The following is a 144,179-nucleotide window of genomic DNA, read 5'->3' as shown; positions in this document are numbered from 1 at the left end:
TGCTGCTAAGTCACTTCAGTCGTGTGACCCCATAGACAGTAGCCCACCAGGCTCCCCCGTCCCTGGGATTCTCCAGGCAAGAACATTGGAGTGGACTGCCATTTCCTTCTCCAATGCATGAAAGTGAAAAGTGAAAGTGAAGTCGCTCAGTCGTGTCCGAGTCCTAGCGACCCCATGGACAGCAGCCTACCAGGCTGCTCCATCCATGGAATTTTCCAGGCAAGAGCACTGGAGTGGGGTGCCATTGCCTTCTCCACCCACCTACTCTACACACATGCAAAATCCTGCATCATAACTCCCCTACTCAGTATCCTGATCAGAAATTGTTCTTCCCACATCAAAGGGAATATGCTCTCCCCCCAAGTACTTCCCAGAGCACAGCTCTGCACGAGGCCCCCTCCCTGAGCCCGCATGTTGTGGAGCGTATGTGATCAGTGCCGCAAGTGCAGAAGCTGCACACTCCACCGGCCTAGCTGTGCACTGGCAACATGATCCTCTTTGAGGGCAGGACATTTTATATACCACCATTTGAGGCTGGTTCTGAGCCCCAGGATACAAGGTAAACAAATCCGTCTCTCACCCAGACTGGGGAGTGTTCGATGATCAACCCTGTTGTCTCCTCTACAGGCAGGAAGGCTACATCCCTAGTAACTATGTAACTGAAGCGGAGGACTCCATAGAAATGTATGAGTGAGTATGCTTATGTTCCCAGCATAGAATCTTCACAATACCGTATAAACCTTTTTCATACTTTCAACAAAATTTTGATATCAAGATACTTATTAAAATCAGCGTCAACTGGGTCAAATGATGCCACCAATTCAAGTGATAGTGCCTACATCTTACCCTTATCCCAAACACCCTGTTGATGGAAGCTAGATCACCATACCCCCTCCTCTCCAAATCGGAATAACTACACTCAAAGAAAACCACAGCCTGATAGGAAACATTTGAAAGGGTGAAAAATGGCAAACTGTTCTGGTTGTCCATTCTCCTGAATCAGGGAAGTGGGTTGTCTTTGAAGGCCCTGACCCTCATCTGTTTCCTGCAACCTTCTGCCACTTGCTCTCCATTTCCACAATTCTTCAGCAACAAGCAGGCTTTGGGAAAACGATATAGTGTGCTATGCACATGACAGGCACTCAGTAAATAGCAGTGGAGTGAACTGACTGACTCAATGGCATGGATGAGCCACAGACAGCACTCTAACGAGCCGCTCAGGCCATGACCTAGAAGCCAGCCAAGCACTCTCCCTTTCCAGGTGGTATTCCAAACACATGACTCGGAGTCAAGCTGAGCAGCTGTTGAAGCAAGAGGTAAGTGTGTGACCACAAGTAAATGGCAGTCTCTTTGCACCACAAGCAAGGATCCCGAATTGAGGGCTTGCTGCTGTCCACCACCTCCAGGCAAGGCAGTGTCAAGGCTCTCATTTGATGGGGTCCCAATTACACCTTGCAGTGTCAAAAGCAACAAGGCTGCAGCTCAAATGTGGAACTTGGCAGTGAAATCAGGGCTTCTGTTTTGTCTTGGGTTTGGGCAGTTGGGATGCTGGTAGCAGTGCCATTTCCTCCTGATGGTCAGCTTCTTTTCCCATCTTTTCAGGGTAAAGAAGGAGGCTTCATTGTCAGAGACTCCAGCAAAGCTGGAAAATATACCGTGTCTGTGTTTGCCAAATCTACAGGGTGAGTGTTACTGTTTTAAGGCCCTGGGGGAAAAGAACAGGGGCCCCCATCCAGCAGTTCCTTAATGAAGTGCTTCTCCCACTTCCTCTGTCGCTTAAACTCAAAACTCACCTCACTTCACTTCTTGGGTCCTTTGGGCCCTTGCTCCCGAGTTGCTGACTCAGCGTCCACTTCTTCAGGGAACCTCAAGGGGTGATACGCCATTATGTCGTGTGTTCCACACCTCAGAGCCAGTATTACCTGGCTGAGAAGCACCTTTTCAGCACTATCCCTGAGCTCATTAACTACCATCAGCATAACTCTGCTGGTAAGTACCAGGGAAACCAGAGAAGAAGGGTGTGACAAGTACCAAGAGAAGGAATTTAGGACAAGGTGGTTAGGTGAAACATTAAGCCTCATAGGATAGTGACAATTAGCTGTGAAAATGAACCCCTGTGATGCTGGATTGAAGTCAAGTGAAGAGGTGGTCAAAGGCAGACCTTACACCCAGTAGGGACTGACTTCTTATTTGGTGATTGATGCTCAGTGCTAAGGAAGGACATAGAAGAGACTGGTAATTAATCAATCAGCAATATTCATTGAACTCCTAGCATCTACTCTGTAATTTTGCTACTAGAGAACACACAAAAACTATTACTTTAGGTCCTTGCCCTTAAAGAACATACAGGTTCAAAAACATCAGAAGAGAATTTCTAAGCAGTGTAGACATTCTAAAAACTGGGAGATTGGGGAGAACATGAATACATGGGAAAAGCTTCATCAAGAAGGCTTGCAGCTGTCCACCATGTCCAGGCAAGGCAGTATGAAGGCTGTCATTTTATGGGGTTCCAATTACACTTTTCAGTATCAAAAGGAGAAGGAGGATGTGAGTTAAGCCTGGACTGGGAGGTGGGGATATATTTAGCTGGGGAGCATACCTCAGTTAGTATTTTCTTTCTTTTTTTTTTTTTTGTCCCTGAAAAACATGTATAAGAGGAGAAACTTCCAGAAAAATTCAGCTTCATGGCAATCTTATGGGATTCAAAATGTACTAGAAAGATGAATACTGGAAGTGTGAGGCATTAAGTGTGCAAGGCATCTCACTCCCTGCTCTGCACCAGCAGCATGACCCTCTCTGTATGTTTTAGGACTCATATCTAGGCTCAAATATCCAGTGTCTCAACAAAATAAGAATGCGCCTTCCACTGCAGGCCTGGGATACGGTAAGTGCTTATTTCTCTAGGGCAGGGTGGACCAGCCAGTTGCAAGCACTACTCCATCTGGCAGACCCAGCCAGACCTTGCCTCTCAATCATTCTTGCAGTGCACTGTTCCATCCCAGCTGCCACAAGGAATGTTAACACATTATTGACCGGAGACCTATAAATGCCAGAGGTGTTAGTTTCTGCAAAAATCCCCCAGTCGATAATGTGTTAAGACAGAGCCAAATCAAAGTTATCTAATGAGTTTTATCCCTCTGGTGGCTCCTACTGGGACTGCAAAAACATAGATTCATAAAGGTTTGGGTTTTTTTTTCAATTGTGGGGAAAATATCGTAAAGGGATTTTTTAAAGATGTTGTCTAGTTGATCTTCTTGCTCTATGCCTGACTTGTACCAAAAATTCCCAGACTCTTCCAATCAGCAATCCCCTGTCCCTGAGATTTACCTGAGCAAAAATGAATTAGTACCCCTGAGACTTTCCCTTTTACTGCTTGTCTATTTCTACCCCCAGTAGGGATCCTAGTCTATTGTAGAAATTATACATACATGACTCAAAGAATCACATCAAGGCATTGTTATTATAGGATCATGGGAAATCGATCCAAAGGACTTGACCTTCTTGAAGGAGCTGGGGACTGGACAATTTGGAGTAGTGAAGTATGGGAAGTGGAGGGGCCAGTATGATGTGGCCATCAAGATGATCAAAGAAGGCTCCATGTCTGAGGATGAGTTCATTGAAGAAGCCAAAGTCATGATGTGAGTTACAGTCCAAACCCAACTCTCCATCCAGTAGGAATTACAAGGACGGTTCCCACTGTGGTTTAAGGTGATTTATAACAAGGGGGATTTGGGACCTGGGCCTGAGGTCAACCTTTGATTGGTGTGAGTCCTAACTGCTAAGGTACTCATTTCTCTTTGATACTGATGGAGAATAGTATTGCTCATGGGTGGGTATTATCTTGACAGTATTTGAGGGTAAATGTAGAGAATGAGACTTTCAAAAGGAAGACATTCTAATGTACCCTTAGTGTTCACTCAGCCCTGGACTTGTTTCCTGTTCTATCGATGGCTCCAAATCCTGGTTCACCCTCACATGTTAGGCACTTAAAAGGTTATTATGATCTCTCAATTGACACTCTACTCCAAGACCAACTCCTTTCCTCCTCAGTTCCTTTCTGAATGATAGTCAGAGTCAGAAAGGGAAGACTGGTTCATTGCCTCTCCTGTAGGAATCTTTCCCATGAGAAGCTGGTGCAGTTGTATGGTGTCTGCACGAAACAGCGGCCCATCTTCATCATCACTGAGTACATGGCCAATGGCTGCCTCCTGAACTACCTGAGGGAGATGCGCCACCGCTTCCAGACTCAGCAGCTGCTGGAGATGTGCAAGGATGTCTGTGAAGCCATGGAATACCTAGAGTCTAAGCAATTCCTCCACCGAGACCTGGTAGGATCTCAGAAGGATTGGTCTGGGTCCAAGGGCTGAGTGGGGTGGAAGTAGCACAGGAAGGCATATCATCCATCCATGGCTGAGGAAGGTGGCTGGAGCCGTGATTTCAATTTTATCTAGAAAATACTAAAAGTTTGGTGAGCCTCTGCCCCAGTGGTCAGCTGGTCAAGGAATTCCAGCCTCAACACCATAAGTTTCCCCACAATGGGAGCTGTAATGGTCACTCCCAGCCCCTCCTACTATGACGAGGAAATGGTGGAGTCCTCCAGGGACAGAAGGGCAGCCCTGATCCTGATGGAACTGTTTTTTAGCACAGGACCATGATTCTGGTTATATCAGAGTCACAAACTGGGTGTCTGTTGGTGCATTTTTAAATGTTATATTAATATATCAGTTAGCAAACACTTAAAAACATTTCACATTAAAGAACTGAATTTACAGCTTCCCATGAAAATTGACATCATCTTGTATCACCAGACCCATATTCTCATAGGCCATGTTAACTGTCAGCCTATAAAGTATGGGCCTGGTATTACAGGATGGTCTAGCTGATCACAGGAAAGTGGCTGGCCTCCCTTAAACCAGACACTTTCCTGACATCTCCACCTACCCACTTCACTCTATCACTTCCCCTGCTTGGCCTGCCGGGGCATATTTATTCCAGCCATGCCAAGGCGGAAATAGCCCTAGTCCTGTTGGTAGAAAAGCAGAAAACAAAACACACTTGCCTTCTGTTCTCCCTTAATTCTCTCGGCATTTCAACGCACAAAGGGTTGTCATGGAATTACCAGTGTGAGTGAAATCATGCTTCAAGTCTTCAGTGCTTTACTTATTATGGGGGTTGCTCTATATGTGATGGAAGTATATCAAAATTCCTCAGTGGCATCAGCTGACTCCTGTTAGGTGGGAAGGTGTCTCTAGAAAAAGGAGATGAGGCTTCCCGCCTCTGGTGGACAGAAGCTTTGTGCCCTTAACCTGTGCACCAAGGACAGAGTCTCACTGGTCTCTGTTGCACTACAGGCAGCTCGAAACTGTTTGGTTAACGATCAAGGAGTTGTTAAAGTATCTGACTTTGGCCTGTCCAGGTAAGTGCAGTCTTTTTCACCTTTCCCTTTAAATGTAAAACTGGCACAGTACAAACGTGAGGTGACACTGTAACTTTTAATCTTCTCCCTTTCCCCCTATACTTCTAGTTTTTCCACCATCTTTCTATACCTTTTCTTTCTCTGAATGGTTTAAGTCACTTTTCATCCTTCTGTTTTATTGTTATAGTCCTCTCTTCTCCTTTCTCTTTTTTTTTAAAACCTAATTTCCCCAAGATTCTGTCTTGTTCTGTTAATCTTGTTGACTTTACTCTGTCTCCTTTCCTAATGAGCCTAATTGCCATTGTTGACTGCAGGATTGAAGGAAGGGAAGGATGGGAAAAGAGAAAAGAGGGAAGGGAATACCTATTAGACCTTATTCCACTTCATCCTTGCTGTATCTATACTGTCAATCAGGAAAGCTAAGTCGGATATGAAAACAGGAATATGTTAGTAATGGCATTTGTAAAAGACACTGGTTCGCCTGCAGTATTTGTGCAACTCTTATGGCTCTGCCAAGAAATTTTAAGCAAATATCAAACTCTCCAAATTGTAACAGCAACAAGTCCTGAATCCTTTGCAGGTATGTTCTGGATGATGAATATACAAGCTCAGTAGGCTCCAAATTTCCTGTCCGGTGGTCTCCACCAGAAGTTCTTATGTACAGCAAGTTCAGCAGCAAATCTGACATTTGGGCTTTTGGTGAGTGGATATGATTACATGGATTATACAGCTCAAAAGAAAATGAATGCTGTTGGGAAATTCACACTCTGCAACCTGCACAGAGAGACTGTGATTTGTTCTTGCTTTCATTCATCTAATCCTTAGGGAATCGGGCACCACAGGGGTTTCTGGGGATTAAAAACAGTAAAGTAGACATGATTCCTGCCTTCTTAGAACTTAGAATCTATTGAGGGAAACAAACAATTCATTCAGTATTCCACAGCTTCTGAATACTAACGATGTACCAAGGACTCTGCCAGACCCTATAACCACAAACACAAATAAGATGTTGTCTCTCTCCTAGAGGAACTAATGGTCCATGGCAATCCTGATTACCTCCAGCGTACTCAGTACTATAGCAGAAGTTTGAACAAAACTTTAAAAAAGCCCAGGGGTGGGGTGGGGGGTGGAATGAGCTGAATGTAATGTTTGAAGTTGATCTAGGAACACTAGGATCCCTCCTACCTAGAAACAACACATTTTGTTTTTTCATTGTCTAGGGGTGCTGATGTGGGAAATTTACTCTCTGGGGAAGATGCCATATGAGAGATTTACTAACAGTGAAACAGCTGAGCACATTGCCCAAGGCCTGCGTCTCTACAGGCCTCATCTCGCTTCGGAGAGGGTATATGCCATCATGTACAGCTGCTGGCATGAGGTAAGTGTTTTAGTGGGACCTCTTAAATTATTTCCTTGAACATACTTTCCCATGTAGCTGACCAAGCACCCACACCCTACTCTTCCTCGCCATATAGCAACTGAGCACAGACAGATAGCTGTACACATTCTCAAACCCCAGCCTACATTCCAATCCTTTCATGACCAGAAGTTTTTCCAGGCCCACTCCAATTATCACTAGAGGATCATTCAGTTCAGTTCTGTTCAGTCGCTCAGTCGTGTCCGACTCTTTGCGACCCCATGAATCGAAGCACGCCAGGCCTCCCTGTCCATCACCAACTCCTGAAGTTTACTTAAACTCATGTCCATCGAGTCAGTGGTGCCATCCAGCCATCTCATCCTCTGCCGTCCCCTTCTCCTCCTGCCCCCAATCCCTTCCAGCATCAGAGTCTTTTCCAATGAGTAAACTCTTTGCATGAGGTGGCCAGAGTATTGGAGTTTCAGCTTTAGCATCAGTCCTTCCAATGAACACCCAGGACTGATCTCCTTTAGAATGGACTGGTTGGATCTCCTTGCAGTCCAAGGGACTCTCAAGAGTCTTCTCCAACACCGCAGTTCAAAAGCATCAATTCTTCGGTGCTCAGCTTTCTTCACAGTCCAACTCTCACATCCATACATGACCACTGGAAAAACCATAGCCTTGACTAGGTGGACCTTTGTTGACAAAGTAATGTCTCTGCTTTTCAATATGCCATCTAGGTTGGTCATAACTTTCCTTCCAAGGAGTAAGCGTCTTTTAATTTCATGGCTGCAGTCACCATCTGCAGTGATTTTGGAACCCCCAAAAGTAAAGTCTGACACTGTTTCCACTGTTTCCCCATCTATTTCCCATGAAGTGATGGGACCAGATGCCATGATCTTCGTTTTCTGAATGTTGAGCTTTAAGCCAACTTTTTCACTCTCCTCTTTCATTTTCATCAAGAGGCTTTTTAGTTCCTCTTCACTTTCTGCCATAGGGTGGTGTTACTCCAATACCATCTCGGCTCTAGGGAGAGGGGTGTCATGGGGCCATGTCACCTAGCATAAGTAGGCAGCCAGAGGCATTCAGACAAGTGTATGTACATTAAAAAAGAAAACTAATTAAAATTTGTGTTCATTCCTTTGGGAGTCATTGGCCCTTTCTTCTACTTTACTAACTGCACACTTTTTCTGGCTGTGGTCCTAAATGAGATTTTTTAAAAAATACTAACACCTGAAAGGGAACTAAAATAGGCAGCTCTCGTGGTTTGTTTTTTTTTAATGCAGTGCATTATGGGATATGTGGGTAGATGTGGTATTTTGCAAATAAAGAGCCTGTCCCGCTATTATTAAAATGCTTTGCTGCTCTCACCTTGGGTTCTTCAGGAGTGCCTACTCTATTTTCAATAGATCCTTGGCAACCTTAATTTGGCAAACTAAATCTCTAGTAGGAAACGAGTGCTCAGCTCTTAGTTCTGCCCCTTTAGCAACAGGGAAAGACTGACAGTGTCCAGCAAGCACGTATGTGAATCTGCAGCCATCCCTGTGGGGTGAAAAGTAGGCATCTTGATCAGAACATGGCTCTTTTCCCTTTGACAAATGACTCAGGTCACAAAGAAAGTGTGGAGAAAGGGAGAACCCTAAGAGCCATTTCCCTTCTCTCTCCTGTGCTGGGCAGGATTGAGGGTAATTGACTCTGCTGCTCTCTCCCAACTAGCACATCCTCTCTCTGCTACTTAAGTATTTTAGATAGGCACTTTCTCCACAGCCTGTTAACATAGTAGTCATGAAACTGGAATCACATCAGAATCTCTGTGGAACTCTTAAAACTACAGATGACTGGGCCTTACCTCCAGAGATTCTGACTGGGTATGTCTAGAGGGGGCCTCGGGTATGTCTTTTTAAACTTCCCAGGAAATTCTGATACTCAGTTAGGTTTGAGAATCAGATTCAAAGGAACAAAAAGTTGATGACTTCTGGGTTCTGATGGATTGAGACTTTTCTTGCATGAATATATCTTGAATCACTAAATACCTCATGGGCTTATGGACCATGGCTGCCACAAAAGGCCTTAGTCTGAAGGCCAGATGGTTGTAGTAAGAGGTCCCGGGTGCTTAGGATGCCTGCCCAGTGAAGCAGCTCCTGCTCTTGACATGTTCATTCCTTTGTTAACTTTGGCTTTAGGATGGTAGAAACAAGTGGTTGAAACCAAACAAAAATTATAACAGCTTATAGGACTTCAGTTCAGTCAACCACTTAAGTTTGTTAAGAATGCATTGGTGTAATGAATTTGGCTTTAGTTTCAATCAGCGTTTGTGAGAATAATTTTCAAAATTTCCTCACCACATTAATAACCCGATTTACTAAAGATTTAAAGTGCACAAGGACTTTATGGAATACTTCTATTTCTCCTCTCTCTCTGTCTCTCTTTTTTGGGGGTAATCCACAGGGTATCCTACTGGGCATATAGTGTAAACTTCATAAATATTTGCTGTTTACTCATTGTGTTTCCCTTGAATTCTGGACTCTGGCCCACTATAACACTCCATTTTTTTTCTTTGGTTTTAGAAAGCAGACGAACGTCCCACTTTCAAAATTCTTCTGAGCAACATTCTAGATGTCATGGATGAAGAGTCCTGAGCTCACCAATAAGCTTCTTGGTTATACTCCTCTCCTCCACAATCTCAATTTCACTTTCTCTGAGGAAATCCCAGGCCCTCCGTGCCCTTGCTGAATACACAAAGGGCCCTCTCCACATATAGGAATGCCTTTCTATCTCTTCCCTGGGATACTATTAATACCTTCTGAGCAAAGGCCAGGGGATTTTTGTGCCTGGTATTTTCCCCCAGAGAGGAAATTTTCCAAAAGTATTAAAACAGACTGAATGTAGGATTGAATCGTTTGGAGGGAGGGAGGGATGTAAATAGCCTCACAATGGGGGTCCGACAGCTCTTTGAGTAGGCAATAGAGCTGGGGGGAGGGAGGTAGAACTTGGCAGGAATAAAATGGTGTCATAAAAATGGAAGGGGAGGGTGTTTTGATAAAATAAAATTACTGGAAAGCATGAAGGTTTCTTGCTATTTCGATTAATCATGCAGCCTCCCTGAAGCGCCCTATCTCAGTGTTCCTGGAAACTGTTGTCTGGGTTGGTTTGTCACATTTCTGCTTTCAGAACTCCACGGGATTCTCCACATTTAATCCCTCTCTTAGTCGCTCAGTTGTATCTGATTCTTTGCCATAGGAGGGACTGTAACCCCAGGCTCCTCTGCCCCTGGAATTCTTCAGGCAAGAATACTGGAGTGGGTTGCCATTTCCTTCTCCAGGGGATCTTATCCACCCAGGGATGGAACCCAGGTCTCCCGCATTGCAGGCAGATTCTTTACCATCTGAGCCATCGGGGAAGCCCCTTCAGGCCCTCTGGCTCTTGGTAGATTCCGCTTCTGAATCAGGTGGTGGTGGTGGTGGTGGTGTTGCTAAGTCGTGTTCAACTCTTGCGACCCCACGGACTGTCGCCCGCCAGGCTCTTCAGTCCATGAAAATTTCCAGGCAAGAATCCTGGAGTGGGTTGCCATTTCCTACTCCAGGGGATCTTCCTGACCCAGGGATCAAACCCGCGTCTCCTGCCTTGTAGATGGACCGTTGTATTGCAGGGTGATGCTTTACCGCTGAGCCCCCCAGGAAAGCATCTGAATCACAGACAGCGATCACAAACCAGAGCTCACACCCTGACACGCGGTAGGCATTAGATATCATCGGAATAAATCTAACAGGTGAAGACAAAATCTGCCAGCGCCACTTTTTGCTACGTCAGGCGGGGTAAATTCCATTAAAGAACTAGAGCCAGGGGCCCCAGGACAGCAAAGCTATGGGCCCAGCAGCCCCTGCCGAGCACCAGCGCGGCAGCGGGGAAAGCGTGGGTCAATTTGAAACCCGACTGGGGCGGGGCTGTTGGGCCGGTCGGGAAAGGGCCACATGGTCCGAAGTAACTTCCTTTTTTTAACCTTCTTTCTTTTCTTTTGAACTAACGTCTCGACAGCGCCACGGAGCTGGGCGGACCGTCCTGAGACCTCGGGTCGCAGACACGGCGCCGCCGCAGGGTCGCGTACGGGGCGGAGCGAGGCGCGCGGACAGCTGGAAGGAGCGCCCAGAACCCGAGCTGGGGTGCGGGCGGGGGCGGGCCCCCGCATAGGGCCCCGCGCCCGCGCAGTGCGCGCGCGGGGCGGTCCCAGAGGCAGCGGGTTGTGGTTCCGGTTCCGCCGCGGAGACACGTGAAGGTCGGTGAGTTGGTGTGGAGTTCGTCTCCGCACGCGTGACCGCGCTGGGATGGATTCCTCTTCGTCTTCCTCCGCGGCCGGTTTGGGCTCGGTAGACCCGCAGCTGCAGCATTTCATTGAGGTGGAGACTCAGAAGCAGCGCTTCCAGCAGCTGGTGCACCAGATGACGGAACTTTGTTGGGTGAGGAGCCTGGGGCTGGGACCTGGCCACGGTACCTACTTGCCTGTCCTTGCCTCGCGCAACTCACCCCGACGTCTAGAATTCGGGGAAGGGACAGGACCCGGCAGAACCCCTTGGTTTCCTTAGGTTCCTCAGGTCAAGCCGGGAGGGGAAAAGGGTGACTCCGCTTCTCAGGGTGGGTGTAGCTCCGGACCTCGCCTTCGTTAGTGCAGAGGATTGGGTATTGTAGAAGACTTATGCTGTTGTCTCAAGCAGAACTTTAGGCATTCAAGGTTGAAGCTACCTAGTGCTGGTCACTAGGACTGATGAGCGCCCCCGCTATTGGTATTTAATGTTTGCTATCCTGAGTCCCAGGATCAGTCCCAGAATCAGTGAATCTCCCGTCCCTGCACTCCTCAGAGTTTGCCTTGATTACTTAGTTGCTCTAACCGTCCCTGCTGAGGAGTGGCTCTAACCCATGAACCAAAAAAGTGGAGTAATGTCTACCAACATACACACTTTTTTGCCTTCTTGTTGGATCGTTGTGTAATACCAAGCCGTTTCAGGTCTGAAGGTTGAGGAACTGTGTATGCCCTGTTAGGGGACTTTGGCAGAAGGGTAGAAGGCATTTATTTGCAGCTTGGGATCAAAGTGTTCTCTGGCTGCCAAGGACAGCATAACTACTCTGCCTTGACATACAAAATTCAAAAAATTCAGAAGCCAGGGATAAATTTCCTTGGAAGTGGAAAGACTGAGGCTTGTATACACAACAGAATAATGAACGAAATTCATCTGAATTATAAACGTATGGTATCGCTGGACTCTGACCCTCAACAAATGATTGCTTAGCTCCCATCTGCCTTGAACTGGAGCGGTTTGATTCTTTTAAATATCTGGTTCGTTACATTTGGACCAGGCGGTGGTGTGGTTAAAGACTCCTTTAAGAATCTGAAAAGCAGTGGGCACTTCAGGAAAATTCATACAATTTTCCATTCGTCTTGAGAGAGAGGATTCAAGAGCCTCTGGCTTAAGTATATATTATAGAATCTCCAGTCAAATACTTTTTTTTCCCTTTGGTAGCTTTTATGGTGTCTTGCTTCAATGATCTATCCTTTCCACCCATTTATCCTGCAGTTAGTTTAAAGGCACTTAATGCAAGCAGCATTGTAGAGTTGTAACCAAATTCAGCAAAGGGTTAACTTCCCTAGTATTTTCCTTGCATTTTGTCATTTGTCTTGCTCTGTAATATCTCAGCACCATCATTTTCTGACTTATTATCTCTGTGCCACAGCTTCCCGCTTTGTAAAATGAAGATTAATAATAAACAGAATCTGTTCCAAAGGGTTGCTGTGAGAATTTAAGGCTGTGGAAAATTGCCACACAGTAAACTGCTGAATGGGAACTGTGATTAACATATCAGATACTGTTTTTAGGTGAGGTTTTTCCTCTAAGCAACAAGAAGCTCCACCTCCTTTTTTTTTTTTTTTTTTTTTTTTTTTTTTTGCCAAGTTCCCTTTGTGATTCTGTATCTTGTCCTGAGCAGGAAAAGTGCATGGATAAGCCTGGGCCAAAGTTGGACAGTCGGGCTGAGGCCTGTTTTGTGAACTGCGTTGAGCGCTTCATTGACACAAGCCAATTCATCTTGAATCGACTGGAACAGACGCAGAAATCCAAGCCAGTCTTCTCAGAAAGCCTTTCTGATTGACCTCAGCATTACCTCTTTGGAAAAGGAAGGTAGTTCAAGAGATGAAGAGCAGTTGATGGGATAGTTGAAGAAAAGGCTATGGGGGAATTGGCCCCCACCTTTGTCACTCTTGGGACATCCTGTCATCTGAGAATGAACAAAGACCAATTTTTGATGTGGGGGATTTGAGGGTCAGATGTATTTGGGGTTGTGTTTTTTTAATGCTAATCTTGTGAAACAGTTGACAGATGAATGAAAAACTACTAGATGCATATTACTGTTTGTGGGATGATGCTTTTCTTGTAGTCCCATTAACTGCTTCCTATAATTTTAATAGTGGAATTGCTCTATAATTTGATACTGGGACCAGATAGGTAATAATCTGTTCTTGGTGTGGATTCATTTCAGATTTTGGGGGAGTTCAGTATACATCTTTGTGTCTTTCAGAAATGGCAGCAGTAGGGGAAGAGTAATTTGGTACTCAACTGTAGGCCTCCTTATCTAGTGTTTAATTATCAGTGCTGGAAAAAATATATTTCAACTTTCTAGATTCTCTGCCTCCCTTATACCATGATTCACTGAAATATCTATATGACATATGATCTCGAGCTAGTACAGGTTGCCTGAGAGTCTAGAGGCCTTTAGTTAAAGGAATCTAGCCAGTGAACGTAATTTTCATACTAAACTGCCACAAGGAAGAAGTTAACTTACCCTGTGTATCAGGGTTCAAAAAGATTTAACGATGTGCCTCAATGAAAAAAATTAAGATTTGGGCCAGTCAGAAACTAACAGCAGAATCAGGTTGAGGTGCATGCCTAATGTAAATCAGTGTAGTTTCCATTTACTGCGTCTTTTAATGACTGAAATAAAAGCTACAAGATTCAAGTCTGTGACTGAGAAGGCTTTCTATTCTGATTATCACCTGCACCCTGGAGAGATTTGGTTCCAAGTGGGCTGGTTCCAAGGCTGAAATGTAGTCAGCCTGGGTACCTGTTCTGTGCAAGTTATGGCACGGTATTACAGCAACCCCTGACCTTTCTGAGAGTAAAGAGGACTTTGAAATGAGATGGAGGGGAAGGAGTTCAGTAGTGATGGTCAGTTCCTTGAGTGAAGTGGAAGAGATTCTCGAGACTGGATCCCATTCCTCTTAGTTCACATCCTAGTGGGATGGAGTGTAGACCTAAATTGGAACTCTTGTTGCGAGCCTGTAGTGCCAATCCATGAAGACTGGGAAATACACATTTCTAGAAGCCTCTAGTCCCTGTTTAACTTTCCACCATACAGGCAGTACAAGGAAAGTTTGAAAACTCTAGAAAGCACAATAAAATAAACCTTTAAGTACTTACTCTGCCACACACCGTTTTGGGGATCAGGATGTCAGCAGTGCTCAGAAATAGTCCCTGCCTTCATGTAGCTTCTATTTTAGTGAGGGGAGACAGGCCACAAACACATCCATGTGTCAATATAAGGAGTGCCATGCAGAAGAAGCAGAGTAAGGGTGTCAAGGAATGTTTGTGGGGCATTGTTATTTTAGCTAAAGATGGTAGGAAAAGGCCTCCTGGGGGAGGTGATCTTTCAGCAGAGACCTGAAAGAACTAAGTAACCAAGCTATGTAGGTATCTGAGAGAAGAACATTTCAGGTAAGGGTGATGCCAAGTCCAAAGGCCCTAAGGAGGGAACACCAGTGTTTTTCAGTAGAAGAATCTGAAAGTCAGTGTGGCTGAAGGTAAAGTGAGTAAGGAGGATAGTAAGAAATCCATCAGAGACTGATTGAAGATGGAGCCTGGGAACGTGCACTGATCTTTTTTGTTGTTGTTCAGTCACTAAGTTGTGATTCTATGTAACCCCATGGACTGCAGCATGCCAGGCCTCCCTGTCCCTCACTGTGTCCTGGAATTTGCCCAAGTTCATGTCCGTGTCCCACTGGAGAAGGAAATGGCAACCCACTCCAGTATTCTTGCCTGAAGAATCCCATGGACAGAGGAGCCTGGTGGGCTACAGTCCACGGGTCAAAAGAGTTGGACACGACTGAACTACCATACACAAGTATTTTTTTTCCTGTATCATTTCTTATTTTACTGTATCAGTATTTCTTATTCTTCATTACCTTTAGATACAAACCGATTTGTCTGTTCTTACAAAGTAGTATTGCTTGCTCAGCTAACATACGTAGTAAGAAAGTGGGTCTGTCAGATTCAGGCAGTACACTTGAGCACCAAGTATATGTTCGCTGCTGCTAGACACAAGGGGAAAGAAAAAGTAGACCATTTGCCCACATCCTCTTGGAGGTTAAGTCCCAGAGCAACAATTTGAGCTCTTGTTTGTCAGTCTCAGAAATTTATTTCAAAACCTTGATAGAAAGGGTACTGTCAGCCGTAACGACATTCAAAGTCCTCATTTCAAATATTGAGGATAGAAAATTCAAACCTCAACTGTAAAACAAGAGGACTGGATTAGTAGACCTTTCCTGAAAGGAAAAGGAATCTAAGATATAAAATAGAAACGCAAAGCTGCTCTGGTGGTGGGGGTATCTGGAGGCCTCCTCCACATCCCTGTGCAGCAGCCCCCCCTGGTAACTAAGGCACTGTCTCTAGGGTCTACCCAAGCATACTGTGAAAACTGGAACCATACTATCCCTAAGGCCCTTGCACATGAATGAGCATCAGGGATAACTGATACACGGAAATCAAGCAAGACCTTGGTATTTATGCTAACAAATCACGAGGAGTGTGAATTTAAAAAAAAAAAACTCAGTAAACCCCATGTAAAATAGCCTTTACGTGGAAAGCAGTCGATGGCCCTTTTTTAACCAATTTTCCCTTAGTACAAAATTTTGGCCTAGGGAGATTTTAATTCAGTCCTCCAAGTAGGGCTTCTTTTAAGATTCCTTATTCTCTCAGCCTCATTTTTTTGTTGTTGGCATTTTGCTGGACTCGAAAGAGATTGGTGGAAAAAAAGTCTGGTAACTCTTTCATTCCATGGAGGAGTAAGGGTATTGTTTAGATTTATTGATCATAGACAATAGGGGCTTCCCTGGTGGCTCAGATGGTAAAGAACCTGCTTGTAATGCAGGAGAACTGGGTTTGACCCCTGGGTCAGGAAGATCCCCCTGGAGAAGGGAATGGCAACTCACTACAGTATTCTTGCCTGGGAAATCCCATGGACAGAGGATATAGTCCATGGGGTCACAAAAGAGTTGGACACAACTGAGTGACTTTCACTTCATTCACAAAAGACAATAGCTATGGACCAAAAGGAATATCTTAAAAGGTAGAGAGGGAAAACAGCCAAGAGCTGTGGAAAGGAAGCCACAGAAGGTACCACTAAAGTTGTTGAGGGCCATAGGCTGCCATTTCTTGAAAAGGAAATACTACATGGAATGACTGCATAGGTACTGAAAATACCAAGGCCCTGTTCAGATAGTTTATCTGAATGCTTATACAAAGCACAAGACAAATAGTATCCAGCCCAGGGCTGGTTTTGTGATTGGCTTCCCTAAAAGAAAGGGTCGCAAAGAGTCAGACATGACTGAGCGACTTTCACTTCAAGGCAATGTCCAAACTTGATACCTGACACAGAAAGTGAGCCAACAGAAGAGCAGATTAGAATACACACCAGGAGGTTACTCTGGCCATCCTGAGGTTCCACCATGAAGACAAGTAGAACTGATCACTACACACAGGGCAAAAAAAGATGAGTTCTGCAGTAAAAGAATTACTGTTGTTAGCATTTATATAAGAAATGCCAAAGCAATTTGACAATTAAATCATTTCATTCTTAACACCCTAACAAGTGAGCAGCATTTGAGCAATTAGCTGTTTAATGTATGAATTAAAATTACTGTTCTAGAGCTATGTCTTGGAAAAATCACTCAAAAAGGAAAGCCTGCACAATATAATGCTACACAGAAATGCATAGAAGGGACAATTAGGATATGGCAAATCATGATTCAGATGTACTGACCAGGAATTCCAGATGAACAAAAGGGACAACAGAATTTTGAGATGCACCTGCAGTATAATGATAATAATAGCTATGCTTTATTGAAGTTATACATACTATTTGCCACATACTGTACTAAGTATTTTATATTGGATCATCTTTTGAAAACAATTCTGAGTGAGATCTATTGTACTCATTTTACAGATGGAAAAGCTGAAGTTTGGAGAAATTAACTTATTGAAGGTTATATAGTTAGTTGGTTGTAGGGCTAGGATTTGAACCCAGGTAATTTGCCTCGAGCTCATAGTCTGAAATACTATACTAAGCTGCCTCCTAAAGTGTTAAAGATAAGAAGTAATGTTCCTCTAGATGATGGGGCCAGAATGCTGGGAACATTTCATTCTAGAAATAGCATGGAAGAGTGGAAAGAGCCTAAGGTTCATATCTTACCTCGCTCAGTACCTGTGTCCCATTGGGGAAGTCACTTAACCTTGGATCCTCAGTTTCTTCATTAAAAAAAAATTAGATGGTAATGCCTGCCTTACATGGTTGAAAAATGAGATTACATGTAAAGTGCTTGACATACTGTAGATACTTTAATGTAGCTATTTATTATTATTCAGAACTGAGCATCTTTTAACAATTTTAATTATTTTTTTATTTTTTGGCTGTGGCGAGTGGCATGCAGGATCTTAGCTCCCCAACCAGGGATTGAACCTGGGCTCCCTGCATTGGGAATGCAAAGTTTAAGCCACTGGACCACCAGGGAAGTCCCAGAACTGAGCATCTTTGATAACCCTAGCAGAGTTGTTGTGTGGGAGAAAAAGAGAAAAGCAAGGCATCACTTTGTGAAGCTAACTGATGAAGTGATAGAACTAAAGGAGACTGTAATGTTAAGTTTGAGTTTTATCTTGCAACCATTGGATAGCTGTTCGAAAATTTTAAAGTGGAATAATATGATATTTGTGCTTATTTCATGACAGAAGTACTAAATGCATGGTATTAAGAGTTTCAAACAGTATAGAATTGCTTAGAATAAATGAAAATCCTCCCCTTACCCTCTTATAAGAATACATTTAGAAAGATCATTTTTGCAGCTCTATGGTAGTTGGATTAAGACTGGGATAAATAGTAAGTGTATTTATTTTGCTAGTTCAGGCAAGAGGCTGGAGGTTTGAATTCAGAGTGAAAGTGGGGATGGACAGGAGGGGACATTTTAGAAATATGAGAGAGCTGTGAGAGGAGAAAACTGGAGCAAAGTAGAGAGCATGATAGGGAAAAAGGTGAAGGTGAAGTCGCTCAGTCGTGTCACTCTTTGCGACCCCGTGGACTGTAACCTACTAGGTTTCTCCATCCATGGGATTCTCCAGGCAAGAAGAGGTAGGGGATAGAAAAATGTGCCAATGAGATGATGCCTTGGGATTCAAAGGGGTGCAAAAGTGACTGGGAAGAGAGGAAGGTAACAGAACTTACCCTGTTGAACAGGCTACAGAAAGCAAGTTATACAAATGGTCATTCTCAGTGTCTGGGTAACCCATGGAATTTCTCTCTGCCCTCAAATTTAAGGGACAAGTAAACTTTTCAAAGGAAAAGTTAGAAGCAAGCTAAGAGGAAAAAAAATACTAGTTGAGTTTTAACTCTGTATTCTGATAAGATAAGGAAGAATGAGTAGAAATACAAGGAAAAAGGGAAAGAAGAGGTTGAGGAGTCAGCCGTTCAGGCATCCAGGGGTATTGGTTCCAGGACACACACCCCCACTGCTGCAGAAAGTAAAATCTCCAGGTGTTCAAGTCCCTTATAGAAAAATATAGTGTTTGCATATCATTTACATACATCTTCCTATATACTTTAAATCATTTCTAGATAATGTATAACGCACAATACAAGGTAAGTGCTATGTAAATAATTGCGAAAGTGCAGGAAATTAAAAGTTTTGCTTTTTGGAACTTTTTGGATTTTTTCCCAAATATTTTCAATCTGCAGTTGGTTAAAATCCACAGAATCAGAACCTGTGGACACAGAGGGCCTACTGTTAAGCTGTACTTCAGACCTGGGGCTTCCCAGGTGTTTCAGTGTTAAAGAAATAATCTGCCAATGCAGGAGACGTGGGGTCAGTCGCTAGGTTGGAAGATCCCCTGGAGCAGGAAATGGCAATCCATGCCAGTATTCTTGCCTGGAGAGTCCCATGGATAGAGTCTGGAGGGCTACAGTCCGTGGGGTCGCAAAGAGTCGGACACGACTTGGTGACTAAATAACAACAAACTTCAGACCTATAGTTATTTCCTTATAGCTTAGACCATTTTGTGGCTTCCCTGGTGGCTCAGAGGTTAAAGCGTCTGCCTGCAATGCAGGAGACCTGGGTTTGATCCCTGGGTGGGGAAGATCCCCTGGAGAAGGAAATGGCAACCCACTCTGCCGGGAGCCAGCGTGAGGAATTCCACCCGTGACAAGGTCATGCGGCAGATCTCTGATGGCAAGGCTAATCAGACCTCAGGTTTCCCCCCTGGAATTTCCTGAGCATCCACCCCCCAAAAAATAAGAATCTGCCTGCTTTTCCACTCTTCTGATATTCTCTGGAGAAAAGTCAACTCAGGGCTTTAGTCTTCTGCATTTGAAAGGGATGTTTCAGTTAAACCTCCTCTGATAGCTCTCTAGCTTGCCTTACAGGTTCCCCGGACCTCTTACAGCTTGTGAATTGCTTACAACCCCCCAACCGAGAGAGGCACAAAGCTTAAAAGCATCTTAAAGATACAGAGCCTTTTCTAAAGAGTTAAAACTCATTGGTGACGGGTTTTCACTGTTGACTTAATGATTGCCGCCAGGCCTCCATATTCTTTGTCTTTTAGGCACCTGGGAGGATGTTAATCAATGTAAACAGGATATGGAAAAAGATATATAGTAGTTTTGATGTTAACAACACTAGACTTTTGAGTTGATCACTTTTCTTTGTTACATATCACTGCACTCTGTGTCCTTACTATGAAAGAATGTAACTTTATTTAGTGCTTTCTGAGAGTGGCACCAGACTTTGGGAAGATCAACACAAATAAGTCTGGTTGACAAACCCTTATCAGAAAAAAGGCTGTAAAATGTTAATTGGCCCTTTTGGCTGGAAGATGATGTAAATCACCTAAGACTTGTGTATACAATTAGGTATGCAGAGAGAAAAGCCTGGTTTTGATGGTAAGTCTGGACTGCTAACGCTGCATAACTTTGTGTTACCCATTGATCTCCATGTTTTATCAAAAGTATAAAAGGCCTTCTGAACAATAGAGGCTGGAGCCAGTCGCTGGACTGGTTTCCCCCGTGTCTCTCTCTCTTTTTCTCCCTCTCCTTCCTTTTCCTCTTTACTTTAATTTCAGGCTGAATTCCCATCTGGAGCGGGGCGGCTCACTAAGTCTACTTACTTGCCCTGGCTTTTAAGACCCGCGCGAAAGGGAGCCTAAGGAGGGGCACCCTTAGATATTCAAGTGGGTGCCGGTGGCCCAACGTAGATAGTGCAAGCTCCTTGTCTGGAACTTTATTGGCCTTCCCTGTAAGCCAAGTTATTCAGCCTTCTTTCTCCACTTAATTTTCCTACTACACTATTTCTTCCTAATCTAATCTTATATTAATAAATAATTTTTTCCTCGCCGACTCCATCCACCCTTCGAATTCCCTGGATCCACTAGGGCTGGACCCTGGCACCACTCCAGTACTCTTACCTGGAGAATCCCATGGATGGAGGAGCCTGGTGGGCTACAGTCCATGGGGTTGCAAAGAGTCGGACATGACTGAGCGACTCTACTTTTCACTTCACTTAAACCATTTGCTGCATAACATGACTGACCTGTGCACTAAAACAGTATTGTTTAAATTAAAAGTCTCAGGTGGTCATGATATTGCTGGATGTACCTTGACACTACAAAAGAAACATCAGCATGGCCTAGTTGCTTTTCTGAACACCTATCCATCATTGTTTGGCTGCATACACCACCAGGTCGAAAGAGTTGATCTCTTCTTTTCAAGCATTTTTTTCCATTCCCTCAGGCAGATCCCAGGGATGCTTTATTTTCTTCTTCTGCCTTTTTTTTTTTCTTAAAACTGCCAACACTGAGGTTCTTTTCCCCATCAGATTAGTTATTATTCCTATTTCACCCCATTCTCCATAAGACAAGCATATCTTAAGGGTTTTCTTATAGATATTAAGAGTTTTGCTTTGAATTACCATGGGAGAATAGCCATGGGACAACACACAGAATAAATATGGGTAATTGCAAAGGTTCAGAATTTTACAAGTTTTTAACAGTCAACTCTGATTCATATTCTCTTCCTTACTGATAAGGTGATTAACAAGATCTCTCTCAGTCTTTATTCTTTAGTGAGCTTCCCCAGTTCACACAAAACTCACAAGCCAAAAAAGAAAAGATAAAGGGCTCCTTTTCTGGTGGTGCAGATGGTAAAGAATCTGCCTGCAACATGGGAGACCTGGGTTCGATCCCTGGGTTGGAAAGACCCCCTGGAGGAGGGCATGACAACCCACTCCAGTATTCTTGCCTGGAGAATCCCCATGGACATAAGAGCCTGGCAGGCTACAGTCTGTGGGGTCGCAAAGAATCAGACATGACTGAACGATTAACACTACTAAATCTATTCCAGAAGTCTGACTTCTAAGAATTCATCCTACAGATACACTTACATGTACAGGATGAGGAACCACTTTACATATTGATATGGAATGAGCTCCAATACATATTGGTAAAGCAGCAAGATTTAAGTCACAATATGCTGCAATTTGTGCAAAAGGCGGGATTAAAATAGATGTACACATTTGTTTGAATAAGCATAAATTATCTCTTGAAAGTGTTAGTCGCTCGGTCATGTCCGACTCTTTGCAACCCCTTTGTGGCCCATCAGGTTCCTCTGTCCATGGGATTTCCCAGGCAGAAATAGTGGAGTGGGTAGTCATTCCCTTCTTCAGAGGATCTTCCTGACCCAGAAATCGAACCCAGGTCTCCTGCATTGCAGGCAGATTGTTTACTGTATCAGGCACCAGGGAAGAAGGATATTGTTAACATTGTTTTCCTGGAGAGGAACTGCGTGGTTAGAACGTAGGAGCAACAGGGAGACTTTTTACTATGTATCTTTTCTCTGTGTCTTTTGAATTTTGAATCATGTGACTATATTCTCCATTAAAAATAAATATTATTTTTAAAATAAAATTTCTCCCCACTTCAGAATTCTGAAATGTATACTAAGAAGCAGAGAGGTGATAGAAACAACTTCTAGGAATAAAAATCCTATATCAGCTACAGTAATTTCAGATGCCCATTAGTTACAAATGGATTATTTATATATCTAAAGACATCAAATAGGGATGGGATAAGGGTGGGGTGAGTAAGACATTCACCGTGTGTGCAAAATTTAAAGGGATGCCAAAAAACTCAGTGATCAGGATAAATATTTTAATGTAATAGTTTAAAAATTAGTGCAAAAATCCATGATGAACAAAAATGAAAAAAATTTAAAGACAAGGCCATACCAAGCCATACTGGACTGTGAGGAAAATGGGAAAATGTGGACCCCATGTACATGTTTTTGTGTGTTCTTGAATGATTAATTTTTTTCCAAAAAATTAAAGCAGTTGGAAAAATTGAAAAGTAAATACATTAAAACACAGCATTGTTTAAATAGCTTATCTACACTAAAAGCTGAATTAAATTTTACTTTCCTGACTTTAATGGAAGCAAACTCATCAATAATATTTTCATTAAAACCAATAATATTTCATTAAATATTTTCTTAGGCCTAATTAGAATGTGTAGAATTTGGGGAGAGTGCTAATACGCTGGTGGAACTTAAATGTAAGGTAGATATTGGAGAATCTCTGGAAATAAGAATTGCAAGATAGATGTGAACTATTTAGTTATGCCCTGCTAAGGAGTTTAGATTTTATTTTGAAGGTGATGGTGAACCTCTAAAGTATTTCTGAAGTATTTCAATCTTGTAGGAAGATTACAATCACACCAGTGACAAAGTCCAAAAAAGGGTAAGACTGAAAGTAGGGACCTGATAGATTAAGTTAGAAATGTAATTGCAAGGTAGGTTGGGTAAATTCTGATGACTAAATAAGAGGAGCAAGGGACTTCCTTGGTGGTCCAGTGGTTAAGACTCTGCACCACAAGGGGGAATGGTTGGATCCCAGGTCTGGGACTAAGATCCCACATGTCTCAGAGTGTGGCCAAAAAATACTTAAAATTTAAAAAAAAAAATAGGAGGAAAAGGGGAAAAACGAGAACAAGAAATTTTAAAAAAAGATCAAATAATTTTGAAAGAGAATTCTAGAAGTTCAAAAACAGTTTTAATATTAAAAACTCAGTGAGTAGATTAAACCATAGATTGAGTACAGTTAAAAAGTGTTAAACTGAAACAGATATACAAAATATAACAGAGAGATAAAAAATTAAAAATATGAAAGAGGTAAAGAGACAAAGAGGACAAATGGGAAAAAAAGTAATACTCGAAGTAATGGGTCAGAGTGTTCTAGAACTGATGAATTAAAGACGTGAATTCTGATTCAGGAAGTGAGTCCTGAGCAGGAAAAATACAAACTAAATTCACATTTAGACCATTTTTTATATCTTCAGTTCAGTTCAGTTCAGTTGCTCAGTCGTGTCCGACTGTTTGCGACCCCATGTATCGCAGCACGCCAGGCCTCCCTGTCCATCACCAACTCCCAGAGTTCACTCAGACTCATGTCTATCGAGTCGGTGATGCTATCCAGCCATCTCATCCTGGGTCGTCCCCTTCTCTTCCTGCCCCCAATCCCTCCCAGCATCAGAGTCTTTTCCAATGAGTCAACTCTTCGTATGAGGTGTTCAAAGTTTTGGAGCTTCAGCTTCAGCATCACTCCTTCCAAAGAAATCCCAGGGCTGATCTCCTTCAGAATGGACTGGTTGGATCTCCTTGCAATCCAAGGGACTCTCAAGAGTCTTCTGCAACATCACAGTTCAAAAGCATCAATTCTTCGGGGCTCAGCCTTCTTCACAGTCCAACTCTCACATCCATACATCTTAAAACATCAAAACAAATGATCCTAATGATAATACTCTACATTTTCTATGTGCCAGGATTGTTCTGAACATTTCACTCAAAAGACAATAATTTTAATATATTGGGGTATTTTTCTTCCAGTCTTTTATCCATGCATGTTTATGTATAAAAACAAAAATTTTGAAGAAAAATATACTACACATATAATTTTATATTCTAGTTTTTTACTCAGCATCTTTCCATAAGCATTTTCCCGTTATTAAGCAGCAGTAGCAATAAAGGCATAAATAACAACTAACATTTTACTGTTGTGGTTATGAACATGGGTTTTTGAGGTCAAGCTTTCTGTATTTGAATCCCAGGTCACTACATACTAGCTGTGTGGCTTTGGATAAGTGACCCATTCTCTCTCTGCTCCCATTTACTCATCTATGAGAACCTACATCCTAAGAGTTATTGTGAGTTACTGTTTACTAAGCTATCTGCCACGCACTGTGCTAAACACATGAATAATCTCATTCAGTACTCACAAAGTTCCTGTGGGTTAGAACTGTTATTGCCCATGTTTTACAAATGAGAAAAGTAGGGCTTAGAAAGACTGTTAAGTGATTTGCCTAAAGTCACACAGCCAGTGATGGTGCTTAAACTTGAATTCAGATGTTTCCAAATCCTATTATCTTGATTGTCATGCTACACTCTTCTTCAATGTGTTTGAACGGCTTCATAGAATGTAGGGATCATAAAGCTCATCACAATATCCCCCAAATGTTGCACAGATTTTTTTAAAATTTTACTTTATTTTCCTTTACAATACTGTATTGGTTTTGCCATACATCTACATTTAGATCTTTTCCACTTATTTCCTATTACAGATAACCCAGTGAAGAACATCTTTGCGCGTAAAATATTGTGTGCACTTCAGGTAAACTGTTTAGGGTAGTTATTCTGAAGTGGACTTAGACTAAGTCAAAAAGTTTGAACATTTTAAGACTCTTAACAAAGTTGGCAAACTGTTTTCCAGAAAGGTTGAAACTATTTACATATCCGTAGGTAGTTAACAAGAATAAAGTTGAATATTTTTTTTACATATTGACCATCTACTTAAATGCTTTGGCTATGTTTCTTCAGAGATGTTCATTTTTCTAATTTGTATGGTATATAGTCATATATTATGTTCAGTTCAGTTCAGTCGCTCAGTCGCGTCCAACTCTTTGCAACCCCATGAATCGCAGCATGCCAGGCCTCCCTGTCCATCACCAACTCCTGGAATTCACTCAGACTCATGTCCATCAAGTCGGTGATGCCATCCAGCCATCTCATCCTCTGTTGTCCCCTTCTCCTCCTGGCCCCAATCCCTCCCAGCATCAGAGTCTTTTCCAATGAGTCAGCTCTTCACATGAGGCGGCCAAAGTACTGGAGTTTCAGCTTTAGCACCATTCCTTCCAAAGAACACCCAGGGCTGATCTCCTTCAGAATGGACTGTTAGGTGTATATATTATATAGGCTTCCCAGGTGGTGCAGTGGTAAAGAATCTGCCTGCCAATGCAGGAGATAGGAGTTTGATCCCTGGTCAGGAAGATCCCCTGGAGGAGGGCATGACAACCCACTCCAGTACTCTTTCCTGGAGAATCCCATGGTCAGAGGAACCTGGTGGGCTATACAGTTCATGGGGTTGCAAAAGAGTCAGACATAACTGAGCAACTAAACAACATCAAATTTATTCCCAGGATGCCTCTCTTATTTGGGTAATTTTCCTAGCAAATTTGCTTCATCCTCAAAATAGAGAATATTCAAAGACTGGGACAATCTCTCTTCTACTTCCTCCCTCCCCTCCTTCCTTCCTTCCTTTTTTTTTTTTTGCCTTTTTAAAAAATTTTTATTTTTTACTTTATTTTGCTTTACAATACTGTATTGGTTTTGCCATAGATTGACATGGATCAGCCCCGGGTGTACATGAGTTCCCAATCCTGAACCCCCCTCCCATCTCCCACCCCAAAAGTTTCTTCCTTATAGTGCAGGCCTTGAGAAGTGAGATTCAACTGTAACTCTAGGCCAAGGCAACAGGAGCCGAAGTTAAATTTGGTTTTGCTTAGCCACACCGAAATGGATCTGAATGTAGGGCAGAGACAGAAATATACTCTTGAGATGATTTTTTATTATGTAAAAGTAAGTAAATGTGTATCTATGCTTATGTAACTATGTCTGTGTATGTGAATGTGCATGTAATTATTGGGAGGAAATGAGATTTTACTGAAAATATCTGGGAAAAAGAGAAACCCTGAATGCTTGTTGGCTTATTCTAAACCTGACTGTGATCCATGGAAAAAAAAAAACACAACTTTTTTTTTATCTGAGCATTGAGTTAAATATAATTCCAATAGGTTGTACATTGAAGAATGCTTACTGAATATTAGTCCAGCCCACATTCCTTCAAGTGTGTAGCCACTATGACCTAAATAAAGGCAGAAGTATTATTAGTCTATTAATTCTAAAACAGTATAATAATATAAGCTTATATTGCAACTATTTATATTTTTCTTCAGGTGAAAAGAGAATTGAAGAATGTAACTTGTTTATAAGCTTTAGTAAGGAACTTGGATTTTTTTTTTCTTATTAATACCAAATTTATTTTATTCCATTTCTGAAACAAGATATTTACTTGATTTTTTAAAAGCTCAATTGTTTTTTCTGATCATTATTAACATGCATATTAATTGCAAAAATAAATCAGAAAATACAGAAAAGTGCAAGGAAGAAAATGTGCTAATGGAAAGAAAAGAAAGAAAAAGAGAAGAAAAACTAAACAGTCATTTTAAAAATGTGGAGATTACTCTAATGGAACTGCTGCTGGTCACTTTAATAAGGCCTATCTTCTATAAGATAAAGTTTCTTCCAATGAAAATACTGGAGCTGAGAACCAAGACGAGGCCCATGTAGAAGCCAGAGTGGCCAGACACTGTGTCCTTCTAGCAATGATTCTCTGTTGAGATAAAATACTGAGATGGACAATTTCTCTTGATTAAAACATAAATCCTATGTTTGAGTTACATCTGTGAAAAAATGGCAGATTAGGAAACACCAAAAGTCCTTCTCTTCACAAAAAAGCAAACTGTCAAACACTGTCAAAATCAACTTTATAAGAACTCTGGAAACAAAAGTTTATAGCAACTGTAGTTGAGTGGCATCACCAAAAATGGCAGAATAGGGAACTCCAGGGTTGTATCTACACAAAAACAAATAAGACATCAAAATCTGTCAAGTTTTGCAGAATTCTAGAATCTAATTAAAAAATACAACAAACAGTGGAAAGTTTAGTGAAGAAAAAAGTGGTTACATTGCAGTAAGAGTGCTCTGGTGCTTTCAATCACCTGCCTACCAACTCTTCACTCCCCAGGTCAGTGACAGCAATGAAGAATGACGTCCTGCACTCTTGGCGCAGGTTGATATTGCCAGAATGAGTAATACAGACCTTGTTCCCAAACATTATGGGTTTCCCTAGTGGCTCAGATGGTAAAGCATCTGCCTGCAATGTGGGAGACCCGGGTTTGATCCTTGGGTCGGGAAGATCCGCTGGAGAAGGAAATGGCAATCCACCTCAGTACTCTTGCCTGGAAAATTCCATGGATGGAAGATCCTGGTGGGCTACAGTCAATGGGGCTGCATAGAGTCAGACACGACTGAGCGACTTCCCTTTCTTTCCCAAACATTGTGATTGTTTCAACCTGACTAGTGGCTGTCTGGTATAAGGACCTGACTTTATTTCACCTGAATTAGAGCATTCCCATGGCTTCCTCGGTGGCTTTTGCCAAAAGCATTTAAAAGCAAAAGTGTTGTCTGGAGTAGCCCAGGGAAAGGGATGACAGTAGGGATAGGAAATAGACAGCTTGAAAAGCCTGGAAAAAAGAAGTTTGGAAAGGAAATGTTCCAACAGTTTTCATGTATACCAGCGAATTGAGAAAGCTACATGTATACCAACAGCTGGACTCGTTCAAAAAAGGCCGTGAGAAGATCTAAGCTTTTACCTCTGCCTGATCTTCAGGATTTGTGCAAACAGGAATTGACAGTTAAGGCAGAGTTCTAAATGTAGTGGCTAAGCATTTATACAGTCCCCAAACACACAGCCAATCTACAAACGTTGGTAGAGTACTTTTTTCTTTCTCATTTTTCCTTTCTGTATTTCTTTTCTTGACTCCAAGCAATTAAGCAAATTCTGTCAGAATACTAGTTGACCACTCAGTTAATGGAATACAAACCTGACTGGCCACATTACACACACAGTAGTTCCCCCCTTACCTATGAAGGATATGTTCCAACACCCCTAGTGACCAAATCCTATACATACTATGTTTTTTCCTATACATACATATTTATGATAAAGTTTAATTTATAAATTAGGCAGAGTGAGAGATTAACAATAATAATAAAATCAAACATTTATAACAGTATGCTGTAATAAGAGTTATGTGAATGTGGTCTCTTTCTCTCTCAAAATACCATATTTTACAAACTTAACACCTTTTCCATTTTAACCAAGCCTTTCTCATGCACTGTGGCCATAACTTTTCATAGTTTGAGGTGCAACAGCAAAGCTATCATGAATTTCTTTTTCCTTCTTCATGATTTCACAGATTGAAGATTTGTTCTGTCGATCTTACCAACCTCAGCAGACATTTTTTTTCTCTTCTTATTAAGTCAAGAACTTTCACTTTTTTACTTAAAGGAAGAACTTTAAAGCTTCTTTTTGGCATATCTGAATTGCTAGCATCATTACTGTTATGCCTTGAGGCCATTATTAAGTAAAATAAGGGTTATTTGAACATAAGCACTGTAATGCCCTGACAGGTAATCTGATAACCAAGAGGGCTACTAAGTGACTTATAGGCAGGATATGTTGGACAAAGAGATGATTCATGTCTCAAGTGAGATAAGATGGGAAAATGAGATTTCACCATGCTACTCAGAACAGAATGTGATCCACTGGAGAAGGGAATGGTAAGCCACTTCGGTATTCTTGCCTTGAGAACCCAATGAAGAATATGAAAGGGCAAAAAGATAGGACACTGAAAGAGGAACTCCCCAGGTCGGTAGGTGCCCAATATGCTACTGTAGATCAGTGGAGAAATAACTCCAAAAAGAATGAAGGGATGGAGCCAAAGCAAAAACAACACCCAGTTTTGGATGGGACTGGTAATAGAAGCAAGGTTCGATGCTGTAAAGAACAATTTTGCATAGGAACCTGGAATGTTAGGTCCATGAATCAAGGCAAATTGGAAGTGGTCAAACAGGAGATGACAAGAGTGAACACATTCTAGGAATCAGCGAACTAAGATGATGGACTGGAATGGGTGAATTTAACTCAGATGACCATTATATCTACTACTGTGGGCAGGAATCCCTCAGAAGAAATGGAGTAGCCATCATGGTCAACAAAAAAGTCCAAAATGCAGTACTTGGATGCAATCTCAAAAACGACAGAATGATCTCTCTTCGTTTCCAAGGCAAACCATCACATAATTCAAGTCTATGCCCTGACCAGTAACACTAAAGAAGCTGAAGTTGAATAGATCTATGAACCTACAAGACCTTTTAGCACTAACACCCCCAAAAGATGTCCTTTTCACTATAGGGGACTGGAATGCAAAAGTAGGAAGTCAAGAAACACCTGGAGTAACAGGCAAATTTGGCCTTGGAGTACAGAATGAAGCAGGGCAAAGGCTAATAGAGTTCTGCCAAGAGAACGCACTGGTTATAGCAAACACCCTCTTCCAGCAACACAAGAGAAGACTCTACACATGGACATCACCAGATCGTCGACACCAAAATCAGATTGATTATATTCTTTGCAGCCAAAGATGGAGAAGCTCTATACAGTCAACAAAAACAAGACTGGGAGCTGACTGTGGCTCAGATCATGAACTCCTTATTGCCAAATTCAGACTGAAATTGAAGAAAGTGAAGAAAACCACTAGGCCATTCAGGTATGACCTAAATCAAATCCCTTATGATTATACAGTGGAAGTGAGAGTTAAATTTTAGGAACTAGATCTGATAGAGTGCCTGATGAACTATGGATGGAGGTTCGTGACATTGTACAGGAGATGGGAATCAAGACCATGCCCAAGAAAAAGAAATGCAATAAAACAAAATGGCTGTCTGAGGAGGCCTTACAAATAGCTGAAAAAAGAAGTGAAGTGAAAAGCAAAGGAGAAAAGGAAAGATATAAGCATCTGAATGGAGAGTTCCAAAGAATAGCAAGGAGAGATAAGAAAGCCTTCCTCAGAGATCAGTGCAAAGAAATAGAGGAAAAGAACAGAATGGGAAAGACTAGAGATCTCTTCAAGAAAGTTAGAGATACCAAGGGAACATTTCATGCAAAGATGGGCTCATTAAAGGATAGAAATGGTATGGACCTAACAGAAGCAGAAGATATTAAGAAGAGGTGACAAAAATACACAGAAGAACTGTACAAAAAAGATCTTCATGACCCAGATAATCATGATGGTGTGATCACTCACCTAGAGCCAGACATCCTGGAATGTGAAGTCGAGTGGGCCTTAGAAAGCATCACTATGAACAAAGCTAGTGGAGGTGATGGAATTCCAGTTGAGCTATTTTAAATCCTGAAAGGTGATGCTGTGAAAGTGCTGCACTCAATATGCCAGCAAATTTGGAAAACTCAGCAGTGGCCACAGGACTGGAAAAGGTCAGTTTTCATTCTAATTCCAAAGAAAGGCAATGCCAAAGAATGCTCAAACTACCACACAATTGCACTCATCTCACATGCTAGTAAAGTGATGCTTAAAATTCTCCAAGCCAGGCTTTAGCAATATGTTAACCATGAACTTCCAGTTGTTCAAGCTGGTTTTAGAAAAGGCAGAGGAACCAGAGATCAAATTGCCAACATCTGCTGATCATCAAAAAAGCAAGAGAGTTCCAGAAAAACATCTATTTCTGCTTTATTGACTATGCCAAAGCCTTTGAGTGTGTGGATCACAATAAACTGTGGAAGATTCTGGAAGAGGTGGGAATACCAGACCACCTGACCTGCCTCTTGAGAAACCTATATGCAGGTCAGAAAGCAACAGTTAGAACTGGACATGGAACAACAGACTGGTTCCAAATAGGTACAGGAGTACATCAAGGCTGTATATTGTCACCCTACTTATTTAACTTACATGCAGAGAACATCATGAGAAATGCTAGGCTGTAGGAAGTGCAAGCTGGAATCACGATTGCTGGGAGAATTATCAATAACCTTAGATATGCAGATGACACCACCCTTATGGCAGAAAGTGAAGGAGAGAGCCTCTTGATGAAAGTGAAAGAGAAAAATTGGCTTAAAGCTCAACATTCAGAAAACGAAGATCATGGCCTCCAGCCCCATCACTTCGTGGCAAATAGATGAGCAAACAGTGGAAACAGTGGCTGACTTTATTTTTCTGGGCTCCAAAATCACTGCAGATGGTGATTGCAGCCATGAAATTAAAAGACGCTTACTCCTTGGAAGGAAAGTTATGACCAACCTAGTTAGCATATTAAAAAGCAGAGACATTACTTTGCCAACAAAGGTCTGTCTAGTCAAGGCTATGGTTTTTCCAGTAGTCATATATGGATGTGAGAGTTGGACTGTGAAGAAAGCTGATCACTGAAGAATTGATGCTTTTGAACTGTGGTGTTGGAAAAGAGTCTTGAGAGTCCCTTGGATTGCAAGGAGATCCAACCAGTCCATCCTAAAGGAGATCAGTCCTGGGTGTTCATTGGAAGGACTGATGCTGAAGCTGAAACTCCAATACTTTGGCCACCTGATGCAAAGAGGTGACTCACTGGAAAAGTCCCTGATGCTGGGAAAGATTGAGGGAAGGAGAAGGGGACGACAGAGGATGAGATGGCTGGATGGCATAACTGACTTGATGGACATGAATTTGGGTAGACTCCAGGAGTTGGTAATGGACAGAGAGGCCTGGCGTGCTGTGGTTCATGGGGTCGCAAAGAGTCGGACATGACTGAGTGACTGAACTGAACTGAACTCAGAACAGTGTGTAATTTAAAACCCATGAATTGTTTATTTCTGGAATTTTCCATTTAATATTTTCAGATCATGGCTGATTATGGGTAACTGAAACCATGGAGAATGAAACAGCATATGGGGGAACTAATGTAGAGATTTTACAAAATAGTTTAGAAATATCATTCAACAAACACAAGCCACAATACGGAGCATAAATACACCCTGAGGAAGGGGAACAATCATATTTCAAAAGTTACCATGTTGTAACATTCAAAATATCCAATTCTCAACAAAAATTACAAGACAGGCAAAGAAAGAAGAAAGAATGGCACATTCACAGGAAACAAAAGAGAAATTAATAGAAACTGTCCCTAAAGGAGCTGAGAATAAGAGTAGACAAAGAGTTTAAGACTTTAAATCAACTGTATTAAATATGCCTAAAGAACTTAAGGAAACCAAGAACAAAGAATTAAAGGAAACAGTAGGACAATGTCACATAAAGCTGCTGCTGCTGCTGCTGCTAAGTCGCTTCAGTCGTGTCTGACTCTCTGCAACCCCATAGACGGCAGCCCACCAGGCTCCACTGTCCCTGGGATTCTCCAGGCAAGAACACTGGAGTGGGTTGCCATTTCCTTCTCCAATGCATGAAAGTGAAAAGTGAAACTGAAGTCGCTCAGTTGTGTCCACCTCTTAGGGACCCCATGGACTGCAGTCTACCAGGCTCCTCTGTCCATGGGGTTTTCCAGGCAAGAGTACTGCAGTGGGGGTGCCATTGCCTTTTGCAGTCACATAAAGCAGAGAATATCAATAAAGAGATATAAATTATAAAAAGGAATCAAAAAGAAAGTCTGGAGTTGAAAAGTACAACTGAAGTAACAAATAAAAATTCCACTAGAGAAGAGAGTTTTTAGCAAGATTTGAGGAAGAAGAATCAATGAAATTGAAGATAGATTAATCCATATTATCCACTCTGAAAAGCAGAAAAATAATGAAGAAAAATTAATAGAGCCTAGGGCTTCCCTGGTGGCTCAGACAGTAAAGCGTCTGCCTGCAATGTAGGAGACCTGGGTTTGATTCCTGGGTCGGGAAGATCCCCTGGAGAAGGAAATGGCAACCCACTCCAGCACTCTTGCCTGGAAAATCCCATGGACGGAGGAGCCTGATAGGCTACAGTCCATGGGGTCGCAAAGAGTCAGACACGACTGAGCGACTTCAGTTTCAGTTTCAAGAAACTGATGAGACACTATCAGCCATACTAACATATGAAAAATGGGATTCCTGGATGGAAGGAAGAGAAATAAAAGGGAATAAAAAACATTTAAAGAAGTAATAAATGACTGATAACCTCCAAAATTTGATGAAAGACATGAATCTATATATACACCAAGAAGCTAACAGCTTCCAAGCATGGTAAATTCATGAGATCCACACTGATACACATTATAGTCAAATGGTCAAAATACAAAGCCAAAGAGAGAAGTTTGAAATATCACAGAAAGAAGTGACTCACAATGTGTATGAAAGCCTCAATAAGATTAACAGCCTATTTCTCTTCAGAAGCCATGAAGGCCAGAAGACAATGAGGTCATATATTCACAGTGCTGAAAGAAAAAAACTGTCAAGTAAGAATCCTATATGTGGTCAAACTATCATTCAAAAAAGGGTAGAAATTAAGATATTTCCAGATAAGCAAAAACTGAGAGAGTTTATTACTAGTAAACCTGCCCTACAAGAAATGCTAAAACTCATCCTTCAGGCTGAAATGAAAAAAAACACTAGAGCATAACTGAAAGCCATATGAAGAAATAATGAGCAACACAAAGATAGCTACAGAGGTAAATGTATAGGCCAGTATTATTGCATTTTTTATTTGTAACAAAGATGGGGGACAGGGCTATATAGAAGTAGTTTTTGCATGCCATTTAAGTTAAATTGATATCAATTTAAATTAGATTATTATAACTTAAGGATGTTAAATATCTTCCCCATGGTAACCACTAAGAAAATATCTATAGAATGGAAATGAGAAGGGAACCTAAATGTGTCACTACACAAAATCAACCAAACACAAAGGGAAATGAGGGATTAAAAAGCTATGACATATAGAAAACAAATAGCAAAATAGCAGAAATTCTTTATTTTTCCTGAGGAGTAAGGGATCTGAGCTCCACACCAGGCACTCTAACTCTGATCCTGCACAGGAGAGAAAAGACCCTCAAAGTCCTGGCTTTGAAAACAAATGGGTAATAATCCAGGAAAACTCTAAAACTACAGAGAACAGAAACCCACCCTTGAAGGGCTCATGTGTAACCACAGCCCTGGCACAACAGGAGGATGCAAGAAACCCACATAGGGGACATCCCTTGAGTGCCTGGCTCTGGTGACCAGGTGGGACTGCACTTCTGGGCCCCACACACATCTATGTAAGGCCATTCATTCAAGGTTGCGAGAGGTAACCAATTTACTAATACACAGAAACAAACGCAGAGAGTTGGGCAAAAGAAGAGATTGTTCCAATAAAAAGAACATGACAAAATCTCAGAAAAAGCACTAAACAAAATGGAGATAAGCAGTCTACCTCATAAAGAGTTCAAAGTAATGGACATAAAGATGCTTACCAAACTCAGGGAAAGAATGGACAAACACAGTAAGAACCTCAACAAAGAGACAGAAAATGTAAGAAAAGACCAACAGAACTACCAAGTGACCCAGCTATTCCACTTGTGGTTATTTTCTGAATGGGACAGAAACACTAATTTGAAAAGGTACATGCACCCCTGTGTTCACTGCAACATTATTTACAGTAGCCAACCTAAGTGTCCATCAGTGTATGAATGGATAAGGAAGATGTTGAATATATATACAATGGAATACTACTCAGTCACAAAAAGGTTGAAATCCTGCCATTTGTGACAACATGGATGGACCTTGAGGGTATTATGCTACATGTATAAACATATATATTCTGAGATTTCACCATGCTACTGAGAACAGTGTACAATATATACATATATATTCTTTTTCAGATTCTTTTCCATTATAGGTTATTATAAGATATTGAATATAGTTCCCTGTTCTATATAGTAGGTTCTTATTGTTTATTTTATGTATAGTAGGGTATATCTGTTAATCCCAGGTGCCTAATTTATTCTTCCCCTCCCTTTCTCTTTTGGTAACCATAAGTTTGTTTTGTCTGTAATCTACTTCTGTTTTGTAAATATATTTCTATCATTTTTTAGAGTCCACGTCTAAGTGATATAATGATATTTGTCTTTCTCTGACTTCACTAGTAGGATAATCCTAGGTCCATCCATCTTGCTGCAAATGGCACTATTTCATTCATTTTCATGACCAAGTAATAGTCCATCACATATATATTGACATTTATGTTGCTTGTTATTTATGTCTTGGTTGCTGTAATAATAGTGCTGCTATGAACATTGGGGTGCATGTATCTTTTCAGATTTAGAGTTTTCATCTTTTCCAAATATATTCCCAGGAGTGGGGTTGCTGGATCATGTGGTAACTGTGTGCATGTGTGTGTGCTCAGTTGCTTCAGTTGTGTCCAGTTCTTTCTGACCCCGTGGACTGTAGCCCTCCAGGCTCCTCTGTCCAGGGGATTCTCCAGGAAAGAATACCAGAGTGGGTTGCCATGCCCTCCTCCAGGGGATCTTCTCAACCCAGGAATCAAACCCACATCTCCTGCATTGTGGGCAGATTCTTTACCTCTGAGCCACCTGGAAAGCCCCGTATGATCACTTACTTTCAGCTTTTAAAAGAACTTCCATGCTGTTCTCCATAGTGGCCACACCACTTATTCCCACCAACAGTGCAAGAGATTTCTCATTTCTCCACACCCTCTCCAGCATTTATTTATTTATTTATTTTTGCTTCCTTTTGTTTTTTGACAATAACAGAAAATCTGACATTTATTGCTAGTGAATAACCAGGATAATATTTAATAGATTTAATTCTCTTTTGAAAAATTCAGAAAACTGAGGTTTCCCTAAAGGAAAATGAATCACATTCAGAATGTTTTTTAAGCATTCTGTTAAATTCCTTGAATTTCTGCTTATAACTCTGTCCTTGGGGAATACAGATGGAAATAGCAGATGATAACAACATTTATTATTTGTAGACTTTTTGATGATGGCCATTCTGGCCAGTATGAGGTGGTACCATGCTCATTGTATTTGTGATTTTCAGTTCTCTAATAATTAGTGATTTTGAGCATGTTTTCATATGCCTGTTGACCATCTAGGAGATGGTCTTTGGAGAAATGTCTATTTAGGTCTTCTGCTCATTTTTTATATTGAGCTTGGAAGTTGTTTTCATATTTTGGAAAATAATCCTTTGTCAGTCACATTGTTTGCAAATATTTTCTACTATTCCGTAGGTTGTCTTTTCATTTTGTTTATGGTTTCCCTTGCTGTGCAAAAGTGTTTAATTAGGTCTCATTTGTTTATCTTTGTTTTCATTTTCTAGGAGATGGATCCACAAAAATAAAGCTGTGACTTATGTCAAAGAGTGTTCTGCCTATGTTTTCCTCTAGGAGTTTTATAGTATCCAGTGTTATATTTAGGTTTTAATACATTTTGAGTTATTTTTGTGTATGGTATTAGAGAATGTTCTAATTTCATTATTTTACATGCAGCTGTCCAGTTTCCCCAGCAGCACTTACTGAAAACACTATCTTCTCCAGTGTATATTCTTGCCTCCTTTGTTGTATATTAGTTGATATGGTCAGTTGATTTTCCACATGAGTGCCAAGACCATTCAATAGGGGAAAGGACAATCTCTTTGACAAATGATTTTGTGAAAACTGGATAAGATGTGCACATACAAAAGGATGAAGTTGGACCTTTACTTTACACCACATATAAAAATTAGTTCAAAATGAATCAAAGACCTAAATATAAGACACAAAACTATAAAACTTGTAGAAGAAAACACTATAAAACTCCTAGAAGAAAATGTAGGCATAATACTTTCTTACATAAATCACAGCAACACCTTTCTCAATCCATCTCCAGAATAATGGAAATAAAAGCAAAAATAAACAAAGGAGATCTATTTGAATTCAAAAGCTTTTTCATGGCAAAAGAAACAATGAAGAAAATGAAAAGACAACCCACAGATTGGAAGAAAATATTTGCAAATTATGTGACCAATAAGGGATTAGTCTCCAAAACTTACAAACAGCTTATGATGCTCAACAGCATCAAAACAAATGACCCACTAAAAAAAATGGGTAGAAGACCTGAATAGACATTTCTCCAAAGACGACATACAGATGGCCAGCAGGCACCTGTCCAACATGGCTAGTTATTAGAAAAATACAAATCAAAACTGCAATGACCTCACACTGGTCAGAATGGCTATTGTCAAGAAATCCACAAACAATAAATGCTGGAAAGGGTATGGAGAGAAGGGAATCCTCCTACACTGTTGGTGGGAATGTAAATTGATACAGCCACTATGGAGAACAGTATGGAGGTGCCACAAAAAACTAAAAATAGAGCTACCATATGACCTTGCAATCCCACTCCTGGGCATATATCTAGAGAAAAACATGATCCAAAAGGATACATGCAATGCAGTGTTCATTGCAGCACTGTTTACAATAGCCAAGACTTAGAGGCAACCTAAATGTCCACCTACAGAGGAATGGATAAAGAAGATGTAGTACATATATACAATGGAATATTACTCAGCCATGAAAAAGAATGACACTACACCAGATAGAAATAATTAGGGATTGGGAGAGAATGTGATTATTTATTTAAGACAAGGGACCTATCAACGGTGATGGCACCCCACTCCAGTACTCTTGCCTGGAAAATCCCATGGATGGAGCAGCCTGGGAGGCTGCAGTCCATGGGGTTGCTAAGAGTCGGACAAGACTGAGCGACTTCACTTTCACTTTTCACTTTCATGCACTGGAGAACGAAATGGCAACCCACTCCAGTGTTCTTGCCTGGAGAATCCCAGGGATGAGAGAGCCTGGTGGGCTGCCGTCTATGGGGTTGCACAGAGTCGGACATGACTGAAGTGACTTAGCAGCAGCAGCAGCAGCAGCCAGTAAGGTTCACAGTTGTTAAGAGGTGGATGAAAACTGGGGCTGAGCTTCCTAGCAGCCATAGAAAGGAAAGTTAATTACATAATTCACACTGTCCATAGGATTCTAAACACACAATTACTTAACTATCTCAGTTATGGAGAAGAATTTTCCTTTGAATTATTATTAAATAATTATTTTTGATATAATAAATGCCATCAATAATTTTTTACAGTAAATAAAAACTAGTTTCATCGGTCCGTTTTGTATTGCAATCCTCAATGTACCCCCACCAAATAACGCTAAAGTTCAGTGGCTGAATTCTCAAAGGGACAAAAACGGTTCTGTGTAGATCTGAAGCTCTGGCAATTTAGCTTCACTGAAGGAAAAAATTTTGTATCCAGAAGAAATGAGGATATAACAATTAGTTTTCTAAAATTATTTATTTCTTACCATGAAGTTTAGATAAGTGAAGGCAACAGAGACATCATGGCTATAATCTTCTAACAGGCACCCCATAATATTTCTAATATTACCCCTGTGTCTTTAAGGGGAATACCTCTGACATCATTTTAGGAAATCCTGGCGTCTTTTGGATCTTATGACGCAACAGGAAGCCATTTTACAATCTCAACGGTATAGACCAGAGAGCTCGAGGCACGTCGCCCCAGTTTCTCGGAATTTAATCCAACATCAGGAGTAATGAGCCACCAAGATTCCCAAATTCCTACTGACCATGGAGCTGAAACTTCTGGCGATCATGGAGCCCAAACTGCTAGTGACCAAGGCATCCAAACTCCTGCTGATGACCCTCACGGTGATGCCGCCATTGCCGCCATTGGCACCCAGGCTGCTGCCCAAGCCTCTATGGAAAACTTACCCCAAGAGAAAGGTAAGATGTTTTTTCCTCTAAGAATCTTTGACAGAAACGAACTATTAGAAGTTTGTTTCAACTGTGATGACCGCAAGAAAAATAAACGAACTACCTACTATCTCTTGCGCAAAAGATATAAAATAGTGACCTCGTTGAGAAGGGGTCAGTTAATCCGTTAAAGTAGTTGGGACTCGGATTCTAGTTATTTAATGGGTTTGTGCGGCGGTGTATTTGTCACCAGGCGAGGTCACCTCTCCGAGGAACAAATCCGTCCAACCCAATGGATTTTGCAGGGCAACCGATTGTGCCAGCCCTCGTACAGATATTTGTGTACTGGCAAAACTCCCGCGGCCGTTCCCAGGGTCGTCCCTGGGTCAAGGGTGTTTGTTCTGCAGCCTTGTTCCGCGAGGCCCCAGAGCGGCTGTGTCCCCGCGGCCATCAGAACCCTTCGTGCCGCCCTTCCCAGGCACGCGGCGAGCTGGCCACCGTCTCGAGGCCACCCTCCAGTACGCTGGGCTGGCGGGGGAGGAGGCGTGGCGAGGTGGGGAGGGGTGTCACGCAAGGCTCCTACCTGTGGCTACAGTCAGCCCGTCGGCTGCATCCCGCCAACGCGGGACGCAGCCTGGGAGCCCGCTCGCTTCTGGAAACCCTCTGGGCAGAGAGGCGGTCCCAGTGCCAATCGGCGGAGGAGTGGGTGAGTCCGGCGGTCGAAGGGCGCATGATGGGCACCAAAGGGCTTCGCGCTGTTCTACCCTTCCAAGCTGGCCGGGGGTGACACTAAGGCTTAGGGCCCCTTGGACCCGAGAGAGATTTTCTAGGGAAATCAAAGACTCGGAGCCGCTCTCTGCCCTTGGGAGCTTAGTGCCCCCCTTGGATAAGGATGAAGTGGTCATTGCCTCCAAACTGCAGCCAGCGGCAATGAACTTGAGAAAGTACCAGCTTAGGCTTGTGCTGAGTTGTGCTGCTGGGAGCACGCGATCAGGCACTCTCCATCTAGCTATAATTCTAATTCCAATTCTAATTCTGGTGAAATGAGGTGGAGCTGGTGAAACGTGTGTGTGTGTGTGTGTGCGCGCGCACTCGCACCCGCGCACGAGAGAGAGAGAGAGAGAGAGAGAGAGAGAGAGAGAGAGAGAGAGAGAGAGAGAGAGAGAGAGAGAGAGAGGAGAGAGAGGAGAGAGAGAATGGTGAAGAGCGGTCCTGTTAATTTAATTCAGTATCAAAGAGTGCTTGCTGCAAAAAAGTGGATGCCCTTTCTTGAAGATGATACAACCATTTCATTGTATAAAGTGAAAGTGTGTTAGTCACTCAGTCATGTCTGACTTTTTGCGACCCGATGGGCTATAGCCCGCCAGGCTCCTCTGTCCATGGAATTCTTCAGGCAAGACTACTGGAGTGGGTAAGCCATCCCTTCTCCAGGAGATCTTCCCGACCCAGGGACTGAACCCAGGTCTTCTGCATTGCAGGCGGATTCTTTACTGTCTAAGCCAAATTTGCAGGTAGCAGATCTTAAAAAAAAAAAAAATCATTAAAACTCATTTCAACTAAGGGTGTTTACCTTCTTTGAAATGATTCCAAGTTCTTACATTTTCTTTCATAAGAGAGGAGTTGCCAGAAAGGCACTGAAATGAACAAAATGCCCTAGTCTTGGTTCTCCTGAGAAATCTAAAAGTTACTACTGATCTTAGAGAATCTTGCTTAGCAGCTAGTTCTTCTGTACTTCTGCTACTTCTGTGAATCTGTGCTTCTGCTCCCTATCATGCTTGTTGCTTTTATATTAGGCAGTGTACCCAGTTCCAAGATTTTTTTGTTTAATTAACTTTTCCCCTTACCTTTACATTTAGTTTTTGTATTTATGTGTGCATGTGTTTGTATAACTGTATGAAGCAGAAAAAAGAGAGAAGTGACTATCACAAATCATCAGTCCCTTTTCTCCCTTTTTCTTTCTCTCTCCCTCTCCCTTCCCTTGCTGTTTCATCCTGGATGTCTCATTTCAGTTCTTGATTTCTCTTGTGCTCCTGTGCTCTTCTGGTAGTTTCTGAAGTCAACCTAAAGGACTGAAACCATAACTGGTGAATGATTTACCTATAAAAGGGTCTCAGACTCACTTGTATATGTTTTTATTTTTTCCTTTTTCTCTATGTTAACTGCTGCTGCTGCTGCCAAGTCACTTCAGTCGTATCTGACTCTGTGCAACCCCAAAGACAGCAGCCCACCAGGCTCCCCTGTCCCTGGGATTCTCCAGGCAAGAACACTGGAGTGGGTTGCCATTTCCTTCTCCAATGCAGGAAAGTGAAAAGTCAAAGTGAAGTCGCTCAGTCGTGTCCGACTCTTAGCGACCCCATGGACTGCAGCCTACCAGGCTCCTCCGTCCATGGGATTTTCCAGGCAAGAGTGCTGGAGTGGGGTGCCATTGCCTTCTCCGCTATGTTAACTGATAATGTTAAATATTCTTTGTCCCCTCCTTTCTAATTCCTTCTTTTATTGAAGTATAGTTGATATGCAGTACTATATGTTACAAGTGTACAATATAGTGATTGACAGTTTTAAAGACTTATGTTCTGTTTATTATTATAAAATATTGGGTACAGTCCTGGTGTTGGACAGTATATTCTTGTAGCTTATTTTATACCTAAGAGTTTGTACCTCTTAATGTGCTACCTGCAAATTTCCCCTTCCCCTTCCCTCTCTCCACTGGTAACCACTAATTTGTTCTGTGTATCTGTTAGTCTGCTTCTTTTTTGTTATATTCACTTATGTGTTTTTTTTTTAAAGTTTCCATTGCTTTTAAGTGAGATTTAAATCGAAAACTCAGAACTCAATTAATGGTTTACAGAGTATTAGGAACTGTATATTACCTGGAGCTTTTTGTCTAACTGAAAAGTATAAGATTTTATAACTTGGTGTATAGCATAGTGTCCTTAGAACATAAGAAAACTTTGTCAGATTTCATATATGTACATGGCTTTATTTCCATTTTTGAGAAAAAATTCCTCAGAAGTAGTGTGGACCCTGAAACCCAAAATGCAAGCTATTACAGATGTATCTCAAATAGAAGTTAAAATAAGATGAAAAAAATGAAGATTAACTTGGAGATTATTCATTTTACAGAAGGTGTATTTTATATGTGTGTATGAAGTGAAGTGAAAGTTGCTCAGTCATGTCCGACTCTTTGCGACCCCATGGACTATACAATCCATGGAATTCTCCAGGCCAGAATACTGGAGTGGGTAGCCTTTCCCTTCTCCAGGGGATCTTCCCAACCCAGGGATCGAACCCAGGTCTCCCACATTGCAGGCAGATTCTTTACCAGCTGAACCACCAGGGAAACCCATGTGTGTGTGTGTGTGTGCATGCATGCATGAGTGTGTGCTCAGTCGTGTCTGACTGTTTGTGACCCCATGCCAGGCTCCTCTGTCCATGGCTCCTCTGTCCATGGGATTTTCTAGGCAAGAATGCTGGAGTGGCTTGCTATTTCCTCCTCCAGGGGATCTTCCTGACCCAGAAATTGAACCCACATCTCCTGTGGTTGCTGCATTGCCAGGTGGATACTTTACCACTTGAGCCAGGAGGGAAGCCCATGTCATAGTGTGTGTGTGTGTGTGTGTGTGTGTGTGTGTGTGTAGCTTCCCAGGTGGTGCTAGTGGTTAAAGAACCTGCCTGACAATGCAGGAGACATAAGACATACAGGTTCGATCCCTGGGTGGGGAAGATCCCCTGGAGGAAGGCATAGAAACCCACTCCAGTATTCTTGCCTGGAGAATCTCATGGACAGAGGAGCCTGGCAGACTATGGCTCATAGGGTCGCAAATCTTTGGACATGACTGAAGCAACTTAGCTCACATGCTTGCAAGGTGGCTTTTAGAAATAATCAAGATATATCAAATAAGGTGTTTCCAAGCTGTATACACATCATTCCAGTGAGGGTTATTAGTAAGATATCGTATAATTTAACCAGTACTACCACTCCAGTACTCTTGCCTGGCAAATCCCATGGACGGAGGAGCCTGGTAGGCTGCAGTCCATGGGGTCGCTAAGAGTCGGACACGACTGAGCGACTTCACTTTCACTTTTCACTTTCCTGCATTGGAGAAGGAAGTGGCAACCCACTCCAGTGTTCTTGCCTGGAGAATCCCAGGGATGGGGGAGCCTGGTGGGCTGCTGTCCATGGGGTCGCACAGAGTCGGACACGACTGGCGACTGACGTGACGTGATGTGACCAGGAGTGGTCGGTAGAGGGAGCAAGAGGAATTTTTAGTAACTTTCTGTTGGTTTTATTTCTGTTTTCAAGAAGTCGAAAATAAAGAGATGAGTGGAAGCCAGGATGAACCTCCTCACGAGCTTGAGAACCAGTTTATACTGCGTCTGCCTGTGGTAAGAAACCCTTGTATCTCAGACCAAACATCTTCAGTGCATAAGTATTAGCTTTGCTTGGATTCTTAAATATTTCTGTTTATTTAAGATAGCCTATAAAACCAAGAACATTTGTTTCCCAGGAATCGTGTTCTATTGGCAGTTCTATCCCAGCATGTACTCTTTTAAGCAGTGTCTTTTTCATCCTGCACATGCCACTTATCTTCCTGGCTGATTTCCTGGCAAACGGGTAGGACGATGATGGACTCAGTCACTTATCACCAGTGCTAAGAGCTTTGCTCACTAGACAGCCCAGACAGGACTCTTCTAAAATAGAGTTCTTTTCTGTCACCTCAAAAGGGGCAGTCGAGTGGTCAGCCCTGTCTCCTCAGATTCATCACCATGCAAGGCTGTCAAAGCTCACCTCAACAGTGTGTTAGCGTTTCTTCCCCTGTTGATACCTGTGTTCAAGTATTATTGAGTCTAAGAAGGGTATATTAAGGATGGGCTTCAGACAGGTATTTCCCCACTTAGGGTTAATTAATATACCCTATAATTAGTCGGACATGACTGAGCGACTGAACAACAACAAATATACCCAGTAAACTGCAGCTAAGCCTTCCCTTAGCAACCACAACTGAAGGGCAGCAGTGAAAACCAGGAATGTACAGCTAGGAGAAGGCATTATCTGTAGCTACTAAGAGACAATAGTGAGATTCGAGTCAGCTTCTTCCTAACGTGACTTCACAGTGCACAGTATCACATGGTGCATGGCACTCTTCCTAACGTTTGAGATGTTTAAGGTTTTATTTAAAGGAGGACTGTTTCTGACATATCTTTCTATTAGCTGCTAAGTTGACAGCTGATCCTTCTGATTTGTCAATTTACCTCCTTTTTAGGAACATGCTTCCATTGTCAGAAAGATGGTGCACTCTGGAACTTCTGCCATGAAGAATAAGCTAAAAATTGACTTATTTTGTAAGTAGTTAATATCCATTCACCATACATTGAACAGTAATTCATTAAGGGATTGCTGTGTGTCAGGCATAGTATTAGATGCCAAGGATGTGGCAAAGAATACAATGTGGTCTCTGCCTTGATGAACTCAAAGAGAGGCTTCAGTCACCCGCATCTCTTCTTTTTAAGAGGAAAGAAAATAGAACTTGCATAAAACTTGAGGTGATTATCATGGTGTGTATAAGACAGAACTTGGAGGTCAACTGTGGGATTTACATACTGGTGATTGTCGGCTAGATGCAAGTTTTTCTGACTGACTAGGGGAATAACAAGTGAATTTACTATTTTTTGTTCACAAAAGTGACATATCTTTATCTCTATAGTATTTATTAGATTTTTAAATATGGAAAGGTAGATGAAGAATAAAATTTTAAGTGGCCCATAATCCCAGCACTCAGGTAGTGTATGACTGATTGTTTCTCTCTCTCTCTCCCTCTGGCTGTTGTATAGAATTTTACCTTTGTGACTTTAACTAGAGATTATAACTTGAGACATACTAGTACTATTCTAGAATCAACCGTTCCCTTTGAAAACACCCACGTTCAGTGACATGATCGAGTGCTCCTAATGGTGTCCAAATGAATGGATTTGAATGAATGGAGTTGGTCTTTCAAGATGAGAATGAAAGATTTACTGCCTCATTCACTTTTAGTTCACAACCATTACCAAGAAACTTATCTACTTTTGATTGAGTGACATAAACTGGAAAAAAAAAAAGAGCTCCATATACTCCACTTTCTTTGCTCTGGGAAGTTGCTAGCTGTGTACCCAATTCTAGCATTATGAGAAATAATGTTTCAGTGAAAGATGCATCTGTCTCACATAAGTCTTCATTATTCAAACCATCAGTTTTAAGAGTACATTGGGAAGATGTGAACCTCAATTTTTTCTACTTTTCTTTAGCTGACGCACGTCGTGCAGTTGTTGAGGTAGACAATGTCTCACTAGCTGCTAAGCTGGTTGATTTGCCTTGTGTTATCGGAAGCCTAAAAACTCTGGATAAAAAAAGTTTTTATAAAACGGCAGATGTTTCCCAGGTATGGACAAGTTTTCTTAATCTATTCACCCTCATATCCTTTTAGGATTTCCTTTCTCCCTCCTTTTCTTTCTTTCTTTCAATTCTCCTTTCACCTGTTTGTCATTTCTAATTTCTAGCTCAATTGCACAGGAATACAATGTCATCTGCTAGTTTGGCGTTTGATCCATCACTTTTCACTACTTAATTTTATCCAAATAGCCGTTAGAGCCTCCTGTTTGCCATTTATCATTATTTGAAAAACATGAACATCTGGGATCTTCGTCTGAACTTCCTGCTAACTCTGGAGGTTTACACTGCTTCTTGTTCATCATCTCTACTGTTGATTTTTTGATTTTCTTTCTAAAGCAAAATGCTAAGATATATCTTTTTTTTCAGCCATATTCCTTCTGCAGCGGTAAGCACTTGAGCAAAAAACAAAACAAAACAGAAACCTCTCAGCGTCCATATGCAGTGCTGCTGAGATAGAGAGGGAATGAATATGAGTGTATGTAATACTTGGTTTTCTGGAAATGCCAAGTAACATTCTCCTTCTGTGCCGCAGGATTGCTGGTGGTAAGAATGATCACTGTCCATTACTAACTGAAGATTTGTGGCCATGGTCAACTTCTTTGTCTTTGTCAAATGTAGATGCTTGTGTGCACTGCTGATGCTGAGGTTCCCTCTTCTCCTGAAGAACCAATAACTTCTACTGATCCTAAAGCAATCAGGAAAGCTGAAAAGCGGAGAAAGAAAAAATATACCTGGAAGCATGGCAGTAAGTCAACGACAGTCCCTTGCTCATTCTGGCTAACTATATTTATCTGCTGAGTTCTGATTACTTGTGAGCCAGGGATCTGTTGTCATACTTAGGTATTTGGTTCAGGAGGCATCTAGACACTCTTGAAATAACAAGTCATGTCATGAGCCTGTAGCTTATAGTGTGGGCTTTCTCTGTCCAATTCAGATAGATATGTGACTACCATCAATCATATATACATTTCACCACGTTGAATTTATTTCAGTTACTCCACCACTTAAGAATGTCAGAAAGAGAAGGTTCCGCAAAACAACAAAAAAGGTTTGTGGCATGCAATTTCTGTGTCTTCTGGGTGGATTGGAAGAGGATAATGGCGGGGAGGGAGGGAGACAGTCAGTTGGATGTTCATTTGTTCATTCATTTATAAGTCCAGTAAACATTTATTGAGTGTGAGCAACATGCCAGGCACTGTGTGCTAACAAATGGAAATATGTAATGAACAAAAATAGACTGGACTCTTGAAGTTATAGGCTGCTGCTGCTGCTGTAAGTCGCTTCAGTCGTGTCCGACTCTGTGACCCCATAGACGGCAGCCCACCAGGCTCCCCCATCCCTGGGATTCTCCAGGCAAGAACACTGGAATGGGTTGCCATTTCCTTCTCCAATGCATGAAAGCGAAAAGTGAAAGCGAAGTCACTCAGTCATGTCCGACTCTTCTCGACCCCATGGACTGCAGCCCACCAGGCTCCTCCATCCATGGGATGTTCCAGGCAAGAGTACTGGAGTGGGGTGCCATTGCCTTCTCCAGTTATAGGCTAGTGTTTAGGAATCTAGATGTGTCATGAATTTGAAACTTCTGCTAATGCTTTCAAACATTTCCAACTGCAAAATCTTATTTTAAAGTGAACCCAGCCAGAACCTGAGAATTGGGAAATGTGGTTGTAGTCCTAACCTTACCTCAGATTTGTAGAACCCTGGGAAAACTACAAGAGTACTATGCCTTGGCTTCTTTTTTAATTACATTTTTTATTTTGAAATAATTGTAGATTCACATGCAGTTATAAGCAATAAAAAAGAGATACCATGTACCCTTGACCTAGTTTTTCCCATTGTGACTTTTTGCAAAACTATAGTAGAATATCACAAACAAGAAATTTACATTATCACTATTCACTAATCTTTTTCAGGTTGCTCCAGTTTTCTTGTACTCCTCTGTATGTGTGTGCATGTGTTTGTTGTTGTTTAGTCGCTAAGGCATGTCTGACTCTTTGCAACCCTATGGACTGTAGCCTGCCAGGCTTCTCTGTCCATGGGATTTCCCAGGCAAGAGTACTGGAGTGGGTTGTCATTTCCTTTTCCAGAGGATCTCCCCAATCCAGGGATCGAGCCCGTGTCTCCTGCATTGACAGGCAGATACTTTACCGCTGAGCCACCAGGGAAGTCCTTGCATGTGTTTAGTTCTATGCAGTTATCCCATGTGTGTATCTACCTACACCATCAAGATACTAAACAGTATTGTCACTACTCGGATCCCTCATCTTGCCCTTGAAAGCTACACCCACCTCCCTCCAACCACCACCACCAGGCTCTAACCCCCGCTAATCACTAATATGTTCTCCATCTCTATGATTTTGTCATTTTGAAAATGTCATATAAGTGGAATCATACAAAGTATAACATTTGAGATTGGCTTTTTTCCACTCAGATTAATTCCCTTAAAGTCCATGCAGACTGTTGCATGTATGAATGGTTCCTTCCTTTTTATTGCTGAGTGGTAGGCTGTGTTATGAATGTACCATAGTTTGCTTAATTGCTCACTCATAGAAGAACATCTAGGTTGTTTACAGTTTTTGACTGTTATAAATAAAGCTGCCAGCAGATTTTTTGTGTGTGAACATAAGTATTCATTTCTTTGGCATAAATACCCAGGAGTACAATTACTGGATATGTTGCATATTTAGTTTTATAAGAAACTACCCATAGCATTTTCCAGAGTGGCTGCAGCATTTTACATTAGCACCAGCAATGTTCACACAATCCAATTCTCCATTTTCACCAGCATGAGGTGTTGTCGCTAGTTTTTAATTTTAGTCATTCTGATAGTTGTGTAGTGATCTCACTGTGGTGTTTGCTTTTCCCTCGTGGCTAATGATGTTGAGCATCTTCTCAGGCGCTTGTTTTCCATCTGTATGTCCATTTCAGTGAAGTGTCTGTTCATGCCTTTAGTCCATTTTCTAAATGGATTGTTTTTACTGTTTTTATTGAGTTTTGAGAAATTCTTTTTTATATTCTAAATACTAGTTTTCTGTCAGATATGTGGTTTGCAGATATTTTCTCCCAGTCTGTAACTTGTCTTTTCAACTTCTTCACAGGGTCTTTCAAAGAGCTAAAGATTTTTATTTGATGAAGTCCAATTTATTGATTTTTTTTTTTTCTTTTAAGGATCTTGTTTCTCATGTCAATTATAAGAACTATTTGTCTAGCCCAAATCCTGAAGATTTCTCCTATTTTTTAAAAAAAGTTTTACATTTAAGTTTGCAATCTATTTTGGTGTTAATTTTTGTACTTGAAGATTAGTTCAAGATTCTTCTTTTTTTCTCTTTGCATGTCCAAAATCTCCAGCACCATTTGTTAAAAAGGCTGCCCTTTGTCCATTGTATTGCTTCTGCACTTTTGTCAAAAATAAGTTGGGCAAAAAAAGAAAAAAAAAAAAGTTGGGCATATTTGTGTGAGTTTTTTTCCTGGATTCCCTATTCTGTTCGACTGATCTGTGTGTTGATCACCAGTTCCACAATGTAGCTTTGTAATAAGTCTTGGAATCACGAAGATTGATTTTATTTTTTATTCAAGATTATTATAGCCATTCTAGAGCCTGTACCTTTCCATATACATTTTAGAATAAGTTTGTCTTGTATTACAGAAAAGGTTGTTGGAATTTTGATAGGAATTGCATTAAACCTATAGATCAATTTCGGAAGAACTGATAGCTTTACTATGTTTAATCTATGAACACAGTTGCTTTGGCTTTATACGGTTAGTCTAGAGCATTTATTGAGTGTCTACTAAATAGAAAACTACATTAAGAATGGGTCTAGAGCTCTTTAAACTTTAGTAAAATAGAACAATTTCATCGTTTACTGTCTTTTCTTTCATAGGTTACTGATATCAAACAAATTGAAGAAATAGAGCTTCCTGAGGTAGACAAATCATAATATAACCTCATTGTTTACCTATAGTGGATTTTATTTTGCAGCTTTTAACAAACCCCCAAAACTATCAAGTTTACTTTTGAGCCTTCCTTCTCACCTGTAACCCCCACTCCCATACACATAGACTGAATTTGATTCACTGAAAAATGAAGAATTCATTGTTTAATGTTTGACAACTCCTAGAGTGGAAGATGCAATTTGATCAGTGGTCTTGGTATCTTAATCTGCTTCTTTTCTGTGATATTTATTTTAAAAAATTTTCTTGGAAGCCAGAGTTCACTTTTACCAGCAGTTTTTTGCAATTGCTTATTCCCCCTCAAAGTTCTAATTTCTATTTGTGGCACGATGAATTGGTTGCCATGGAGATAATTGTCTAAAACTGGATTTAAGGGAGAATGTGTATAAAAACAGGCTAAGGTCCTGTTTTTATAAGAAACTCTCTAATAAAGATTTGGGAAAGTAGAATCTGGGAATTTGGGTCTTTACACAAAATTACGTCTAAGTAGCAAAATATCATAGTTCTTTGCTAGTAAGGGTCAATGCAAATAATTAATAAGTGAGACTTAAGGGTGGTACTTCTGAGAGAGTCTTTAGAGTTGCAGATTGAAAAGATTAAATGTCTCAAGTAATTGGGAAAAAATAAGCTTGCTGTACAAAAATGTAGACCCTGATCAAAGTTTCATTTATAAATAGCATTGTTTAAAGTAGCAATTTGATTGGATGTATCTTAAGCCTAATTTTTTTAATTCATTTGTGTGTAGGAAAAGGCCATTCCTGCAGAACACAGGGTGTTAAGTGACATTGGTATTCCTTCTTTTCCTACTGTGGCTCAGCACATTGAATCTCCTGATGTGGAAAAGGAAGTGAAAAGACTGCTATGTTCAGATGCTGAAGCTATCAATGCTCGTATCCTTTTACACAAAATATTTTCTGTGCAGTTTGTTCCACCTCAAATGCACTTGGTGGCAAGCCCTTGTTTCTGGTATTTGTGTGCTGACGTTAATGTACAGAACTTAGAATTGGGGGTAATGTTACTTCCTAGCTAGGAACAGTACATTCACATAATAGAAATCATTCACTTGTGTAATTCAATATAAAACATTTATCCATACTAGGAATCCAGCTACAAGCGGCCTGAAGTTGGACTAAATTAAATAGCACTTTCAGATAGAGAGCCTTTTCCCTTTCAACATTGCCTTCTTTCTTTCTGCCTTTTCCTTGACTTCCTCTCCTTTTAGGGTGGGAGGTCATTGCTGAAGATGAAACCAAGGAAATTGAAAGTCAAGGCTCCATTCCTAGCTATGCAATAGCCTCAGGAATGAGCGACTACAAGCAGGGTCATATCTTACCAGGTACGCTAATAAAGGCAAAGCAGAAGATTCAGAGAGAGCAAGTGTTGACTGTGTGTAGGCCCATTCTCCGCAGACTCACAGGCCAGTCACAAAAAAAAAAAAAAAAAAAAAAAGATGCCTTTGCCCTTCTTGCCTCTTATTGTTCCCTCAAGTTAAGGGGTTTTATATTAGGGTTCTAATATCCCATCCATCACTGCTATTCTAAAATTCCTATGGGCCCTTGGGTTGTCTAAATATTTTGATCATTGAATACATGAGTGAATCTTACACTGTTTTGTATTTTCTGTCCTTGTTTTATAAAGGAAATCATCTTCCTGTGAGACAAATTATTTATGAAATTCATTGGTTGCCCAGTAAACTTGAAGGGGAGTATAATTGCAGCTGGTGTGGGAGTCATTTAAAAAGCTTAAAATGTTTTCACCTTCCTCTTTTTTAAAACCCTTAGAATATTACATGCTTCAGGAGATGCGCAATGATTCTAGCAATAACACTGAGGAGGATGATAAAGAGGAGGAGGAGGAGGAGGAGGAGGACTATTATGATGAAGAGGAGGAAGATTATTATGACGAGGACATAGAAAGGGAGCTAAAGGCTGGATTCACTGAATATGACCAGTGTGAGGCAAAGGAGGGAACCAGCTCAATGGGTAAGTTAGAGGGAAAAACAAAAGGGTGGGACAGAGTGGGTGCCAGTACTAAAGACTGACTTTTTTTTTAATTTTAATTTTTACTTTATTTTACTTTAAAATACTGTATTGGTTTTGCCATACATTGACATGAATCCACCACGGGTGTACATGTAAAGACTGACTTTGAACTTGCATTAGATGCAAAGTTAAGTTTGAGAAATTATTGCTCAAATATGTACTGGAGTTTTAGTTGATTTGGACCTTGGTCCACTAGTTTAGGCCTTGTTTAATAGATACCTGAGGGTTTTATCTATCTGTATTAGTCATGGACATTCAGAAGTACACTCAATACACAGAGAAAAAGCTCCATGAGATTCAGCGCAAGGCACAAAGACAGAAGGAGCTCATCAGCAAAGTGGAAAACCTGACACTCAAGGTAAATTCTTGTTGGCGGGTATAAAGATATCTTACTTTCAAAATCCCATCTCTGTGTTTTCCACTCATCTCATCTCTGTGCAGCATTCTAGTTCATTCATGAACCTGAGCAACTGCTTTAGAAATCCCTGATAAAAGATAGCCGTATTTTGTTTTACCTGAGTAATTTCGTTCATCCTATATAAGCATTTGGGGGAAGGGACCAGCAGACTTGAAATAATAATTGCCAACATTGAACATTTAACAATGTGAAAGGCATACCCAGAGCTAAGCATTTTACATGTTTACTATATTTCATCCTGACATCCCTGAAATACAGGCACTGTCACTATTCCCATTTTATAGATAAGATATTGAAATTCAAAGTTCAGAAATTTGCTAGGGACCATAGTAAGTGGTAGAGCACAGATTGCATCTTATTGCTCTGTATCAAAATGTATTCATTGCAATGAAAGAGAATTAAAGTTAATTTTTAAATTTCATGATGCCTGCTTGAATGAGAATACCATGCTTGAGTTTTATTAATACAAATTAATGCATATTTTATTAATACACATTTCAGCAAAAGGAAAATGTATGTCTAGGCCATGTTTCTTCCCCTTTTATAGTGAGGGAAATTCTGAAGCATTCGGGGAATTTCTTGCCAGATTTCTTTTTCTGTAGAGCTTTTGTCATTGAAGGGGAGAAACCTGATACAGAACTGTACTTATTCAGAGTGTTGTCCTTCAGAGTAACCAAGTGAGATAATAGATGTGGACATACTTTGAAAGCTAGAGATATCGTGATTACTATTGCGTGCAGTGTTAGTTAAGAATGATAATATTCTGTCCGAGTGCAGGGGAATGAAAGAGTCAGTAACAAATTCCAGGCCAGCTTTTTAAATGGTTCACCACAGCAAAGAATTTGTGCTAAGCTAGAGAAAGGTAACATGGAGGCATTCCAACTGTTTGTTTTAGGGCAAGAAAAACAAATGCTTTGTAGGGTCAAAAAATCAAATAAAATGGCCCTGTGGTTGGAGAGCATAGTTTTTATACTCTAAATCCTTTTTAAAATTTTTTATTAAAGTATAGTCGATTTACAGTGTTGTGCCAGTCTCTGTTTCATAAAGTGATTCAGTTACACACATAAAGACAGTCTTTTTCTAAATCCTTTTTAAAAGTCTTTTGTTACAACAGACAGTTTTTTTTCTTTTAATTTATCAAATTATTTGCCAAACTCTTTGTCTCTCTTGGTTCTCTTTTCCTTTGCGACTCAGCATTCATCATTTATATGATTTGCTTTCCAGAATCATTTACAGTCTGTGCTGGAGCAGCTTAAGTTACAGGAAGAAGAAAAAACTGAGCAGGTAAGAAGTGTGTTTTCACATCAAAGAAAATTATTTGTTTCATACAATAAATTATTTGATAGAATCCCCCATGTCTCATTTCTGGGTGTGCTTTTCATAGGAATAGTAGTGGCCCAAATCTTCTAAATGAAGGTAGCAGGTTGAAACAAAGTCTTTGTGAAAATTCACTCATTCAGTAGGTATTAAATGCCTACTAAGTGAAAAGCACTGGATGTACACACAGTGTTGAAGAAGACAGATACAATACTTGTCCTAATGGAACGAACAGTCTAGTGGGGAAGATCAACAGTAAACAAATTATAATACAAATAAAAAGGTGCAAATAGTAAAGGAGAGCTGTGAAGGAGAGTCAGGGATGTGCTTTGAATAAAGAGAGTCCTGAATTAAATTGGGAGGGGGGATCATAATCAGCCTTTCTGAGGAAGTGATATTTAACGTGAGACCTGAAGGGTAAGTCCAAGCAAAAAGGATATGAAGAACTTCTTGGGTGGAGCATATGCCAGGTCCCACACTGGAAAAGAGCTTGGTCTCTTGGAGGACCTCTGAAGTATTTAAAGCAAGGAAGTGACTCAATGTGAGGTTGGTGAAGTATGTAAAGGCCATATTGTATGGTCCCTTGCAGGCCATGATAAGGAAGATGGGTTTTATTCTTAAGAATGCAATGGGAAACCTTGGAGAGTTTAAAGCAGGAAAGTGACATTTAATTTACAAGTTTTAAAGATCCCTTTGATTAATGATATCTGGAGAATGGATTGTGGGAGGACAGGACTAGAAGCTGAGAGGGCAGTTAGGAGGCTGTGTTGTAGTCTAACAAAAGATGATGGTAACTTGAAATAAGGAGGTGGAAATGGAGATAGAATAAATAATTTTCTTTTTTTTTACTGAAGTATAGTTAACTTACAATGTTGTGTCAGTTTCAAGTGTACAGCAAAGTGATTCAGTTATATTTGTGTGTATGTGTGTGTGTGTGTGTATATGTGTGTGTGTATCCATCCATATATCACGTGCTCAGTCATGTCTGACTCTGCGACCCCGTGGACTGTAGCCCACCAGGCTCCTCTGTCCATGGATTTCCCAGGCAAGAATACTGGAGTGGCTTGCCATTTCCCGCTGCATGAGATCTTCTCGACCCAGGGATTGAACCCGAGTCTCTTGAGTCTCCCACACTGCAGGTGGACTGTACCGCTGGAGTCATCTCTTTTCAGACTCTTTTCCATTATAGGCTATTACAAGATACTGAGTATAGTTCCCTGTGCTATATAGCTGGTCCCTGTTGTTTATCTAGTTTATACATAGTAATATGTATATGGGGTTCCCTGATGGTTCAGTGGCAAGGAATCCACTTGCCAAGCAGGAGATGTGAGTTTGATTCTTGCCTGGGAAATCCCATGGACATTGCAAAAGTCAGACACAATTTAGCTACTAAACAGCAACAAACACGTATGTGTTAATCCCAAACTCCTAATTAATCCCTCCCCACTCTTTCTCCTTTGGTAACCATAACGTTGCTTTCTATGTCTGTGGGTCTATTTTGTTTTGTATATCAGTTCATTTGTACCATTTTTTAGATTCCACGTACAAGCGATATATTTGTCTTTCTCTGACTTACTAATACTTCACTTAATATGATCATCTCTAGATCCATCCATGTTGCTGGAAATGGCATTATTTCATTCTGAAAGAATATATATATTTGTAAATGCAATAAAATGTTTTATAACTGTTTTATTGGGATATAAATTCATGTGCCATACAATTCACCCATTTAAATTGTACAACTCAGTGACTTTTAGTATGTTCACAGAATTGTGCATTCATCACCACAATCAATTTTACATTTTCATCACCCCCAAAAGAAACTTGTACCCATTAGCAGTCACTTCCCATGTCTTCTGACCCTCCCACACACTACATACCCATCCCCACGCCCCAGCTCTAGGTAACCACTAATCTTCTTTCTACTACCCTACTTTGCGTATTCTGATTATTTAATATAAAAGGAAATATAAAACACATGGCCTTTGTGTTTGGCTTCTTTCACTTGGCATAATGTTTTCAAGGTTAACCATGTTGTGGAGTGTATCAGTACTAGATTATATATTATGGCCAAATAATATTCCATTGTACAGATATACAACATTTTGCTTATCCATCAGTTGACACTTAGGTTGTTTCCACCTTTTGGTTATCACGAATAATGCTGCTGTGAACATTTATATATGAGAGAATATATTTTAAAGTTAGAATTGATGGGACTCAGATCAGTTTCTGGGCATTGGAGGAGAAGGGAGCACTAAGGGCATAGGCTTGATTTCTAACTTGAAAGACCATTATTTAAAGCCCCCAAAGAGTGAGCAGAGTGAAAAGAGTTATTTACTTTTGGCTGCCCCATGCAGTTTGGGGAATCTTAGTTCTCTGACCAGGCATTGAACCTCAGCAGTGAAAGTGCAGAGTCCTAACCACTGGACCACCAGGGAATTCCCTAGCATGGAGCGCTTAAGGTAATGATGCCATTCCCCCATGTCCATCCCCATACCAACAAGGTCAGGAGAATTCTCACATTCTGTATATGCCCTTCCCCTCGGCACATCACTCACCCAAGTACTGCTTATATACAACCATGTGAACAGTTAATGCTACGATTGCTTTAACACCCACTAAACATCTTTATTTTCCTCTATATAAGTAGTTAATATTGGGGAAGTGCTATTTTCAACATAGAACTATTGCTATACTCTTTATTCACTTAGAGTCCTTTGTGTGCTGCGTGCTGAGTTGCTCAGTCATGTCTGACTCTTTGCGACCCCATGGACTGTAGCCCACCAGGCTCCTCTGTCCATAGGGATTCTTCAGGCCAGAACACTGGAGTGGGTAGCCTTTCCCTTCTCCAGGGGATCTTCCCAACCCAGGGATCAAACCCAGGTCTCCCACATGGCAGGTGGATTCTTTACCAGCTGAGCCACAAGGGAAGCCCTTTATGTTAGCTCATTGATTCAACACAGATTTATTGGGTGCCTACTTAAAGCTAGGCTCTGCAGGGAACTACAAAATGCTTATGTCACAATCTCTGCCTCCAGTTGGGGAGAAATCCATGAGAGGGATAGGAATTTAAAGGAATGAGAGCTCACTTTTGTCCATGGAGATTAGAGAAAACTTCATACAGAGATGGTGTTTAGGGCCTTAAGAGGCGGGTAGGGTTTTAATAAGCTTCCCAGGTGGCCCAGTGGTAAAGAATCTGCCTGCCAATGCAAGAGACTGGGTTTCCATCCCTGCATCGGGAAGATTCCCTGGAGCACGAAATAGCAACCCACTCCAGTATTCTTGCCAGGAAAATCCCATGGACAGAGAAGCCTTTGTGTCCATGTGGTCACAAAGAGTCAGACATGACTGAGCAGCTGAGCATACACAGACACAGGGTTTAATAAAGAGATAGAGAAGCAGAGGCATTCTGTATGGAAAGTAGCATGCACAGTGGCTCAGAGGTGGTGATACCAGGCTTCAGAGTTGAGATTTTTGGTGTAGTTCATAATAAACCTTAAAAGCTTTTTCACCTGGAGAGTAACTCAGGAAAATTTCTGTGCCAGAAGTAGATAGGAGAAATTGAGGTAGGAAAAGATTAGAGGAAGATGCAAATGATAGACGGAATGTGAACTTAAAAGTTTATTGGCACTGTTCTTTTTTAACATTTTAAGACTAAGTAAGATAACCTTATAAATGCCAAATGACAGTCTTTCTATTTGGTTTATATAAGTAAATTCTCGATCAAGTAATGGGACTTAAGATTTCAGATGAATTTTTCATGTTTTTTTCTCCCTCTGCCTACAGCTCATTTATCTACAGGAAAAACTGAACTATTTCCTGAAGAAGTGAGGAGAGTCTTCAATCTGGCACCCAGGCCTTCGATTAACCATCAGACCGAAGTCTAGATAGATTGTGCCTGTTTCTTTTACTTTCATTGCCTTATGCCAAATCATTTGTATTTACTTCTCTGAACCATTTTTTTTTTTTTGCTAGTTCTGTAGGACCTGAAGACCCAGCTCAACTATGAGACTTGGCTTCTTTTTATAAAGTTTTAAGAATTTATTAAATGCTTCTATACTATGGTGCCATCAGATAATTCGGCCATGCTTGCCAAAGGCAGTCTTAACCTGAAGGCTACATAGCCAGTCTGCATAGATTTTAGCTTTTTCTTCTGCTTGTTTCAAATATTTACTGAAACAGAACAAAGTCAAACCATTTCTGCCAAATGCTAGAACCCGCCACAGTGAATTTAAGTGCCTTCCTGGCAGCAGTTGATACTAAGTTGTGAGGTGTCTTTGTTCAAGCATTAGCAGCTGCTTTCCTGCTCAGGGGAAATTTCTTGCTGCCACCATCTTCTTTCCATTGTTAATACTTTTAGAATTGTGCCTGGTTGTTATTTGGCAGCTATGGGAATAGTTAGAGCAGAGGTGAAATTCTGAGCTGTTATCCTTATGCCGAGCCTCTTCATCCTAACCCCCACCAGAAAAGGTTAGGAAAAAGCAGACACCTGTGAGTGTTCCCTGGTAGCCTACTGGTTAGGATTCCAGGCTTTCCACTGGCGTGGCCAGGGTTCATTCCCTCGTCTGGGAACTCCTGCAAGCTATATGGCCCAAACCAAAAACAGATGCCTGTGAAAACATCCTTAAAAACCCTGGGCCAGTTCCATTATTTCTAGCTGTATTAAGATTTTCTAGTCTGTGTTTTTAAGCAATAAAATTATTTAAGTGGACTACTGTCACTTTATTAAAACAGTTCCCCTGAGAAGTACATTCAAATCCAAAAGGAAGCTGGTGAGACAAGCAATAAATTCTGCAGTTAGGAAATGACAGAAGATGCTGTCAGCACTGGGGCATCCTTCTAAAGAGCTCTTAGGATGATTCCTAATGAGCTAAGCAAATCATCTCATATTCACAATACATCACTGGGCTTTTGAGAGAAGGTACAGAGAAGTGATAAAAATGGCAGCTCCAATATTTGCACTGAGTTATGTTGTAGTCGAAGGTACACAAAGTTAGAATCCTGGCTCTGCTACCTAACTTTGGCAAGTCCCTACACCTCTTAGAACTTCTGTGTCCTTATGTAGAAATTAAGGGTGATAATGCTTATCACCAAAAGGCAGCTGAAGGTTTTCTGCAAGTAGCCCAGCTTGACCCAGGTCTGGTCTCAGTTGGTGAAGTTGGTGCCACTCTAGGAGATGAGCCCCCAAGCTTTCTCTGCCACTTTTAGTGCTCCCATTCCAAGCTAGAAGTAGTGAGCCAGGGGCAGAGAAGGGGAAGTTAATATGTATGGGCTGGGCCTGTGCAGAAGGGATGAAGACACAAGGAATGCTTGGGGGAAAATGCAGGGGAAAAGTGGGACTAAAGGGAAGGAGAAAATGAAGCCAAGCTTAGGAGAGAAGTTAGAGGACAGTTTGAAAACCAAGATGAATTTTTTTTTTTCAGAAACCCAATTTAAAAGATGAAAGAATAGGGAAAAGGAATTGTCATAGGCAGATGGTGGGGGAAGAGGCAGGATTCGAAAAGAAGGTAGGCCTTTCCAGGTGAAAGATGGCAGAGGACTAGGGAAGAAATGTAAACAGTGCCCTGGGGACATGGCTGGAGAGACTGCAGCCAGAGAGCGTGGCACATATGCCACACGTGGGGCCGTCGTGTGGGAGCAGGAGAGCCTTAGTCCGGCCTCTGTCCGATACTGCACCCCAAGAGCAGCCAGAGCGCTTGTGAGGCCATGGGGAAGAGAAGACAACAGGCAGGAGGAAATTCATGCATCTGTGGTGCCCTTCTGCTCCCTCCACCACCGCATCTCCTCACCCTGGGGAACTGCCTCACCACTGTCCAGTCCCCCCTCAGGCGGCAGCAATAAGCTGCCCTGACTCCCTCCTCACCCCAGCACACACACGTGATACATCATGAAGTTTTCCTTCTCTACAGCCCAGTGATTCTGACTTAGACATGTTACAGAACTGTGCTGTCCAATATGGTATCCACTAGCCACATGCAGCTTTTGAGCACTTGACCTACGGCTAGGCAAAATTGAGGTGTGTCTTTCCACGTAGGCAAGGCTCAACTGCAGGAAGCCCTAGGCCTTGGCGGAATGCTCCATGAGCCTCCTGAAACCTGGAAAGATAGGCAATCTCATGGGGATTCAGGACACTCAGCTTCCTGTTTGGAGGGAGGCTGTCATGGGGCAGTTTCTCATCTGCCTCCCTCATTCTGGTGAGGCATGGGGTTTTTTTGCCTGCCTCCCTTCTCCCCTGTCCTTGCCCCAGAGGGTTCTGCTGCAAGCCGTAGAGCTGCTTAGCGGAGGTGTGGAGCTGCCACTCAGGAACGCAGTGCGCCGCTACTCCTGTTGCATGCCATCTGGCCCCTTTTGTTTCAGTATCATTCTGTGCAACAGGGACACAGGGAACAGTTCCCATTGCTGGCCTTGCTTTTACTGTCTCTTCAGTAATAAAGTGCCTGGCTCTATGTGGGTTTCTAGTTTTTTACCAGCTGAATTTGTACCCTGCTTGACAATTTCTGAAAGTGTAAGTGAAAGTCGCTCAGTCGTGTCTGACTCTGCCACCCCATGGAGTGTAACCCACCAGGCTCCTCTGCCCACAGGGATTCAGGCAAGAATACTAGAGTGGGTTGTTATGCCCATCTTCAGAGGATCTTCCCAACCCACAGATCATAGCCAGGTCGCCCACATTGCAGGCAGATTCTTTACCTTCTGAGCCACCAGAGAAGCCCAAGAATACTGGAGGGGGTAGCCATTCCCTTCTCCAGGGGATCTTCCTGATCCAGTAATCAAACTGGGGTTTCCTATATTGCAGGCAGATTCTTTACCAGCTGAGCTACCAGGGAAGCCCCTGACAATTTCTAAGGCTTATTAAAAAAAACACCAATACAGTATACTAACGCATATATATAGAATTTAGAAAGATGGTAACGATAACCCTGTATGCGAGACAGCAAAAGAGACACAGATATATAGAACAGTCTTTTGGACTCTGTGGGAGAGGGAGAGGGTGGGATGATTTGGGAGAATGGCATTGAAACATCTATAATATCATCTATGAAATGAATCGCCAGTCCAGGTTCGATGCATCATACTGGATGCTTGGGGCTGGTGCACTGGGATGACCCAGAGGGATGGTACAGGGAGGGAGGAGGGAGGGGGGTTCAGGATGGGGAACACGTGTATACCTGTGGCGGATTCATGTTGATGTATGGCAAAACCAATACAATATTGTAAAGTATTTAACCTGCAATTTAAATAAATTTATATTTAAAAAAAGCAATACAAAATATGTTAGTAATGGTTTTATACTGATTACATGATGAAATGAAAATATTTTGGATATATTGGGCTATTATTAGAATTAATTTCATTTGGGTTTGTTGGGCCTTTTTTTATTATGGCCGCTAGAAAATTTTAAGCTGCATATGTGACTCACACCATATTTTGTGTCAACTTCATTGACAATGAAGTCATAGACTGGTGAGAAAGATTGGTGGTGGGGAAAAGGGACTGACGGGGATTTATTTTGCCAGAAAGATGTATTAAAAAAAACTTACCACCAATTCACAGAGACATTTAACACAGACATCCCCTCAAAATATATAACCATAATCTCAGAATAAAGGATACATTTTTCCTGTATCAGGATACATTTTTAAATTGAATATATGTAACTTTATGGAAACTCCCTGCATTGTCCATATTTTTCTCTTACTGCTTTAGGGTGGTGAAAAAGTCCTCAGACTGATGAGGACGGTGTTGAAGAACCATTGCTATAGAGAGCTAATTCCCTGAGTGAATAACTAGCTAATTTTTATGGGGCCTTTAGAGGTGACCACTGCAGGTAACAGTGGTGGATGAGGCTCGTGGGGTGTGCCTTTTCTGTCCTGTAGGTGTTGGACTCTTCTGGTGTGTTTTGCAGTGTTCTTGTGGGCTTGTGGCCCCACCCTCTCCTCCCACACGCAAATGAGGGAACAACAGTGTCAGAGTCAAAGAGCGTAACCAGAGGAACCAAAGTCAACAAATACGAATTTATTCTTTCAAAGCAGAATTTAAAGGAAAGGGGGAAAAGCACCACGGTGAGTGGCAAAGTTAATCAATTTGTTCCCAGCCCTGTCCTTTCATTCCAAAATTTTCTAGACTAGTATGCCACACTTTCTGCTTCCCTGAATACCACCCTTGTGACCACCAGCTCTTGTAGCCAGCGAGCAGCATCACAGGCTTCAATCTGGCCTCAAGACTGCCCTAGGGACACCAAAGACATTGAGCAGGTGCCCCTTCAAATGTGGCAGCTGTGGGAGGAGATGAAGCCTAGGAGCTTAGCCTTGGCCTTGAACCTTTTGCTCTCCCACAGTCACTGGTGTTTAAAGAACAACAAGGAGCTGATGTATTCCTTTGTTCTCAGAGTCAGCTTTTGGCAGGAAGGCCTAGAGATAGAACTGCCCAGCTGAGTAAGTCTCCACAACCCTAGGGCAAGCCTCCACTTTCTCCTCCAGAACTATTTGTCTTAGGCCAGTTACTTTCTTAGTTAACTGTCACTTACATCAACAGAACTTTGATGAGAGTCTTGGCTTGAAATGTTCTCAGAGGCCATGATTCTGTCATTGAGAATGCCTGTTCAAGGAATGTTCTAGCCTGAAGTTGAATATGGAGCCCAGATCCCAAACACACACCGCAAGCATCATGGGTATTCCTTAAAATTTATCCGGAAGGAAATCATCACCCAGGACTGGCCTCGGTTTGACCTCAGGGTTTCTCATTACCATGGCCTGCCAGCCCAGCCCCTAAAGTACGACAAACTCAAGCAAGTTTCTCTACAAGGAAGTATCTCCAAACTTTGGGCCTTGAAGGAAATGGGCATTTGAGGGCCTTGGTTTCAGCCTTTCCATCCTGGAGGGAAGGGTGCATATCCTGGGTTGGACCCTGTCTAGGGAACCATGCAACAAACAGCCGGATGTCCTCCAACCAGTCAGCCTTCCTTAATAATTTCCCAGTCAACCTGACTCCACTGCTCTCACTGGAAGCAGAGGCACCCTCCTAATGGCTTTTTGGCCTCTGTCAGATTCTGGCAAGAATATATCACCTATCGATCCTAACTGTTCCCCATACTATATGACCACAACCCCAGCAAACACTCACTTTCCTTACCACTGATGCTAATCCCACAAGTCAGAGGTTTTCATTAGGCCGCCTACCCAGCAACCCCCCTCACCACCCTTCCAGTGCAGGGCCATAAACTACGCAGCACCACACACTCTACTAGGAGACAAGCCACACAGCAGACGGCCTAGCACACAGCACGTCTCAGGAAATCTCACCTTCATCTGAATTCACAGTGCCCAAAGCTCTGTTTACTTCACTGTGGGCAAACTGTGCTGCAGTGACTATCACTGGACCCTTGAGCCATATGCTCACCTCAGGCACCAAGGTAAACACAGGACCACAAAGTGTCAGTGACCCTATTACTGAGAATTCAACCCTTGACCTGCTGCTTCAGTCCACCCATAACACAAATCCTACATAACGAGATCTACATCTTCTCTACCATGACCCACTTGTTGTCATAGGCCCTCAAGAGCCCAAGATCTCTCAGGCGGAGTAGAGATTGTGGAAAAAGAGTTTGCAAAACTTTCCTGGTAAGATTGTTTCATAACATGTGCTTTCTTCAGGCTTAGGCAGGCATATGCCTCAAAGGTCCTGAGCTCTCAGTCCTATAGAAAAGTTCTCCTATCCCTAATGCGCTCAGTTGCTCAGTCATCTGACTCTTTGAACTACAGACCCCGTGGACTGTAGCCCACCAGGCTTCTCTGTCCATGGAATTCTCCAGGAAAGAATACTGGAGTGGGTTGCCATTCCCTTCTCCAGGGTATCTTCCCAACCCAGGGATCGAACCTGGGTCTCCTGTATTGCAGGTGGATTCTTTACTATCTAAGCCACCAGGGAAGCCCCTACCTATAATCTAGGCTCTTACAAATTCAGGTCCCTTGCCAAGCTTGCTAACCGATGTCCAGGCTCTTTGTTTGATGCCTACCTGCCACCTGCTCACCATATATTACCAGTTCTCCTGCCCTGAGACCTCATGAGCAGTAAGGCAATTGTCATGAAAAAGTCTGACACCCTGAACCTGTGGCTAGTGCCCCTTGGTGATTCTAGAAGGAGGCAATTCTAGGTTTCTGGACCAAAGCCACTGCCTTCCATGCCCTGCAGTAGATAAATCTAGTTTCCCAGCAGTTCTACCCACTGGCTACTGCTTGATTATAAGAGAGCACTCCAACCATCTCACACCCTTCTAACCTTTGTGGCAATTTCTACTTTCTTTAAAGCCCTGAGTCAGACTTAGAAATTGGAAGGGGCAAGAAGATGTACTCTGTGTCTTAGCCTGGCTATTTGTTCCTCCCTTTATGCACAGGATGGGTAGAGCTTGGATTTGCTCTTTTTTGGCCCTTGAACCATTATTCAGAGAAGCCCAGAAAAATTCACCCCAGGACCAGGTCTTCAGGGAACAAGATTTGGAATGAATGAAGAGAATAGAGTGACTCTTCCTGTTAGATTCCTCTGTGGCCACAGGCTTTCTATTGCTTTGGTCTTGAGGATGGCTCACCTCAAATATGAATGGAGAGACATCCTAAATGAGCAGCTAGGAGGCATCTTATCTGTCCATCCAGAGGCTGGGACTAACAAAGAGCAAAGCAGAACATTAATACTTCAAGAGGTATTAGAATTTAATGTGTGAGTGAGGCTGGGGTAGTACTGATGTACAGTCAATATGAAGGATAGCTAAGTATCTCTATAAACTTAGGCAAATCAAGTCAGTTGCAGGATTCTAAGTTATAAAGTTCCTTTTGACAGAAATCTGCCTAAATGAGACCTGACTCTGTTCAAAGTTCCCAAGCCTGCTCCCCCGAAGCTCCCCCTTCCCACTATCTACTCTGAATAGTTTCTGGATAAAGGGATCATGGTATGTGTTGCCTAGGAAGAGTTAGATAAAACTGCTTAGGCAGATTTATCCAGAAATCTGCCTAACAAATTTGAGGACTGGGTTCATTTTCCAGAGTTAGAAAGAAAGGTTTTATGCAAAGGAAGGCCCTGCTGTTGTCTGTGCAGAAAGTGGCCAACTTGCTGATCTGAAGCCCGTGGATCCTAGGAAAGGGCTGCTATTCAGGGTGGACTGCTCCATGTGCCTTCTGATTAGCTGAGGGATATCAGCCACCTCATCTGATTCAACTTAAGAGAAAGAAGGGTCACAGCCGTCAAGGGTGTGGGACAGTCAGACTCCTCTGGTCTAGAGGGTGGCTTTCCTTTCCTCACCCAAGGAGAAGGCCCCCTTGCTGAGAAGCTGCCAGCCCTCCCCCGGGGCTGTGAGGGCTGACTCAGAAGAGTTGGTCTCTCAGGATGCTGAGCCTTTCAGGAACGAGGAGGATCCGGGGAAAATATCTAAGCCCTTACATATTTCTTTACTGTTTCCCAAAGTAAGGTGAAAATAGGAACCTGAATGAACTGTTCCCCCTTGAGAAAGGTCTGCCAGGGACTGAGGCAGAAGAAACTGAAGATATTCACAGGGGGAACAACATCTAGGTAGCATCAGGAGGACTAGAGCTATACCCTTGAGCTGAAGTTACATGACATACATTGCCCACATTTTTCAGGGGTACTTTGGGGGGTGGGAGTGTCTTCAGACTACCCCTTCACCTCCCTTGTGTTGGGTCAGAGAGTGGGGCTAAGTTCTGTGTATTCATAATGCTGGAGCCTTGGGGTCATTAGGTGCCCTCCATCTCCATCATTCCATGGAGAATGGAAAGGGCCCAATGGGCACTGCTTCACAAGGCAACCCATCTGAATGGCTTCCAAGTGCCATCAGCCTGGGCTGCAACAGAAGCGTACTGAAGGGACTGACCTCAAACTTGAAGTAAAGGGCACATTTCTAGAATCAGAGGAATGATGCCTCTCCCTCCTCCAGCCCCCCTACCCCCGCCTCGCATACCACCAAATCTCTGCTGCTGCCCAGAGCACAAATTACTCCAGCTGAGGAGAGTGGGGCCACTGGGGACTGGGAAGGTTGGGTGAAGTCTGAGGAAAGCCTTTGGCCAGACCAGGAGAGGACCATGGACTATAGGATGGGGCTCTGGTTCCCTCAAGAGGCCAGCAGTGTGTTGGCAGTCACATCAGAACTTCGTACACTGGGGAAGGCATGGCGGAGCTTCTCCATGATGTCCTCCAAGCAGAGGCTGACATCTTGGCTCTTCAATCCCACATCATCTGAATTGGAAAGAAGACAACTAGAGATCCCCTTATGAGGTCGAGGGGCCGAGGTAGGACGCTGCCTGCTGAAAGATCAACCTGTAGCATGTGTATCTTCCCAGCATGATGCCTAGGTATGCATGAGGTGATCAACAGACATTTGTAGAATAAAGAAATGAACGAATCATCAATAATCCAATCATCCCTGACCCTAAGCTCAAAGACACGAGGAGGAGCCAGTCCCAGCCCTAGCAGAACCTTGGGCAGGAGACCTGAGGCAAGATAAAACCATGGAGGAAGGGGTTGCGAGAACTCACCTGCAGCTTCAGTGTCTGGAGTAGTCTGTCCTTTCTCTTGGGGGTGACTGCCTTCTGACTGCTGTGGAGAGGAAGCCAGAGACGAGCCTGCAGAGCCATTGCCATTGGATTCGATAGGTGGCTGGCAAGAGGTAAGGCAGAACTTAAGTGACTTTGCCTTCCTGACCTTATTTTGACAGACTCTTGAGCTTAGAAAGGTCCTTAGAGACCTCATGCCCATCTCTTTAGGACTCTCTTCCTTAGAGTCCTCATGCCTAGGACTTGAAGAAACTTTTGATGGTGCCCCAGTCAGTGGCTTCTCCTTTCAGGAAACTTCTTAGAATATTTAATTACTAAACACATTCTTCCTTCAACACCAGGTATCAAAGGCTTCCAGTTCTTATAAGGATGGCATTGCCCCGAGAAGATCTCTTGCTTGTCATTTCAGCTATAATTAAACTATTTAGAACCCAATTCTCTCTGGAAATATAGAGTTGCACCCCTGATCCTTAGGTCATGACATAATATCATTTGTTAAGACCTCCAGAAATTGATGCAGAGGTCATCCCTTGGAAGATCTGGTGTGGTATTCCCTGGTATGGATAATGACAACAATAGGTAACACTTATGAAGTGTTTACTAATATCTCTGGCATCATGCTAAATTCAATAAATGTATTATCTCATTAGATTTTTACCACAATTCCATGAAATTGGTATATTTTCATCCCTGTCTTACAGATGAGGAAACGGGCTTAGTGAGGCTAAGGAAGTTGCCTAACAATCCAGGGCCACTAATCGGCAGAACCATATTCAATTCCAGGGCTGTTGAACTCCCGAACCACACTACATTCTATACACTCCCTCTCAAAGAGGAAAGGGATAAAAAGTAACAAGTGATCTGTCCACAGCTAAAATCTTTCTTTCGCCAAGCATGCCCAAATTTGCTTCTTTCCAGCAAACATCAAAGCAGCAAAATCAACCTTTTGGATGGTTCTTTGAACTTGTTCTTTCAATACCAGATTCAAATGGGGGCTGGGGACATGAGCCCCCAAAAGCCCTCCCTCTGCCCGAGGCCCCATGGTGACTTGAGAGTAACACAGAAGGATGGAGTGGAAGCTCAGTGCAAGAAAATTGGCTGAGCGCTGTGATATAGTGGCTCCTTCATTACCCCATCTTTTCTGATTGCCAGCTCAGCGCTCTTTAGAAAGTCTTCCCAGCCCTCCCGTGCCCCGAGGCTGCTCTGGTTCTTCCCCCGGCCCCAGACCCACCTGTAGGAGCAGCTCCCTTAAGCGCTGCAGCTGGGACTCTAGTTGCTTGTTGTGGTCTTCAAGAATCTGCATGCGCGTCTCCAGGCGGCTCTTGTGCTGCCGAAGGATCCGGGCCTCAGCCAGCAGCTCCTCATTGCAGTGGCCCTGCGCCACCTCGGCAGAGCCCTCAGTCAGGGCGGGTACCTCAGTGGCCTCCTCATGCTGCCACTTCAGGCGCCTCAGCTCTCCCTGGAGAATCCTGTCAAGGATGGAGAAGCCAAGGCTGAACGTCCTCCTGGGGTATTGACTGTCCAGGGCCCAGCGTCCCCTCAGAGCCAGGTGTGAACAGTCCCTTTGCATTCCCGCTCCCAGCCCACTCCAGCTGTGCTCCTGCCTGAATGGCCATATCCATTTCCTCTCCAGCATATGTGTCATTTACTCTGCTGTTCCTAGGCTGCAGCGCAGAGAGAGCTGACATTTAGTATAACAAATTTCTCAGCACTTTGATGTGCTGCTTTGGGGATTAATTCTGACCTTAAAGCCAGGCAGAAACACATTCTGCAAAAACATGAGGCAGTAGAGCCGCTGACTCACCTACTCCACTTTTAGATTTTTAGATTACAGGGGAAGACATAACATAAACAAAAGATCACCCATCTTTCCTCTTCTCTCTGCCACCCTCCTCTTTGGCCCACTTTAAACACCCACATTGGGTCATCAAGGAAACAGATTCCAAAGAGATGGTCTCCTTTCGGGGATATTACTTTTTTTTTTTTTTTTTACAATAGAATCACTCTCTCTCCAGTGCTTCCCAGGGCCTCCCCACCACTGCTCTAGCACAGCACTTCCCAAAATATCCATAAGGAAAAACCAGGGGAATTTTTCAGTCCATTGAGGATCAGTGTTTGGTCTGAATGCATATGGCTAGTACATTGGTCATGAAACACAGCACTTGCCACACAAAGTTCAACAATACTCAAACTGGTCTACATCCTATTCAATGGAGACAAGTCCACTCATTATATGCTTGGATATCATGGCAATGTCAAATTGCTATGAAAGTTTCTAAAAGCTTACTCTGTATTTATGTATTTATCTTGTCTTGAACCAGTAAAAGATACTTTGCGAACAGGCACTGTTCTAAGGACTAGCAACTCCAGACACAGTCTGTTAGGCCAGCAGCATGGGCAACTTCTAGGTTAGAAGAGCAGGAACTGAGGCCTCACCCCAGACCTGCAAATCAGAACCTGCATTTCACCAAGCTTCCCAAGTGGCCTGTATGCACACTGATGTTTGAGAAGCACTGTTCCAGGGGGTGCTATTTATTCTAGGACACACCCCCAAAGAGGCTTAGATGCTCTTCAGACTCCTGCTGCCCTCTGTGCTTTAGGGAGATCAATGTCATCCCCGTAATCATCTTCATCTTCGCTCTTCCAGTCCTCACATGTTCTATGCAATATTATCCTCCTCTCACCACTTTCACTAAGCGATAAGGATTTCTTTCCATTTCCAACAGCTGAAAGTTCCTTGAGGGCAGAGACAAGCAGCATCTCTTCTGTATTCTCAGTTTGCATTCTGTCTGCCGGCATCTCCTGGGTACTTGGAGATACTCAGCTTGACTTAAAATGATTCAAATAATTATTAGTATTGTGTGTGTGTGTGTGTGTGTGTCTATTTGTTCCGTCATGTCTGACTCTTTGTGACCCATGGACTGTAGCCCACCAGGCTTCTCTGTCCATGGGATTCTCCAGGCAAGAATACTGGAGTGGGGTGCCATGCCCTCCTCCAGGGGATCTTCCCGACCCAGGGATTGAACACATATCTCCCATGTTGCAGGTGGATTTTTTACCATCTGAGCCACCAGAGAAGCCCAAGAATACTGGAGTGGGTATTCTAACCCTTCTCCAGAGGATCTTCCTGATCCAGGAATTGAACCAGGGTCTCCTGCATTGCAGGTGAATTCTTTATCAGCTGAGCTACAACAGGGAAGACCAATTATTAGTATAGCTAGCTTTTATTTTAGCTATTGAAAGGGCTATTTTAGAACCCTTTCAATAAGACAGATACTGGCTAACACATTATATGCCTGATCATTTTATCTTCACAAATAACTCTCAGACATAGGTACTATTATCACCATCCCCATTTTACAGATGAGGAAATAGAAGATCACAGAATATAAGTCACTTGTTTGAGTCCACAGAGTTGGGATGTGGAAGTCCAGGACCTGAGTTAAGCTGTCTGACTGTAGAACCCACAGAGATCTCTGCCATTGTCACACCCACCGGTTCTCATCCTCTAGGTGGGCTAGGATCTTCTCAAGCTCCCCTTTGCTCCCCGTGGCCATGCTGTGCGGAGCCTGCTGTCTGAAGGCCGGCTCCCGGTCTGTAACGGGGCTGGAGTGCCGTAGCAGGTACTGGTCCTCATCTCTGTGTGCGTGTGGAGAGAGGAAAGAGGGGCTGGGCATTGAACAGGGAAACAGCTCAGGGTGTGAGTTCTCAGCTCCCAGCTCAAGCCCCAAGACACATGTTGGGGAAGTCCCTCTCTAAGTTGCACACAGCAGGAAGAGGGGTCAGAGTGTTCAAAGGTGCAAGGGTCGTGCTTGGGGGTGACAGGAGAGAGTGCTTCCAGGATGCTGGGGCATCTGGGTTCTACTTGTAGTGATCTGGGAAACAATGAGCAAGTCACTTCCCTTTCTGTGATGTTCCCCCACCCCATCCCCCTTCGCTTTCTCATCCCCAAGGGAATTGTGGCCTGCCTGAGTCCCAGTCCCAGGACTGGATTTATCCACGTAACTGACAGTTCCTAGGTCCTCTGAGAAAGCTGGGAACCTCCCTAGAAATGACAGGTCCCTTCTCTGGGCTAGAGCATCCAGGAATCTCTCTGGCCACACTTCAGTCAAGCCCCTGATATCTCCCCAGGGTTGATGTGACCGAAGATGGGGCATTAGCATTTTGAGCATAAGATACGGCTTATTTGTGAAACTTTAGATGAGGGCATATTCTTCTTCCCTTAGAGTTGGGAATAGAAGGATGGGATCTTACAACAGAAAGGGATCTTGATGGATGGCAGGGAGGTAGTACATCCTTCGCTGCCCATTTCATCTGATAGAGGGTACACTGTTTCCCTCATTAAACACTGTGCCCAGAAAGCAACCTTCTTTCCTTAGGGTGTCAAGGACCCTAACCACCACATCCCTCTTCCCTTGAGGTTATACCCTTCCCAAATAGTGGCCAAGGAGAGCTATTCTTGGCAAATAAGCAGCTGTGAAAACTCACATGCTGTCATCTGGGGACAGGCTGTCATTAAAGAAGGAGCAATTTTGACTTTCCATCTCAGCAAGCCTGGGAAGAAAGAGCAGGAACATAAGGGAACACAGAATATGAAGCTTGCTTTCATCTCAAGGACTCTCATCACACAAGAGGATAATCAGGGACTTTGGGGGGCTGTCCCAACTCTCCCTCCCCCCAAACATTGGGCCTTGCTGGCTGCTGCCTATCCTCACTGTGCCCATCCCCCTGGCTGTGGCGCCATTCTCTTGCCCCAACTGAAAACCCCTTCCCCCTTGGACTCCTGACAATTCTCCTTCCCCAAATGTGGTGGTACCTGCTGGCAAAATGCTCAATTCGGGAGTGTGTGTCAGCGTGTGGCAACATCGGGGAAGAAGCTGGCCTGGAGGAAAGCAGCAAAGACTCAGAAGACCAAAGAGTGCGCAGCTGGGCAGCCTGTCTCCTCACCACCACCCATCCACACACACCCCATCACCACCACCCAGCCACACACACCCCATCACCACCACCCATCCACACACACCCCATCACCACCACCCAGCCACACACACCCCATCACCACCACCCATCCACACACACCCCATCACCACCACCCAGCCACACACACCCCATCACCACCACGGAATTAGAGAGCTGGGCAAGAGCTGATGGGAGCAAGATCCAGAGACTGGATTCAAATCTGTTTCTTGGGTCAGACTCCTGGTCAAGGCCCAGCTGAATTGTGCTGTCACTAGTTGGGTTTGTCCTGGAGCACTGCCCTAGCCCACGTAGGACTCGGCCCCTTCACAGCACACCCCTAGGCTCAGTGAGGATGCCTGCAGCCCCTGCTCAGCCTCCCGTACTCACGTCTCACTGTAGTCAGCCTCCAGCACTGATTGAACAGGCAGATAACCTCGCTGAGGGTGTTTGCTGAAATAATGCTTTGAGCGGAATTTGTTCTTTAAGGTAGTGGCAAAGTCCCTCATGTTCTCACTGGATGTGGTCTGGGGGGAGACAAGACAGGGGGACTCACACTAATGGGCTTTCCTATGGAGGTGTGGCTGCTCCACTGGAGCAGGGAACGTGACTGGTAATCAACTCTCACTTATCTTTATCACATCTCACTCCTAGAAAAAGATCTAGAAGGATGTGTGCCAAACTATGAACACTGGTTGCCTCAGGGAAGTTGGGCTGGAGGGGTGGGGAACATACTGAGAAAAGGGGACTTTGTTTTATACTTTAAACACCTCTGAAAATTAGAATCTTTCATAATGATCATATATTTGTTAACTTTTAGATATCTTTTACATAAATTCTAGAGATGCAGAAGATGAGCAGGAGCTAGAGGATTATCAGTCTACCATCTCAAGCCAGTTTTCATGTATGATTTTAAGAAATATTTATTTTTGCAGCGCATGGTAAGTCGCTTCAGTTGTATCTGACTGTTTGTGACCCCATGGACTGTAGCCCACCAGGCTCCTCTGTCCATGGAATTCTCCAGGCAAGAATACTGGAGTGGGTTGCCATGCCCTCCCCCAGGGGATGTTCCTGACCCAAGGATTGAACCCGCATCTATTACATCTCTTGCATTGGCAGGCAGGTTCATTACCACTAGTGACACCCGGGAAGCCGAATGCTTATTTTTAGATGATAATAAAAGAAAAAATGTAAAGGGCAACATCACTGCTTCCATTGGGTCACACATGTTTCTGTGCCAACAAAACATAGAGAAGAAATGACAGCTCATGGAGATGGATTATGGAGATGAGGAGAGGAGATGGACGAGAGCAGTGGGGAGAGCTAGGGATATGCCTGGGACTTTGGTCTTATCTGTGGGAAGGGGGATAAAAGAGTTTAGGGAGCAGAGTCAGCTCAGGAAGCTAAGCCTGGAGCTGTGGGTCCTGAACACAGCAGAGGAGAAACTCTGTGGCTTGAGTTCAGCGATGCTGACCAACCTGGTCTCAGGAGGCTATGAAGGGACCAGTTTTCAATGAAAGCCAAGTCAGTTTTGGAGACCCAGGTAAAGAGCATTCCCTCCCTTTCCCACAAGAGACTGAGTAATGAATCTGAGCACAAACTTTAAACTTTGGTTTTGATTCAGAGGGATAGAAGCAATGACAAAGTAGCAAGTGAAGACCAGGGAACAAGAACGATCCAGGAAGCTAAGCAGGAAAAACTAGAGGGATCAAAGGCTAGTCACAAGGAACTGCCTTGCTCTATTTTTTTCCTAGACTTTTCTCTGCAGGAGAATAGTGAGTGCCTTTTAGATGACCAAGAATGTCCTGGGCTGATCCAACCAGTTGCAGCCCAGGTGAGGATGAAGGACAAGCTCTGCTAGAAGAACAGGCCTGGATCCCTCAAACCAGTCAATTACCAGGCCTCTATGGAGGATGCTCCCAAATGGAGAGCACAATACAGTGAGCCAATGCTGGGAAAAATGGATCAAGCACCCAGAAGCTGAGAGCTGCCGGCCCCTCCCCGCCAGCCCAGAGGCTCCATACCGGGGTGTAATACTCCATGATGGGGTAGTGAAGTTTGTTGCCCTTGCTGGCCCTGCCAGTCAGGAAGCAGGTCTGGCAGATGTCCACGTTAAACTGCTTCAGACTCCGGTACCTTGGGGAGAGGAGAGGTGGTGGGAAAGAGGATACAATGTACTCTAGTGACCTTCCCCTCCCCCAAACATCCAAATTCACACCTACATTAGAAGAGGGTGAAGCATGGAACTATAACCTCCTGTACATCGGGCATTTAACCTCCTACACAGAGCAGTGGCAGAGTCCTCACTAGATGGCTAGTCTTACTCCAGAGACCATAAATCTCCATGAAATCACATGCTCAGACTTCCAGGAAGTTTGGGAAGTAGCATTGCCTCACCATCTTTTTCAAAGGGAGGGTGGTATAAACAACAAGGTCCTACTGTATATAGAGAACTAAATTCAATATCCTGTGTTAAACCATAATATAAAAGAATATTTTAAAAGAATGTGTATATACACATGCATACATATATATATACATTCTGAATATATATATAATGTATCCAAGTCACTTTGCTGTACAGCAAAAATTAACACAATGTTGTAAATCAATTATACTTAATGTTGTAAATCAACTATACTTTAATTAAAAATATATAAAAAGGAGGGTGGGACAGGGGTAAAGAGCTCATTATTTCAAATGGCCTTCTAAACAAGGGTGGCCTGAAAGGGTACAGTTTCACAGGTATGACCAGCTTCCTTGGAGAAGGTACACTTTCATTATGAAGACAACTGATTCTATCAGCTGTGGGCATGTTGACTAAAAGTTATTCCTCAAAGTTATTTATAATAACTCTATTATGACTGAATACAGACTAGCCATTCAGATCCAATTCCAAAGCCTTCCTGGACTGCCCAGACCTAGTAGCGTGGCATGGTGAAGTACCTAGACAGAGCAGTCAGAGGTCTGACATCTTGTCCTAGAGCTACACCAGCCAGTGGCATAACCACCTCTGTGCCTCATTTGCTTATAGAAAGCAGACTGCTTATCAAAAGAGTATGTGCTAGAGCTTTAAAAAGGTTTTTATTATTTAGTCAAGAAGTCATGTTCAATTCTTTTGTGACCCCATGCACTATAGCCCTCCAGGCTTCTCTGTTCGTGGGGTTTTCCAGGCAAGAATACTGGAGTGGGTTGCCATTTCCTTCTCCAGGGGATCTTCCTGACCCAGGGATCAAACCCACATCTCCTGTATTGGTAGGCATATCTTTACTGCTGAGCCTCTAGGGATAAAAACAAGCATTTTATGATGAAAGCCAAATTCAGGATAGTAGTTATCTTTGTGGGAGTAGGAGGGAAATTTCATCAAGGAAACTTCAAATATATTGTTTTGCATATTATATAAAATATGTTTGTAATATATAAATTAGTAGACATAAAATATATAACATATATAACATATATACAAATATATTGTAAAATCTTGTTTATTTCTTCAGCTTGGTGATGGGTGCCCACCATGGGGTACTGGAGCCAGCTCATACCAGCTCATGGGAGCCAGTTGTTAACATTTCAGGAATTTTCCAAGTTGGTTGTTAACTATAGCTATTATTTAAAAATTAAATCATATAAACTCACAATTAAGCAAAGAGTGTTAAAAACTAAGGTAATAAATACTCAAGCTTATCACTTCCTGTTTCACTATTATTTATGCTCTGGAGGTTGTCTACATCTATTGTACCCTGTGGTGGAAAGACTGTAAATGGTGTACAACTGTGCATCTCTTCCTGACCTCCTGTGGGTAGCCTGACTTTGGCCACGGTGGTAGTATCTATATCATGGAAATTAGCCAATGCTCTATCAGGTTTCTCTTCTGCTTTCTGGAGAGTAGGCTGTGAACCATTTGCCAGCACACCTTTTGGTACATAGGTGTTCTCATAGGTCAGGATGCTGGAGCTTTTGGGTTCTACTTAATGCTCCCTGGGAAACAAAGAACAAATTACTTCCTTTTCTGGGCTGTTGTCCCACTCCACCCCCACTTTGCTTATCTATACATTTTTCTAGATATTCCATCTTTTTTTCTTTTATTAAACAGAACGCAATAGAAAGAATTACAACCACATACAACAACATATATATATATACACATATATATATACATATATACACACACACATATATATACGTATATATATATACATATATATATATATACAATGGATTAGTTGTAATTATATAACTACATAATGTGTCATTTTGCAATATATGATTTATATGTGACATTGCCTATTTTTCTCAGTATCGCTCCAGCAGGTATTGTTTTCCCTACCTGAAGCCCTTGATGGGGCACTGCCTACAGATAGAGCACTTGGTCTGATGCTTTACTTGTTCAGCAATGGTGACCCGATGCAGAACAGCCAGCCACACCATGGATTGGGGCTCCAAGTTGACCCATTCCAGGAACTGTGAAGCTTCAATGACTGGCTTCCCAGTGCTCTAGGGAAACAAGAAGCCCGACGGCGATGTCTGAGGCCCAAAGCATCTTGAGCCTAGAATGGCAGCCCTCGTGGGAAGAAGAGAAACAGCAAGGCCTGGGTTTGCCTGTTCTTTAGAGGTGTCCACCTTCTACTCTGTCCTAGTGGACCTGGTGCCCTTCCCACAGGACTCTGATCCTAAAAGCCCAGAGGACCCTCTGCCCTATTGTTCCAGCCCAACAAACTCCCTTCCATCTGAGTGTTATAGCACAGGCAACTCTACTCAGTACTCTGTAATAACCTGTATGGGTAAAGAATCTGAAAAAGAATGGGTATTTGTATATGTATAACTGAATCATTTTACTGTATACTTGAAACTAACAAAACATTGTAAAACAACTATATGCCAATAAAACTTGAAACAAATATCTGAAGCAAAGCAAAACAAGAACAGAAGCTCAGCTTTGAGTCCTCCCTCCCTTCTTCCCAATCTTTGTCTCATCGTCCCTCCTTTCCTCCCTCCGTAGCTCCATACTCACAAAACGGAAGCAGCTACGGACACTGGGCTCCACATTGCTGCCACCAAAGGCTGCCACTTCCCCCAGCTGACGGGGCACCTGAATGGCCTCATGAAGCAGGACACCAAGATGGCGTTGGTCACACTGGCTGCCTGAGTTGGCCACTTGGCTGAAGAGGTCTGCTGGCCCCAGCATAAGTCATGGCCAAGCCCACAACAGAAATGGCCAGGGAATGGTGTGAAGAGAAAGAGGAGAAAAAGAAGAAAGGGTAAGGAGTGCATTGACTTAGTTAATGACTTTTGAAACTGGAATACCTAAAGGTCCCCGATCTTCTAGAAGCCCTTTAAGAACATTCTAATGCTCTCCTTCTTTGTGTATGTCTCACTTTTTTCTCTCTGAACACAGAGAGGAGGAGGGAAGGGTGAAGAGAGAGTGAGCCGTGCGTGAGAGCAGTGCCAGACACAAATACACTGCCGGGAAAACAGAGTCTCAAGAAGCAAGATCAAGGGGTTGAGGGTTCAAAAGTGCCCGAATAGGAATCAAGGTCAGTCTGCCCTATCCCCTCCTGTTTGTGTAGCCCATGTAGTCTCATACTGCAGCAGTCTCTCAATTATCCACACAAATGAAAAGAAACACTGTAGAGATACTCTATAAAGAGGACACAATTCAACCCATTTGGTCATCTAAGAATTCACTCTAAATGACTGTGGAACAGCCTATGGGACTTATATTTGAACATTGCCCTTGTGGGAACTCCCCTATCCCAACCCAATTTTAAAAAACCTCCTCCAGAGTTTCTTGTCTCTCTGCTTCATGCCTCACCTAAGGCCCAGAAAACAAACAAAACTAGAAGACAGAGGGCCTGGAGTTTAGTTCTTGACCCATTACTAACTAGCTTGGGAAACCCTGGGAAGGTCATGAATCTCTCTATGCTGAAGTTTCCTTACTTATAAATGAAGACTACATCATCACTGTCCATCCCATCTGAAAGGAATGTTGGGAGAAATAAATTACATCATAGCTATGAATGTACTTTGAAAAGTCTTCTCCCCTGTAAAGCTTTCCTAGATCGTTGTCCTCACTCTTCTGTGATCTCATATAGCACATATCCTTTCCCATTCGGGTTATTCTAATCAGCACTCTAAGAAATGCTTTCTCTGTACTTCTGTCTCCTCACCTGGACTATAAACCACTTGAGACAGGGACCACATCTAACTGGGTCTTGTACTCACCACATTTAGCACAGTAGTCAGTGAACAGTAAATACCTGACAACTAACGATGCTGCTGCAGAAAAATGCAAAATGCTGTACAAATGATGGAGGATGGAAGGGAAGACAAAGATATTGTACACCAGAGAGGTTTAAACTTCCAGAATTACATGCTGCCCACCCCCCAGATAATGGGGTTATTGCATACTGCCCATGTTATCCCATGGAAAGTCTCCAGCAGAACATGTGACATAGTTTGAGCATCAGATGGGGAGAGGGCTAAGCCTGATGGTCCATCGGGAAGTGGAACTAGAAAGTCCAGGACCTGGGTATCCCAGGATCCCAACTCAGATCCCCATCAAGTAATTACACTAGATCAGAAGGAAGCAATGTCCTTGGATGGACAGTGGGAATGATAACGGGCCTTAGACCCATCTTGGCCTTTGGCTGTTGTAGATTCTTTGCAATAGCCTGTACCAGGAAGCATTACAATGTAGTCTGAGTAGCCCTGTGCTGAGTCATAAGCCTGGACCTCTGCTTATCTTGCACCTTTCTCTCTCCCACCACAACCCTCCCTCCACCCAACTCCTCTTCCGGACTTTGGAGTTGTACTCACACTGCAGTTTTTCCTTCACTTCCGTGCCACACAGGCAGGCAATGCCAGTTTTAAAGGATAATGCCCGCATCTTTCCACTGCGACCGCTAGGTTTAAAAGAAGAGATTGAGAACTTGAATATCTGCAAAGGGTTAACATCTTGGCGGTCATTTCCCTCACGGGCTGGATCCCAGCAGGGCTTGGTGCCACCCATACCCCAAGCTGAGCCGAGTCCAGATCCACCAGGGGAGCAAACCCATCCCACTGTGTCCACTCCGGATATCCCACTGGAACTTCATCTTGGAGGCTGCCAGGGCAGCAAGCCCTTACCTATCAAAAACATTGAGGAGCCAGTTGAGACTCATGTCCACACAGAGCGGCACATTGACCAGGATGCCTCTTTCCTCCTCCAGCCGTTCATATAAGGCAGTCAGGCAGTGAATGACCTCCACCACATCCATCACATGCTCACTGGCCTGCAGATCATGCTCATTGAAGATCTCCAGGGCTGTGGTTAAAGTTACGAGGTCCACTGGGGAGGAAAGGAGAGAAAGAGAAAGTAAAGCCCAAAGTAGAAGCCCAGGGACTAGACAGGGAGATACAGACACCAGCATTACCAAATCTGACTCTATCTCCAGACTAGCCATTTGTAGTATGAAATAAGCTTGCCCTTTACCAAGACAAACAACCCAAGTAGGGAGAAAGCATTAGAAGACCCCCTAAATTAACTCCAAATGTTTCTATACCCAAATGATCCTTGACATCAGTTTCAAGAAGATGGTGGGATTTGGGTAAACTCCCAGGGATCAAATACCATACCATTTTTTCAGTTTCTCTGTCCTTACATGCATTTCAACTGCAAATAGGTGGGTCCATGGACCTTGTTCTAAAAACCTAGACACTGGTTATGAAGGCTCATGTATGGCTGTGTGAATGTGACATACCTTAGGAGGATTTTTTAATTGCCCCCAATGCTGGTATCAGCCTAGCCAGATACACTTGGTCCAGGAAGACTGGATGGACAGTGTCTCGGAGAGGAGACAGAAGGCGCATTATATCTGCAGCCATGTTGTCCCCTATCCATTGGCATTTGCTTCAACCGTTCTGCTGCTACATCCAATAACCCCAAGATGGTGAAAGAACACAAGCCTTCAATGGCTCCAAACCATTTGCTGGATGCTTTTTGCCATAAAACACTAGATTGATTGTCTGTGTTGGGCAGGGAAGAAGGGACAAAGAGGAGGAGAGCTGTGGGTTAATTTGGAAATGAGTCTGGAGGTTGGAGAAAATAGAACGGCCCGGGAAAGATCAGGTGTCCACAGCCAGCATATCCCTGCCTTTGGAGAGTCCCCACAAAGCTGACCAACAACCTTGGCCAAGGTGGGATGGGAGTGGGAAACAGCCAATGGATGAGGAAGGATGAAGGCCATAAGGGAAGTGTGATGGGAGACTTACAGCGCAGCGCCTTCTGGACTCTGCGTAGCTTCATGGCAGTGCGGTAAGCTGAGAACTTAATGTTGTTCAAATCAGCTGCAAAGAATGGAAAGAGATCCACTCAGATCAGGGAAATGCAAATTAAGACCACAACAATATATCATATTACACCTGTCAGACAGACAAAAAATAAAAGTCTGACAGTAGCAAGTGTCAGCAAAGATGTGGATAAATGAGAATTGCTAGTGGAAGTGTAAACTGACACAATCATATTGGAAAACAACTTGGTATTACCTAGTAAAACTGAATATTCATATATCCTACAACCCAGCCATCTGTATATGTATTCCAGAGCAGTGAGTTTTACATTTTTTTTTAACCAAGCAGCACTGTTTTTGTTAGCTCCAAAGTAGAAATGACCCAAATGTCCATTAACAGTAGGATGGATGAGGAAACTGTGGTATATACAATGGAACACTCTATGGCAGTAAAAATGAATGAACTATAGTCACGTGCATCAACATGGGTAAAACCTACAACATAATAGTGAGTCTCTTAGCAGTGAAAGATAAGGCACATGAGAATCACATTCATCATATTCATATCATAGAGAGTCACATTCATATTATAGCCTTGATAATGTCTTTCAAAGCAGATATAGCATATATCTATATGCATAATTCCCTGATGTGATGATAAAGTTGCTCAGGGGGAGAATAGAGCTTCCTGTTGAGGGAGGTGCAGAGAGGAAAGGAAGGAAGCCGCTGGAAAAAGGACAAGGACTCACTTCCACCCTCATCTGCTTGTTGGATGGGATTCCTTTGTGTTCTTTCTTTTTCTTTTTATTGAGACAACACTGGTTTATAACATCATATAAGTTTCATGTACACAATATTTTATTTCCACCTATCACCATTCAGTCAATCCCCTTACCTATTTTGCCTTTCCCCTACCCCTTCTTTTCGGGTAACCACTACTCTGTGTTTTGGTATCTATGTATTTGTTTGGTTTGTTCATTTATTTTCTTTTTATATTCACATATGAATGGAATAATATGGTATTTGTCTTTCTCTATCTGATTTATATCACTCAGCATAATATCCTGAAAGTCTATCCATGTTGTTGCAAGTGGCAAGATTTCATCCATTTTTATGATTGTGTTCTACCATGTGTATGTGTGTGCGCATGCATGTGTGGGTGTATGTATGATCCAGCTATACCCACTCCTGAGTATTTACTCAAAGAATATAAAAACACTAATTCAAAAAGATACATGTACTCCTATATTCATCACAGCACTATTTACAATAGCCAAGACATGAAAACAACCTGTCTATCAGCAGATGAATGAATAAAAAGGATATGGTATACGTACATACAATGGAATATTATTCCCCTGTATTCTTATAGGACAAAGGCAACTGTATAGATCTCTACCCTGTACAGGAACCTTGAATTCTTACCTAGAGTTTGGTATAACTCGGTCATCTTGGGATGGTCCCAGCATGTGGTTTGAGCCTGGTGGCTATAAATAAAAGCATCAATAGCACCAGGGTCCATATCACCCCCCACCCCACAGACAAACATGCACACATCCGTCAGTGATAGGTTGGATACAAGGAGCAGCAGGATTTGAGGGTGAACCCTGAAGATCCCAAAGCACAAGGGTTCACCTTTACCCGGTAGAATATTGAGCTCTTGAGATGAGTAGGAAGAAAAACTGGATTGGATGGAGGAATCCCAACAGATAGGGGTGAAAGGGATAGGTAGAAAAAAAGACAGGGGAGAGAGAGGGTGGGCAGGTGATTGACCTGTTTTCGATTCAGATGGTCACTCACTTGATGTAGTAGGGAACTTTATTGGGTGAAATTGCTCTTTCCCAGGGAACCTGAACAGAGGCTGGTGAGGGAGAAGAGAAAGAGAAAGAAGCTGGCCACTAATGTTCTTCAGGCCCCTGATTACTCCCCTGTACTATCCTCCCAAAGAAATAGCTAAGCCCAAAAGGGGATGCCTGAGTCTCATTGCAGGTCTTAACAGGACCTGAGCATGGGGCAAACACGTCTAATGAAGACACTTCGCTCCCTGATGTTAGGGTGAGGGATGGAGAAGAGGTTGTCACTGATACCGTCATGTGCCAGAGACAAAACAAGGGCATGAACAGGTGGCCTTGGACACCCTGACAATCTTCCCCCTGAGCAGGCTGTCATTTTGTCCATTCAGCTGCAAGCAGCTGGTGTGCAACTGTGGATATGAAGTGACCCTACTTTCCTCATGAGACTCAAAGCCCTTCCCCCAGAATGCCCAGCTTCTCAGTCCTATGAGACAATGGGGAACAGGACTGCCCACTCATCTATGGTAAGAAAGTCTGGAAAATGATGCTTCTCTCTGTTCCATGTTTTTAACTTCCAGATGTTCCAGGAGAGGCTCAGTCATCTGGTCAATCTCTTCCTTGCAGTTTCCCTGGGTACAAGAGCTTTCTGCAGGTGTAGCTGCATGCCAGTCATTATAATGCAACAGTTTGAATTGCCATTAACATTTATTGAGTTCCTACTATATGCCAGATACTCTACTGAATGATCTGTGTGCATATCTAATTTTCATATCTAGTTACATTTCCACCATCTCCACTGATTGGGTCACCATCGTCCTTCATTTAGATGATCACAATATGTACCCTAACAGGTCTCCCTCCTCCTATTCTTGGCCCCAACACTCTGTTGAAACAGAAGTTGGATCATGTCATCCCTCTGCTCAAACCCCTACCTGGGTTCTTCATTCTACTCAGAATAAAATCCTAGTTCTTACCATAGCCCTCCAGGCCCTCCATGCTTTGGCTTCCTGCTCGCATTCTGATCTCTCACTCTCTCTCCTCTTCACTCACTTCTATACTGGTCTCCTTGCTGTTTCTCAGGCATGCCCCTGCCTTACGGTCCTGGAAGTTATTGTTTCCTCTGCCCAGTCTGCTCTTCCCTCAGATATCTACATGGCTCATTCCCTCACCTCTTTGAGGTTTCTACTCAGTTGCCACGATTTCAGCGACAACATTCCCAACCACCCTATTCAAAATTGCAATGCCTCCTCCATTATGCCCAGCACTCCCTAACCCATAACTTCCCTGCTTTACTTTTTTCTGGAACACTTGTCACCAATTGACATTTTACACACACACACACTTATTTGTTTATGGTTTGGCTTCTTCTAGCAGAATGTAAGCTCTCCAAGTCCAAGAATTTCTGTTTTGTTCACTGATGTAGCCCCAGTGCCTAGAACGGTACCTGGCCCACAGCAGGCCATCAATACATATTTTTGGAACAATAAAGTCATTTAATTCCCATAACTCTATGAGCTAGGTATCATATTTCTCCCTCTTTTTAATATATGGGAAAATTGAGGTTCAGAAAGATTAAGCTATTTTTTTCAAGCTTGCATAGCTATGAAGTTGAGGAGTTCTGACTCAGATCCAGGTCTCTCTGACTCAAGAGCCTGTCCTTTTAACCACTATCCTTCACTACTTTATTCTACTGCTTCTTAGATGCCAAGGTACACTGGGCTCCCACCAGGCCCCCAACAGACAACAGTAGACTCTCTTGGAAAGTGTCTGAGGTTCTACAAAGTGAAGTACAGCTTGTCTCACATACAGGAGAGGAAGTGTTGTGACCCAGGCCCAAAGTCCCGGTGAGCATCCTGAAGCTGCTTAAGCCTCTCGCCAACTGACACCTATGGAAAGAATATGCAGGAAGTCAGTGGCCTCATTCCACATATCCAGGGTGGGATTTCCAGGTGCCTCCGGCCATCTTTGTGAATTCCCTCCAAGGCTGCCTCTTCTCCAGTTCCAGATCCTCCCACCATTCACCCAAATCTTAGTTCTCCCGTTTCACTCCCAGAGGTCAGAGAAGAGCATCTCTAACTCCAGGCCACAGTCACTCTTCATCTGCCCCTGTCTACTCTGAGTGCTCAAATGCAGACAGGCCCCTCTCAGATTATTTTAATTACTTCCTGCAGTTTAGAGGTTGAGAAGCTTATTTCCTGGCCCCAAATTCTATACAACTTTTTCCCCACATAAATCCCATTTCAATGCCCCTTTACTTCCTGAAGGCCTGGAGAAGTACCCCCATCACCAAGCCTAGTTATGCTGAATCTTTCTCCCATGGCTCACTTTAGGCTTCTCCTTTACCTGTAGCTGTTTCCACCGGATGTTGATTTGCTCCAAAGCCCGGGAGTTCTCCATTGACAAGTGCACATCAGAAATGGCCAGTTGATGGGCCAGATCATTTACTAACTTCACTCCATCTTTCATGGGGGAGAATTCTTCCTTGAAGAGCTATGGAACCAGGATCCAAGTCCCACAACAGGTAGATAAGAGGAACCATTAGTCATTCACACCAACTCCTTCCTCTTTACCCAGAGATTTTGTTTTAGTAGCGCAGCTTCCATGCTTGCATATTAGGGCAACCAAACTAAGATGTGCGTGTATGAGGGGTGGGGGTGGGCATTGTCCTTACTTCCTTTTCTTCTCTCAGAAAACACCAGGGAAAGAGAAGACAGGAGGACAGAGGAGACCTCAGCTAAGTGTGTTATTCATTCAGTCATGTCTGACTCTTTGTGACCCCAAGGACTGCAACCCAACAGGCTCCTCTGTCCATGTGATTCTTCAGGCAAGGATACTGGAGTGGGTTGCCATGCCCTTCTCCAGGGGATCTTCCCAACCCAGGGATCAAACCCAGGTCTACTGCATTGCAGGGGGATTCTTTACCATCTGAGTCACCAGGGAAGCCCTTCCCTAACCAGAGAAGCCCTTAGCTAAACCAGCCCCCAAATCCAGCAGAGAAACTGGGAGAGACTCTGTTGAAGTCCAGGGCAACAATGGAGCCTCAGCATCAGGACACTGTCAGGGTCTGGGTGGAGTAGCTGGTCTCTGGGTAGCCAGGAGAGAGGGCCTGTATACCTTAAGAGCCTGGATATGCTCGGGAAGTGAATCAATGAAGAGATCCCCGATGGGCTCCCAAGTGGCTCGGACTCCCTCGGCCTGGGTTAGAGATGCATTTAATTCCTCCATTGCCCCTTGGATCTCCAACAGCTGCTCCAGAGTGCGCTCAATGTGGCGGTGCTGGTCCACGCAGCGGGCTGTCAACTTCTCCCAGAGTTCACTGGCCACTGTTGCCTGCTTCCACACAAAGCGGCTAAGATTCTGGATCCGCTGTCTAGGAGAGGTATCTGCAAGGGCAGTCATGAAGTCAGGTCAGGCCAGCCAGGCAAGGATATCCCACAGAAAGACAAAAACAGCCTTTTGTAAACAGGTGTGTGCTGTGTGTGTTTTCATACACACACAAATACATATTTTTAATGGCTGAGCTCCTTTTATAAATGTGGCTTTTTTAAAAATTAAAACTTTAATTTTGAGTTAATAGTAGATTCATATGCAATTGTGAGAAATAATAGAGATCTCATGTAACCTTTAGATAGTTTCCCCAAATAGTAACATCTTGTAAAAATTATAGTATAACAATCAGGATATTGACATTGACACAATCCAGAATTTTTTTTCCAAATTCCCCAATTTTGCTTTTACTCATTTGTGTATGCGTGTGTGTTTTGTTCTATGTGATTTTATCACATGTGTAGGCTCATGGATCCACCACCACACTCAAGAGACCATATTGGTGTTTTCCACCTATGGTATCATGAGGATTTCCTCATATTCTTAAGAAATGGGCAAGGTAAAGAGTGAGTAAAATATTTAAGAGGCACAGTAAGGCCAATCATCCAGACTTCTATTCACATGACCTTAGAATGTGATTTTGCATTAGTGTCTATTGTGTGTGTGTGCTAAGTTGCCTCAGTCACGTCCAACTCTTTGTGACCCCATGGGCTGAAGCCTACCAGGCTCCTCTGTCCATGGGATTCTCCAGGCAAGAATATTGGAGTGGGTTGCCATTTCTTCCTCCAGGGGATCTTCCCGACCCAGGGATCGAACCCACATCTCTTACGTCTCCTACATTGGCAGGTGAGTTCTTCACCACTAGTGCCATGTGGGAAGCCCAGTGTCTGTTGTGCAGTTCCTTCCAAAGAAGGGAGGCATTTTATGAAGGTCTAGCAGAGGAGAGGTTAGTATAACTTTCCCAGCCTTTCCACCTAGGCTCCTAAATTGTAATTTTCCTTCTCCTCCCTCAGACCTCCCCTCAAAAGTAGATTTAGAGCCCCCAAACTCCAGGCTAATTGGAATTGCCCTGCTCTCTTGAGCTTGTTCTATCTGAGGCCCATTGGGCGGTAAATTGAGTACTGGTTAGTACTCAGTAGGAGGGGCTCAAGGTAAACTGAGAGGGTCAACAACATCGACAAAGGGCTCCATTAATGAAGGGTCCTGTCAGATCTCAGAGTGTCAAAGTTTCTTTCTGAAGAAGAGGGCTTGCTGGGCCATCACTTGTAGCTAAACACCATGGATCCCACCCTGATGCCTTATTTAAACTTAGACCTACAGTGACCCACTCCATCAGAGAAAGAGAACCAAAAATCATCAGGGTCAGAATTAAAGAGCCACAATCAGTTTTCTTCTCAAGTACCATCACCTAATTTTTAAAGATTTTTTGAAAGGATTTTGATTTGCTAGTTGATTGGAGCAGTGTCACATGCCTCTCTATACTGGAATAAAGCAGTACGTTTTAAAAGAACACACTACTACTTTTATTTACTGAGTTTGTTTAATGCATTTGAGTCTTTTTTATTTCTTTTTCATGCCTTCTTAGATGGCCACACACGATGCTCCAGAGAACCACATACAGCTTTGGGCCAAACGCTCGTCTCCCCTGCTCCAGGGTCTTCTCTTTGCTTTTCTTAGAGTATGAATCTTGTTCCTTCCCAATTTTGGACTCCTAGGAATAAATTAGGCAATGGCACCCCACTGCAGTACTCTTGCCTGGAAAATCCCACGGACAGAGGAGCTAAGCTGCAGTCCATGGGGTCGCTAAGAGTCGGACACGACTGAGCGACTTCACTTTCACTTTTCACTTTCATGCATTGGAGAAGGAAATGGCAATCCACTCCAGTACTCTTGCCTGGAAAATCCCATGGATGGAGGAGCCTGGTGGGCTGCAGTCCATGGGGTCGCTAAGAGTCGGACATGACTGAGCAACTTCACTTTCACTTTTCATTTTCATGCATTGGAGAAGGAAATGGCAGCCCACTCTAGTGTTCTTGCCTGGAGAATCCCAGGGACGGGGGAGCCTGGTGGGAGCCAGAGTCGGACATGACTGAAGCAACTTAGCAGCAGCAGCAGCAGCAGGAATAAATTATCCTCCTAGGTAACAGCTGAGAAAATGAGTTTGGGATGGGCATAAAGGTGTTTAATGGTTCATAGCTGAAGAAGAAGATGAAAGAGAGGAAGACCACCCACCTTTGCTCTCAGAATGAGGCTCCTCTAATTCATCAAATGGGTGCTGGGATAGGAAGGCCTGAGCTGACTCCAGCACAGAGTAAATATAGGGGCCTCGAGACTTGACATCTTCCATAAAGGCCTGTGAAGTTTAGCAACATGGTCAATGGGGAAGGAAAGTCTTTCAATTGCTTTGAATTCCATCCTGCAATTGACAATCTTTCTTCTCCTCAGTGCAGTTTGATATCCTGTATCTTTGGGCTACTCAGACTAAAAGAGGAGCAGTCTTCTCTATAGGCAAAATAATAACTTTGATACTGGAAGGTCTATTTACTCTGAAATGGGTCTGTCTATGCCACAAGGTAGAGAGAAATATGGGGACTTGGGGCTAGGAATCTTGGTTCTGTGGAAGACTCAGAAAATCCTCTGAAAGGGGCTTTAAGAAATCAAAACCAGGATGGGCTAGATTTATATGAAAAGTTTGATTAAATTTTTGTTGAAATATATGTGAGTACACAAATCAAAAGTGTACTTTTCATCACAGCTTGATGAATTTTCATATAGTGATTCCATATCTGTAACCAGTGCTGAGATGAAGAAACAGAACTCCACCAGCATCCCAGAATGCCCTATCATGACCTCTTTCAGTCACTCTCTCCTCCTCCCCTCCCCCAAGGTAGCAACTATCCTGACTTGTGCTGCCACTGATTAGTTTTGCCAATTTTTTAAACCTTATTATATACATGGAACCACACTGTATGTACCCTTTTTTGTATTTGACTCTTTTTTTATTCAACATATTGTCTTTAAAATTCAGCCATACTGTGGCACACATTTATAGTTTATTTTCCTGCTGTATTGTATTCATCTTTTAAATTGTGCTATAATTGACCTATAACATTGTGTAAACTTAACAAGATGTACATAGTTGATTTAGTACAATATACTGATTTGATACATTTGTTTAATATGATTGCCTCTGTCACATCACATCACATAGTGATCATTTCTTCCAGTGCATCTGTGTTCATTTTAAGAAACATTTGTTGTTATTTTCTAATTATAGAGGAAAGATATGTCACAGAAATCTTAGAAATTTCAGAAAAGGATGAAAAAAACAAAATTAAAAAGAACTAATTTCATCCCCTGGAGTTACCCATTGTGAAGATTTTGATAGAGTTCCTGCTTATGTGTGTATACACACATACACATCTGCACATCTATATAGATTTTTATACAATTGAGATCTACCTATAAACAGTTTTCTATCTTGTGTTTTTTTCAGTGAATATTATTTTATGCTCATTTCCCATGTCCTCGTTAAAAATCAGGGAAGCATTTTAAGGGAGGCCAATATTAGCTGTGATGTATAGAGGGGGGAGATTTGAGTTATTCTCTGGAGTGCCGTCCACAAACCAGTAGGACTGCATACAGCTTCCAGTGATTTTAAGCACCTAAGCAGAGACTGAGCATCCGTCTGTCAGGGCATTGCAGAAGACATCCCTTCCCAACCGAGAGACTACACACCACAGCCTCTGTAACTCTAACCTACCGCGTGTGTCTCCTTCTCCTGTTGCACCAGGACCACATCCCCTTGTAGGGGCAGCTGAGCTGACAATTCCTCATCCTTTTGGCTGAGCCAGTCAATTATCTCTTGGAGAGGGAGCTGAAGCTTTCCACTGTGGTCTGAGAAGGCCTCTAGCCGGGCACTGCACACAATGGTAAGACCAGTGATTTTCAGTCCTCTTGTTAAGTGGCAAAACATTTTCCCCCAGCAGATATGTAAGTGGAATCTTACTATATAAATAGATGAAAGAGGTGCTGCTCTGGTTGATGTGGGAGAAAGCCCGGAACCCAGCCTCTGACCCACCCACAGAGCCTCCCAAGACACCTCCCCATAGAGCACGGTACCAAAACATTTGGTGGACTTCAGTTCATTCAGCTGTGCACCCAGAATCAGGCTGCTAAAGGCAGTGAAGTAAGCAAGGGCGTTAGTGGAGACAGCTGTCGTGTTGCCCTCTTGTCCTGGAGGAACTCAAGTCATGCCAAACTGTTCATCCTCAGAGGCTTCTCAGAGGCTGCCTTCTGAGCAGGAGCAATGCAGTGGGTGGAAAGGGTGTGCCAGGTGGCTGAGTGTGGGCACGCATGTGTGTGAGGTTGCATACAAATACAAGCAGCCCAGGGGTCCCAAAGGATGAGGGCAACATAGACTAGAAGCTTGACATACAGAAGGAGGAAAACACGTGCAGCATAATCACCTCTGTCTGCCTTCCCCTCTCCCCACAAATGAGCTGTGAACTGAAGTCCAAGTGGTAGGAAGCCAGAGGCCAGTCCAGGCTGTGTGCAGCCATTAAACCCATTCCCCTTAGATGACTGGTAACTGGTTATTCCGTCCCTACCTCTTCGGCCAAGGCTTTTACATAAATTTTTGCTTCTACTAATTCTCAGAGCAACCTTGAGAGGTAGCCACTGGTGTTGACCAGAGAAGTTAAGTAATTTTCCCAAGGTCACACAGTAAAGTCACTGGATTTGAACTCAGGGTTGTCTGATTTCAGAGCCTGCATTCCTTCAACATCTGTACACTCCTCATCTCCACCAGAACCCACCAGAAGCCAGGAGTTTGGTCTTTGATGATAGAGAGTAGAGAGGAAAAGTGTGTGTTTGGGGTGAGGTAGTGGGAGGGGAGTTATGGAGAAGGGTAGAGGAAACAGGGACGACTGAGTTACTGATTTGCTCTTAGCTTAGGGAGGCATGGATGGGGGATAAGCAGTGGATGGGAAGAGAGGGCTAACAACCACTATAATTATCCTGCAATTAAAATAAATATAAAATTTTAAAAGATGTGAAAAAGCAGATGAGAGCTACTAAGATAAAAGACAGTTATGAGAGGAAGGCGGGCAGTAATCAAATCCTCCATTTATACATCAGCGCTTTTAAGTGCAGAAAGCGTTTTCATATCTCATTTGAGTCCTCATAACAACACTGGGAAATAGAACAAGCATTATTCCTTTACTCATTTTGTTGTTGTTGTTAAAAAAATCCAAACAAGTGGAAGCCAACTTTCAGGGATTACTGAAACCAATTTTCCAAGGTGACACAGCCTACTGAGGCTCGGGATGGGAGGGGAGTTTGGGGGAGAATGGATATATGTATATGTGTGGCTGAGTCCCTTCGCTATTCACTTGAAACTACCACAGCATTGTTAATTGGCTATAACCCAATACAAAATGTTTTTGGTGTTAAAAAATAAATAAAAATAAAGGAAAAAGACTGAGACTCAAATCCAAGTCTCCTGACTTCTGACCCAGGGTTCTTCCCCCAGCACCAGAGCATGAAAAGGAGGAAAAACAGAGGATGAAGCTGACAAGAAGGCTGAGAAGAGGGTGACGAGCAAGAGGAGCCCAACATCATCCCCACCAATGCCCCAAAGCCCCTGTTTCGAGGCTCCAAGCCTTACCGGAGATTGTGAGACTTCTTTTTGATTTCATTCCAACACAGATTCATGGCTGGTGGTTCCAGGGTTCTGGCGGCACCAACAGACCCGTTGAATAGCTTTGGACTTAGGCTGGGTACCCCAGCACCATCGTGAGGAGGCGCAGGGGTGGTGGCAGCAGCCCTAACCTGTACAGAAACACAGACACCTCTACAATCCCGGGAGTGTGCCACACCCTGGTCTGTGCCAGGCCAAGCATGGGACAAGTGTGAACGGGGCGGGGAGAAGGGGCTGGCTCTAGGATGTGTTTGAGTGGTTGAGGGAAAGAAAGACTCTGTGGTTCTGGGACAAGGTCCTCTCTTAGTGCTGTGCTGTGCTCAGTTATGTCCAGCTCTTTGTGACCCCATGGACTGTAGCCCCCACACACGGGCTTAACACATGTGTAAAGCACTTTGAGTTGTGCTTTTAATGGGAAGATTGGTTTCCCAACTTGGCGAGTCTTGTGTGGGAAAGATGTATGGTTTGGGGGGAAGGAGAGACTAGAGGAAGCTCAGCCACCAGCAGGGCCATTTTCCTTCCACAGAAGGGGAGCAGGTAGGCAGGCATGCATGCAGGTGGGTTTCCCCAGGCTGAGATTTCCTCTCCACACTCCCCTGTCCTTCACTCCCTTCTGCTTCTGCCTGAGCATGTCTTGAACTGCGAGGGAGACAGCTAACTCCTGAAGGGCTATTTGGCACACCTCCCATTCTTCCAAACCCCATAATACCCTACAGGGTGAGCAAGTGATGGGAGCCCCTTAGCTGTTGACTCTTGTCAGAGTTCTTTGGAGATCAGGACCCCAAATGCTGCCTTAGCCCTTTCTCAACCCATTGAAGACGAGCAGTGCTCTTTAGGACTCTCCTGACTGTGGTGGGAAATACGAGTGGTGAAGAGGGAGAAGGGGGCACCAAGGCCCCCTTGGAAGTAGGACATCTACTACAGATGGCTCTCTCTCTGTCTCTCTCTGTCTCTCTCTCTGAATTTGTGGGACAGCTCTTCAGCTTTCTTTTCTAGAAGGCTGGGTAAACTCTGGAACACTGAACTATGAGCCTACGGCTTACCTTGAATGCCATGGTTGCCAGTGTTTGGGCAATTTGAACAGTTCTAACCTAACACAAGTACTTCCAGGATCTCATCTGGGCAGTAGTGCTGGCACAATTTGTAATAGTAACAGTGATAATCATAGGAGTCAGCAGTTAAACATAACCAATCTGTACTAAGAGAGGGCTTCTTTAGTACTAGTGCTAAAGAATCCGCCTCCCAGTGCAGGGGACAAAGGAGATGTAGGTTTGATCCCTGGGTTGGGAAGATCCCTTGAAGAAGGGTATGACAACCCACTCCAACATTCTTTTCTGGAGAATCCCCATGGACAGAGGAGCCTGGCGGGCTGTAGTCCATGGGTCGAAAAGAGTTGGACATGACTGAGTGACTCAGCACACATGAATCTATAGAATAAAGAATAGTCAAGATTAAAAAAAAAAAAACTCCCACAGCTCACAGCCATACACAGAAGGAGAAGTGGGAGAACAGCCAAGCTCCAGGGCACAGCTCTAGAGTCAGTTGCTCTGCATTCCCATGAGTGGACCCTACCTGTGCCGCCTGGGGACCCGCTTGCAGGATTGGGAAGCCCCATGATGCTCCTCCGAATGAACCCGGACCCAGCGCTTGGTGAGCCGCAGGCAGAGTCCAGACAGGCTCTGAGCAGGCTCCCTAAGGGAGGGCGAGCAGAGCTGAGCCAGGCCAGGAGGCGGGATCTGTCACCCTGTTTGTTTACTGACCCCCCAGGAATCCAGAGGGGGCGGCTATGTCAGGATTGGGGACGGTGAATCACGGCTTTGTCCCTGGGGAATTCCGGCTCGCTCCCAACTGGGCCCGCCACACCGGGGCCAGGAGGGCCCTCCCAGGCTGGCAAGGATGGTGAGAGTGGGATTGGGCATTCCATGGTGCTGAGAAGGGGTGCGCAGAGGGGAGCTTCTGTTGGTTTATGTTCCCTTTGCCTGGAAGACACAAAGAACTCACTCTGCCTGTAGTTCCCTCTCCCCTAAGCTGAGGTGGAGGAAAAGATCAGATCACTTTGGTGACAAACCTTTGGTAAGGTTTCACCAAGGCCTGGCAGGACAATGAGCTTGAGGATCAGTCTTGTCCTTTAGCATGTAAGCGTCCTCAGAGACTGTGAGGGATGTATGCAAGGACAGAGCCGTGGGATGGTGGGCAAGACAAGACTGACCCAAGCCGGCAGTGAAAATGAGGGGGGATTCTGCCCTGCCTTTGGAAAAATAGGACAGAGAGCCTTGTCCCCACTGACCTCCCCCTGAACTCTAAGGCCAGGGGGAAACATATGGTCTATGGGCATGCGCCCTGCACTTCCGCAGAGTGGGGGAGGGCGAGATGGAACCCAGGAGCTCAGTGCAGGGAGCCTCCTGTGCCCTGCCTCTGCTGTCCTGGGCTACTAGCCTGAGGGGCCCTTCTGGAGGTGGCCACTCCTTTTCCAGAAGACTTGCCTGGGGAAAGGTTAACATTCCCAAGCTGACCCCTCCCCCCCCCGCCCCAGCACTGAGGGAAAACACTTCGTTTCGACCAAAAAGGGTTCTGTTCCCATCCTCATTTATCTCCCACAGAGTCTTCTGTGGGGCTTTCCACAGTTCCACATTGTTTCCATGCTGAGGCCCACCTACAGGAATAGTTAGAGCAGCTGCCTGAGCCTTTCTTGGGGCCCAGGGTGGGGCCATGTAGGGTGGATGGCAGAATGGCAGAGGACGGCAGGCAAAGAGCAGGGAGTGGCTCTAGCTCCGGGTTGCAGCTTGGTTTATGCTTGGTCTCGAGCCATCCTCACAGAGTTCCCTGGGCTGGGAATGCCCTAGAGTTAGAAAGGGCCTCTTATGGTCCGGCCACAACGAAATTGTCATGTTCTGACGGAAGCACCCATGATGAACAGGGCTCCACCCATGTTAGCCTTTCAGTCCCTCCAGCCTTCTTAGTTTCCTAAGTGTGAAAAGTGTGAAAGTGTTAATCACTGAGTTGTGTCCAACTCTTTTGTGACCCCATGGATTGTAGTCCACCAGGCTCCTCTGTCCATGGAGTTCTCCAGGCAAGAATACTGAAGTAGGTTGTCATTTTCTTCTCCAGGGGATCTTCCTGACCCAGGGATCAAACCCTGGTCTCCTGCATTGAGGGCAGATTCTTTACCATCTGAGCCACCAGGGAAGCCCTAGCTTCCTAAATGCCACCCCCCAAGTTTGGTTCCCTTAATAGACTCCCTCACCCTGTTCTCCCCTCGGAGTTCCCCCTACAAATCACAGTCCCCTCTAGCAGAGCCAAGTTCTCAGGCAAATGATGACTAATCCTTGATTTCTTTCCCTATCAATAGCCTTTTACTTTTGTTTTTGCGACCAACATGTTTGGTCTTCCCGCTCCCCATAGGACTTTCTCCTCATCTCTTGAAACTTTAAGACAAAGTCAGAGCTGTAGAGCAAGAAGAGAAGAAATTCGACAGTAACCAAAGAGAGGGCTTGATCTCACCATTCTCTGTCACAAAATTAAGCCCTCATGTCCCACTGCCTAGGTAGTGAAGCTTGCAGGGAGTGGGCAACAAGCAGGAAAAGCCTTCTGGAAGGACCCACGGTTTTCAATCCCTCGACCATCTGAAAGTCCCACTCTGGGGAAGGGGTAGATTTGCAGGGGGACTCTCAGCTGACACTGGCTTTGAAAATATTTTACAAGCAGTGACTTCTCTGTGGTTAGATGTGTTAAAGGAAGGCCTGGACCTTATGACTGTCTGGACCTTCATTGTCTCTCATTCCTGCCCACATGGGCTCCCCAGTACCTACATTCTCCATCCCTGCCACCTTGGTATCTCTCTTCCTCCACCATATATATTCAGTGGCTGTTCACACCACCCATAGTGACTCAGCATCGCAGCTCATCTGTGAGATCCTAAGAAACATAGTACTTTCACACACTCCCATAGTCTCTGAACCCCAAAGCATTATGTGTACTAAGTTGCTTCAGTCATGTCTGACTTTTTGCCACTCCACGGACTGTAGCCCACCAGGCTCCTCTGTCCGTGGAATTCTCTAGGCAAGAATATTGGAGTGGGTAGCCATTTCCTTCTCCAGGGGATCTTCCCCACCCAGGGACTGAATCTGAGTCTCTTGCGTCTCCTGCGCTGGCAGGTGGGTTTTCTACTACTGACCCACCTGGGAAGGTTAAGCTTTATAGGGCAAGCCAAAATATGCTTAGACATCTCCTTTTTCTAGTCAACTTTCCCTTGGACTTCCCTCATTGCCAGAAAAGTGGGTTGCCTTCTGGGATTACTGCCTCTCACACACCCTCTGCCCACCTGGCACCACAGGCTGGCACACTCAGCCCCACCACTCCAGTCATAGGGGAGGAGAGAGAGAGGACAGGCCAGTAGGAAGCTCAGGAGATCTTTAGTGGGGTTAACCCAGGAACTGTGAGTAGGACCAGGGACTTGAGAGGAAGAGCCAATGGAGGGAGAGGAAATATTCTGCAGGTAGAGAATATGAGGAAACCACAGAGAAGTCAAGGCAATGGAAGGTCCTGCCTTGTCCTAGGCTATGCCCTGAAGGAGCATGCTCTTCTGGGACCTCCTCTGGAAGCTTAAATGAAACCAGCCACCTTAACCATTGTGGGCTCTTTGGCTTTTCCAGATCAACACACTTCCTTTGCCCCATAAAACGCCTCATGAATGGCAGGGATGGGCCAGAGGAGGCCTCGTTGTGTGCAAGGGGTTTCATGTGTATGAAGACTACCCTTGAGCCTTAAGAAGCATGGATACCCACAAGAACACACACAGATCCTACGTCCACCCTCTCTCCATGGTTCTGTCTTTTGCCCTGAGCCTCTTACCTGAGGCTGGGGGCAGGTGCTTCGGAGGCTGCGGCTATGATGGAAGTTGTCAGCTGCCTGCCACTTATGACATCGTGGGAGGGTGTAAGGGCATCCCTGCATGACCATAGGTTGCATCAGAACCGAGGCTCATGGGGGTGGGTGGGGACAGGCAGTACATCAGCTGTTCAGCATAAGCACCTGGAAGAGTAACAAGGTCAGATTTAGAGTCAAAATATAAAAAAGGCTTGTAAATGCAGCGCTTACCCAGGAGTGCCTTGACCAGTTATGTCAGTAAGTTTTCAGAGCTTACTGACCTATTCAACAGTTTTTCCCAGGCCATCAAGCACCATAAAAAAACTTGAGTTAATAATTGATCAAGGAAGTATCTATTGTTTCTCTATTGTGCTTTGTGCTAGAGACAAAAAGATGATATCGTGTCTGAGATCTCATTGCATGGGGATAAAGTGTGGGAGATGGGGGGGACAATTGTGTCAGCTGATTGTTATTTAGTCATTAAGTTATGTCTGGCTCTTTTGTGACCCCATGGACTGCAGAGTGTCAGGATCCTCTGTCCATGGAATTCTCCAGGCAAGAATACTAGAGTGGTTTACCATTTCCTTCTTCAGGGGATCTTCCTGACCCAGGGGTTGAATCTGTATCTCCTGCATTGGCCAGAAAATTGTTTACCACTGAGCCACCAGGGAAGCCCATGTAAGCTCATAATGATAATAAAATACTTATGCAGCAGATGCTATAAATAAGGTTTCACCAGAAGGTTAGGGGAGCAAAGAATATGGAATAATTCACTCTATCTGAGCATATGCAGAGATTTCAGCCAGATTGCATTTGAGATGAGTCTTGAGGGGTAGTGGATATTTGCCTATGCAGAGAAGGGGAGAAAGGAAGAAGTGCATTCCTAGGAGAGGGAGCCAGCTGTGCAAAGGTGGATGTCACCCGAAAAAGCACAGCATGCTCAGAGAACAGTAAGTTCAGTATGGCTGGAGTTTGGGAGATGAAAAGACATGGTGAGGAGTTCTCATACAGAGAGAACAGACATGGGGAAAATCAAGCCAAAAGTGTTACTGCATTAATGGCAGAAGTATTTATGGGATGGAGTGAAGGGATGGATGAAGTGAGCCCTATCTGGTCATGTCAGGAAGGCTCCCTAGAGGAAATATTCTTGAGGTGAGTCATGAAAGAGAAATTGGATTGTCATTAGACAGAGAAGATAAAACAAAAAAAGGAACATTCCAAAGAGCAGAAAATCAAATGTATGGCGCAGATCAGAGTACAGGTAGGTGTCTTGTTGGGGAGTACCAGATGAGGCTGTGGCCAGATTGGGTCATGGCTTGAATAATAAGCAGAGGATTCTAGGCTTTATCTTATAGACAATACGGAGGTACTGAGGATTTTCAGCAGGGGAGTGACACAACCAGATTTGCATTTTAGTAGGAGCCCTCTGTCTTCCTTGCGGAGTGAGTCTCCCAAAGGAAGAATCCATTTAGAAGCTGTCAAAACAGGCAGGCAGTTGCAGGGAGGAGGGAGCAGAGAACACGGCACTGAGATACATTGAAGAGGTAAAACACAGTGGATTCGGTGATCACTTGGATATGAAGAGTGAGAGAGGTGAAGGAGTTAAAGGCTTATAATTTGGGAGCCGGATGAATAATGTTGCCAACAGCAGGAGGAGAAAACAGAAGAAGCAAATTTGGTGTGGTAGGGGAGTGAGGTCAGTGTTCTATAATAAGCTAATCTTGAGACATGTTCAGCTTTTGAAGTCAACAGCTAAGACAAGAGTGAAAAAGTTAAATGTACCAAACCAATTGACAGTTTGGTGAATGTACACATGTCTGATTAGGATGGGTGGCTAAGACAATGCTTGCAGGTGAAGTAAGTGGTATCTTTTAGTGCTGGACAAAGATGTGCAAACTTTGATCCAATAGCAAGAAGTGAACATCTTTTTTTAAACTTTTTAATTTTTATTGGAGTATAACTGATTAACAATATTGTGATAGTTTCAGATGGACAGTAGAGGGACTCAGCCACACATGGACATATATCCATTCTCTCCCAAACTCCCCTCCCATCCAGGCTGCCACATAATTTGAAGCAGAATTCCCTGCGCTCCACAGTAGGTCCTTGTTGGTTATCCATTTTAAATATAGCAGTGTATACATGTCCAAACTCCCAAACTATCCCTTCCCCCATCCTTTTCCCTGGCAACTGTAAGTTTGTTTTTGAAGTCTGTGAATGTGTTTCTGTTTTGTAAATAAGTTCATTTGTATTATGTCCTTTTAGATCCTACATATAAGGGATGATTCCTGATACTGCTGATTAAATAGCCACCATTTTTAGTTTCTACTTCAGTGGTTCCCAACATAAGGGCCCCTTCTTAAAGATAAAAAAAAAATCTCACTTCACCCACTCACACCTACAAAGGAGCTGTACTTTTAGTACTTACAGAGTGAGAAAAACACTTATACATTTAAAGATCTGTGGACTCCTTGAACTGAGTTACCCTTCCCTCCTCCTCATGGGTCCATGGTCCAAAAACTGGGGACTATTACAGATCACACAAATGCAAGAACTTACGGTCTGAAGGATGTTTTATTGTGATCAAAGTCCCTAGAGATCACACAGCTACATAATTCCTCATCCCTGAATAGATTACCCCAAAGAATGATTGAAAAGATGGCTCCTCTCTGATCCAACACCAATATAAAAGAATTCATCACTAAGACTTCCCTGGTGGTCCAGTGGTTAAGAATCCATCTGCCAGTGCAGGGGACACAGGTTCGATCCCTGATCCAGGAAGATTCTGTGTGCCACGGAGCAACGAAGCCTGTGTGCCACAACTACTGAGACTGTGCTCTAGAGCCCACAGGCCACAATTACTGAGCCCCTGTGCTGCAACTACTGAAGTCTGAGTGCCCGAGAGCCCATGTTCCACAAGGAGAGTAAGTTTGTGTGCTCACCCATATCTGACTCTTTGTGGCCCCATGGACTATAGCCCACCAGGCTCCTCTGCCCATGGAATTTTCCAGGCAAGAATACTGGAGTGAAGTGCCATTTCCTACTCCAGGGCATCTTCTAGACTCAGGGATCGAACTCGAGTTTCTAGCATCTCTTGCATTGGCAAGTGGATTCTTTACCACTAGCAACACCTGGGAAACCCACAAGAGGAGCTACCGCAATGAGAAGCCCAAGCACCTAAATCATAGACTAGCCCCTACTTGCCACAACAACTAGAGAAAGCCCACACTCAGCAATGAAGATCCAGTGCAGCCAAGAAACAATTAAATTAAAAAAATTAATCACTCAGATAAAAAATGAAGTATTGCTATGGACATATTAAGTATGAAGGCTACAAAAGTTTTGCTTTCAGACCTCTTTTTAATTAACATTTAAAATTTTTGCTGATTATATAAGCAATACCTGTTCTTTACAGAAAAATGGAAAATACAGAAAATCATAACTGAAAATAAAAATGACCTATACTACTACTATCCAGAGGTAGCCAGCCATTACTAACAGGTATGAATCCTTACAGTAGTTTTCCTGTGAAAAATATATACTTGCACTTTGGAAATAAAATTGTCATCATATTATTTATATAGTTATAATTTATATCATGCTTTTTAAATTTGCCATTTATATCAGGATCAGTTTAAAATTTCATTAACTATTCCTCTAACATATGACTTTTAATGGTTGCAAAGGCTATAGAGTTCTGTGGTTGAGGCCATGGGCTTTGGCGTCAGATAGACCTAGGGTCAAACTCACTCTATTCAACCTATTAGCAGTGTGGCCTGGGAGCAATTAACCTCTCTGAGCTTCAGGGCCCTCACCTGTAAAATGGGGATGACTGCCCTTGTAGTCTTTTTCTAATGATTAAAAATTATTAATGTATTTAAATAACTTAGCACAGTGTCTGGCAATAGTACACTATTCAATAAATGTTAGCTTTAATCATTTTTGTATAATATTCCATAGAATGGATAAAGCATAATTTATTTTAACAGTAAAACATGTCACACTGCAGTTTGTAGCCTTGCGCATATTTATGATTCTTAAGATAACTTTGTAGAAGGGAGAGTTTGGGAGAGTTTCTGGATTAAAGGGCATGAACCAATTTCAGACTTGTATTAATAATGAAAGTGAAAGTCTCTCAGTTGTGTCCGACTCTTTGTGACCCATGGACTGTACAGTCCATGGAATTCTGCAGGCCAGAATACTGGAGTGGGTAGTCGTTCCCTTTTCTAGGGGATCTTTCCAACCCAGGGATCAAACCCAGGTCTCCCTCATTGCAGGCAGATTCTTTACCAACTGAGCTATCAGGGAAGCCCTGTATTAATAATGCATCCTTCTAAATTGCCCTAACAAAAATTAAATATCTTTATACCACCCTCAACAACCTATGAGAGAGCCTGTTTCCCAGCACACTTGCCAACAGTGAGTATTCTTTTTTTTTTACATATCTTTGCCAATTTTGTAAGTGAAGATGGCATCTTGAGAATTACTTTGTATTTCCTTAGTTACTTGAAATGCTTAACTTTTTCCTTACATTTTTAGTGGCCAGTTGTATTTCTTTTTTCATAAACTCTTTTTCTCTTTTGAGGTTCACCTCTCTACAGATTAAATTCCTTCCTTCATATTCTCCCCTACTGACCTGATATAAGTTTGATGCTTCACAAAGTAACAAATCCAGGTATCAGGGAATTCAGGTTTTCTAATCCCATTGCCGGCAAAAAAGGAATAAACCCTTTCTCGTCCTGGCACGACTATCCTCTGCTCTTTTCAGATGGTGCCATTGACTGTGACTTCAAGTCATTTCACCTCCTAGACCTTGATTTGCTAAAATGTTAATGGTTAACAGTTGCCACACATCACTTAAGGGAGAAATGATTCATACCTTCTGCAGGACGCTGACATCAAGTTATGAGAGGTCACAGAGCAGGAACTGTTCCCTTCAAATTGAAGGGATTTAGGATGTATTTATGGAAGAGATGTTTTTGAGCTAAGGTGAGAGAGGAAGATTTGGATGTATAAAGTAGTATGGAGGATGCTTTTGGGGTAGAATTCATTCATCTGCGCTCTCCCCTAGGGATCCTGCTAGATACCCAACTGTGACATTTTCCCACTAGGAATACTCTTTTCCTAATTCTCAAAACCACACACAGGCCCTTCCAGGAGGATTCAGCATGAGACATTGTTTAACTTGGGCAGAGATAAAAGCTTTAAAAACATGTGGGGGAATATCAGGATTTCAGCATGAAAGCAAGATTGTTGGCTAGTGGAGGACATGATTCATGCCCATTATTAATTTCTACTCCACACATTTTAAAACACAGAGCCAGACACAGAGCAGGTACTCAGTGAATGTCTCCTGACGTGATTTTTTAAAAGAGAAGTTTAGTTGGTTTACAATATTACATTAGTTTCAGGTATGCTGCTGCTACTGCTGAGTCGCTTCAGTCGTGTCCGACTCTGTGCGACCCTATAGACGGCAGCCCACCAGGCTCCGCTGTCCCTGGGATTCTCCAGGCAAGAACACTGGAGTGGGTTGCCATTGCCTTCTCCAAGTTTCAGGTATACAACATAGCAATTTAGTATTTTTATCAATTATCCTCCATTTAAAGTTATTATCAACTAATGGCTATGTTCTTTGTGCTGTACAATATATCCTTGTTGATTATTTTATGCATATGTGCTTTCCTGGTGGCTCAGAGGTTAAAGCGTCTGCCTCCAATGCGGGAGACCTGGGTTCGATCCCTGGGTAGGGAAGATCCCCTGGAGAAGGAAATGGCAACCCACTCCAGTATTCAATCCCATGGATGGAGGAACCTGATAGGCTACAGTCCACAGGGTCGCAAAGAGTCAGACACGACTGAGCAACTTCACCTTCATGCATAGACAAGTACTATGTGAAATCTAAAAAATAAAACAAACAAGTATATATAACAAAACTAAAACAGATTCCCCAGATTCACAGATATAGAAAATGCTAGTGGTTACCAGTGGTGAAAGGGAATCAGGAAGAGACGCAAATTGACTGGATGTATTGAATTGAACTCCAGTTAAGTGACTATACAGTCCCTCAATTTTGTAGGTACAAATTCCAGGGAACATGAAGAGAAAGGCTTTGGATATACACATTTCTTGTGTTTGTGTGAAATGATGTATACAGAACATCAGCATTTGAAGCAGGGCTTGAAATGAAAAAAAAAAAAAACCAACAAACTGCAAATGACCTAAATGTCCATTACTTGGGGATTTGTTAAATAAATAATGGTGTATGCATATAATAGAATTCTATATAGCTATTAAAACCAGAATTAAGAACTCTTTATGCTCCAATATAGAATGATCTCTTGAGGTAAAGTTTTAAGTAAAAAGAAAATAAGAAAAAAGCTGTTAGTTTAATCTGTTTTAAAACAAAACATGTGCTTATATATACAATAAAATACCTTTGGAAATATACAAAAGAACCTGTTAACATAGACTGCCTTTGGAGAAGGGAACCAAGTGGCTACTAAACAGAGATGGGAGAATTCCTTCCACTCTTTTGAGATTTTTTCCCCTTATTTTCTCTCTTTTTAAAACTGAGAAATATAACTTATAAAAAGTACATAAAATATATGTGTAAAATGTATTGAATTATTACAAAGCAAATCCCCATGTAATCACTGCTTGGGTCGAGAAATAGAATAATTATTTACATCCACAAAAGCCCTGTGTCACTGGGACTTCCCTGGTGGCGCTCTGGATAGGAGTCTGCCTGCCAATGTAGGGAACACAGGTTCAGTCCCTGGTCTGGGAAGATTTCACATGCCGCAGAGCAACTAAGCCCGCATGCCGCAACTACGGAGCCCGACTGCTGCAACTCCCAGAGCCCGCACGCCTAGAGCCTCTGCTCTGCAACAAGAGAAGCACTGCAGAAAGAAGCCTGCGTACCACAACCAGAGAGTGGCCCCCACTCACTGCAACTAGAGAAAGTCTGTGCAAAAGCAACAAGGACCCCACGCAGCCAAAAATAAAAAGAAAGAAAGAAAATTAAAACCCCCTGTGTCACCAATAGGAGATATAGTTTTCACTGAATATCCTTTTGTATCTTTGGAATTTTGAAGTGTGTGAATACATTAACTATTTAACAGCTACTTTCTCCCTTCTTTCCCACTCCTCACCAAAGTGCCATAGACATCGTCAACTGTTTTATGGAAAGGTTGATATAGCAGCTTTTCCATAGCCAAAAAGCAGTAACAGTTAAAATTTACTTTATTCTATATTTTGCATATATTAACTAATCAGTCTACATACAGGAAGTCATGGAATCCTCAGGACAATCTTATGAAGTAGTTACTACTGCTGTCTATATTGTGCAGATAAGAACATGGAGGCACACAGCAATAAGTTACTTGTTCAAAGTGATATTGTGACTATGAGGTAGGGAACTGGGATTTATATCCAGGCCAGTGTGTCCCAGAATACAAGTTCTTTACTGCTACACTCTTCTGCCTTTGTAAATTCTAGAACTCGGGCTCTGAGGCACTGTGGTGACCGACACTTGGCAAGTAGAGAAAATTCGTGGCTCTGGGCCACCAGCTGGGAGCCCAAGGGCTGACTCAGACATGCCACTACCCAGGCAAAGACACAAGCAATTAAGAATGGACAGGATGCAGTGGGTCTGGGGTATCACCCAGCTGGCAAATCTCACAGACCATTTAAATGACCTTCCTAGGGCATCTGGGAAGTAAAATGCTGGTCAACTCTCCCAGTCTGACCTCAGAGCTTCCCCAGTGCCTAAGAGCTAGGTAAATATTTTTTGAATGAATGAATAAACTCTTTCTACCTATAAACTGGGAAAGTTTAGGAACCTATCCTACAGAAATATCTGCAGAAGTGGATGAGGGTATCTGCTGCAGTTTTGGTTGCAATAGCAAGACTGCAATCAACTCGGATGTCCATCAACAAGGGACTAGTTCAGTGGACTGTGTCAGAGAGGTGGCACAGCCTGACAGTGAAGGGTGTGGGCTCTGAGCCAGCACACTCAAGTTTCCATCCTGGCTTCTCGACCTATCAGTGCAGGTTTGGACAAGATCCCTGACTTCATATTTCAGTCCCTGCATCTGTGAAACAAGAATAACAAAAAGATGTACTTCATAGCCTTGTTGTAAGGACTTAATTCATAGTTACCATCTAGCAAGCACTCAAATCTTTTCTCTTATTGCAGTCACTCATGCCATGAAGTGACAGGGGCTTCGCTGATAGCTCAGGCAGTAAAGAATCTGCCTGCAGTGCAGGAGACCTGGGTTTGATTTCCGGGGCCGGAAGATCCCCTGGAGGAGGGCATGGCAACCCACTCCAGCATTCTTACCTAGAAAATCCCATGGACAGAGGAGCTTGGTAGGCTACAGTCCATGGGGTCAAAAGAGTCAGATACAACTTAGTGACTAAACCACCATGCCATGAAATATTACATAGCTGTTAAAAAAGAAGGAGGTAGGTCTGTACCGACTGATTTGAACAGATGCCAAAGATATGTGTTTTAGGTTTTAACACAGTTTCAGAGTGAATGTGTCTGGTATAACTTTAATTTTATTTTAAAAAAAATCTAAAACTAAAACACGAAAAATCTCTTCTTTCTGTGTATGCACAGAAAGAAAGCCTACAAGGATACACAAATTGTTTAGTGACATTTCTTCTGGAGAGTTGTATTAAGGGGACTCTCATGTTGAGTTTATACACTTTGTGTGTTTGTGTGTATAAAGTTTTTTATAACAAGGATTTATTGTTCTTGGATGAAAATAAATAGGGAGGCTCAGGAAAGAACAAGACAGTGAAAAGAAGACCCTTTTTTGTGAGTACAGATTCCTCTCTCCAACCCAAGGTAGCACTGCATGATGGCCCCCCTCTCACAGCACTGCCTTTCTACCCGACAGCATGGCACTAGGATATGAGACACATTTCATCTGCACCAAACCTTATTATGTGTTCCTAAAATACTTCCTGCAATGCAGCCAAAACCCAAGTTTCTGCTTCAGATGCTCTCACCTAATGAATAAATCATGGGCCACAGATTGTCAAGCTGGTAGAGACCTTAGAGATTATCCAGGCCAACCCCCTCATTTACAAATGGAAACAATGAAATGTGTTTCTGAGAAGGTAGCTGTCAGAGAAGGTAGCTGTCAAGCAATTTCGAGAAAGAAAATTTCTTTTCCATTGGAAAAAAGTCAGAGATGCATCCTTATGAGGACAATTTTACTATAAAAACCAATTAATAAACAAACTTATGGTTACCAACAGGGAAAGGGGGAAGGGATAAGTTAGGAACTTGGGATTAACATATACACACCTATATATAAAATAGGTGGCCAACAAGGACCTACTTATAGCACAAGGAATTATACTCAGTATCCTATAATAAGCTATAATGGAAAAGAATATGAATACATATGTATATGTGTGTATATAACTAAATCACTATGCTATACACCTGAAACTAAAACAAGATTGCCAATCAACTATACTCCAATTAAAAAAAGAAGAAAGAAAACCAAATGAAATAAAAGATATAGGAATTGGAAAGGAAAAAAGAAACAATTAATGCAATGTATCTGAAACCTTTACACACTGCTGATGGGAGTATAAATTATTAACCATTTTGGAGAACAAACTGACAGTATCTCCCAAAAGTGAAGATTCTCATATCCTGTGACAGGACAATTGCCTTCTAAATATATACCCAATAGCAATAGTCACATAAGAATATATCCTCAGAAAAAAAAAAAGAATATCTCCTCAGAAATGATCATAGTAGCCCTAATTGTGAGCCCCAAACTGGAAACAGCCTAAATGTCTATCAACTGCAGAATGGATAAATAAATCATATTTCTTAAATGGAATGCTATATAATAGTGAAAAGTGAATGAACCAGAGCCACATGTCACAATGTGGATGAATTTCACAAATATAACATTGAATAGGAAAAAAAAAAAACAAATTGAAGAAGGATACATACCATTGATATACATTTTTAAAACATAAAGCAGTGGCATATGGTGCTTAAAGACATATACATACGCAGTACAAATATAAATAAATGCATGAGAGGAACTTTGGTCACAGAGGACAGACAGGGGATTTCAAGTCTATTGGTGATGTTTTTTTCTTAAGCTGCTGCTGCTAAGTCGCTTCAGTCGTGTCCGACTGTGCAACCCCATAGACAGCAGCCCACCAGACTCCCCCATCCCTGGGATTCTCCAGGCAAGAACACTGGAGAGGGTTGCCATTTCCTTCTCCAATGCATGAAAGTAAAAAGTGAAAGGGAAGTTACTCAGTCGTGTCCAACTCTTCGAGACCCCATGGACCGCAGCCTACCAGGCTCCTCCATCCATGGGATTTTCCAGGCAAGAGTACTGGAGTGGGGTGTCATCGCCTTCTCCCTTTTCTTAAGCTAGGTGGTGAATATCCTGATTTTCGTTATTCTTTACATCTCTTTGAATGCCCCCAAATTTTCTAGCACATTGTTTTAAAAAATGCAACAAATCACATGCTGAAAGGGAAATTCAGAATTTTCAGATACAACAAAATAACGAAAGAAATCTGTAAGGTACACATGTCTCACTAAAAATGACAGGATCGTTCCTTCAACCTGCTTCTTTTCCCGGGACTATTTTCACAGAACGGAAACTGCTGCCTGTGTGTTAGTCGCTCAGTCGTGTCCGACTCTTTGTGACCCCATAGACTGTAGCCTGCCAGGCTCCTCTGTCCGTGGGATTTCCCAGGCAAGAATCCTGGAGTGGGTTGCCATGCCCTTCTTCAGGGGATCTTTCTGACCCAGGGATTGAACATGAGTCTCCTGCATTGCAGATGGATGCTTTACCACTGAGCCACCAGGGAAGCCCAGGGAACCTGCTAAAGGACAGAAATTGGGCATAAAGGACTGAGAATCAGGATATATGGGTTCCACTCTCTCAGATGCTCAAAAAGAACAATTTCATTAAACCTCTCAAATTTTCACCCTTCAAAATGTGGTGCTGGATTAGATTATTTTTACAAGTTTTTTTCCATATGCCAGTTTATTCCAGGATTTTTTTTTGAGCAGCAATTCCTAACACTGTGTGTGCAAGATACAAAAATTTTTCCATGGAGAAAAGAGGTCCCTGATCAAATCCATGTGGATTTCACTGGGTTGAACAGAATTAAACAGATTTCTGTACAGCAGTACTTCTCAGAGCCTTTAATACACTTACATACATGATGACTCTCCAAAAGGAGAATTCAGTTATGAAGCATTTTCAAAAAAAGAAAAAGATTGGACCATGGAATACACCCCACCCCCCACCACAACTCCTTATGTTAAAACAGAATCTATTAACATTCTCTGCAAACAGTGTTCTGTGGAACATCGGTGGTCTGGTAAATGTCATCCTAGAAGGATTTATCTCACTTGCTCTTTCAGTCGCTGATGTGTGTGTAGAAGAATCTTTCCTAAGACAGGAATGTAGTTTCCTAGTTTAACTTCCAGAATGGGTTTCCTGTGAATGTCTCTGACCAGTGTAAAACGCTGTCTTCTCAGGCTTCATTAGTGAGAGCCTATCCTCTCTGACTATTCATGGGGCTCTCAAGGCAAGAATGCTGAAGTGGTTTGCCATTCCATTCTTCCTTTGCAGGAGAAGAAGGGGATGACAGATGATGAGATAGTTGAATGGCATCACCCACTCAATGGACATGAGTTTGAGCAAACTCTGGAAGATAGTGAAGGACAGGGAAGCCTGGTGTGCTGCAGTCCATGGGGTGGCAGAGAATTAGACATGACTGAGCGACTGAACAACAAATCCTCTCTGACACAGTGGCAGATTTCACATCAGAAACTTTTGTACGTCTGTGGTTAGAAGTGCTTCCTGAATGGCCCCTCTGTGCCTGGCTCTTGGACCTTTGCTAACTTCGCTGCTTCGAGCCGTGCTCCCACTTGGGTGATGGTAGAGCTGAAGTGTGCTCAGACCCAGAGTTCAGGCTGAATGCCTGGGGGACAAGTCTCGTGGGAAGAGGAGCCCTGTCCAAGTGCCCTCATTGTACGGCACTGGCTTACAGGAGGCAGAACTGCAGAGTCGAGGCCAGCCCACCCAGGAAAAGAGGGGCTCTTTTCTTCTTTCAGGGATAGGATACTTATCACTTCCACTGGCAGCACTGCCTTTTGGGGGGAGGGTTCCTTGGATGGTCCCAGGGTTTTCTGGAACCATCTCCTCATCCTAAGCCCAGAGAGGAAATCTCCTGAGGTTTGTGGCCCCCACTGGGCCTTTTAAAAGGTGTCAATGTATGGCAAAACCAATACAGTATTGTAAAGTAAAATAAAGTAAAAATAAAAATTAAAAAATAAATTAAAAAAAATTGGATGGAAATATATAAAAAAATAAAAATAAATAAAAGGTGATTTACCTGAGGGCCTTTAATCTAGAAACAAGGATCCCATTTGGAAAAGTCAGGCGCTAAGGAGGACGAGACAGAGAGGTTTTTTTTTAAAGGCTTTTTTTCTTTTGAACAATCAGAAAGAAAACATAAGAGAAAAGTATGTTCGTTTCCAAGCTGTGGGAGCTACCCTTCCTCTCTCTCTACCTCGCTCCACCCCAGCCTGACCCAGCCCCGGCTACCGCCTGGGACCCAATCTCTCTGAGGCCTGGCTCTTCCTACCAAAAAAGAGCAAGGTAAGTCTTAACCCACACAGTCTCAGGGCCACTTACCAGGCTGGGGCACAGGGCCTGAAGCCGGGGAAGGCTAAGGAGAACAGAAGGAACAGGGTGTTCGATTCCAGGAGAGGTGAGCCTGGTTTCAAAGCTCGCCAAGGTCCACTCTCAAGAGTGGAGAGGTGCCTCCTGGTTACAAGGGGGTAGAAAGGACATCAAGGGGAGCAGCCAGGAGGAAAACTGCAAGAGGGGAAGCTGGACTGAGCCAGGAAGTAAATGCAGAGATTAGGATGTGCCTTCAACCCCAGCCTCCTAGGTCAGAGCCCAGTTTGCTCCAAGGAAGCGCTCCTGAGTCCTGTCTGCCGGCCAGACAATCATTTGTTCAGGGGACCTGCTCTGAGGTCCCATGTCTCCTCTGTCCTCCCTTTTCAGCCAATGCTTTCTACACACCTTCCCTTCCCTCCCACCAGGAGATCCATCCATGGACAAAAAGCCTGCCATTGAGAACAGACATAAATAAATAAACAAATGAGTTAATAAATAAATACCCCTCTCCTCTCAAAGCAGCAAACTGTGGACCTTTCTCTTATTCATTTTTAGACCCTACTTGCTCAAATTGGCTGGAGTTTCTATTCCTGGGCATTTTTTTTTCTTTCTATGAATCCAAGCGGTAGCTACTTCATTGTGGGCATTTTTTAATGTAAGTCTTCCCCCAAAGGCACAAGCAGATGGCTGGCAGGCAGGTGCACACACACACACACACACACACACACACAGAGTACCTCTGGAGCCTACCCTCCTTCAGTCATTCCCCCAGTGGGCTGAAAAAGGGCGAGGCTCAGAAATCATTTCTCTGTGGCCTACCTTCTGATTCCGGCAGGTCTGAGGATCAGGCGGCAACTGGGAGCTGGGTGGCTGGAGCTGGGCTGCTTCTGTGAATCAGCAAAGAAGTCCCTGAGACAGGAATGCCGACAGCTGCTGTATGCACACTCTCCCTCCGTCTCTCCCACCTCCCTGTCCTCCTTCTGCCCCTCCTCCCCTCTTTCGGAGCCGCTCTGTGTTGCTATGCAATCATATCATTGGCACTAATAGCATCTATCCGACCTCAGGCAAAGATACCCTTGACCGGGCAGATGCAGGAAGAGCAAGGACAGTTTAGTGAAACTACCAGAGCCTTGGCGGCTCTCGGAGATTTCAGTTCATTAGAAGCTGAAGAGGAAAGCGGAAGAGGCTGAGAGGCAGAGGGGGAGAGGCTTCCACTGGGGAGGAGGAGACAAAAGAGGCTGGGAGATCAATACAAGCTGCTGAGCCAGGAGCCTGGGCCCCAACTTCCACAGATCGAGCTCAGAGCCAAAGCCAACTTCAGAGCCAGAAGCTGGCATGATCCCTTGGTAGCCAGTCCAGGATTCAGTTTCTGTGTTGGAGGTTGAAACACTCTGCTCTAGAATTGTCACTGGTACCCAAGGTAGAGTCTTGGGCCCAGGGCAGTCTGCCAGTCACCCGTTAAGTTCCATCCTCACCTCCTCTTAGATCTAAAGGTGGAGAAATCCTTGCCCATGAGGAGAGCAAAATGCACCCTGAATGATTTGAGAAAACACAGCTCCTTCGTGCCTCCACTCAGCCACTACACCAGTCACTCTCCTTCCTTCTGTCCATACTAGGCTTTACTCTTTTAGCTGTCACCTCTGTTTAAGAGAAAAGGGTATGAATGCCAAACACATTGCCAGACATGGGAGAAACAACTGAAGAGATGGAGACAGTTATGTCCCTTTGTAGGGTGCCCAGAGCAGAGTACAGTAACTCAATAAAGATTTACCGAATGAGTAAATGGGGTGGATGGATGGATCAATGGCAGTCAGAAGGCCCCCACCCAAATCCTCTTACACAAACACACTCATACTTAAAGGCCCCGTAGCTCCAGATCAGGGCAAAGAATAAGAGAAGCATTCTTCTTTCCTCTCTTCATTTCTGAGAACAGGGTGTGTATGACAGGGAAAAACAGATTGGTTTGGGGGTGGGTTGCTTAATTTCACTCATTTGCCTCTAAGAACTTTATAAGCTCTGATCGCACTGCAATTTAGAAGAGAATACACTTCCTGGCTCAAAGAACTTGGCACTAGTGTTGACAAAGTTTCTATAAAGACTGAGAATTAATACCATTATTATGATTGTTAGAGAAAACTCTCAGATAGGAAATAACTAGCACATGTATGTGTTTTCTTTTGAGATAAAATGTTAAAAACTTAAGCTGCTGGTGTCAGTGAAAGATTAGCCATAAGGCTGGATCTCTTTAAAACAAACAAAATTGGAACCAACTGCTCCCTCCACCAAACAAGGCTTTCAGAGCTGAGTGAGTGACCCCTCCTGCCTGGCCAAAACAGCAGCAGCCAGGCCCCCATGCCAGCGCAGAAAAGGCCTTTGATTTCTGAAGGGTTTTGAAAGCACATCCCGGCTTCTCAACCTACATACCCCCGACAGAGCATTTCTGAGCTCCCCAGCCTTGCCCTGCCTGGCCCCAGTCTTAGCTCTGCCAGCATGCAGGTTTTCTCAGCACCATCCTGACCCAAAGCCCCAGGAGCCCTTTACACCTGACTTGGAATGACTTGGGGATAGGGGGAGTTGGCTAGAAGAAAGATTAGAGAAACACTCTGAGAAACTGTTTGGGTTGGCACAGTGCAGAGCACACACCAAACACATGCAACCTAACTTCAATCTCACCCCTGGCACCAGTAGGCTGGTGGGTCAATCCAAAGCCGAGCTTAGATCTAGAAGGAGGAAGGAGAATGAACCGGATGGGATACTTGTTCCCCACCTTGACTGCACTTGGAACTGCCCAAATCACCGTAAGCACTCAGAATCCTTCTTCATTTTTCTATCTCTAGAGAAAACATTCAGGTAGCAGATACAAAAAGACAGTACCAGCCTCCAGGAAAATAAACCCATAGAGTTTCTTTCACAGGATACAACAAAATCTTTCCCCAGATCTCCTTCCCACTGACCCAGTCATCATGGAATCATTGTTCCTTTACTTCAAGCACTCAGACCTCCTGTGAAAAATGAGGATATTACCATGAGACAAAAAACATTATCAGCAACCAACAATTAAGATTTAATTATTAGATTATAATAATGGCTAACATTATTGAGAATTTACTTCAGGCTAGGCACTGTTCAAAGTGCTTTGCATACGTTATTAGCTCATTTCATCCACATAGTAGATTAAAAATAGGTTCTATTATTCATCCCACTTTATAGATAAAGCTCTATAACATGGTGAGGTTACATGACTTGCCCAAGGTCACACAGCCATGCATTATGGAGCTAAGACTTACACTAGATCTCTCTGGGCAATGCCCGCATTTTTAACCATGATGCTATACTGCCTGAATCTATGTTCTAGTGGCCTGATCAGATGTCAAACCTAGGTAGGTCATTGAGACAACTGTGACTAGGACAAAGTCCCTGGATAGTTTTTCTAATCTTTTGTGCCTTTCTCAAGCTATTTTCTCCATTCAAAATGTCTACCTTCCCTTTAGAGATCAAAAACACAAAGTCCCAAGTGAGCAGACTCCACACAAATTTTGATTAAAACTATGAATGGAGTATGAAAGGGAAAAGACAAGTGACCCTGAGATGAGGTGGATCGCTCCAGTTTGCTATAGTTCCCACACGGCCCACTGTACTCTGCTGCTGCTAAGTTGCTTCAGTCGTGTCTGACTCTGTGCGACCCTGTAGATGGCAGCCCACCAGGCTCCCCCGTCCCTGGGATTCTCCAGGCAAGAACAATGGAGTGGGTTCCATTTCCTTCTCCAATGCATGAAAGTGAAAAGTGAAAGTGACTCACTCAGTCGTGTCCAACTCTTAGCGACCCCATGGACTGCAGCCAACCAGGCTCCTCCGTCCATGGGATTTTTCAGGCAAGAGTACTGGAGTGGGGTGCCATTGCCTTCTCCGCACTGTACTCTAGTCATTTATATTTCCTGTTTAGCTCCTGTGGTTTTTCAGTGGGTGCCATCTCATAGGCTACCCAAGGTGCACTCTTTACTGTGGTATTTTGGGGGTATTTGGAGGAGGACTGTTTGATTTTTGTTTCCTGGAGGGTATTGAGATAGTCTCTATAGTTGTCTCTCAGGAGAGGTAACATCTTTGCTTGAACATTGCAATTCGACAGAAAATTTCACTCTGACATTTAAATCCCATGCATGCTCAGTTGCTCAGTCACATCCAACTCTGTGACCCCTAGAGCTGTAGCCCACCAGGCTCCTCTGTCCATGGGATTTCCAAGGCAAGAATACTGGAGTGGGTTGCCATACCCATCTCCAGGGAATCTTCCTGACCCAGGGATCGAACTTGAGTCTCCTGCATTGCAGGTGGATGCTTTACCCCTGAGCCACCGGGGAAGCCCATTTAAATCCCAGGGACACTCGTTTTCACCCAAGCGACATTTGGACAAAGCAAGCACACAGGCTAGCTTCAACTATTTTTCTGAGGAGGACAAAGAAAGATCAAAGGACATCAGGCCACAAGCTTTGATTGTAGCTCTACCCTGGTAACCTGTAGGAGGATGTTTGAGACCCATCCTAGTATCACTGAGCAGGACTTTGCTCAGTGGACAAGGATAGGTGGGGCATTTCAGGCAGAGATAAAACATGTGCAGAGTTACAAAGCTGACAGAGCACTGCTTGCTAAGGGATTGTAAGTACTAGAGCACTAAGCTAGGATGGGGTTGCTGGTGGGAAGCAGCAGGGAGTGGCAGATGAAGCTTTGCAAGCACACATGAAGGCGCTAGGGTCATCTGTGTTTTTGTGTTTTTTCAAGTAGTGAAGTGGCATGGTCAGATTTATGTTTTAGAAGTATTACTATCATTCTAATGGCTTCCCTGGAAAAGACAAGTTTTTACATTGAAGTATAGCTGATTTACAGTATTAGTTTCATGTGTACAACATAGCGACTCAATTTCTTTTATAGATTATACTCCATCTAGAGTTATTACAAAATAATGGCTATATTTCCCTGTGCTGGAAAATATATCCTTGTTGCTTATTTATTATATATGTAGTGGGTTGTGTCTCCTAATCCTCTACCCCTATCCCACTCCTCCTACCTCCTCACTGATAAATACTAGTTTCTTCTTTACAGTTGTGAACCTGTATCTGATTTGCTATATTCACTAGTTTGTTGTATATTTTAGATTCAACATATAAGTGACATCATACAGTATTTGCCTTTCTCCATCTGACCTATTTTACTTAGTACAATACCGTCCAGGTCAATTCATGTTTCTGCAATTGGCAAAATCTCACTCTTTTTATGACTGAGTAATATTCCATTGTATATACACCTTCTTTATCCATTCATCTGTTCATAAGCACTTAGGCTGCTTCCATATCTTGATTATTAGAGATACTGCTGCTATGAACGTAAGGGTGTATGTTCTGATTAGTGTTTGTTTTTTCCTTTTGGTTATATACATAGGAGTGGATCATATTGTAGTTATAGTTTTAGGCTTTTGAGGACCCTCCATGCTGTTCTCCATAGTGGTTGCATCAATTTAGAATCCCACCAACAATGTCTTAAGATTCCTTTTTCTCCATATCCTTGCCAACATTTGTGAAGAACAATTATCGAGTGCTTGCTGCATACTAGATCTGTGCTAGAACCCAGGAGCACAGAGAAAATTTGGAAACTACCTTCAGGTTGCTCACAGCCTAATGGGTGAAACAACTAATTAAACAGAAATATAATCAACTGCAATGAAGGATGAATTGGAGGGGAGGAATGTGGAAGCTTGGATACTTGGTAGGAGGCAGTTGTAGTACTCATCTGATGAGGGCCTGAAAACAGAGCAGTTGGTAGTGAGGATGGAACAGTGCCCCCATCCCTAATGGATCTTCCTCATATTATCCTTTCCTTTTATCATTTCTTCCTAGCTTTACTACTTGCTGAGTTGCTAAAAGAGAAATAAACTGTGAATATGGTAGGTGGGGGAGAGGCGGTGTAGGTCACTCACATTGTCATTCCACAACCTTATTATTGGCCCCCAACCATATTTACCAAAAGTACTACTTGAAATTGTTTCTACTCTTCTCCAACACCCAACCCAAGCTCACCTACCTCAGCAAATAACCACCATTTTTGTTTGGCTGAGTGGTGAAAGATATCCCTGTAAAAGTCCTCTCTACTTCAGAATTTCATCCCATCTTCTTCCCCTCCCACCATCCTCTGACAAAGGACCTCCTTTCACTTTTTCTTCACCAAGGTCAATACCTCTGCTCATGACCTCACATCATTCTCTCTCTATCTTCTCTAGGAACTTCATGAATTTTTGTTTTTCTCTGGTTTTCATCTTCAGTCTTTTCCTTGCTTCTGACACTTTCCCCTGCTATCCAAAAACATGTGAGGAGAAGGGAGATTGCTGACTCCTGTGGGCTAGGAAAGGGGAATAATGTTTCCCCATTAGAGAGAGCCCTCCAATTCACTCTACAGGAAACCACTGCACACACAACCAGGTCAAGACTGTCTTATCAACAAGGTAGAGAAAGTTTGAAGGGAAGAAACATCATCAGGGTAAAGAATTACTAGGTTTCAGGTAAGGCTGTGAAGTAAAAAGTCTCACTAAGAAAATGCAGAGGAGGGCTTCCCTGGTGGCCCAGTGGTAAAGAATCCGCCTGCAAATGCAGGAGACACAGGTTCGATCCCTGATCTGGGAAGATCCCACATGCCACAGGGCAACTAAGTCCATGCGCCACAACTACCGAGCCAGTGCTCTAGAGCTGAGCCGCAACTAGAGAAAGCTCACATTCAGCAACACCCAGTGCAGACAAATACAATATTGTAAAGTAATTAGCCTCCAATTAAAATAAATAAACTTAAATTTTAAAAAGAAAAAACCTTAAAAAAATTAAAAAATAAATTAGTAGATAAATAAATCTTAAAAAAAGAAAATGCAGAGGATAATAATAATAATAATAAACTTTTTGACCAAAAGGGAAAGGGAAGAGAGATAAATTGGGAATTTGGGATGTTAAGATACACACTACTATATAGAGAATAGATAACCAATAAGGACCTACTGTATAGCACAGGGAACTACATTCAATATCCTGTAATAACCTACAATGGAAAAGAATCTGCAAAAGATATACTTTTGCAAAAGGTATACTTTTCTGTATCAGTTCAGTTCAGTCGCTCAGTCGTGTCCGACTCTTTGCGACCCCATGAATCGCAGCACACCAGGCCTCCCTATCCATCACCAACTCCCAGAATTCACTCAGACTCGCGTCTATCGAGTCAGTGTGAAACATCATAAATCAACTATACTTCAATAAAAATTTTAAAATAAAGAATTTGCAGAGTGGTTTTTTTTTTGCCACATTATTTTATTTACCTAGCAGAAATTGCTTCCAATGAACGGGAATTTCATGCAGCAAAATTGAAAGGGTTAAGTAGAGAGACAGAGGTGAAATGCCTCAGAAGTTGGAATTGTGAGAATGAGTCAGGCAGTAGGAGGGAGGGAGTTTCACCAAGTGTCTATAACAGACAAGGGAGCAGAAAATTGGGTGCTATGTTGGAGGAACACATTTGAAATGTAGGGACACACTGCTGAAAAGGCTGGGTTTTGTCACTGAAATTGGTAAAGAATAAGGTGAAACCACAACAGAGAAGGGTTGAAGAATCAGTGTTGCCCCAGTCAACAGTCTTGGCACCCTCTGCTCTTTCTGCTGAACATCTCAAAATGTAGAACTCATCTTACACACTTGGCTACCTCCCACCCTCTTCTGCTGCTTTTCAAGCTTCTGCTACACCAGACCCAGCAGCTGGGATGTTATATAACCAAATATGTTCTATTTATGTTCTTAAATGTATTCCATTTAGACCAAAAGCATTCAAGCTACAGTAAAGGTGGTATAGTGGAAAGAACACAGAATTAGGGGTCAGAAGACAAAGGTTCTAATACAATTTTGCTACCAAATTGCTGTTAACCTTTTTGAACCTTGGGTTTTTTTCCCCCTTCACCAGAAAGAGGATAATATCTGCTCTGTTCACTTGATTAGGTTGAGAATCAAACAGAATAATGGATATCAGTATATATTGAATATACTGAAATTATAAAATGCTGCTCAAATATAAAAGATTATTATTTCCATTGCTTCAAGGTCCTGGTGGTTCTCCTATCTGCAAAAGACATAAAGACTCGGAGTAGATTATAGCAGCTAAAGAAGCAGAGCCAGAAATGTAATTAGCTCCCTGTCTCCATAATAGATCAGATACTATATGCTTTAAGTAGACATACCAACAAGGCACATCAGATCATTTATCATCCTTCACATTATCAACATTCTCATCCTCTTTCCAGCTGAGAAGGCTAGATATATACACACACACTAACAACCTTCACATATGCAATTCTAGGCTAGGATATACAATACAATGGTAGCTCAGACGGTAAAGAATCTGCCTGCCTGCAATATGGGAGACCTGGGTTCAATCCCTGGGTCTGGAAGAGCCCCTGGAGGAGGAAACGACAAATCCCTCCAGTATTCTTGCCTGGAGAATCCTGTTGACCGAGGGGCCAGGAGGGCTATAGTCCATGGTGTCGCAGAGTCAGACACGACTGAGCGACTAAGCGTTCACTTAAAGTAAGACTCTGTCAGTGTTAAAAGGATGGCTTACACAGTGTTTTCTGGCCAATAATCAACAACTCACAGCTACTGCATGAGCCCCTCCTTAGACTTGATCTTAAATGCAGTCTTATAAGGGTGAATAAAGTCGGTGGGTATCTACTTGATATGACTTGAGGAAGACTGAAATGCTATCACTAATCAAAATGATTTCCCCTGCTGGCCCTGTCATGAGACCTGCAATTCCCTACTAATCTCTTCTTTCAGGTTAAGGCATCTGTCAAAATGTAAGTGCTATCTTCAGTCATGATACATTATAATCAGTAGTTTATCACTTTCATTCTGATCACCAGACAGGTATGGAATGCAGAGCAAATTATATCAAAGAGGAAGGCAGACAGGAAGCTTCAGTATGATGTATGATGGACAGCTAGAGTCCAAAGAGTCCAGAAGAAGACACTTAGAAACCTCAAGCACCAAAGAAGTAACATTACAAATCCTATATGCCGTGTTGTGCTAAGTCACTTCAGTTGTGTCCAACTCTTTAAGACCCTATGGACTGTAGTCCTCCAGGTTCCGGTGTCCATGGGATTCTCAGGCAAGAATACTGGAGTGGGTTGCCTTGTCCTTCTTCAGGGGATCTTCCCACCCCAGGGATTGAACCCGCGTCTCTTATGTCTCCTGCATTGGCAGGTGGGTCCTTTACCACTAGCACCACCTGCTTCCCTGGTGGCTCAGAGGTTAAAGCGTCTGCCTCCAATGCGGGAGACCTGGGTTCGATTCCTGGGTCAGGAAGATCCCCTGGAGAAGGAAATGGCACCCCACTCCAGTATTCTTGCCTGGAGAATCCCATGGAGTGAGGAACCTGGTGGGCTGCAGTACACGGGGCCACAAAGAGTCGGACACGACTGAGTGATTTTACTTACTTACTTACTTACTTACTTAGCGCCACCCGGGAAGCCCCACAAATCCTATATGCCAATATATAATTCAAGATAAAAATAATATTAACCTATAAAGTAGGCATAAGATGGTTCAACAAAATCTGATTTTTCCCATAATTTACACTGCAATTCTTTTCTATTGCTATACAATTCATACTTCAAAAGTATACACTTCAATGGTGTTTAGTATATTCAAAGTTGTGCAACGACCACTATGATCAATTATAGAATATTTTCATCACCCTATCCCCTACAAAAAAACCTTATCAGTCACTCTCTTTTTCCCTCGTCCCCTCCTAGCTCTAGGCGACCACTAATCTACTTTCAGTCTATGTAGTTTTTCCTATTCAGGACATTTTACCTAAATGGAATCATACAATGTGTGATCTTTTGTGTCTGGCTTCTCTCACTCAGCATAATGACATCAAGATTCCTTCTTGTTGCAGCATGTATCAGCCCTTCACTCCTTTTATGGCTGAATAATATTCCCTTTTATGGATATAACACATTTTGTTTAGCCATTCATCAGTTGATAGACATTTGGGTTGCCTCCACATTTAGGCTATTATTGAGTATTGCTGCTATGAACATATGTGTATAAGTTTTTGTATGCACATATGTTCTAAATTCTTTTAAGTATATATCTAGGAATAGAATTGCTGGGTTATATAGTAACTCTATATATTTCACTTTTGAGGGACTACCAGACTCTTTATCATAGTGGTTATACGATTTTATGTTCCCGCCACACCAATACTTGTTATTGTTTTTTGATTATAGTATCCTAGAGAGGATCATCAAAAAAGCAAGAGAGTTCCAGAAAAACATCTATTTCTGCTTTCTTGACTATGCCAAAGCCTTTGACTGTGTGGATCACAATAAACTGTGGAAAATTCTGAAAGAGACCACCTGACCTGCCTCTTGAGAAACTGATATACAGGTCAGGAAGCAACAGTTAGAACTGGACATGGAACAACAGACTGGTTCCAGATAGGAAAAGGAGGGGGTCAATAAGTCACCCTGCTTGTTTAACTTATATGCAGAGTACATCATGAGAAATGCTGGACTGGAAGAAGCACAAGCTGGAATCAAGATTGCCAGGAGAAATATCAATAACCTCGGATATGCAGATGTCACCACCCTTATGGCAGAAAGTGAAGAGGAACTAAAAAGCCTCTTGATGAAAGTGAAAGAGGAGAGTGAGAAAGTTGGCTTAAAGCTCAACATTCAGAAAATGAAGATCATGCCATCTGGTCCCATCACTTCACGGGAAATAGATGGGGAAACAGTGGAAACAGTGTCAGACGTTATTTTGGGGGGCTCCAAGATCACTGCAGATGGTGACTGCAGCCATGAAATTAAAAGATGCTTACTCCTTGGAAGAAAAGTTATGACCAATCTAGATAGCATATTGAAAAGCAGAGACATTACTTTGCCAACAAAGGTCCGTCTAGTCAAGGCTATGATTTTTCCAGTAGTCATGTATGGATGTGAGAGTTGGACTGTGAAGAAGGCTGAGCGCCAAAGAATTGATGCTTTTGAACTGTGGTGTTGGAGAAGACTCTTGAGAGTCCCTTGGACTGCAAGGAGATCCAACCAGTCCATTCTGAAGGAGATCAACCCTGGGATTTCTTTGGAAGGAGTGATGCTAAAGGTGAAACTCCAGTACTTTGGCCACCTCATGTGAAGAGTTGACTCATTGGAAAAGACTCTGATGCTGGGAGGGATTGGGGGCAGGAGGAGAAGGGGACGACAGAGGATGAGATCGCTGGATGGCATCACTGACTCGATGGACATGAGTCTGAGTGAACTCCGGGAGTTGGTGATGGACAGGGAGGCCTGGCATGCTGCGATTCATGGGGTCGCAAAGAGTCGAACATGACTGAGCAACTGAGCTGAACTGACTGATCCTAGAGAGTGGGCTTCCCTAGAGCCTCAGTGGTAAAGAATCTGCCTGCAATGCAGGAGACCCGGGTTTGATCCCTGGGTCGTGAAGGTACCTTGGAGGAGAGCATGGCAACCCACTCTAATACTCCTGCCTAGAGAATCCCATGGACAAAGATGTCTGGCAGGCTGCAGTCCATAGGGTTGCACAGAGTCAGACGTGACTGAAGCAACTAAGCAGCAGCAGCAGCATCCTAGAGATTATGAAGCTACATTTCATTGTGTCAATCCTTTTTTGAAATATCAAATATCCAGTTCTTAAAAAAAAACCCAACCCTTTAGTGCTTCTATTTAGCTGGTTTCCTAAGCATATGCTTGATCTGCCCATTCTTAGAGCATCCAGGACTGAGATCAACTAGAATTGATTTGGTTTCTGGGGTTGGAGGGCACATAAGCGAGGGCCTGACAGGTAAAACATTTCCAACACCAAACTAAGACACAAAGATGACTAAGCCACACTTCCTCTTTAACAGAGGAGTCAGTCTCCTACTCAACCAACTACAAAACAAAGTACAATGAGGGAAGCGCTATAATAAGGCAATGGAAGCACAGAGGGGTATCAGAGCAAACCAGATGCAGTCCTCTCAAAACACAATGCTAAGCAACCCCCAAATCACCAGAGAAGCCTAATTCTCCACTCCTACCCAGTCACAGTGTGAATCCAGAGTCTTCTTGGAAACAGTCACAAAGGAAGGGAACAAGGCTCTTAGAGATATACTGTACTGGGCCTGAGAGGTATGTTTGTCATTATCTCACTTCAATTACCAATCATGCTTATTACCCACTGGCTGGCTCTTTCAGATTGGCCCTCATTATTTTCAGTCCTACATCAATTTGTAGGACTGCACTTAAGAATGCTTGTAAAATGCTTTGTAATTCTAAAGTGTGTTATAAATGATAATGTCCCATTGCACCCTTCTCAGCAACAACAAACAAATCCTATTCCAGCAGTTCATTGCCCTCTCCCCAATCTACCATTTTACCTGAATTGTTCCCATTATACCTCTTTGCATCAGTACACCCTAACTTCTGGAGATAATGCTTGCTATTAGCTAAGCCTTCAGAGAGCCTTGCAGTCTTAGAAGCACTTTGATTCTGAGTTTTGCTTTGGAAATAGAAAGCAAGCCCAAGAGACTGCTCCCATTTCATCAGGGAGAGGCTGAGGCATATGAAGATTGTGACACAATAATTTTAAAGAAATCATGTAATCAGACTGATGTTCTGTGTGTCCTTCCTGTCTTATGCCCATCTCTACCCATGAGAAAACTGCAGCTATTGAGCTTGTGGGTTTGGGATACCTATTCCCCAGGTCTTGAGACTTTCTTAAGAGAAAGTCTTTCTTAAGGGAAAGTCTCTTAAGAAAGACTTTCTCTTTCTCCTGAGAGTAGTTAAGAGTAAGCCGGATGCCTGAGCACAGCTAATTCATATTCACAGACCAGAGAAGACAATTTCACTTTTGAACTGCTCTCTACTTTTCTGAAGTGGGACTCAAATGTGCTCAAAAAAGTCAAGCACAACCGAATCGCCCTCAACCATGTGTCTAAACCCTGCTCAGAGCAATGGGTTAGGGTGTTGTAAAAACATGTGACTCTGCTTGAGGGAGGCCTTGGAGGAAGCCCTTTGGAAAATAAAGACCTCTCATCATTGCTCTATTTATTCAAATATTCATTGAGTATTTACTAATTTGAATACTTCAGAGTGGTAATAACATAGGGGTCATCAGCACAGGTTCTTAAGGTCAACTGCCTGTGCTCAAATCCTGACTCTAATGCCTGCTTACTGACTTTAGTTTCTCTCTTGGTAAAATGAAAATAATAAAATGACTCATGCCATAAGTGTAGACATGAGGACATATCCATATGAGATCTATATCTGAAGTGGCTAGTGCATTGCCTGGTCTGTAAGAAATTTTCAGTAAGTACTATCTAATATTGCTATTCACACAGAATCAGAGAAAACCTGTCAGGGAGCCATGGATGGGAGTAAAATTTGACAGACCTTAAGCCAGTTTATGGCAACCCACTCCAGTATTCTTGCCCGGAGAATCCCATGGAAGGAGGAGCCTGGTGGGCTACAGTCCACGGGGTCACAAAAAGTCGGACACGACTGAGCGACTTTACTTACTTAAGCCAGTTTCACGGGCCCATTGCTGGAACTGTTCTGGGGAAGAGTCAATGTGCTGAGAAGAGTGGTAGGAAAATGCCATGATTGGAGGAAGTAAAGTAGAAACCATACTTGGGAACCACTTGCTGCACTACAGAAGTTTCACGAGAAGATAAGCATCAACGAGGAAATTATTGCATATCAATACATTCTGTTCTAGAGTAAATGATTCCTGCTAACACAACTGAGCCCCTCCCAGTCCCATTTTCCATCACACGACAGAGGACAATGAAAATTTAGGGAGGTGATTGTTAGGTGCAAAGTCTGGAACCTAATGTTATTTTAACTTCCTTCCAGCAGCACTTTTCCTGGAATTAGTCCTGTGAGTTGGGGTACCCCAACCGACCCCAAGAAAAGACAAATATGCAGAAGAGAAGACCCAGTTGATGAGCCAACTGAGAGGTCTGATTTAGGACTATCTTGAAGGGGTCTTTTGCTGGGACAAAGCTCAAAAGAAACTTAAGGAGGGTGGGGAGTGAAAGTGAGAATACTGTTTTGACCATGCTAATTGCTGTCATGCAGGAATCTTTTTGATTCGTTTATTTATTTATTTTGGCTGCTCTGTACCTTCACTGCTGTGCACGGGCTTTCTCTAGTTGAGGCAAGCAGCAGCTACTCTAGTTGCAGTGCACAGGCTTCTCATAGGGTGGTTTCTCTTGTTATGGAGCATGGGCGCTAGAGTGAGCTTGTTGTTTAGTCACTAAGTCATGTTTGACTCTGAGATTCCATGGACTGCAGCACTCCAGGCTTCCCTGTCCTTCCCTATCTCCCAGAGTTTGTTCAAACTCTTGTCCATTGAGTCAGTGATGTTATCTAACCATGTCATCCTCTGCTGCCCCCTTCTCCTTTTGTCTTCAATCTCTGGTAGCATAAAGGTCTTTTCCAATGAGTCAGCTCTTTGCATCAGGTGGTTAAAGTATTGGAGCTTCAGCTTCAGCATCAGTCCTTCCAATGAATAGTCATGGTTGATTTCCTTTAGGATTAACTGGTTTGATCTCCTTACTGTCCATGGGACTCTCAAGAGTCTTCTCCAGCACCACAGTTCAAAAGCATCAATTCTTCGGCACACAACCTTTTTTATGGTTCAACTCTCACATCTGTACATGACTACTGGAAAAACCATAGCTTTGACTATATGGCATGCAGGCTTTAGTAGTTGCGGTACACTGGGCTTAGCTGCTCTGTGGCATGTGGAATCTTCCCAGACCAGGGATCAAGCTCGTGTCCCCTGAATTTGCTGACACATTCTTAACCACTTGACCACCAGGGAAGTCCCAAGCAGGAATCTTTAAACCCCATTCCTGGCTTTCATGTTTATCGAGTGTCTTGTGTGTGCAGAGTAGTGCTGAGCATTGCAAGGGACCCCAAAGAAGCAACAAATGAGCTTCCTGCTTCCAGACAGTGATTAAACTGAACTGGGGAAAAATAGTCTATATTATCTGCCTGTAACTTAATTCCAGATTGGAGAGTACAATAGTAACAGCTGCACTAACTGCTTTTATTTTACATGCAGCACTTAGAGTCAGAACCTCTTGAACTCAATTCACAAAGTGACAAAAAATCAAGTGTGGGCACTTCTGTTTGTTATAGGATTGCTGCCAGAACTGTATAAAATTCTATATTTATGTTCTCTGCTGCACCACTCTCTCACTGGACTTGCATTCCATAGTCTTTAAACAACAACCCACCCAGTGAAATGTCTCTGGTTTTCCCAGGGAAGGACCGGAGAGACTCAAGGGCATTCACACAGTGAGTTAATATCACTGGGCATTCCAGTACCAACTCTGCTCTTTTCTCTCAAGTTCCCTTGCCATTTGAAGGCCCCGTGTTTGTTTTTCACTCCTGATGGGCTGAACCTCAGGAACAGTGGGCAGGTGAACAACCATTTGTGAACAATCTAATTGTGAGGAAATCAGGGCAATGGCAGACTGAGCAGAATGAACCTGAAGCTCCAATGAGCTACCAACCCATGCACTGGTACACTCTCTGGATTCCTGTGTCCCAGTTCCTTGCACCTCCCACTTAGGGTAACAAAGCTCACAGTGAGAGGGAGGTACTAGACAAGGCAAGCAATCTGTTAGGATTATTTTTTCTCTTGTACAAGACATTCTCAAAAAGTTCTCCTTTGTTGGTCTAAGGTGGGTTAGGTGCAGTTCTGCTGAAAGCAGAGATAGCCCCTTCCAGCCATGTGAATCTCTGGGTATATTTCCTGACCCCCACAGAGATGAGCCACATTTAGCACCCATGCTGTGTATAGTCCTTTTTTATGTTCAAACCTAGCAAGGGCCAAGCTATCCAAAAGACCTCTGCTTATTGAAAGCATGCTGCTACTGCTATTACTACACCTTTCATCACTGCTTCCTCCCCTCGGGGAAGCTCAGCCTGATAGCACAGTCACTAAGAAACTAACTTTGACTGCAAGGGGAGAGAGTCTGTGAGACTTCCAACAGGGACTGATACTTAAACTGGTCACCAGGCAGGGAAGGGCATTCCAGGCTGAGAGCAACATGTGCAAAGGTGCAGGGCTTTGCAAGTACATGGTGGATTCAAGAAAGTAGATAGGGACTTCCCTGGTGGTCCAGTGGCTAACACTCCATGCTCCCAATGCAGGGGGCTGGGGTTCGACCCCTGGTCAGAGAACTAGATCCCACATGCCCCAACTAAGTGTTCGCATGCTGCAATGAAGATCGAAGATCCTATGTACCCAGTGCAGTCAAATAAATACATAAATAAGATTTTTAAAGAAAGAAAGAAAATGAATAGCTGAGTGGGACACATTGGAAGGTATCAGTGAAGGGAGACTGATGCCTGAGAGACTGGACCACTGTAGGGTGGGGCAGAACATGCAGGGCATTGAATGCCAGGTTCAGCACGTGGATTTACTCCTCTAGGCCATGAGGTGTCCTAAGCAGACGAAACACAATCCAGCTCACACTTACAAAGAGAGATCTGTGGGAGTATTGAAGCTTGATAGGCAGACCATTGAGGAGGCTTTAGGCAAAGGGCTGGATAAGAAATGAGAGCCATGTCTAGGGTAGTGGTAGTGGGAACTGAAGGTGGCAGATTTGGATGCACTAAGCAGCAGTCATGTGCTGGTAAACAACTGGCTCAGAAAAGAAAAGGGGGAAAAAGCCCTGATTCATAGTGTTCATTGATTTCCAAGGTGTAAATACTTTATCATGGCTGCTTTTAAGCTATCCACTAGACATCACTGGATGTGAAGTTGGGAAGACGTGTGCTCAGTCAGCTCTCTCGGGCCAGTGTGAGCTGGTGTTCCACTATCTAGTGACCAGTTCAATGTGGGGGAGACAGAGAAAAACCAAATGTGATGAACATGTCTAATCTGGATGACTCCTTAGATGTTAACAGATAAAGGGAACCCAGGGGAAAAAAACAGACTTTGTTTATCTGTTTGTCTGGAGTAGGGGATAATTTAAAGGCATATCATGAGAGAACTGTGACTTTGATTTTGGACATGTTGGTTTGGAAGTCTTAGCCCTGGAATTCAACTTTCACTGAGGCTCTACCTTATAACAATAACTCACACTGATGAAATATTTATATTGTGCTGAGTACATTATATTTGTTTATGATCTTTCAGTAATGCCACAACCCTATGGATCTAGTAGAAAAGCTGTCAAATAGTAGTTACACAACAAATATCTTTTAAATGAGTGAATGAATTAGGTAGTCTTATTTTCTTCATTTTACAAATAAGAGAAAGGAGACACAAACTGATAGTACCTTGTACAAGGGCATACATCTGGGACTCAAACTCAAGCCTGTATGATTCCAAAACCACTCTGCTATACTATGTATATGTGCTGTGGAAATGAACTATGAGAGAAACAGAAAAAGACAGTGTTAGGTGCTCACTCGTGTCCAACTCTTCGTGACCCCATGGACTGTAGCCTGCCAGGCTCCTCTGTCCATGGAATTTTCCAGGCAAGAATACTAGAGTGGGTTGCCATTCCCTTCTCCAGGGTATCTTCCTGACCCAGAGACTGAACCCAGGTCTTCTGAATTGCTTACAGATTCTTTACCATCTGAGCCACCAGGGAAGCCCATGGATCCCATAGACATCTTTATCTCTACACTTACTCTCCGGGAGCAAATCCCTTTTCTGTTTGTAATAGAAAGATACTTAAAAGAGTGGACTACTGACATCTCATCCCATTTCTTTCCTTTTTATCTTAGTAGCTATTCACTGGATTGTCAGTTTTACTTTCAATGTATATGTTTTTCTGACAATATCAATGTCAACCATTAGCAAGAACAAATTTAACTATTTTATCTATCTCACAACTCCTCTCTGCAAATCTGAAGCTTCTTCTTGACTAAAGATTCTCACTTCAAAGAAAAATTGCTGGGTAAGGATTCTGAGTTCATCAATTATTATCATGTTAAGCAAAATATTTCCTTGAAAACCAAAAGGATATAGGAAAAATGAAAGCTTACAGTTTTCTCCATAGTACTTAATGGTGGTAAACTGGGGGAAGAAATAATAATGGTTAACATCCATCAAGTGACCACTATATACTAAGCACTGTTCTAAGTTGGTTTTAGAAAAGGCAGAGGAACCAGAGATCAAATTGCCAACATCCGCTGGATCATCAAAAAAGCAAGAGAGTTCCAGAAAAACATCTATTTCTGCTTTATTAACTCTGCCAAAGCCTTTGACTGTGTGGATCACCACAAACTGTGGAAAATTCTGAAAGAGATGGGAATACCAGACCGTCTGACCTGAATCTTGAGAAATCTGTATGCAGGTCAGGAAGCAACAGTTAGAACTGGACATGGAAACAACAGACTGGTTCCAAATAGGAAAAGGAGTATGTCAAGGCTGTATATTGTCACCCTGCTTATTTAACTTATATGCAGAGTATATCATGAGAAACGCTGGACTGAAAGAAACACAAGCTGGAATCAGGATTGCCAGGAGAAATATCACTAACCTCAGATATGCAGATGACACCACCCTTATGGCAGAAAGTGAAGAGGAACTAAAAAGCCTCTGGATGAAAGTGAAAGAGGAGAGCAAAAAAGTTGGCTTAAAGCTCAACATTCAGAAAACGAAGATCATGGCATCTGGTCCCATCACTTCATGGGAAATAGATGGGGAAACAGTGGAAATGGTGTCAGATTTTATTTTTTTGGGCTTCAAAATCACTGCATATGGTGACTGCAGCCATGAAATTAAAAGACGCTTACTCTTTGGAAGAAAAGTTATGACCAACCTAGATAGCATATTGAAAAGCAGAGACATTATTTTGCTGACTAAGGTCCATCTAGTCAAGGCTATGATTTTTCCAGTAGTCATGTATGGATGTGAGAGTTGGACTGTGAAGAAGGCTGAGCGCCGAAGAATTGATGCTTTTGAACTGTGGTATTGGGGAAGACTCTTGAGAGTCCCTTGGACTGCAAGGAGATCCAACCAGTCCATTCTGAAGGAGATCAGCCCTGGGATTTCTTTGGAAGGAAGGATGCTGAAGCTGAAACTCCAGTACTTTGGCCACCTCATGCAAAGAGTTGACTCATTGGAAAAGACTCTGATGCTGGGAGGGATTGGGGGCAGGAGGAGAAGGGGACGACAGAGGATAAGATGGCTGGATGGCATCACTGACTCGATGCACGTGAGTCTGAGTGAACTCCGGGAGTTGGTGATGGACAGGGAGGCCTGGTGTGCTGCGATTCATGAGGTCGCAAAGAGTCAGACACGACTGAGCGACTGAACTGAACTGAACTGAACTGTTCTAAGTGCTTTACATATACTAGTTCACATAATTCTTAAAATAGCCCTAAAAGGAAGGTGATATTATTATCCCTACTTTACATATAAGGAAACTGAGACACAGAGAGATTAAACAACTTGCCCAAAGCCACTCACCTAGCGTGTGGCAGAGTCTAGATTCTAAACTAGGTCATCTAGCCTCAGAGTCCACTCTGTTAACTACCATACTATTAGGTTAGTTTTTATTCAAAGTTTCTAGATACTCAAGCTTTTAAGGATGGAATAGAAAAAGTAGAATTACCCACTACCTATTTTTCTCCTATTTTCTCCTATTTTACTGGACCTGTGCCAGTAATTTACTCATTGCCCTTCAACTCTACTCTACCATTCTAGACTTTGCTCTGTACATTTCCCAGGCTCTTTTGCTAACTTAGCTTGCTGTTCAGGTCTGCAAATAAGAGGCAGTGACAGGAGATCAGAATGTGGAGAAAGAGATGCTTCCTGCTTTTGTCTCTGATGGGTGGCAATTGCTGATAGAAGATGTAGCTGCAGAAATAATAGTTTTTAGCCCTGGTCAACCAGGTGGTGATAGCGGTAAAGAACCCACTTGCCACCGCAGGAGACGTAAGAGACACAGGTCCAATCCCTGGGTCAGGAAGATCCCTTGGAGGAGGGCATGACAACCCATTCCATATTCTTGCCTGGAGAATCTCATGGACAGAGGAGTCTGGAGGGCTGAAGTCACTTTAGTACTCATGTCTGGTGAAGCTCATGGACAGAGGAGCCTGGGGGGCTGTAGTCCATAGTCTGACACAGAGTCGGACATGACTGAAGCAACTTAGCACAAGCATGAAAAGTGATACTACTGCTTATTTAACTTCTGTGCAGAGTACATCATGCGAAATTCTGGGCTGGATAAATCACAAACTGGAATCAAGATTGCTGGGAGAAGTATCAACAACCTCAAATACGCAGATGATGCCACTCTAATTGCAGAAAGTGAAGAGGACCTAAAGAGCCTCTTGATGAAGAATCAGAGAGGAGTGAAAAAGCTGGCTTAAAACTCAGCATTAAGTAAACTAAGATCATGCATCTGGTCCCATCACTTCATGGCAAACAGATGAGAGAATAGCATTGAACATGTATATTACCACATGTAAAATAGATGACCAGAGCAAGTTTGATGCATGAAGCAGGACACTCAAAGCTGGTGCTCTAGGACAACCCAGAGAGATGGGGTGGGGAGGGAGGTGGGAGGGGGGTTCAGGATGGGGGGACACACGTACACCTGTGGCTGATTCATGTCAATGTATGGTAAAAACCACAATATTATAAAGTAATTCGCCTCCAGTTAAAATAAATTAATTAATTTTTAAAAAGACCCGGTGCAGCCAAATAGATAGATATTTTTTAAACCATTGAAAAAAAACCCTCAATATTCAATAAACCAAAATCATGGCATCCAATCCCATCCCTTCATGGCAAATAGATGAGCTAAAGTGGAAACAGTGGCAGATTTTATTTTCTTGGGCTCCAAAATCACTGCAGATGGTGAATGTAGCCATGAATTAAAAGACGCTTGCTCCTTGTAAGAAAAGCTATGACAAACCTAGACAGTGTATTAAAAAGCAGAGACATCACTCTGCCAACAAAATTCTGTATAGTCAAAGTTAAAAAGGTTAAAAGTGTTAAAAAGTTAAAAAGGTTAAAAAATCCACCTGCCAATGTGGTGGACACGGGTTGGATCCATGCCATGGAGCAACTGAACCTGTGCGTGGCAAATATGAAGCCTGTGCTCTAGAGCCTGGGAAATGCAACTACTGAGCCCACATGCCACAACCACTGAAGCCCGTAGGCCCTAGAGCCTGTGCTCCACAGCTAGAGAAGCCACTGCAATGAGGAGTCCATTCCCCACAACCAGAGAAAAGCCCTGCAGCAACAAAGACCCATCACAGCCAAATTAAACAGTTGTTTTTAAAGTAAGATCACTTTACAAAATAAAAAATAACAAGTGTTAGCAAGAATGTGGAAGAAAATGGAGCTCTCATACATTGCTAATGAGAATGAAACGTGGTGCAGACACTTTGGAAAACAGTTTGGCAGTTCCTCAGTAAGTTAAACATGTAATTACCATATAACTTTGCAATACTATTCCTAGGTACACACCCCAAAAAACTGAAACACAGGTGTTAAAATAAAAATTTGTATAAATGAATTTTCACTGCAGCACTATTCACAATAGCCAAAGGTGGAAGCAACTCAAATGTCCATCATCTGATGAATAAACAAAAGTGGTGTGTCCATACAGTGAAATATTATTCAGCCATGAAAAGAAATGAAGTTCTGATACATGTTGCCACATTATGCATGTGAAAAAAACCAGACACAAAAGGCCACGTATTGTATGATTCTACTTATATGAACTATGCAGCATATTGGGCTGAGAGAAGAGGGGAAAGTGAGGAGCAACTGCTTAATGGGTATAGGGTTTTCTTTTTGGAGGATAAAAAGTTCTGGAAGTAGATATTGCTGAAGATTGCACAACATTGCAAATATACTTACTACCACTGAACTGTATAATTTAAAATGATTAAGGTTGTAAGTATTATGTGTATTTTACAGAATAAGAAAAAAGCATCAAATATAAAAGTTATCTTACCAAAACTAATCTTGCAGAGTTCTTAAATAAACCTGATAACGCAAAAATGTGAAATATGAAAAGCTGTCAAAGGTATTTGGTAACAGAATGATAAAATGCTAAGAAAAGAAAGAATCCTTATTAATGTCAAGGAAAAATCTGAGGTTTAGGGTAAAACGATCTAATGTAGCTATTAATCAGTATGTCTGAGTGAAATTTGCTCAGTCGTGTCCGACTCTTTGCAACCCTGTGGATTATACAGTCCCCAGAATTCTCCAGGCCAGAATACTGGAGTGGGTAGCCTTTCCCTTCTCCAGGGGATCTTCCCAACTCAGGGATTAAAGCCAGGTCTCCTTCATTGCAAGCAGATTCTTGACCAGCTGAGCCACAAGGGAATGGCTAATAGGGGTAGGGTTTTTCAAGAGGTATAGAACCCAGCAAGATTCAATTATTGTCTGACCCCTAGACCCTAAGTCTATATCTGCTGCTGCTAAGTCACTTCAGTCATGTCCGACTCTGTGCGACCCCATAGACGGCAGCCCACCAGGCTCCCCCGTCCATCGGATTTTCCAGGCAAGAGTACTGGACTGGGGTGCCATTGCCTTCTCCAAAGTCTATATCAAGAATCCTCAAGTTGAGGGAAGCTCAATTTATTTCCAGACAGAAGGGAAATGGATCTTTGTAGTCAAGAAGGGCAGAAATCAGAATTGTACTCTAGCTCCCCCATTCAGCTCAACACACTCATTTTTCCTTCGTCTGCACTAGCAGAGGCTACTGAAAGTGAAAGTGAAGTCGCTCAGTCGTGTCCGACTCTTTGCGACCCCATGGACTGTAGCCCACCAGGCTCCTCCATCCATGGAATTTTCTAGGCAAGAGTACTGGAGTCGGTTGCCATTTCCTTCTCCAGAGGACCTTCCCAACCCAGGGATCTAGCAGAGGTCAAATTCCTTTTAGCGGGGTAAACGTCCAGCAGGGGGAGATGCTAAGTTATTCTAAATTCAATAGTAACATGGAATTCTAAACACAACCAAGATTTTCTTACACAGAGCAGCTTAGAAAACAGGTTAAGTAATTGAAATAAACTTAATTTTTACAATTCTCACCTGAAATTAAATAGGTTAGTAAATTTTTCTTCACGATTATCCACATAGAAATGTGAAAATTTCCCATTTCTATTTAAAATATCATTCACTCTGACCGTATCCTCATTCAGAATAAAGAAAATTAAATATTTTGTTAGAAACTCAGTTGCCCTTAATTTGTTTGAATATATCTATTATAATTATATTATATATTCTATTTTTGGTAGAAAAATATGCAAATACCTCTAAAATTGATCAAAACCGTTTTTAGAGAAATAATATTACAGTGATTTTTACCCACAATTTCATAATCTACTCCCACTTACCTATCTATACTTTAGAAAATTGTTCCAGCTTATCTTTTTTCCTTGCTTATCCTAAAATATCTTCAATAAACATGCAAAGCTAATATCTACCTTTAAAAATTCTTTAAAATATTTGATAGTTACACAGTTATCATATAAAATTCTCTTTGCATAGGCCTAATTTCCTAGACTGGAAGAGAATAAGGTATGAGAAGAGACACAGATAGTGATTTTATGACTATAATTTTTTTCAAATTCATTATTATACAGTTAAGATAATCATTATCCAAACATGAGATCTTTAAGATTACTTATCCTTTTCCAAAACAGGACTTAAGACAGTTCTACAAGCTTTTTTTAAAGAACTTTAGTGATATACTTAATAACATAAAATTCAGTGGTTTTTACCATATTTACAGAGCTTAGAATACTTTTATCATCTTAAAAAGAAACTTCATAGAGTGCCAGGCTGAGCTCCCTGTGTTGTATAGCAACTTCCCACTATCTATTTTACAATGGTAGTGTACCTATGTCAATGCTACTTTCTCAATTTGTCCCACCCTCTGTGATGACCTAGAGGGGTGGGATGGGGGAAAAGGAGGGAGGCTCAAGAGGGAGGGGATATATATATATATATAATTATGACTGATTCGCACTGTTGTAATGGCAGAGACCAACACAGCATTGTAAAGCAATTTTCTACCAATTAAAAGTTTTTTTTTTTTTAATGAGAATTAAAATAAAAAGAAAACCTCATATCCATTAGCAGTCACCTCCCATCTTAGTCCTTTGGGGCTGCTATAACTGGGTAGCATATAAACAAGAAACTTATTTCTCATAGTTCTGGAGGCTGGGGCATCCAAGATCAAGGCACGGAAAGATGCAGTGTGTTTGGTGAGGACCAGCTTCCTGGCTCTCTTCTTGCTATAACCTTACCTGATAAAAAAGGCAAGGAAGCTCTCTGGGGTCTCTTTTATAAGAGCATTCATCCCATTCATAAGAGATGCACCCTGACAACTTGATCACCCTCAAAGGCCTCACTCCAAATATCATCACACTGGTAATTCAGCAAATAAATTGTGAAGGAACACAAACTTTCAGTCTATCAGTTCAGTTCAGTCACTCAGTCGTGTCTGAATCTGTGTGACCCTGTGAACCGCACCACGCTGGGCCTCCCTGTCCATCACCAACTCCTGGAGTCCACCCAAACCCATGTCCATCGAGTCAGTGATGCCATCCAACCATCTCATCCTCTGTCGTCCCCTTCTCCTCCTGTCCTCAATCTTTCCCAGCATCAGGGCCTTTTCAAATGAGTCAGCTCTTCGCATCAGGTGGCCAAAGTACTGAAGTTTCAGCTTCAACATCAGTCCTTCCAAAGAATACCCAGGACTGATGGATCTCCTTGCAGTCCAAGGGACTCTCAAGAGTCTTCTCCAACACCACAGTTCAAAAGCATCAATTCTTTGGTGCTCAGCTTTCTTCAAAGTCCAACATACATGACCACTGGAAAACCCATAGCCTTGACTAGACAGACCTTTGTTGGCAAAGTAATGTCTCTGCTTTTCAATATGCTATCCAGATTGGTCATAACTTTTCTTCCAAGGAGTAGGCGTCTTTTAATTTCATGGCTGCAGTCACCATCTGCAGTGATTTGAGAGACCCCCAAAATAAAGTCTGACACTGTTTCTACTGTTTCCCCATCTATTTCTCATGAAGTGAGGGGACCAGAAGCCATGATCTTAGTGTTCTGAATGTTGAGCTTTAAGCCAACTTTTTCATTCTCCTCTTTCACTTTCATCAAGAGGCTCTTTAGTTCTTCTTCACTTTCTGCCATAAGGGTGGTGTCATCTGCATATCTGAGGTTATTGATATTTCTCCCAGCAATCTTGATTCCAGCTTGTACTTTATCCAGCCCAGTGTTTCTCATGATGTACTCTGCATATAAGTTAAATAAGCAGGGTGACAATATATAGCCTTGACGTATTCCTTTTCCTATTTGGAACCAGTCTGTTGTTCCATGTCCAGTTCTAACTGTTGCTTTCTGACCTGCATATAGGTTTCTCAAGAGGCAGGTCAGGTGGTTTGGTATTTCTATCTCTTTCAGAATTTTCCACAGTTTATTGTGATCCATACAGTCAAAGGCTTTGGTGTAGTCAATAAAGCAGATGTTTTTCTGGAACTCTCTTGCTTTTTCGATGATCCAGCAGATGTTGGCAATTTGATCTCTGGTTCCTCTGCCTTTTCTAAAACCAGCTTGAACATCTGGAAGTTCACGGTTCATGTATTGCTGAAGTCTGGCTTGGAGAATTTTAAGCATCACTTTACTAGCGTGTGAGATGAGTGCAATTGTGTGGTAGTTTGAGCATTCTTTGGCATTGGCTTTCTTTGGGATTGGAATGAAAACTGACCTTTTCCAGTCCTGTGGCCACTGCTGAGTTTTCCAAATTTGCTGGCACATTGAGTCCAGCACTTTCATAGCATCATCTTTCAGGATTTGAAATAGCTCCACTGGAATTCCATCACCTCCACTAGCTTTGTTCATAGCGATGCTTTCAAAGGCCCACTTGACTTCTCATTCCAGGATGTCTGGCTCTAGGTGAGTGATCATACCATCATGATTATCTGGTTCATGAAGATCTTTTTTGTACAGTTCTTCTGTGTACTCTTGCCACCTCTTCTTAATATCTTCTGTTTCTATTAGGTCCATACCATTTCTGTCCTTTATTGAGCCCATCTTTGCATGAAATGTTCCCTTGGTATCTCTAATTTTCTTGAAGAGATCTCTAGTGTTTCCCATTCTATTGTTTTCCTCTATTTCTTTGCATTGATCGTTGAGGAAGGCTTTCTTATCTCTCCTTGCTATTCTTTGGAACTCTGCATTCAAATGGGTATATCTTTCCATTTCTCCTTTGCTTTTCACTTCCCTTCTTTTCTCAGCTATTTGTACGGCCTCCTCAGACAGCCATTTTGCTTTTTTGCATTTATTTTTCTTGGGGATGGCCTTGATTCCTGTCTCATGTACATTGTCACGAACCTCCATCCATAGTTCATTAGGCACTCTATCAGATCTAATCCCTTGAATCTATTTGTCACTTCCTTTGTGTAATCATAAGGGATTTGATTTAGGTCATACCTGAATGGTCTAGTGGTTTTCCGTACTTTCTTCAATTTCAGTCGGAATTTGGCAATATGGAGTTCATGATCTGAGCCACAGTCAGCTCCCAGTCTTGTTTTTGCTGACTGTATAGAGCTTCTCCATCTTTGGCTGCAAAGAATATAATCAATCTGATTTTGGTGTTGACCATCTGGTGATGTCCATGTGTAGTCTTCTCGTGTTGTTGGAAGAAGGTGTTTGCTATGAGCAGTGTGTTCTCTTGGCAGAACTCTATTAGCCTTTGCCCTGCTTCATTCTGTACTCCAAGGCCAAATTTGCCTGTTACTCCAGGTGTTTCTTGACTTCCTACTTCAGTCTATAGTACCTCCCATTATCTTCACCCTATCTCCATCAGCCCCAGACAATCACTTAACTGTTTTCTGTCTTTACTGATTTGCCTATTGTGGACACTTTCAGTTAAGTGGAACCATACAATATGTGCTCTTATGTGACTTATTTCACTTTGTATAATGTTTTTGAGGTTTGTCCATATTATAATATGTACTACTTCTTCACTCTTTTTTTTTCTTTTTGCTAAACAGTATTCCATTATATGGTAATGGCATATTTTATTTATTCATTCATCAGCAGGACATTTGGGTTAATACCACTTTGAGGCTATTATGAATAATGCTGCTATGAACATTTGTGTACAAGTTTTTGCGAAGACATGTTTTCATTTCTTTTGAGCATATATCCAAGAGTGGAATTACCCAGTCATATAGTATCTCTATGTTTAAGATCTTGAGGAACTGTCAAATCGTATTCCCGAGTGGCTACACCACTTACAGCCCAGCCGGCAGTGTGTAAGTTTCAATTTCTCCACATCCTCGCTTGTCGTGTCTTTATTATAGTCATTTTAGTGGGTGTGAGCTGGTATTGCATTATGGTTTTGATTGAATTTACTTAATGATGAATGATGTTGAGCCATCTTTTTCATGTTCTTATTATCCATTCATACACTTTACTGGGAAGAAATATCTACTCAGATATTTTGCCCATTTTTAAAGTTGTATCATCCTTATGATTGGATTGTAAGTGTTGTTTAAGTACTCTGTATACAAGACATTCATGAGATACATGATTTGCAAATATTTTCTCTCATTCTGTGAAGTTTCTCTTCACTTTCTTGGTGGTCTCATTGAAGCACAAAGTTTTTAATTTTGATGAAGTTCATGAATTTTTTTGTTTGTGCTTTTGTTATCAGAGCTACAAAATCAATGACTAACTTAAGGTCATGAAGATTTATTCCAATGTTTTGTCTAGGAGTTTTACAGTTTTAGACATTAATGTTTCTCATCCATTTTGAGTTAAGCTCTGCATTTGATGTGATATATGGTCCAACTATACTCTTTGCTTCCCAGGTGGCATGGTAAAGAACCAGCCTGCCAATGCAGGAGACATAAGCAATGTGGGTTTGATCTATGGGTTGGGAAGATCCCCTGGAGAAGGGACTACAGCACTTCTGTATTCTTTCCTGGAGAATCCCATGGACAGGGGAACCTGGCGGGCTACAGTCCATAGGGTTATACATAGTTGGACACGACTGAAATGACTCAGCTCTATTGCATGGGAATATCCAGTTGCCCCAACACCACTTTCTTTCCCCATTGAACTGTCTTGTCATCCTTGTTGAAAATCAAATTGACCCACAATGAACTGGGTTTATTTCTGGACTCTCAATTCTATTCCATTGATCTTTGCTTATCCTTATGCCAGTACAACACTATCTTGATTAGTAAGCTTAGCATCCAGGAAATGTGAAGCCTCCAATTTTGTTCTTTTCCAGTATTGTTTTGGTTATTCATGGTACTTTTTGTTTCCATTTGAATTTTCAGGATCACCTTATCAATTTCTGCAAAATACCAAGTGGGGTTTTGAGAGGGACTATATTGAAAGTGTAGGTCAGTTTTGGGAGTACTACTATATTAATAATATTCAGTCTTCTGATCTATGATCATGGGATGTCTTTGCATTTATTAGATGCATTTTTACTTTCTTTAAACAATATTTTGGAACTTTCCTAGTGGTCCAATGGTTAGGACTCCATGCTCCTAATGCAGGGGGCAAGGGTTTGATCCCTGATTGGGAAACTAAGATTATTCCCACATGCTGCATGGCATGGCCAAAAAGAAAAAAAAAAAAACCCGATGTTTTGACACAGTGATGTTAAGCCATCCTTGTATTTACACTACTGGGGTAAATAAATCCCAGTTGATCGTGTTTTTATGTTGGATTTGCTTTACTAGTATTTTTCTTGAGCTTCTTGAACATATAGATTGCTTTTCATCAAATTCAGGGCAGACATTATTTCTTCAAATATATTTTGTCTGTTTTGTCTCCTCCTCTGGTATACCCATTATGAATGTTTGTGTGCTTAATGTTGTATCACATTTTCATAAGGCTCTGTTCATTTTTCTTCACTCTTTTCAAATGAGAAGTTCAGCTTTTTGATTTGGGGTGTGGTGGGTGTATTCTATCGTTTACTAGCATTTTCCTTTCTCCTACTTGTCTTTGGCTGCACTGGGTCTGTGTTGCTGTGTGTGGGCTTTCTCTAGTTGTGGCAAGTAGGGGCTACTCTCTAGATGTGGGGCGTGGGCTTCTCACTGCAGTGGCTCCTCTAGTGGTGGAGCACGGGTTCTTGGCATGTGGGCTTCAGTAATTGTGGCACATGGACTTAGTTGTTCTGTGGCACATGGAATCTTGCTGAAACAGGGATCGAACCTGTGTCCCCAGAATTGGCAGGAATGGATTATTAAACACTGGACCACCACAGAAGTCCCAGTATTTTCAATGAGTCACTGTCATCACATATTCCTTTAATTATTTAAACATGGTTTAAGTTCTTCGAATGTATTTAAAATAGATGTTTGAAGTCCTTAGTCACCAAGTTCAACATCTGACTCCCCCTCAAAGGCAATCTTTTTCCCCCTGCATATAGGTCACACTTTCCTGTTTATTAATCTGAAGTTAGGTAACATATTGTAGCAGCACTGGATTTGGTTGTCTCTGCTCCAGAGTCTGTATAGTAACTTGGCTGGACTAATTTCTCGTGTGCAGGCTCTAATTTATGGATTTTTAATTTTTATCTTGACACCTAGGTTCCTAAAGTAATTCCCTGTGTCAGAGGTATTGTTTACCAGTCATCCACTGATTGACTGGAGTTGTACCATAGCCCCCAAGTACAATAGAGCCAATAAGATTTTCTTCTTTTGCTGCTTGACCAGTGCGGATTAGAGATTGCTGTCACACTTCTGGGAGTCTACAAATTGTCTCACATTTAGTCAAGGACTAATAGCAAATAAGTTTCCTCTTCAGTTGCTCCTGAGAGAGCAGAGCCTTAGGTATGTGTACACTCATCCTTATCACCAGACGTCCTTTGCTGGCTCTTTCTCTCATATGTTAAACTTCTGGCTGGTCTGCCTCTATAAGTATCATACCATGCTTTTTGATTGTTTGATACCATGTTCCACTGATTGTTTGCTGATTTTTACTTTGTACAATTCCTTGAAGGCACAAATTGCTACACAATCCAAATAAAGTAAGGTCCCTCAGGCAGCACCATGGTGTTGCCAGTTTTTGAGTTTTTCTATGACCCTGTTTGAACCTCTATATTATGGACAGTATCTAAGGGAGATAGGAGCTGCCATTTGGCTGCCAAGCTCTCTGTAATATCTGTTCTGCAACAAGGAGCTGGGTGGGGAAATGGGTGTAACCTCTAGCTCACATGTTAAGACTCCTATTACCGAGCTTTGCAGATATTTAGTAAATGGTTTTCAATTTGCTGCAAATCCCTTTATCATTCTTTAGAGACTCTGATTGACGGTCTTGGCTAATTTTAATACCCATTAGGCAAATATTTTTCTGGGGAGAATTTCCATTGATCTTTTCATATTGTCACCTAGAATTCCTCCCCATTACAGTTTTCAATTGACTATGTAGAAACTGGTGATCAAGTTTATGAATTTAACTTAGTCCACAAACCTGATTACAAAAAGGATTCAGTTCTATTTTTTAAGTTGAAATTAACATCTAATTAAAAATTATATACTATTTTTTCCTCCACTACCCCAAGTAACAGAAAGTACATCTACATATAGATACAAGGGGAAAGTATAGCATATAAAATATTCACTCTTGTTCTAATGCTTAGGATGGCAAACTATTAAGTAGGTGCTAATTCATTCATACTTCCAGCACTTTTCTCACAAAGTCTCAGGAAAGCTCTGTTCACACAGAGTAAAGTATGGAGAAAATACATTATTCCAGTAAGCTACTACCTCCTGTTGTTAAGCCATTAAGTTGTATCCAACTTTTTGCAGTCCCATGAACTGCAGCATGCCAGGCCTACCTGTCCTTCACTGTCTCCCAGAATTTGCTCAAATTCATGCCCATTGAGTCAGCGATGCCATCCAACCTACTTCCTAAATCTTTAATTGAATTTTTATAAGATAGTATACTTTGATCAAATACAGCTTGCAAAGTAGGAAAAACCTATATATCATTTCTCCTCTTTTTGGCTTTTCAATGAAATTTTTACAGGATTTCTATCATTTTACATGCCAAACCTTTGAAAAATAGATCTCAGAATCTAAATTTTACCAAAAAAGGAATCAAGAGGCAAAATACTTAAGTGACTTCCAAGGCCATTTTGTTGTTTGGTCCTGGAGTTGCGTCCGACTCTTTTGCAACACCACAGACTACAGCTTGCCAGGCTTCTCTGTCCATGGTATACTGCAGGCAAAAATACTGGAGTGGGTTGCCACTTCCTTCTCCAGGAGACTTTCCCATCCCAGGAATCAAACCCATGTTTCCTGCATTGCAAGCAGATTCTTTGCCACTGTGCCACCAGGGAAGCCCAAGGTGACAGTAATGACGAATCTAAAACTAGAAGCAGTGAAAGGTTTTCTTAACATCCAGCCTTCAGCTCAGAGAAGGCAATGGCACCCCACTCCAGTACTCTTGCCTGGAAAATCCCATGGACGGAGGAGCCTGGTGGGCTGCAGTCCATGGGGTCTCAAAGCGTCGGACACGACTAAGCGACTTCACTTTCGCACATTGGAGAATGAAATTGCAACCCACTCCAGTGTTCTTGCCTGGAGAATCCCAGGGACGGAAGAGCCTGGTGGGCTGCCGTCTATGGGGTTGCACAGAGTCGGACACAACTGAAGCGACTTGGCAGCAGGAGCAGCAGCCGCTTTCAGCTCTGTGTACCAAATCAAACTAGATAAGCTAATATTCTTCCTGACAAGCTGAAAAAGTCTGCATTCCTGTACATACTTTAAAGTGGACTTTAATTCACATACACTATTATGTTCCTTGGGAAGATACCCTTTTCTGAATATTATAAAAATAAAGCATTAATGATGTCAATGATACAGTCTGTTAAACACTACTGCCCATTGTCTTAGATCAGGCTGCTATATAATAAAAATACCACAAACTGGGTGGCTTTAAAAAACAAATTTACTTCTCACAATTCTGAAGGCTGAAATTCCAAGATCAGGGTATCAGGATGAATCTTATTCCAAGCTTGTAGACAGCAGCCTTCCCTGATGGATCTTTTTCAAAGGGGAGGGAAAGGTTATCTGTTGTCTTCTCCATTAAAGGCACTCCTAGACTTTCTGGGTCTCCTGGACTCAGGACCCAGGAGAAAGGATCAGTGACCCTACAAGAGACTGAGCCAGACCTGCCTGTGAGTGTCTAAGAGTCTCCAGTGGAGGCACGGGTTGACAGTGGCCTGCCAGGGGGTCAGGGACACTGACAGCAGCAGTCCTGGGAGGTGTGGCATGCTGGCATAAGTTCTTTTGGAGGGGGTCACCATTACTGCCATAACCCCTACCATTGATGAAGAACTGATGCTTCTGAATTGTGGTTCTAGAGAAGATTCTTAAGAATCTTGGATAGCAAGGAGATAAAATGAGTCAATCCTAAAGGAAATCAACCCTGAATATTCATTGGAAGGACTGATGTTGAAGCTGAAGTTCCAATACTTTGACCACCCGATGTGAAGAGCCAACTCACTGGAAAACACCCTGATGCTGGAAAAGACTGAGAGCAGGAGGAGAAGGGGATAACAGAAGATGAGATGACTGGATGGCATTACCAACTCAATGGACATGAGTCTGAGCAAACTCCAGGAGATAGTGAAGGACAGGGAAGCCTGGCATGCTATAGTTCACGGGGTTACAAAGTGTTGGAGGCAACTTGGTGATTGAACAAGAACAATCCCTACCATAGTTTGGTCTCAGGCCAAATTACAGGGAGGGAACACAGCCCCATCCACCAACAGAAAACTGGATTAAAGATTTACTGACCAAGGCCCTGCCCACCAAAGCAAGATTCAGTTTTCTCCACAGCCAGTTAATCCTATCAGGAAGCTTCCACAAGCCTCTTGTCCTCATCAATCAGAGGGCAGACAGAATGAAAACCACAATCACAGAAAACTAACCAAAATGATCACATGGACCAAAGCTTTGTGTAACTGAGTGCAATTATGAGCCATGCCGTGTAGGGCCACCCAAGACGGATGGGTCATGGTGGAGAGTTCTGACAGAACGTGGTCCAATGGAGAAAGGAATGTAAACCACTTCAGCATTTTGCCTTGAGAGCCCCATGAACAGTATGAAAAGGCAAAAAGATATGACACTGAAAGAAGAAACCCCCAGGTTGGTAAGTGCCCAATATGCTACTGGAGAAGAATGGAGAAATAGCTCCAGAAGGAATGAAGAGGCTGTCAAACTGGAAATGACGCTCAGCTGTGGATGTATCTGGTGGTGAAAGTAAAGTCAGATGCTGTAAATAACAATACTGCATAAGACCCTGGAATGTGAGTTCCATGAATCAAGGTAAATTAGAAGTGGTCAAACAGGAGATGGCAAGTGTGAACATCAACATTTTAGGAATCAGTGAACTAAAACGGATGGCAAGGGGTGAATTTAATTCAGACGACCATTATATCTACTACTGTGGGCAAGAATCCCTTAGAAGAAATGGAGTAGCCCACATAGTCAACAAAAGAGTCCAAAATGCAGTACTTGGGTGCAGTCTCAAAAATGAGAAATGACAGAGTGATCTTGATTCATTTCCAGGGCAAACTATTCAACATCACAGTAATCCAAGTCTATGCCCCAACCACTAATGCTGAAGAAGCTGAAGCTGAATGGTTCTATGAAGATTTACAAGACCTGCTAGAACACCCAAAAAGAGAGGTCCTTTTCATCATAGGGGACTGAAATCCAAAAGTAGGAAGTCAAGAGAAACCTAGAGTAACAGGCAAGTTTGGCCTTGGAGTACAAAATGAAGCAGGGCAAAGGCTAACAGAGTTTTGTCAAGAGAATGCACTGATCATAGCAAACACTCTCTTCCAACAACACAAAAGACAACTCTATACATGGACATCACCAGATGGTCAATACCAAAATCAGATTGATTATATTCTTTGCAGTCAAGGATGGAGACGCTCTACAGACTCAGCAAAAACAAAGCCAGGTGCTGACTGTAGCTCAGATCTTGAACTCCTTATTGTAAAATTTAGACGTAAACTGAAGAAAGTAGGGAAAACCACTAGGCAATTCAGGTATGACCTAAATCAAATCCCTTATGATTATCCAGTGGAAGTGACAAATAGATTCAAGGGACTAGATCTGATAGACAGAGTGCCTAAAGAACTGTGGATGGAGGTTTGTAACACTGCACAGGAGGCAGTGATCCAAACCATCCCAAAGCAAGCAAGAAGGCAAAGTATTTGTCTGAGGAGGCCTTATAAATAGCTGAGAAAAGAAGTGAAAGGCAAAGGAGAAACAGAAAGATATATCCAACTGAATGCAGAGTTCCAGAGAATAGCAAGGATAAGAAAGCCTTCTTAAGTGAATGATGCAAAGAAACAGAGGAAAACAATAAAATGGGAAAGACTAGAGATCTCTTCAAGAAAATTAGAGATACCAAGGGAACATTTCATGCAAAGATGGATACAATAAAGGACAGAAACGGTATGTACCTAACAGAAGCAAAAGAGACTAAGAAGAGGTGACAAGAATACATAGAAGAACTGTACAAAGCTCTTAATGACCCAGATAACTACGATGGTGTGGTCACTCATTTAGAGCCAGACATCCTGGAGTATGAAGTCAAGTGAGCCTTAGGATGTATTACTACAAAGCTAGTGAAGGTGATCGAATTCTAACTGAGCTACTTAAAATCCTGATAGATGATGCTGTTGCTGTATGGCACTATTTATGTCAGTAAATCTGAAAAACTCAGCAGTGGCCACAGGACTGGAAAAGGTCACTTTTCATTTCAATGCCAAAGAATGTTCAAACTACACTGTACAATTGTGTTCATTTTACATGCTAGCAAGGTAATGCTTAAAATATATCATGCTAGGCATCCACAGTACCTGAACTGAGAACTTCTAGATGTACAAGCTGGATTTTGCAAAGGCAGAGGAAACAGAGATCAAATTGCCAACATCTGAATCATAGAGATATCCAGAAAAACATCTTCTGCTTCACTGACTACATGAAAGCCTTTGACTTTGTAGATCACAACACACTGTGGACAGTTCTTAAAGAGATGGGAACGCCAGACCACCTTATCTGCCTCCTGTGAAACCTGTATGGAGGTCAAGAAGCAACGGCTAGAACTGGACACGGAACAATGGACCAGTTCAAAAATGGGAAAGGGGTACATTAAGGCTGTATATTGTCACACTGCTTATTTAACTTCTATGCAGAGTACATCATGGGAAATGCCAAGCTGGAGGAATCACAAGCTGGAATCAAGATTGCCAGGAGAAAGAACACCCGCAAACACGGAGATGACACCACCCTAATGAAAGAAAGCAAAGAGGAACTAAAGAGCCTCTTAATGAAGGAGGAAGGGGAGAATGAAAAAGCTGGCTTAAAACTCAATATTCAAAAAATTAAGACAATGGCATCTGGTCCCATCACTTCATGGCAAATAGATGGGGAACCAATGGAAACAGTGACACACTTTATTTTCTTGGGCTCCAAAATCACTGTAGACAGTGTCTTTAGCCATGAAACAAAAGACATTTTTTGTAAAGGAAAAGCTATGACAAACCTAGACAGTATATTGAAAAGCAGAGATATCACTTGGCCCACAAATGTCTGTATAGTCAAAGCTATGGTATTTCCTGTGGTCATGTATGGATGTGAGAGTTGGATCATAAAGAAGACTGAGTGCCAAAGAATTGATGCTTTCAAACTGTGGTGTTGGAGAAGAGTCCTGGGAGTCCCTTGGACAGCAAGATCAAGCCAGTCAATCCTAAAGGAAATCAAACCTGAATACTCACTGGAAGGACTGAAGCCAAAGCTGAAGTTCCAATACTTTGGCCACCTGATGCGAAGAACTGACTCACCGGGAAAGACCCTGATGCTGGGAAAGATTGAAGGCAGGAAAAGGGGATGACAGAAGATGAAATGGTTGACTGGCATCATCAATTCAATGGACAAGAGTTTGAGCAGACTGGGAGATAGTGAAAGACAGAGAACCCTGGTGTGCTGCAGTCCATGGGGTCACAAAGTGTCAGACAGGACTGAGTAACAACATAAAGGCACTAACCCCATGTCATGAGAGGTCCATCCTCAAAATCTAGCTACCTAAGGCCCCACCTCTAAACACCATCACATTGAGAGGGAGGGACCGGAGTTAGGACTTCAACAAATAAATTTGAGGGAAACAAATATTCAGTCCACAGTGTCCACCTTTGTTAGAAACAAGATTTTTTTTTTTTACATGACAGAAATAGAGGTTCTCTATACATTCATGGCTCAGAAGGTAAAGAATCTGCCTGCAAAGCAGGAGACCTGGCTTTGATCCCTGGGTTGGGAAGATCCACTGGAGAAGGAAATGGCAACTCTCTCCAGTATTCTTGCCTGGAGAATTCCATGGACAGAGAAGCCTAGTTGACTACAGTCATTGGGATGCAAAGAAGACACGACTGAACGACTAACACTTCCACTTTCACAAATTTAAAAACCTAATAATTTAAACAAAGTGAAAAGTAGTATCAATTCAAAAAAGATCTTAAAAATATAATAACAAGCGGTGCTGGGAGAACTGGTCAACCACTTGTAAAAGAATGAAACTAGAACACTTTCTAATATCATACACAAAAAGAAACTCAAAATGGATTAAAGATCTAAATGTAAACCAGAAACTGGAAAACTCCCAGAGGAGAACATAGGCAAAACTCTCCGACATAAATCACAGCAGGATCCTCTATGACCCACCTCCCAGAATATTGGAAATAAAAGCAAAAATAAACAAATGTGACCTAATTAAAATTAAAAGCTTTTGCACAATGAAGGAAACTATAAGCAAGGTGAAAAGACAGCCTTCAGAATGGGAGAAAATAATAGCAAATGAAGAAACTGACAAAGAATTAATCTCAAAAATATACAAGCAACTCCTGCAGCTCAATTCCAGAAAAATAAATAACCCAATCAAAAAATGGGCCAAAGAATTAAACAGACATTTCTCCAAAGAAGACATACAGATGGT

At 42.7% G+C, this 144,179-nt stretch overlaps 4 protein-coding genes across 5 annotated transcripts in view; 3 read left to right on the top strand and 1 right to left on the bottom strand.

Annotated features, from left to right (window-relative positions):
• Window positions 1-9,840, top strand: part of BTK (Bruton tyrosine kinase) — a 32,554-nt gene extending 22,714 nt beyond the window's left edge. Inside the window, exons 9-19 of the mRNA XM_005700145.2 lie at window positions 628-690; window positions 1,262-1,316; window positions 1,603-1,682; window positions 1,862-1,989; window positions 2,810-2,884; window positions 3,467-3,638; window positions 4,112-4,328; window positions 5,352-5,416; window positions 5,997-6,115; window positions 6,637-6,794; window positions 9,341-9,840. Of these exons, the coding sequence (XP_005700202.1) occupies window positions 628-690; window positions 1,262-1,316; window positions 1,603-1,682; window positions 1,862-1,989; window positions 2,810-2,884; window positions 3,467-3,638; window positions 4,112-4,328; window positions 5,352-5,416; window positions 5,997-6,115; window positions 6,637-6,794; window positions 9,341-9,412 (1,204 nt within the window). The 3' untranslated portion in view covers window positions 9,413-9,840. The remainder of the gene's footprint in view (window positions 1-627; window positions 691-1,261; window positions 1,317-1,602; window positions 1,683-1,861; window positions 1,990-2,809; window positions 2,885-3,466; window positions 3,639-4,111; window positions 4,329-5,351; window positions 5,417-5,996; window positions 6,116-6,636; window positions 6,795-9,340) is intronic.
• Window positions 9,841-10,993: 1,153 nt separating this feature from the next.
• Window positions 10,994-13,790, top strand: TIMM8A (translocase of inner mitochondrial membrane 8 homolog A (yeast)). The gene is made up of 2 exons (XM_018044296.1): window positions 10,994-11,227; window positions 12,750-13,790. The coding sequence occupies exons 1-2, from the start codon at window positions 11,096-11,098 to the stop codon at window positions 12,909-12,911; spliced, it is 294 nt and encodes a 97-aa protein (XP_017899785.1). The 5' UTR covers window positions 10,994-11,095; the 3' UTR covers window positions 12,912-13,790.
• Window positions 13,791-38,732: 24,942 nt separating this feature from the next.
• On the top strand, window positions 38,733-59,526 carry TAF7L (TATA-box binding protein associated factor 7 like). Its single transcript, XM_005700147.3, has 13 exons — window positions 38,733-38,822; window positions 43,096-43,178; window positions 44,057-44,135; window positions 45,078-45,211; window positions 45,841-45,967; window positions 46,215-46,270; window positions 49,104-49,145; window positions 49,991-50,063; window positions 50,396-50,509; window positions 50,955-51,155; window positions 51,461-51,573; window positions 52,858-52,917; window positions 56,743-59,526. Exons 1-13 carry the CDS (start codon window positions 38,798-38,800, stop codon window positions 56,785-56,787), a joined length of 1,152 nt encoding a protein of 383 aa, XP_005700204.2. The 5' UTR covers window positions 38,733-38,797; the 3' UTR covers window positions 56,788-59,526.
• Window positions 59,527-63,494: 3,968 nt separating this feature from the next.
• On the bottom strand, window positions 63,495-108,285 carry DRP2 (dystrophin related protein 2). Of its 2 annotated transcripts, XM_013976171.2 has the most exons (24): window positions 108,239-108,285; window positions 107,935-108,002; window positions 94,406-94,585; window positions 89,522-89,685; window positions 87,617-87,773; window positions 86,086-86,206; window positions 83,641-83,909; window positions 82,870-83,016; window positions 82,334-82,412; window positions 80,534-80,594; window positions 80,159-80,220; window positions 78,717-78,791; window positions 77,592-77,793; window positions 77,283-77,368; window positions 75,478-75,635; window positions 74,794-74,960; window positions 72,491-72,602; window positions 70,857-70,993; window positions 70,327-70,392; window positions 69,999-70,064; window positions 69,006-69,149; window positions 66,742-66,979; window positions 65,493-65,613; window positions 63,495-65,193 (listed from the first exon to the last, which is right to left on the bottom strand). In XM_013976171.2, the coding sequence occupies exons 3-24, from the start codon at window positions 94,520-94,522 to the stop codon at window positions 65,069-65,071; spliced, it is 2,874 nt and encodes a 957-aa protein (XP_013831625.2). In that variant the 5' UTR covers window positions 94,523-94,585; window positions 107,935-108,002; window positions 108,239-108,285; the 3' UTR covers window positions 63,495-65,068. The 2 variants fall into 2 exon arrangements, with proteins under 2 accessions (XP_013831625.2, XP_005700205.2); XM_005700148.3 differs by having other exon boundaries at window positions 107,935-108,279.
• Between the last annotated feature and the right edge of the window lie 35,894 nt (window positions 108,286-144,179).

The sequence above is a fragment of the Capra hircus genome, assembly GCF_001704415.2.
Source record: "Capra hircus breed San Clemente chromosome X unlocalized genomic scaffold, ASM170441v1, whole genome shotgun sequence".
In the NCBI taxonomy this organism is placed as follows: Eukaryota; Metazoa; Chordata; class Mammalia; order Artiodactyla; family Bovidae; genus Capra; species Capra hircus.
Note: the sequence above shows the minus strand (reverse complement) of the source record. Positions and strands in the feature narration are given on the sequence as shown.

What these genes read in the sequence shown, in the direction of transcription:
- TIMM8A (XM_018044296.1), top strand. Translation starts at nt 11,096, where the DNA reads ATGGATTCCTCTTCGTCTTCCTCCGCGGCCGGTTTGGGCTCGGTAGAC. An exon ending in AGATGACGGAACTTTGTTGG is followed by an intron (nt 11,228 to 12,749) that starts GTGAGGAGCCTG and finishes TGTCCTGAGCAG; the next exon opens with GAAAAGTGCATGGATAAGCC.
- TAF7L (XM_005700147.3), top strand. Translation starts at nt 38,798, where the DNA reads ATGGAAAACTTACCCCAAGAGAAAG. An exon ending in TTATACTGCGTCTGCCTGTG is followed by an intron (nt 43,179 to 44,056) that starts GTAAGAAACCCT and finishes CCTCCTTTTTAG; the next exon opens with GAACATGCTTCCATTGTCAG. An exon ending in AAGAAGAAAAAACTGAGCAG is followed by an intron (nt 52,918 to 56,742) that starts GTAAGAAGTGTG and finishes CTCTGCCTACAG; the next exon opens with CTCATTTATCTACAGGAAAA.
- DRP2 (XM_013976171.2), bottom strand. Translation starts at nt 94,522, where the DNA reads ATGCAACCTATGGTCATGCAGGGATGCCCTTACACCCTCCCACGATGT. An exon ending in AGGAGAAGGAGACACACGCG is followed by an intron (nt 86,207 to 87,616) that starts GTAGGTTAGAGT and finishes TAAACTTCACAG; the next exon opens with GCCTTTATGGAAGATGTCAA. An exon ending in CGAGTTATACCAAACTCTAG is followed by an intron (nt 78,792 to 80,158) that starts GTAAGAATTCAA and finishes CATTCTTTGCAG; the next exon opens with CTGATTTGAACAACATTAAG.